The 142710-nt window shown below is 42.0% G+C and overlaps 8 protein-coding genes across 14 annotated transcripts in view; 5 read left to right on the top strand and 3 right to left on the bottom strand.

Moving 5' to 3' along the window:
* LOC142992014 (A disintegrin and metalloproteinase with thrombospondin motifs 9-like) overlaps positions 1–12411 on the bottom strand; it is a 15057-nt gene extending 2646 nt beyond the window's left edge. Inside the window, exons 1-11 of the mRNA XM_076142275.1 lie at positions 12240–12411; positions 8074–8241; positions 4554–4727; positions 3604–3774; positions 3233–3433; positions 2958–3087; positions 1946–2040; positions 1747–1841; positions 1487–1620; positions 256–347; positions 1–11 (exon numbers count right to left, since the gene is read on the bottom strand). The exon at positions 1–11 is cut by the window's left edge and continues 94 nt beyond it. Of these exons, the coding sequence (XP_075998390.1) occupies positions 1–11; positions 256–347; positions 1487–1620; positions 1747–1841; positions 1946–2040; positions 2958–3087; positions 3233–3433; positions 3604–3774; positions 4554–4727; positions 8074–8241; positions 12240–12257 (1289 nt within the window). The 5' untranslated portion in view covers positions 12258–12411. The remainder of the gene's footprint in view (positions 12–255; positions 348–1486; positions 1621–1746; positions 1842–1945; positions 2041–2957; positions 3088–3232; positions 3434–3603; positions 3775–4553; positions 4728–8073; positions 8242–12239) is intronic.
* Positions 12412–19145: 6734 nt separating this feature from the next.
* Positions 19146–67386, bottom strand: LOC142992015 (A disintegrin and metalloproteinase with thrombospondin motifs 20). Its single transcript, XM_076142276.1, has 28 exons — positions 67057–67386; positions 66544–66905; positions 62745–62913; positions 54637–54893; positions 53013–53096; positions 52586–52710; positions 52448–52488; positions 51974–52079; positions 48517–48663; positions 45094–45235; positions 43831–43935; positions 35324–35469; positions 34943–35124; positions 34047–34183; positions 33678–33795; positions 31260–31355; positions 28788–28954; positions 28476–28605; positions 28102–28228; positions 27702–27912; positions 27375–27539; positions 27078–27248; positions 26054–26173; positions 24230–24337; positions 21979–22143; positions 20765–21031; positions 19576–19737; positions 19146–19348 (listed from the first exon to the last, which is right to left on the bottom strand). Exons 1-28 carry the CDS (start codon positions 67145–67147, stop codon positions 19163–19165), a joined length of 4287 nt encoding a protein of 1428 aa, XP_075998391.1. The 5' UTR covers positions 67148–67386; the 3' UTR covers positions 19146–19162.
* Positions 67387–75562: 8176 nt separating this feature from the next.
* On the top strand, positions 75563–80592 carry LOC142991734 (uncharacterized). Its single transcript, XM_076141822.1, has 6 exons — positions 75563–75639; positions 76177–76273; positions 76397–76684; positions 77112–77396; positions 77844–77952; positions 78096–80592. Exons 2-6 carry the CDS (start codon positions 76201–76203, stop codon positions 78202–78204), a joined length of 864 nt encoding a protein of 287 aa, XP_075997937.1. The 5' UTR covers positions 75563–75639; positions 76177–76200; the 3' UTR covers positions 78205–80592.
* Positions 80593–98792: 18200 nt separating this feature from the next.
* irak4 (interleukin-1 receptor-associated kinase 4) lies at positions 98793–102488 on the top strand. The gene is made up of 11 exons (XM_076142066.1): positions 98793–99152; positions 99245–99390; positions 99911–100066; positions 100165–100325; positions 100420–100484; positions 100792–100906; positions 100996–101105; positions 101186–101372; positions 101627–101689; positions 101936–102100; positions 102325–102488. The coding sequence occupies exons 1-11, from the start codon at positions 98992–98994 to the stop codon at positions 102403–102405; spliced, it is 1410 nt and encodes a 469-aa protein (XP_075998181.1). The 5' UTR covers positions 98793–98991; the 3' UTR covers positions 102406–102488.
* Positions 102489–102599: 111 nt separating this feature from the next.
* LOC142991898 (twinfilin-1-like) lies at positions 102600–110413 on the bottom strand. The gene is made up of 10 exons (XM_076142067.1): positions 110310–110413; positions 110085–110206; positions 109007–109087; positions 108667–108845; positions 107489–107584; positions 107276–107380; positions 105595–105720; positions 104993–105143; positions 104783–104904; positions 102600–103839 (listed from the first exon to the last, which is right to left on the bottom strand). The coding sequence occupies exons 2-10, from the start codon at positions 110107–110109 to the stop codon at positions 103672–103674; spliced, it is 1053 nt and encodes a 350-aa protein (XP_075998182.1). The 5' UTR covers positions 110110–110206; positions 110310–110413; the 3' UTR covers positions 102600–103671.
* A 1025-nt stretch (positions 110414–111438) lies between these two features.
* On the top strand, positions 111439–120284 carry LOC142991792 (putative E3 ubiquitin-protein ligase HERC3). Of its 3 annotated transcripts, none has more exons than XM_076141920.1 (23): positions 111439–111692; positions 111862–111982; positions 112073–112149; positions 112889–113110; positions 113264–113355; positions 113507–113637; positions 114314–114432; positions 114524–114600; positions 114681–114754; positions 114894–114953; positions 115048–115153; positions 115530–115725; positions 116017–116165; positions 116287–116400; positions 116513–116615; positions 116830–116999; positions 117091–117222; positions 117359–117522; positions 117609–117666; positions 118162–118232; positions 118480–118663; positions 118779–118881; positions 119158–120284. In XM_076141920.1, the coding sequence occupies exons 1-23, from the start codon at positions 111485–111487 to the stop codon at positions 119361–119363; spliced, it is 2937 nt and encodes a 978-aa protein (XP_075998035.1). In that variant the 5' UTR covers positions 111439–111484; the 3' UTR covers positions 119364–120284. The 3 variants fall into 3 exon arrangements, with proteins under 3 accessions (XP_075998035.1, XP_075998034.1, XP_075998033.1); XM_076141919.1 differs by having other exon boundaries at positions 114681–114775; positions 116513–116611; positions 116826–116999; XM_076141918.1 differs by having other exon boundaries at positions 114681–114775.
* A 1342-nt stretch (positions 120285–121626) lies between these two features.
* LOC142991793 (putative E3 ubiquitin-protein ligase HERC3) lies at positions 121627–130251 on the top strand. Of its 5 annotated transcripts, none has more exons than XM_076141923.1 (23): positions 121628–121881; positions 122050–122170; positions 122261–122337; positions 123074–123295; positions 123449–123540; positions 123691–123821; positions 124500–124618; positions 124710–124786; positions 124867–124940; positions 125080–125139; positions 125234–125339; positions 125725–125920; positions 126212–126360; positions 126483–126596; positions 126709–126807; positions 127014–127187; positions 127279–127410; positions 127551–127714; positions 127801–127858; positions 128373–128443; positions 128645–128828; positions 128944–129046; positions 129323–130251. In XM_076141923.1, the coding sequence occupies exons 1-23, from the start codon at positions 121674–121676 to the stop codon at positions 129526–129528; spliced, it is 2937 nt and encodes a 978-aa protein (XP_075998038.1). In that variant the 5' UTR covers positions 121628–121673; the 3' UTR covers positions 129529–130251. The 5 variants fall into 5 exon arrangements, with proteins under 5 accessions (XP_075998040.1, XP_075998038.1, XP_075998039.1 ...); XM_076141924.1 differs by having other exon boundaries at positions 124867–124961; positions 127041–127187; XM_076141921.1 differs by having other exon boundaries at positions 124867–124961.
* A 1944-nt stretch (positions 130252–132195) lies between these two features.
* LOC142991798 (putative E3 ubiquitin-protein ligase HERC3) lies at positions 132196–142290 on the top strand. The gene is made up of 23 exons (XM_076141929.1): positions 132196–132467; positions 132733–132853; positions 132944–133020; positions 133493–133714; positions 133877–133968; positions 134115–134245; positions 134637–134755; positions 134841–134917; positions 135015–135109; positions 136936–136995; positions 137087–137192; positions 137596–137791; positions 138098–138246; positions 138366–138479; positions 138592–138690; positions 138944–139108; positions 139200–139331; positions 139471–139634; positions 139733–139790; positions 140399–140469; positions 140717–140900; positions 141007–141109; positions 141371–142290. The coding sequence occupies exons 1-23, from the start codon at positions 132260–132262 to the stop codon at positions 141571–141573; spliced, it is 2946 nt and encodes a 981-aa protein (XP_075998044.1). The 5' UTR covers positions 132196–132259; the 3' UTR covers positions 141574–142290.
* Positions 142291–142710: the final 420 nt, after the last annotated feature.

Raw genomic sequence — 142710 nt, 5'->3', positions numbered from 1 at the left:
CTGAACTGACCCTGCAAAAGCACATTAAGAGGTAACAAGTAAGCATAGGACAAGGAAAACAACCCCTTGCTCAAGGGCATCGTAGGGGTCGACATTACTTGTTTTCCTTTGCACATCTTCTCAGCAGGTGCAGAGAGTTATAGCAGCAACAAGCCCAACATCTTTGACCTTTGCTCCAGTAGCAGCAGGTGGTATATAACACCTGCCTCTTCAGGTACGTTGGCATGAGAACACAATGTACAGTATTAAACCTACCTGCGGACACTTGGCTGCACTGTAACAATCTCCAGCTGTAGCAAAGGGTACAGGTCGGCCGAGCACAGTCTGGGAAAAGTGGAAGTCTGTGGCTGGTGAGCAGAAAAGACGTACACGTAAAGTCACAATGTGCTACGGCAGAAGTAAACAGGGACAGAAGACAGCTGCTTTCATGTAAATAACCACACACACAGCTAACAGAACATCAGCATGTACGGTTAAGCAGGGTTGACTTCAAGTCTCCTGTAAAGTTCCGAACAGAAAGGAATCTTGTTTCATATTTACGCTGCCCTGTGACACACGACGCAACAACCATGACCACAACCTCTTCCTGTCCTCTCTTCCCTCTCGCCCATATGAGATGATGATCAAGTTCACAAGAGGCGCAGGATGCAGTGAATCAGTGCCTCTTCGTAATCTTTCCTTCATCTTGAACTATTTATCTCCCCAACCCCATCTCCACCCCCTCCCTTCTTCTTCTGAAATCCCAATGAGTACCATGCAGAGGGAGGGTTGGGAACATGTGCTGTCAGGGCCCCGACCAGACGAGAGAGGACGGGAGGATGACTGTGAAGGTTCTACCCCCGACTTCCCCTCAGAACACACACACGCACACGCACACACATACAAACACATACGAGTCCTCACATGTACATTGCACGCCATTACCTCTGATCCACACACACTAATCACAGACATACTAGGGAAGGTGGGTCTGGCTGTAATAATGAGCAGAATATGGCCTGAAGAGTGTGTGTGCGTGTGCGTGTGCGTGTGTGTGTGTGTGTGTGTGTGTGTGTGTGTGTGTGTGTGTGTGTGTGTGTGCGTGTGTGTGTGTGTGGCCATGTGTGAATGCTCACAGGCAAGTGTGTGTTTCACATTTATATAGAGGCATGCGTAGTATCTGTGCGTATATGTGCTTGTGTGTTCGTGTCTCCGAAAATATGTGCATAATGACTGTCCCCATGCACACACACATTCCTTCAGTGCACGTGTTTGTGTCCAGAGGTCTGGTTTCAAGTCCACACCTAGTGATGTGAGCACGGCCCAACTGAAAGGTCATTACTGTGATTTCAGAGGAAAGGGAACGCATTTTGCACTCGGACAGCTGAGGATTCCAAACGAGGCATTATTAAGCACCACAGGGCGAGGCGTCTGCGGGTTAAAACAACACTGATGTGTGGTCTCATTACAGTAGACAGCATCAGGCAATCACGTCGTAATTACTCACTCATTATCCTCAGGGAGCCTAGGTCCAGGCGAACTTTGTGGAAGAGTGTGTAGCCCGCTGCTGTGTAGTCATTCCTGCAGTCACAATCCTGTCTTCGGCTGCCATTATACGGGCATTCAAACGGGTTCAGCAACCTGTGTGTGTGTGTGAAACAAAATGAGTTGTTTTCCTTCTACAGTCAAAACTCATGTGGATACAATTCCATCACCGGCTCACACATACACACACACACACACACACACACACACACACACACACACCTGTGCCCGTACACCTCAGAGTAGTTGTCCGTCTGACCGCTGCGCATGGTCAAGTACTCCTTGGGGAAATCGGTCTGCATCTCAGCGCAGTAAATCTAAAGTCAGACACGTCGAGACAATAAATGAGAGACCGTGAGGGAGTAGCTGGAGTTTTGAGTCATGACACGCGCCGGAGGAAGTTCTGACAGAACGGCCGCACCTGTAGGATCCGCGACTTGACTTTGAGATAGTACTCTCCATCCATCCTCACACCCTGTCTCATCTGGACCTCTCGGCACGACGCGAACAACTGACCTGGGAGAGCAAACATGGGAACAGTGCAACATGAAAGAAGTGGAAACATGAACTAAACTGCTGCTTCTATTAAACTTTTTATGTAACCCAGTGCAAAAATCAAATGCAAATGCCCCAAATGTTGGAAAAAACAAACTAAATACTAAATGGAATGTGCCTTCGTGGGAGGTATTGCAAAGCAATGGAAAGGTTGCATAGTTTGCACTGCCTCCTCTGCTTTCCCTGTTCCCTGCGGGGGCTAAATCACTCTGATTAGCTGATTAGCATTAATACTGGAGTGCTGAACCAGCTGTCACCTGTGCATATCATTTTAATTTCCCTCATGCCTGATTTGCCAGAAGCCCACGAAGACTCCAAATGCTTCATACTGCTATAATGTTGGGAATTAACCTGCAAACTTTGCTTTGTTTCAGATTCCACAGCACTGTGCAAGTCCAGAAGGATCGAATCCTCAGCCTTTGCATACACACACACACACACACACACACACACACACACACACACACACACACACACACACACCAGGGGTGTTTTGGTGACGCACTGACCACGTTCAAAAGTGTAGAAAACTGCTGACGGCCTATTTATTGTTCCACAAAGTAATCACTCCAAGAGGCTTAAAGTGGAGGCAGGCTGCTGATCGGCCCAACGTGTTAGAACAATACAAAAAGTTGAGTTTATATAAACACAATCAGATACGCTGCTGGTTGCCATATACAACACAGTCAATTTAATGCCATTGCTCTACACATTCCTGCATGGCAGTAAGCACTGCATGGATCAGAAAAAGTTGGCAAAGATGGGAGATTGTACTTATGTACTTAAAAGTTAAATAATAGGTTTGGGTGTATTATAGGGTAGGAGAGGAGAGGAGAGGAGAGGAGAGGAGAGGAGAGGAGAGGAGAGGTTCGACTCACATTCTCTTTGTTGACATGCAGCTTGAGACTCAGGTCTGTCTGTTGGAAGGCAGTGTTTGGATGGTTGGTCCTTGGAAGTCACACACTCGACTAAGCGCTCCATCACCCCCGCCCCACAGCTCTGGGAGCACTGGTTCAAACACACACACACACACAGGAGCATTCAAAACACACACCAATGCACAGCTAGGACTCTTGCTCTCACCACAACTTAATCCACTAATGAGATTTGTCAGCAGAACCATACAACGCACACAATCATCAGATTCACACACCTTGCTCCATGGGCTGACTTTCCAGTAGGTTGTGTGTGGGCAGTCCCTGAGGAGGCACTGCCGGGTGCTGGGAGGGTGCGGCTCAGGGCACTGGGTGCTGGCAGAGGACTGGGCAGCATATGGATGCAGAGCCTGGGAAGAGGGCATCATGGAGCAGGAGACTATTCTCTGCTGGTAGCCCACACCACAGCTGGCAGAGCACTGAACCACACACACACACACGTTAATTAATGCCATTACAGTCTATGCACTACTAGACGGTAAGTATTTTATTAGTCCAGATGGCTGTAACAATGATGTGCAATTATTGAAACAAACAAACAAACTAAAGGTTAAAGTAGAGTGTGTGATGGTTTGGCGTTAACCTATACCTGTGACCACTCCCCTGTCATCCACTCATATTGGCAAGGAGCTCCTCTGCAGCTCTGATGGGATGGAGGCTGGGCTGATGGCTCACAGTAGTCATCCTGGACGGGGGTCATTCCTGGACCCACACACCCCACCTTCCTGTTTCTCACTCCCTCTCCACAGGTTGCATTACACTACAGGGGGCAATTCAAACACACACAAGAAGTTAATAAGCATGCATTGCAGAGGCGGTGCAGTGTTGTACTTCTAGTAAAAGATAAATTCAACACTGATGTCTGTCTGTGGAGCTCTCCAGATGGCAATTCCCCGCATAAAAACAATGTGATGTACAACCAAGTGTGGCAGTGGCTTCACCCACTATGATGATGAACGTTACACTAGAGCATTTGAGAGAGAAATCGGTCGTAAATGTAATTCTTCTGTGTGGAGTTTATGATCGTTGTATCTCCAGACAACAGAAAAAGGGCCCAACTGTGAGCAATTATAAGACGGCAAAAACTCCAGGCAACAACAACAGGAATCTGAGGAGCAAACATTCCTGCAGGAGGAGGATACAGTACTGAGTCCCTACATGGCGCCCCTCTTTCATAGCACACTTTCAAGGACAAAGCATGGGATGTTAAAAGAGGAGATGAGTCGAGATGAAAACAGTCTGCTAGCGTGACACAGAGCAGGACAAAAGAGATGATGGCCATCATCTTCCTTTGAGGTTTGATGAGATTTATCAAATGATTGTTATCAACAAAGCCCTCATGGCTCACGCACGAGCACAGGGGTGCTTGCAGGTCGTTATTGGTGGAAAAAGAGCTCGAGGGAAATCAGCCAATAAAACGCTTAATAAGATGGCTTAACATCTGTACATCTTTTTCACACTGGGAGGAAGAGGGAGAGGGAGAGGGAGAGGGAGGGCATGGATGGGAAAAAAAGAGAAAGAAAACGAGTATTTGCTTACTTCTTCCCATTCAGCAGCGACCCAAGTGTACTGTGTGCATTCTGCTGTTTGGCATGGCCGGGCAGTGACGGGACGTGTGAGAGTGTTGCAGAGTTCTTCTTGAACCCGTCCAGTGCCTTTAAGCCTGCAGTAAATGTCTCGGTTCTGGACTCCGAATCCACAGGAAACAGAACACTAATAAAACACAGGAGACACACAAGTTAGCACTACATAAACTCATAAACAGACCTCAATGTGACAACTGTTAAATATATACTTTCTTTTGATTGCTGTTACCGACTTGCAGATTTGATCAATGTACTTAATGAATCCAGAGCTGGTTTGTCACCTCTGTGTGAGTATTTCAGCTGGGGTCACACAAAGGTCTATCTCAAACATCTCTTTGATGTTCTTGAGAAGCATACCTGCATACTGAGGAAGCATTCTGTACTGCTTGAGCTGATCAGCCTGATTTCTCAGTTAAAGAACCCTCGCCTCGATGATTCCACGCATTATACAACAAGTATCCAATTTCTATGTGTGGAACATGTATATGCTATTGTTAATTTCCCATTAGAACTGCTTGTTTTCATGGTAAAGAGTGTGGTTAAGGGGTCAAGAACTTAAGTTTGGAACGAGAACAAAAGGAACCAAAGGAAATCTGACATTAGACAATGATCATATCTCAAAAATGGGGGTAATTCCTTCAACTCTTAAAAAGCATGAAAACAGAAACTGCTGTTAAAGTCATTCTAGAGACTGTTAACTGTTAAGGTTTGAGCAACCTGATTCTATCTGATCCGACACAGAACTGGAGATGCAAATTAGCCTATAGCTGCCCGAGTCATTTTATTCTGTTACGGCCCTGAGATGGGAGACGCTTGCAAATGCAGCTTTGATGAAACAATATGTTAAAGATGCCAGCTAGCTGCCTCAAGAAGCATACATGGAATTTGAAACGTTCCCAGCAGGGGTGGCGATGACAGTATTCCCGTGGGAACAGAAATGAAATGTAAGCGATCCAATACAAGCTTGTTTCTCAGGTCATATAAATATTAGTGTCATATTAAAATCAAATGAGATTAAAAGAAATGAATTATAAGCATTGCAGCTGTACTGTGACATTGTTAGGACATGCAGGGATGGGGTGAGGATGGTGTTGCAGTATGGGGGGATGGGGGAAGAATATCGTAATAGTGCAAATTCTGCTCGCGGTGTGATAATGACTCGAGCAAGTCACTGCCAGCTCGCTTCAGTCGAGATTAATAACATTCAAATTTTCCTAAACATTGGGGTTATTCTGACTATCGAAACCTCTTTGAAAGCACACAGGAATGGCGGCTGAGGAAATACATGCAGAGAGAGGTTACACTGATTATTTTTGTAAATAAATGATGACATTATAATCTGTTTAAGGTGCTTACAATTATTTAAATATTTACATTTAATTTACATTCAGATGAAAGTGATTTACAACGAATTAAACTGTTTTTCTGCACTGGAAAAAAGCCCAAACAGACAATAATTCTTATGTTCTTGGACACCCACATTATAACACTCAGTGGTCAGTCCCCCAGCCCCAACCAGAGGTGAGTGAGAGGACTGGAGGAGCTGTGGAATCACTCAAACGGTGGGTGCTGAGGTTTCAAAGATGTCACAGGCAAGGATGTTAAGACATAAAACATGTCTTTATGTTCTACTTGAGGATTTCATGGTTGCTGCTGGTATGTGGAGGAAGATGATTGCTTCCAGACACCAGTGAGAGAGAGTGAGTGGGAGGAGGACACCACCCCCCACACACACACACCAAAAAAAAAAAAACTAATCTGGGGAGTGGCATGAGTATTGCAGAGGGAGGATGCCATGAGTCTTTATGGACCTTTTGAGGTTTTACAGCTACTCAGCAGAAAGCAGGGGTTTGTTAGATTTCATACAGGACTTGTTTTTGAGAAGATCTAAAAAGGCCCCGCCATTACACACTGTTCTGACATGGAGTGTGAGAAGAGATGAAACACCCACTTTGAGACTGAACAAATACAGATCCTGTGTATACACTGCGTGTCTTTGAACATGATAAACAAAACAAACTTCCCTCCTCTCTATAACTTTGTGATGAATTTGGATTTGAGAATCTTCCTCCCTGTGGTAACTCAATGTCACTTTGGCGCCCAAAAGTATTTCACGCCTGCTCGCTCACCCATTATGGCTGTGCGATCGGCTCCATGACGACTGTGACCCAACCCCTGCGGTGACTCTCCATGTGACCTTTGCCCTGCCAGCTTTCATCAGTCTACCATGCTAGATGCCTGCTGTGCGTTGGGACGTGTGTCATTCCAACGCCACGCTTTTATCTACACGGGGAAGCCTGCACAAACTGCAACTCTCCTTCTTCATGTTCATTTTGTGCACTACTATGATTCAGACAGCTGACGATAAGTATCACTAGTGCAGGAGTTTCTTTTCAAACACTGATCTGTTTATAGAAACTACACTGCAAAAACCAAGAGCTGCGTGATTTCATGAAAGTCATATTGCGATGCATATTCTCAAAAATATTGTGACTTCCATTTGAACAACAACGTATCATGTGACAACTTTTTTTTCTCTTTTTGTCTCTGATTTGTCCATCTAGTTTAAAATATTAATAATAAGATTGAGTTTTTTATTTTAGAAACTATGAACATTTCAAAGAGTTCTTTTGTGACCTGACAGCAGTTTGGCATCAGTGGCTTCTGTCACGAGAAACTAGGACTCAATCACAGGTGGAGGAGATTGTGGATTGAAATGTAGGTTCCATTTACAACCCTGTTTCTTGTAACTACTAAACTGTCCACAGGAGAATAACCTATTGCTCTAACCCAGTGGTCTCCAAACCTTTTCTTTCGCGCGCCCCCTTTTATAGATCAGAAGTCTCTCTATTATTTATACAAGACAAAGTCCATAGATGGCATGTTCTTCCTCTCTGGCACAAGCAATGCAGTTGGCAATCTAAGTCAAATCGCCACTTTTCGTGTTTTAATAATCACATTTCATGTCATGGTCTTGATTTAAATTTGAATCATTGTGAAGCTCAAAGAAGTCATCAAAACCTTCAGCCTGAACATTTTCATCTTCGAGCATTCAGTCCAACTGTGCTACATAAACATGTGCAAATCCAGCCTGTGGTGTTTAGCTGCGGCGGGAGGAAATGACACATTGCTCTTGAACATGAATAAACTGTGCGGTGATTGGACAGGTGCTTTGTTTGTACATGTCCAACATCTGCAACCTGGGAAGCGTGTTTGAGCGAGACACAGCCTGCAGGCTATTTTGTGAGCCAATGGGGGAAATCAAGGAGGACATTACGATCATTACGATCATTTTGGCAGACGCTTTTATCCAAAGCGACTTACATTACATTACCACCCTTCGCAGAGGGGGGAGCAATTGAGGGTTCGGAGTCTTGCTCAGGGGCACCTCGGCAGGGGCTCGAACCGGCAACCCTCCGGTTCCCAAGCGGAAGTTCTACCCACTGAGCTACTGCCTCCCACAGGACACATACCTCCCTCCACTTGTTGGCCTTCCAACTGGGGCATCCCCTCTCCCGACAGGACTTCTGTGTACGCGGACGAGGAAGATCACTGCAGTAATCCTCCTCTATTTTGGTTTGGTTCTGATAAACACAGGTGATCTCCCTCTGTTTGGTCCCACGGCCACAACTCACAGAGCACTAGAGAGAAAGACAAAAAGAGGGAGGGAAGTGTTAGCAAGGTCTACAGTCTTGCTTAAATACATGTGAGCTGGAGAAAATAGACTATAAACTTAAGAATATAACAATGTGTTGAGCATCCGACAGCTTCCTCATTGCATCTCATGGCCAACTGCACACACACCGTAAACAAATTTGCACTAAACAAATCAAAAGGATTTCGTTAAAACCTTTGCCAAACACTCACACACTGGTGGAATGCAGCCTATTTAACCTGTAAACAGTAGAATTACATTTAGAGCCCCATGTGAACGGCAGAGTCAGGGTTAAGAGGAGGAGAGGCTGCACAGTGACACATGGGTGCACGGCTAGACAATCATCTGGTACCAATAAAGAAGCTACAAAAGCTTTGAGAGAAAAGTAAGGAGGAAAAAAAAACATAATGAATAAAAACCAGACACCCCCGATGAAAGCGTTGAAAAAGACCTTCTGCCCAAGATGGGAGATGAAAATACTCTAAAGTCTTCAGTCCTCATGAGGCCAGACAGCAATTAGCGTGCCCGCTATTTCTGCTTGACGAGTGAGCGCTCCTTTACAAAGACACTCTAAAATGGGGTGCTGGAATCGAATACGCCAGATGGGGAGAGTTGTGTTAGGTCTTAGCATATTTTCCAGTCCAGATAATAAACATAATATTGCACTGTCCTCTAATTATGACCTCACAATGTTGCATAACACCAAACACTCTCCCCCCCTACCCCTCTGTACTCATGGTACAGACCAGAGCTTTGGAATGAAACGTCTTGAGGCTCTAAGTTACACCAGCTCTGAGTCTTCTTCTTGGATTTCTACGCAACAAACTCCTCTTCCCTTCACACAAAGTCGCCTCCTCCTTTTTCTGTTTTAGTGTGTTGACGCTGCACATACACATGCATCATACACATTGTAATTACAGAGGCATTTTAAACACAGGGCAGGCTCAGCTGACAGGGTGGGGGGGGGACATCAAAGCTGAGGCAGAGCTGAATGACTGATCTTGAGCATAGCAGATTCACATACCCGGCGCACAGACACACACACACACACACACACACACACACACACACACTCAAAAATGATAACACAACTCCCTCTACCTCAGACGGGAGCAGAGGACAGGCAAGCATGCTGTGGGGGGACGGAGGGGGGGTTGGGGAGGGGGCTGGTGGCCCCTCCTTACTGCTGTAAAAGAAGGGGGGAGAAAAAATGGGAAAGAAAAAAAAGGGAGGAAGAAAGGAAATCGCAGCCATACGGGCGATTCTCCCCCATCTGAACTATATCTGCGTTTTAACGGCGGGAGAGAAGACGTTATGTGACAAAGTGCTCCTCCCTCTACCCTGCCAGCCTCATCTGTCAGCCATTAGTTAATCAGGGCTGGTAATGCAGAGTGCAGAGAGCTGGCACAGTGTGTGGGAGCAGAGGACGGCTTCACCTTAGAGAGCAAGAAGAGGGCAAGGACTCGCAGACCACCGACAACTGGCTTACTTCACTCAGGTACGACTATACTGCTTCTGTTCTAGGCTCTCGGACTTGAAATATGTCTCAGAAGTGCGTATAGCATTGATCAGAACTATGATACAGTCTTAAAAGTTAAATAGAGATGTTATTGTGACATTACAGAGGAGAAGAGATGATTGAGGTTGCTTTAACATGGGTCACGAGGGAAACTAATCTCGAGACGTACCAGCAATTAATTTCACATGATCAGGTGGGTTTTATCCAAATATAATCCACTGAGGTTCGTCTGGGCAGTGTGTGGATGACTTTAAAATGGAACGACACAATCTCTTTATAAAACCTGATACAAAGTGAAAAAACCAGCCAAGTCATAACTGCTTTGATTTCATTTGTGTCTCCAGAAGTGCTGCAGAGAAGAGAGAGAATTGGTATCTATCCATTTAAAGCCAAACTAAGCACCTCTCAGTTATTCTGCTTAGTGCCTCTGAGCAACACCCTGGGCTTGATCGTGTTTCACAGCTCTGGAACAAATCACATAATTGAGAGCTAAACCAAATCCAGCAAATTTGCACTTACACAGACCTGACTACAGAAAGCCTGGGGGGAGGGGGGGAGGGGGGGTCAGCAAATGTATGTCTGAGTTTGATGATTTACTTAACTTAGCAAACATTTTTGTGACAAATCTATTGTGAGAATACAATCACACTGATTTTGGATCCTTTCTCTGAGCACCAGTGCCTTTGTCTAGGACAGACGAGCTCTAACAGCAAGATGACGTCGCCCGCAGTGGACAGGTGAGCCAATTATACACGTGGTGCACAAGGTTTAAATAGTTTACTAGTTTCAATTTCTGTCACACAGCTAATATGGAAATCAAACCAGCTAATACTGTACTTAAATCAAAAACTAAGTTGTGTATGAAATCATTTATTACTGTGAGAAACACACTTAACTTTACAAATGGCTTTTCTTAATTTGGTGACAGGCGTAAAAACAGTTTGACACAACAGAAATGTGCTTCACAAACTAATAATGGGAGTTCTGCCCGATGTCAAATTGCTCTTTGATCGTACTAGATCAATGGTTCTCAAACTGTGAGACGTGTACCATTGGCGGTACTTGAAGTGCCCCCAAGTAGGAACTCCGACGACTCTTGAAATAGTGACTGAACACAACGGTTTAAAATCAAGATAAACTGTTGACTGAATGTTGTACTTAACACTATTTGACATGCTGGTTTATTCCATTTCAGCTTGTGTCTATACCACATTGAATCCCTGCAGTGTAATGAGATTTATAGGACTAAAGTCACATTATTAACACAACTTTAGATTTGCTTATTAATATACATTTCAGTTGAAAGACTTTTAATGCCTAACCAAAGCTAGACTGCTGCAGGAAGCAATGTAGTTCAAATGATTTGCTCTTAGATTTAATGCCTCTAAGTGAGACCATCAGACAGTGTGAGCGCCAAGGTGGAATTCCAATCACATTGCAGCACGCTCGCAATGCAAGACGATGGTAATACTAAGCACATGCTAAACTGTAGTTACACAGGCTCTTCAAAGGCGCTCAAAGCTGACCTGGAGCAAGAACAAACTTGCAGGTAAAGGAAGTGTGAAGTCCTTCTAGAATTATAGCCTGTACTACAAGATATCTTCACACGGTATCACCTCAATAAAGACAAACAACAATATGTAGAATCTTAAGTTACAATGCAAATCCTTGACACCTAATCAAACAAAAGGGCAAATCTCAGCTGGGAACTGCATGCACTTTAAGATAGCGCTTCTTGGGGATTTTGTTACAACATTATCAGAATCTCTTTGGTGCATGGATTATACTGCTGATTAGAGACAAAGAGGGAGCAACAACTTGTCGAAGAATGCTCAAGCTTTGTCTTTGTGCTCAAGGTCTTATTTTGCAGGGAATTTTCAAAGACAGAAGTCAAAATAACATGTTGTCAACATGGGAACAGCTGGTAAAACCGGCGTCATGGGGCAAAGGAATGTCCAAAGTCATAGATCTTTTATCCGTCCAGCCAAAATAGCCACCAAGTGCAAGAGCAGTCTGGCTTACACAGTGCCCAGTCCCACAAGAAATAGAAACTAAGAAGAAAAGTATTAAACATGTGCAAATAGAAGCTAAAATGGAATGTATGCAAAATGTGTAATGCTGGGTTTCAGATGGGTAATGCTGATTTGCTCATTTCCTGCCCTGTCAATACTTGTCTGATAGACTGCTGGCTGCAGGAGCTGTGGCATGCTTGTGATTGGAAATGAACAGTCAGCTAAACTAAACAGCATAGTTTGCACTCTATGCCAAAGTATGAGTTTGCCATCTCCAAAGAGTTAAATAAACAACCAGTCGAGTGGGCATATAGAGTTTCTTCCACATGGTTTCCTTTTAAGTCAACACCACTCAGAAAAGATACACCAAGCTTCCATAAGTCAAAACGGAACGACAAAACAGCTGATTTTTTCCGTCTGTCTAAACATTCCACTGAGAGCTTTTTCCATTACCGTGTTATACAGAAACATCCAGAACGACCCTGAGCGGTCTGCTGCAATTCAGCTGCGGCGGCAAAATAAGTTTAGAAAAGACGGAATAAAAGGAAATCCTTGATGACAGAACTTGAAAAATATAAACAGCAGGCCAGCCAAGAAGTTAAAAAGTGGCGACCTTTGACACAAAACATCCAAGCTCAAACTGCTAAATGTTACCCAGCTGTTTTTGTAATCTGTCATAGTAAAAGGCTTGTCACAGCAAGCATACGCGGAAGTGTAGAAAAGCTCCAAGAAGTGGAACAGCTTGACCTTGCCTTACGCACACACACACACGCGCACACACACACGATACAGCAGAATCACCTAGTTATTTTAATGGAGGCAGCTGTGTGTCTCATTACCACATATCCCCAAGCGTAACTCTGTTAACACTCATTCCTTTTTATAGCAGTGTGTGATCCAGTTGATATTTGTGTTTTTTTTGCAAATCACTGTGTTTTCCAAAACTGTTTGTTTCTTCTCTTTTATTCTGCCACCCCACACACATCACTGACTCTCTGCCTGGTCTCAGCCAAGTCTCTAGATCGTACCAAGTCTAATGATGATATGTTTGTAATGTCTCATGCCTTAAAGTAAAAATCCATCTTGAAAAACTGTAAACAAAAAATAAATTAATAAAAATAACATTGTTTGGTGAGGAATTGTTTCTATTCCCTTGCAAACTAGCAAAAGATTGAGAACTGGAGATATTTCCAGTGCAGCTACAGACGATTTTGAGGTTTCAGGTCATTGTTGTGTTTATCCATGTATGTATACGTGCAGATTTACAGCATTATTACCATTTTATCATATCATGTGCCTCAAGTGGCTTGAATCCAAGCTGCAGCAAATTTAGAATGCTTAGTCACTGCGCCATAATAAAATATTAAATCAACACTGGATTGCTGAATGTATTTACAGAGTTCACTTCAAGTTTCAGACTGACATGAGATGGATTGTGTGACTTAATCTGATGGTCTGTCATGTTTCTAGCCTTGATACCCTTTAGGAATCATCTGTTCTAACATCCAAGGCCGTTTTTAATTGTTTGTACTGATGCCTATGCAGAAAATGAACTTTGTGTTTTGTTTATACAGCTGGTTTCTGTAACTTCATCATTTCAGCACAGCAAATCCTGACACTTAGACAAATTTAACAACTTAAGGAAAGTTAATTACAACAGCAGAAGATGCCAAACATCACATAAGGATGACTTATAGAACAATGGAAAACAATCACACATCTCAGGTAGCTAATGCAGCACATACAGAATAAGAATACTGACATCTACAGAGCACAGCAGACAACAGTGGCTGTGGGTGAAATTATAGACGAGCAGCTCCATGTTACTTTGACTGGGTTAGAACTATTTTCCAAGACACCCAATCGATCACTGTCCCTGCCAAAAAGCTCTCCGACAGAGATAGCACGCTCTGCAAACGCCAGTTCACTCCATCAACTTGATAGCATCGACAGGCCCAAACACGAGCAGGCCCCATCTAGTCTGCAGCGCTCGACTCATTCAAGCAGGATACAGCTTTAAGTGCAGTACGAGAAGTGACTCCTACAGGCTTTACGGCTACTTTACTTGACCAAGTTGAGGAAAAGCAGACAATCTCTTAACAGTGTCAAAGTAAGGCCATGTTCCCGATCATTCGGTGAGCCTGAAGTAGACCATCCTGACCAATGCTGCCAGATTTTCATACTCTGTCTCCTTTCATTTCGTCCTAGTGCATCTGTTCCCAGCTGGATTGCCCACAATACAGAATCTACCCATGCTGCAAGAGCTGTTCACTTAATGTCCTCCAATGCCCTGCACAAAGTCATTGTGGTTTGGAGTCAACTCTTATTCTCCAGATGGGGTAGCTGGCTGTCATTGCTCTTAAACTGGTAGTATTAACTGTTCACTTCAAATGCATTTCACCAAGCAGCAATGCAACATTATATTTGTACCCAAACTGTGTCTATTAAAACAAGGTCGCTCAGTTTCTATCTTTGCGCAAAAGACATATTTCATGTTTCTGTGATGAGTGCAATCAAGAAAATGAATAACATAACTATCATAGCATGCAATGTGTGTTATTTGGAGACAAAACCATGATTTGAAACAGATCAGAACATAAGTGAGGGGAATATAATCATCATACTGTAAAAACACAGCAGAAATGTGTTTTTGCAACTTATCTCCACCTTATCCAACTATGTGACCTGATACAGACTTCCATTCCTGATGTAAGAGCCATGCTGTGGTTTAAATATTTTGAAGCTTCAGATAACATCTCATAGCATCTGGCTATCTGTCTCCCAAGTCTTAATGCACTGCCAAAATCTGTGAGCCAAAGTGCTTTATCTTAACCAACAAATCATCAATTCAATTATTCAGCTCGCTCTTAAAGGCCCAATGTAACATTAGCCCCGGATTTGAATTCAAAACCATGACATGAGGCGTGCATATGTGGACCAAGAGACCTTCCAGCCACAGCTTCCATTGCTCAAACCAGACTGGCATATGGGCAGAATCAGGAAACACAAACCCAGTGATGTCACGACCAACTGACCCTGGGGTGACAGGTTTGGAGAATGTTTCTACCCAATGGCCTCAGGCCAAAGTCAAGTATGTCAATGTTCTGCATGTGGATTTCATTTGAACCAATGTGTTTGGCCCACAGACGCTCCAGCTACAATCCCCCTCCATGGGAAACCCACTCTGCACAGGAAATGGTATGTTTTTGTTAGCAACAAACAGGCATAAATTACTAAAATGGTTCCTTGGATGCCAATTTATCACACACAGCCTATTGTTGCTGCTTGCTTTGAAAGCAATTACCATTAGTTAATGATATTTTTATTTTTGATATTTCATGTGTACCTATGCTGCTCCTATTCCAAATTGTGCGCAATAAATGTGATAATTGTTTTGTGTCCTTTCTTTTGAATATCTGAAATATGGGTCACTCAATGAGGCTGACTGGGAGAGAGATCGTTTGTGGATTTTGTCAACAAGCCTGACTGTTGACTTTACTGGTACATCTGTAAAATAGCTTTTGACATTATTGTCTTAAGTATAGAACAAAAGTGTGTGTATTCCATTCACAGTTGCTGCTACTAAATTAATTGATTGATGAATTGATTGCCACTGCTATCACTCTTGCACAAAATAAAGAATTACAGTCATTCAAATAAATATTCTGTGGATTTGCAAGTGGAAGAGGCGACAACACAAGGTAAGAATCGAAAAGCTACGACAAGCAGTTTGAGAAAAGAACCCTTTTCACTACGACATGGACTCATTTGATGACTGGGAAATCTAAATGTTTTAGAGACAGTCTATCACAGAGGATACCTTCAGTTTTAAGTTTAAAGTCTACCATCACTTGATTGTATTTGATATCAGTATTTGATGGGATATAATGAAAAATTCCTTTATGTGAACTGCTTTGTAAACTGAAGCTGATGGTAAACAACACCAATACTTGTGTTTTCTTCTATAAGCTTTGTTTAGTTCTTTCCCATCGAAAACAATGCAGGACACTATGATCTACTGTGTACAAATCAGCCAGCAGTATTTCAAATGTATTAGATTTACAGGGTCTGATTTTTGATCTCACCAACTAAACAATTATTACCAGCTTGAATTAATACTAATTATTGTTGTAACACTAACACTTAGTTGGTCCCCTGCCAAGCACATTACACAAAGCTCCAGTTATACAAGTGTAAACAGATGTACCACCCAGTTTGATTTGAACTATGTAGTTTCTTCCTTAAGGGATACTACAAAATAAAAGGTTCAATCCCATCACTTAAATGTTAAAGGTCTATAGCCCCTTTTGTTGAGACTACATTATACTGGAGGTAATGTAGTAGAAACAGATGTTAGGTATGGTACCAAAGGCAGTGTTATAGAAATATTACTACTTAAGGGATTAGTTAAATACAAATACTGCAAAATGACCTACAAGTCAAATCTTTTCTACAAGCTCTATGTAGTATATCAATGATTCACTCTATACAGAATATTTATAAACATGCATGTATAATATCCCATGGGTTTGACTCACTACTACTTGCTATTTTGTTATCAGAAATGTGTAATAGCTGCAGTGTCTAACAGAACAACCAGAGAAGTTGAAGCATGTACAATAAAATAACATCATGTTGAAGAAATAAACTTTCACTTTGGTTTCATAATATCCTGTGTCTTGCTTTGTTTTTGAATCGTGTCCCAAGTGTGACATTTTGTGGGACTTGTATGGCTTCGTAACCTTAACCATAAATTGTGTTTCTCTTTAAGAGCACAAAGAATTTATTAAGACTTGGAGCTTTGCCAAAGAAGCATTCCTTGCTCAGTTTACCAATAAAATATTGCATGAGAAACAACACAATTTTCACGTTTATGTTTCTTTAATAATCTTTACATTGAGAAAAAAGCTAATTCAACACGTTTAGGTATTTTTGCATGGGAATAAAATAAATAGTAAAAAGTACAACAACGAACCAAAAATGCAAAACAAAGCAGAGTTGCCCCCCTCTGGAGTTCGGCAACTTTGCTCCACTGGTTTAAAAAGGAAATGAAGCCCTGAAATGAAAACTGTCATGGTTGAGGAATCATGGTTGCAGTGGATGCCTTGGTATAGAATGACACTCACACACACACACACACACACACACACACACTCAGCGAAAGAAGCAAAGCAACAAAAGAAGCAGACTGCAGACATCCTCAGGAGGGGAGGACACCAACAACAATACAGACCGAAGTGCAACACTTCACCTGAAATATGAGTCACAAAAGCTTCATGCTGTCTTGTCTGAATATGAAATCCAGAGTAATGTCACATTTTAAAAATGGCCACACATTGTTTGGAGGGGAGCTGCGAACCCACTGGACAGTGTGTCGCTGAACATGCAGTCACCTCAACACAAATTCTACTGGATACTCGCTGGATATGCTTTAAGGTGGTTAAAGTGTGTAAGGTATGAGAATGGACTCTGATGGATACTGACAATGGCTGGATTGCATTTAGAGGTGCCCTACAATTGTGCAAGCTGGCTCATTGGCACAAATATATCACGGCTATCATTGATGAAAGGTCTGGGCGATGGCAAATTGGACATGTTGCTGGCCTACAATGAGTCAGTATTTGATGTAGATATGAATGTGACATCTTGTTGGTCTATGCATGTGTCACCTTTTTTGCGTTTAGAGTATCAGTAAGGACACGACTGTCCCTACTAACAGTTGTCAGGGCACAGTTGACGTGTGACATGACAGATAATTCAAGTAAAGCGTTACATCAATCTAATCTGGAACATTCCATTAAAGCTGCAACAATGAAAAATCTACTGTAAACAAATAAATAAGTTTAATTTGAAAATCAAAAACAAGTCCTTCAGATATACAAAGACTGGCGCAGGGGAAGAAGTGAAACAGCAACAAATGACAATAATCTGATAAGGAGGAAGGAGGTATCTGTGTGCTTTAGTTGTTTTATGGATGTTTAAGAACAACAATGAGTGAGGGAATGAACCTGCATTGAAAGTTTGTATATTTAATAAACTGTATTGATGCTGCCTACCACTGACTCAATAAATAAATTATTCCAAGCCTGGAAATATAAAAAAAATCTATCTTTATGACACAAACAACTTAATGTGATATAATGATAATTGTTATAGCACCTTATCATGACCTGGAAGAAAAAGCAATTGGTACATAGTTCAAACACTTTGAATTTGTTTTCAAATGGCCTTTCCTGTATAGTAGAGTTGTATCTTCTGTTATTGTTTGATTTCACAGATATTAAAGTTAGGATTTAGTCCGAAGCACCAACCAAACAAAACAAAACACACTCTTATCACAGAAAAACAGCAGCTTTCTGTCTAATGTGTCCCTGTGTAGACTATGAACCACACATAGAAACATTTTATAACCCCTGGAAGATTATGATGAAAGTCTTCGTCCTATTTAATAATATGCACAAGTTATCATTGCATCTTAAAGTAAAAAAATATTTTAACAGTAATAACTTCCTATAATCTTATTATTTCATTTATGAAATTATTTTAATGAGTGTCCGTCAAGCATTTACCCTTTTGCTATTTTATTTTTCAAAGATTGTTTTCTTTGTTGTGTGTCATTGTTGGATTTTGTACTTTAGCCTGATTGAGATAGAAGCCATTCTGAATTGTATTTTAACTTAAACTTGCATATAAAGAAAAACACTTCCACAATATCAAAAATCTACTGAGACATGTTGTTTAGAAAATATTTCCCTCTGTACAAAGTGTATTTTCTCATTAATAAAGACGAGAGGTCAGACAATAGCACCGGTAAAAAATATTAAATATTCGGCATTGAAAACTAGCTACTAGAAAATAAAGTCATACTGTACAATGATACATATACAAAATAAACTAAGAGTCATTTGTTGCTGTTCAATATAGGTCATAATATTAACTCTTATACACAAATATACACTTGTGTACTTGGGGTACAGGGTGAAAACGGCAATAACAACAAAAAACACTCACTTCACGCTTCACATATGAAATAAATATCTTTTTGAGTTATGCCTCACAAATACATACCAGTATTGGTCAACACTGTCTGATTTATAGGTTTCAATTTAGAGCCTTGGCTCAAAATGGAATTTATGTGTTGCTAATGATTTCTGAAGTGGAGCAGAATTTTGTTTGTTCGTTTAGTTTTTTGCCTGATTCTCATCTGTACCATGCCACTGCACGGCCTGTCTGAGTGGCTGGAGCTTCCTGGCCAATAATCTCCCTGTACTCTCCCTGTCATTTTAAAGGACACACCATGTCTACTCACAGTGACCCCCCCACACACACACACGACCCAGTGGAGAAGATAAGTGTCGGAGGAGAACAAGGTAGCACTATCGTACCGGCTTCCATGGTCGGCGGTGCCAGGAGGCTGAGCCTGGGCAGGGCTGCAGGTTGCATTGCTCCATGTCCGGTGGCTTGTCCAGGATGTCACAGTTGTAGTCATTGAGCCTTTGGCCGCTGGGCCTTTGGCACACCACCAGGCGAGTCCTCCTGCCTCCACTGCATGTCTGGGTGCACTGAGGGGGAAGAGTAAAGAAAACATGTCTATAACTTTTGAAACGTGCCTCACAGGTAGGTTTCCTGTGTTTACAAGTCCAACAACACCAATGTCCTTCAAGGTGTGAGACAGAATAAGAAAGAGACACATAAACAGATATAAGAGGTGAAAGGGGTGAGGGAAACTATACTGAGGTTCGGAGTGAATACGTTGGAAAAACTGAGTTCTTAGTCCTAAAATCCTCACCTCTCCCCAGACTCCATAGTTCCACAGAGGACAAGGACCTGAGTCGCAGCTCTTGGACTCAGCAGGTTTGACTCTCTCATCGCAGTAACTGTTGCTGCGGCCGTCAGCGTCCTGACAGACCACCACTCGCCTCTGGAAGCCTCCTGCACATGTGCTCGAACACTACAGAGCACAAACAACGTGTCACATGAGGACAATGACAACATATACTAAGATGTTTAAAAGATCCAATACAACATTCTACATGTTTCCTTTGTCCTGCCCTGTTTGACCTTTTGCAAGAACTGGAACAACACAGCCCCACATACACAACTTCATACACATGCACAACCCTTTAAGCTACAGTCACCTGAGTTTAACCAAGACCAAACCCAGCTGTACTGTAAAAGTGCTCTTCCAAAGATGGAAAACATGCGCCTGTGAAAGACATTCAACAACACAGCCTTGAACAAAGGAGTAGGTGCACTCTGCATCCAATTAAAATGACACATGCCTGCTGTCTGTGTGGGTGAGTACAATCAGAGCTCTAAATATGTGAGGGAGTACAGGGCTACAAGGGGCCGAACAGCAGTGGTTTCAGTCAAGTTCATTATGTGAGACTTCATACTGTACAGAGATTGATGACCCTTGTGGGAAGATTAAAAATATAGAACGTGTTTTTTTATCATGGCTTTCAGAAGAGAAAACAACAAAACTTAATCCCCAATAAGTGATGTAGTGATCTCACTTTAAGCGTAGTTTAGACCAGTCCTAAACTAATGCTTTGATTCCATCTCTCTTAAAATGCCTTAAGTAAAACCTTATAATTGTTGACATTGTCCTCTTGTTGTTGTTGTTAGTTGTTGCCATCATTTAGGTCGTATACAAAGTAAAGGTATGCCAGGAACGCCAAATCATGCAAAAAAGACGTTCTGCCTTCAGTCGAGCAGGAAAAATGCCAATGCATGCCGAGCAAATACAACCTTCAACATGTGAATTGAAAGAGATGTTAGGTAAGCTTGATGTGGTACAACTTTCATAGTATCTGTTTGATTGGATTGATCATTCTTCAGTAGATCTAAATGTGATTGAACCAAAACTATACCACCGATTTGCAGGTAAGGTAACTCACGCATGTCCTAACAGATTTGTGATGACTAAGACCACACGGAACACGTCAACATATTCTAAGATCACATGCTGCACATACTGCGCCCCAGGGTCCTGTCCTCCACTGGTTGTCTGACGAGGGAACATTCCAGCTGCTGTGTCCAGGATGGTGACCCGGGTCCTTGGGGTATCCGTAGGGCTGGTCGTTGATGCGCTGCCGGTAGATAGAGGAGCAGGGTAGAGCCACACACTCCTGTTCCGTTGTAGGCCTCTCATCTGGGTCACAGAAAGACTGGTCTACTGGCAGGTGGTAGTTCGTGCAAACAGCCTGTCTGGTGGTTCTTCCAATGCCACACGTCACTGAACACTGCGCACAAAGGAGAGACAAGGGAGCTCAAAGATCAGCAAAGATCTCTAGTGTAACTTCAAACCACAGAACCACAGAATGTGTTGTTTGATGTAATATGCAATGGTTAGGGTACTGGCGAGCAATACAAGATACTAGAAGAACACAAATGACATTATACGACATTAAATCTGTTTTAGTTTTTTGTGACTGATTCATGATGTGACGAACTGTATCCTGGTGCCCCTCAAGTCTGTAACTACGATCAAAGGAAAAAACATTAAACCAGAATAATAAACACAAACTACCCCGTTGTTCTATTTGTGTTCCATTTGATTCTGTAACAAAAGTCTAAATGACCTAAAGGTTTTGCTGTGAAAGCTTTTATTCTCATTGTTTCTCCTTGTGTTGTACCACCTGTAGGTCACTTTACATGGAAGTAAATGAGTTAATATAAATGTCAACTATAATTTACTTACGATATATTCTTTATTCCACCCTTGGGTATTTCTTTGGAGATTTTGTATTTGAATGGATTTGGTTTCATGAGTGATTAACCCTCTGGAGTCCAAAGTACTGTAGCTTTATTTACCGGACAGAAAAGCAATATAAGCCGAATATATTGACAATATACAAATAAAAGTGTAACTATGACCTCAGACTCCAGAGAGTTTGGTAAAGATGCCAAATCTCTGGTTTCCATTCTACCATTCCACAACCCCTAAAGCCCTTTCTCTTTTATTGGCGCCATCAGGAGCTTTGGCTCTTTCTTCTTGGTTCAGGAAAGCCTTTGCTGGCAATCGCAAATCAAGAAGTGTCAAGATCACAGGAGTAACAAATGTCTATTTTGTTTGTTTCAGGATGTCTTTTCCCCTTTACATTCTTGGAACAAGCTGAGTGATTATTGTAAGTCTCCGTAGTGGAAAACATCTGTATTGATTGGACACAGTATTAGACGTTTCACTCACAGGAGACCACTCCCCAGCACGCCATTGGCCACAGGGGCTGAAACATGCGGAGGACTCCGGAGGTCGGGGGAGATGGGCACAGTAGGATTCGTCTGCCACTCCTCCCTGGGCGTCTCTGCAGCTGACATAGCGTGCACGCTTCCCTGTACCGCAGGACACGGAGCACTGGAGGAGGGTATGCAGATACATGATTAGCTGTAATACATATTGTTTGCATGTAAAATTTCAAAAATGTTTTTATGTGCAGTTATACTGTGCGGGTTTTAAAGAGATGCCATCAAACCAAAACCAACTTCATACAACTGCCAAGGTTTCTGTGCTATGCAAACTGTGCAATTGAAAACAGATATCATGTGTTCATACTATTTTAAAGAGACAATTACACAAAAAAAACAATGGCAACAATAAATAGGATGCTAAGCTCATGGGAGGTAATTCATCAAAATTCAGGAGCTAAATATGTATGAAAATATGTAAAAACTGCAGGTAAAATTGTGTGAACCGCAGCTCAGCAAGTCCTTTCATTAATCATTGCTCTGGTGACTCATTGTTAATGTGTTACTGAAAGAGGTGTTCCAGGAAATCCAGTAATATCAGCATGTAAATGAGCTGCTGTCGGCATGAGGCGTGTTTTGTTCTGCGTCCTCTGGCGTCAAAGATGATGAAGATGGTGACAATGTCAAATTGGCAAAGGAAAGCCCCCAAAACAAGACACAACTGAGGGGTGGGTTGTGTGTGTCATCAAGATGTGTGTTAGATAATTTAAATAAGCTATCTAATCAAATGAATTCTGCCTATCTAAAATATTTTTTATGCCTTTGAAATTTACTGTCAGACTGAAAAAGTATTTTTCGTGCAGCTTCCCCAATATGCAAATGCTTATGTGACACTTTTTGCACTTACTGACACATTAAATCTGTCAATGTGTTTTATTAATCTGTACTATTTTAAGTGGATTGGCGCTAGATTTACAAGAGTTGCACTGTTTTGATTGATCAATAGCTGTAAAGTGAGATTTTCCTCTAATGGTCACTTCAGACTTTGTGCCTTTATGGACGAAAGCCCAATGCAGCACTGCAGTGCGGCTGAACCTAACTTCTTCATCAAAACACACTACACATGATGAAAATAAGGCAATCACGTGATAATGAGATGCACTTCATTTTCAACATGGTATCAGATTTACATGTTTTCAGTATAGAATGGATGAAGGAATGAAGTAGTACCCCAGAACTGCAATGCTCCTTGCCAGAATTGGCACTTGTCCATGCTCATGTCCTCAAGTGACTCCCTGAGTGACTTTCACCTGCTGACACTCTATAGTTGCTCCCCAGTTATCTCAAGATGAAAGTGAGGATTCCTAATGCAATCAAAGTTGCGGCTGAAACACACGCTAATACCACGCTCATATACACGACAATCCAAATTCCAATTTCACACAGAATGGCAGTTTCTATGGGAATGTATGCACGCGCATGTGGTGTGCACGTGTGTGCGATTGTGTTCATCTGAAAGACCACACTGGTGCTCCAGTCTTTGACATGTGAGCTCACACCGACTTCCAGATTGACAGACGGGGTTCAATCTTGGAAACCGTAGACTTATGTTTAGATGAAATCTGGTTTTCATTTGCAACAAGCAACAATGCAAAGTAACAGAGAGACAGAGGGGCCTCTCAGCCCAGACAGTGGAGCCAGTGTGTGCGTCTGTGCGTGTCAGTGTGTGCGTGTGTGTATGCAGTGGGGGATAGAAGAGACAATGCCAAATAAAAGCATGGTCTTGACGATGACATCCAATCCAAAAATGTTGAAAAAAATGTTGAACTATGCATTGAAAGTTGCCATGCCCTAGTGATAAACACATTCAGAACGCCCATCATTACATACAGTACATAGAAACAAACACACATACCTACCCTGATAAATCAATATCCTCATATTACTTCATTTGTGAATGACTGATTCAACTGTTATGATTGGACTAACCCTGCAGATCATTTTTCATGGAGCTACAAGCGCAGAATGATGAGAATGTCTGTGATAAATGCCCAATTTTTACATGTTGCAAAATGACACCTGCACTCACTGACTTTGTGCTGCCATCTACAAAACAGTACAAGGATTTTGATGGATTTAGTTTACCATTAAACAAAAACCACAGCTCTATTGTGAATTCTTTGGACTGCGTAATGTAAACTTGCTGATAGTAACCTGTTCTCCTCGACCACATAAAGCCCTGTTTGTTTCCATACCGTGGTCCAGGAGCCAAATCTCCACTGCGTCAGGAGCTGAGCGGAGTTGTCGGGACGAGGCGTGCTTTGTGGAGGAGAGGCCCACGGACAAGCAGGCATCTCACAGTCCTGCAGATACAAACACACAAATGGTGGTGAAATTAGATTGTGTGAATGTGTGTGAGTGTGTGTGTGTGTGTGTGTGGAGGCAGTAGTCGAGTGGGTAGAGCTTCCGCTTAGGAACCGGAGGGTTGCCGGTTCGAGTCCCTGCCGAGGTGCCCCTGAGCAAGGCACCGAACCCTCAATTGCTCCCCCCTCTGCGAAGGGTGGTAATATAATGTCGCTTTGGATAAAAGCGTCTGCCAAATGATCGTAGTGTGTGTGTGTGTGTGTGTGTGTGTGTGTGTGTGTGTGTGTGTGTGTGTGTGTGTGTGTGTGTGTGTGTGTGTGTGTGTGTGTGTGTGTGTGTGTGTGTGTGTGTGTGTGTGTGTGTGTGTGTGTGTGTGTGTGTGTGTGTGTGTGTGTGTGTGTGTGTGTGTGTCTGTGTGATGAGTCTGTGAAATATTATCTTAAATCATATAAAAATGAATGCGTAGTCCAACAAACACAACATTGTCCGGTTGTTATGCGAGTGTAAAGAGTTTTTACACTTGCCTAAGGTAGTTACGAAAACAGTGGTCAGAAATGTGAAACATGTCTCCAGCTGCAAAATTGCTCCATCCCACAAAACAACACATGTGTTTGTATAACCACCAACTACAGAGCAAGTGACCTCAATTCCACCAACTGAGGTGGATCAGCTGTCTAGAGACTGAAAGGTCAGCAGTTCAATACCATCTACCTTTACTGTCTGTTCGTCAACATATGAAGACATGCCCTGAAGCCTAAACTGGTCAGGTAATGTGTGCGGCAGCCTTATGGTCTTTGTCCACCTTGGCCCTGACTTGCAAAATGGGTCAAACCAAAGCAAAACAGGCAGACATTCAAAGAGGCCAATCATGTTAGTGCGTCAGGGCTGACCCTCAAGTTTCACCTTAGCGATTGTAATGTGGCGGAGCTCAGTAGCCATTTTTCTGGTTAAGGGGGTTTACTTAATACTGTATAATTGTAAAATCTTTGGTTTGGGAAGGAATCAAGTCTTTCTGAGTCAAAATATCCATGTGCCAAAGTGTTTTTGATGATATTGAGTCAAGTCTCAGGTCAGTAAATGTGTGACTCAAGTCTAACTGGAGTCTAAGTCATCTGACTCAAGTTTGCCTTTGGCTACAGAGTTGTTCTGCCTTTTAATTGTTGACTGCAGCTGATGGATCTCATGTTCATGTCAATTGTCAGTGAAGGTTTTCAAGGCTAAATGCTCATAGCCAACAGAGAGATGTAGGTTGGGTTACATGTTTACATATCCACATATTCTGTTTCAAAAGGTATATTCTGAACGGTCTTCACCACAAGAGGAGAATACAAACTGCAGTGAACTGGATTCTGCTGCTAAAAGAAATCAAACCCCATTTTATGTGTGGGAAGATAAAAATCTATATGAATGTCAGAGAAATAATTTGAATCCTGGCACTGTGTTAAGGGAAAATTGGTAAAAAAAAAACAAAAAAACAATAGCAAGGCCGCTTAGAATTGAATGTTTCCTAACCTTTCATGTGATTGTGACATCTGCATTCAATGTGCTATACAGCATTTCACTCATTTGGCCCTCATGGTTGCATTTTACTTTTTTACCACAAAAACAGGCCGCCAACTCTGGAAAGAATACGGGTAAACCTTGAATGTGCTTGCGCTTGACATGCTTCTCTGAGTGTATTAGAGTTATTTTCCATCAGATTCTTTCTCTCTTACCTGACTGTCTCTGGGCTTGGCAGCAGCATTGCACTCTCTGTCATCTACTGAGTTGCCATAGCTTCCTGACACACACCTTACAGCTCGCATCTGGTAGCCATGGCCACAGGTCACCGCACACTGAAAGACAAAAAATTACACACATACACACAAACAAAGAAGATAGAGAGAGGCTGAGTCAACCACAAGCTATCTCAAACTCTATATAACTGTGTCAAGACCGATACTTTAGAGGTCAAGGTCTGGCTCAGCATACAACCATATGTATACATACACACACACACTTAAACAGACACGAGCATATGTATGCACACAGTTTCACCTCGACCCTTTACCCACTTCCAAACTCACATCTGAGGATCTGAGGTGATCCCAGTAAGTCACACTATGGGAGTAGAGGAAGTGGCACAGGATAGGTTTATTTGAGCAGCAAATTATAATTACTCAGGCATTAACGAGACGATATATTCCAGCTCTGTAAATACTGCTATCTGACTTTCACACACACACACACAACTGCCGGGTTGGATATTGGATCTGCACACTCATACCAAGATTCATTCAACTCTTGATTTACCTTAGGAGGGAAATATCTAGGCAGAACTGGTTTTAATGTAAAGCAAGAAGCAGGTGTGTGTGTGTGTGTGTGTGTGTGTGTGTGTGTGTGTGTGTGTGTGTGTGTGTGTGTGTGTGTGTTGGGGTGGGGGTAGGGGTAGCGGTGGTCTTGACAGGATATGAGCGCAAAGTGAGAGCATCATGGAGGAAATGGCAGCTAAAGTCAGAGCATATTCCTTCAAAACTCACCGGTGTATCAGGTTACATACACACACACACAAGCACACACACAAACAGCCATACAACCAGGTCAAATTCCAAGACAGCAAATCACACATGAAACACATTTTCTCACTCAAACACTGCATCAAATCAACAACTATCCCAAGTATGTCTACGTGTTACTGTAACGGGGTGTATGTGTGTATGTGTGTGTGTGTGTGTGTGTGTGCAAGAGTATGAGACTCACCGCTCCCCAAACGCCAACCTGCCAGGACGCACATTCGGGCAACTCGCAGCTCCCCACAGCTGGAGGTTTGGCGGACGGATCGCAGAAGTGCTCGCTCAGCTTGTCCTCGCCCGCTCCCATTCCGCAGGACACTTGTCTGTGCCTCATCCCTTTCCCACAAGTCACCAGGCACTGTGAGGTCAGACGCAGGATGTGGATGGATACACACAGACGTGGACAGTATCATGCAGGTCAATACAATGAATCCATTTGATATTCAGAGAGTAAGTAAAGACGAAGAAGAAGTGTGTGCCCCACCTCACTCCACTCGCTGAATGACCACTTCGGACACTGCTGCTCGTTGCAGGTTTCGGTGACCATCCTCTGGTTTTCGCTGCACTCCCGGTCTACGAGCCGCCGGCCCAGGTTGTTCATGCAATACGACTCTCTACTACGACTCCCACGTCCACATGTCTTAGAGCACTGTTACAAAGCATGGGGTGAAAGATTAGAGGCCTCCACAACGGAAAGGTAATTATTGCGAAAATAAGAAAAATGCTATTCAAAACAGGGTTAGGTCTACAATCAAAATACTGCATACCAATATGAATGACAGACATAATGCAGTTCTTCCATTGCTCCTACCTGTGACCAGGCGCTGTAGTGCCAGTTCTTGAGCAAACAGTCCCCATGGCAGGGCTCTCTGCTCTGCGGTTTGTTGAGGTCTCCACAGGTCCTGGCCTCCACCCTCTCACTCTGTCTCTTCAACACGCTGTACTTCATGCACTGAACATCCAGACTGCGGGACCCGGAGCCGCATTTAGCCGAGCATTCGCTCTTTCCAGCTATATGCCACCTGCGTTACACGGGATAAGCATGTGGAAAACAGATGCGTCGTCAGATTGTTGTCCGTCAGATTTTAACATTTAAATCAATACTTCTATAGATTGTGAGTATGAGAGGCTGTTTAAGAGCTTATATGTGAGAGAAAGCATTTCATTGTGTTCTTGATGTGTGTGTGTGTGTGTGCGCATTGTATGTGCACCTGACTTCACAGTCAGTGTTGCAGGGCTCAGTGACAGCAACAGGATGAGATAAATGTTCACAGCGTTGGTCCGATACCTCTAGGTGATCGCTTTTACGTACACACACTGCCTTGCGTCTCCGCTCACCTATAGACACACGCACACACATGACACACACAGAAAAGCAAGGTTTGAATTAAGACTACATCTGCCACATTATCACTTGCCAAAATATCACATTTCTTCGCTTTTAGGGTCCATGTTTGCCTTGTTCGCATCCAAAAGGTAAATAATAAGGTGAAGGTTGTGTAGGGGACGGCTTTAAATGCTGCCACTTTGTGAAGTAGTGATGGCTGAGTAGACGTAAACTTTGGATGCCCGTTCATGCTGTTACCCTGACAGATGCGGCTGCACTCCTGCCAGGAGCCCGAGGGATCCCATACAAACTGCTCCCTGTTCTCCTCGATGGGTATGTTGAAGGAGTAACGGACATCTGGGTTATAAAGGTTTCCCACGCATAGGACCTGTGGAAACAAAGGTGGGAGGGGCAAGGTCAAACGATTTAATGCTGCATTTCTATTCTGTCTAAGTTTGCAGAAGGTAATTTTCAAAGAGATATTGCCATAAACAGAACATGAGTGGAAAGAGGCTGTAGACAGAGAGAGGATACAGAGAAAGCATCAAGAGTTCAACCAAGTGAAGAAACCTGTAGTATCAGCTCCGCCTCGATGCGTTCAGTGCAGTTGATGCGTTCCTCTTTTGTGTCGGACCCGCTGTACTCGATCACCGTTCCCTTAAAGGTGATTTCCCTTTTGAACATGGCCACCACGAAGTTCCCGTTCAGGAGGGCGTTGGACTGGCTGTCAGATAACGCTGGGATACAATGAAATGAATACACATATGAGAAACACAAGAACTCCAAATGTGAATGAATTCCTTGTAAGTCATGGAATGTTTCACCAAAATAGATGCAACTCGTGCAAAATTGAGGTTTTGAAAATGTTTACAACATGTGGCATTCACTTTTTCGGCTGTAGGTTAAGTAAATACTCTCCGGCTTGGAAAGCTATTGTTCTGCAAAGCCGTTGTTGCAGGGGAAGTATGTTGGAACATTGGCGGCACTAAATTGCAATCATTTGGAGTTAGACTGCGTGACTCAGCTTGTTGACTGACATTATGATGCAAACAAACAATCTCTGCTGGCTCCAAATACAAACAAGTACATACACAAACAGACACGGAGGACACACACAAACAAACAGACACACAAGCACACACAAGCACATATGAACAGGCACAAAATGAAGACTAACTACCTTGAATAGTACAATCCCTGGGAACATGCAGTCAATTACAATCTGAAAGTGCATACTGCATACTGAAACAATGTATCCGTCTCCAGACACAACTTTGTTTACATTCAAGTCTGCACACGACTAGCGTGGGAGCTAAATGAGTCATCTGTAACACTGCAAGTTATGTTTAACCCTTTGGATGTGAGTGAGGTTTTGACACTCACTAACTATACATGCGATTTATGTAAGTATATTATAAGGGCATATTTTAAGGGCAAAGCTGAAATGATGGTAGTGCTTACATGAGCTTGGCATGCAGGGGTAATTACGGTAATCCCATGTAGTGTAGCGTGTTTTGTCTGAACAGATTATAGATGTTTTGTGCAGTGTAACCACAAAATCAAATGTCCTGCAGTTCGTTTGTTTTATGTTATACAGTCGTCACACCATGTTCTTATCTTATCTTATCTTACCTTACCTTATCTTAATCACTGTGATAATGCTTTTATCATGCATTCATTTCACCTCTGCTGATGTTTTACAAGCAGTCATTTGTTTGTACATACTTTCACGCACATATTGCTGCACACCAAACTAGTATCACTACGGCATGGTATTCTATCCATTACAGTTAGGGAGCGTCATGAAAGTGCAGTTCTTAAGGCCACTGACCTACGGTAATAACGTTTTGCATAAATATCTGTTTAAATACTTCATTGACATATAAGCTTTTTTATCAATAACTAATCACAGTTCAAATGGTAATGACAATACATATTGCAGTCATCGCAATTGGATTTTTTTTGCACATATCTCCAAGCCCGGTTACAACTTCTTACAACAACTTCTTCTCCACTTGAGATGTATGTGAAACACTGTTGGCTTGCTCTAAGTAACAGATCTAGATTACACGGGTGTAATTTACTCAAGCATGTTAACAATTCATCATCTTACGATCAGCGTTATCACCATGCACATGCATTTCCTCACTTGGCAAACTGCCTCTCATCAGCCGATTAAGCAATGCAAATATGTGTAGTCATGTATATTTACTATATTAATCCTATCCATCTGACGTGTTCTTGCTTTGATAAGCATACTGACAAAAGTAGAGTAATGTGCATGGTGAGTGATGTCAACACCGGGTTGTCATCTCAGATGCTTTGCAGCAATGGCATTCAGTAATTCAGTAACACACATTACACACACAGATACAGACAGCGATATACTAACAGAGTCTCTCTCGCTCTCTTCTTACAGAATACACACAGCTCATTTTATCAAAAAATCACACAGACACAGAAACACATGCATGCACACACACACACACACACACACACACACACACACACACACACACACACACACACACACACACACACACACACTCACATAGTTTGGTGGGTCAGTCTCACCCTATACCCCTGTATCCTCTTTCATGCAGCCTGGATTCCACATGCCTCTAATTAGCACCTATCGCTGCCTCATTCATCTTTCTCCAGGGCTGACACTCCATTTGCTTTCCCAACCAAAGCTCTTTGCCTTGACCAGATGGACCCACGCCCCTCCACGTTTCCTCCACATGCACTCTGATGATGCAAAAAAAGCCAGCAGTTTGGCAACAGTTTGGCCTGTGTACCCTCATCCTCCTGCACTAACAGCCAAACCCCACAGCTTGGGGTCAGAAAGCCTGGGTGGTTTATTGCTAGTATGAGGGGATAATGGCATTGACCTATGAGATGAGAACTGAAGGCCTGTAATACATACATCTTTTTAGGTTGGACTACATCCCTTTCGGATGGATTTCCTAAGGAGACAGGCAATTTGATCCTGTGTTACCAAAAACCACATCCCCCCACAGACACACGTACACACTCACTCACCGAGGTAGTTGTCGTCTTCTGGCTTTCCAGAGTAGCTGACCTGTTTGATGTCAATATTGGTGGCTCCGGCAGGAATACGAACCACTGTGTTGTAACCTGAAAAAAAGTTAAATAGGGAGAAGAAAAAGAGAGAGAAGAGAGACAAAAATGTCAAGTCTCATAGGGGATAGTGTAGCCACAATAACATCAGTGAGCAAAACCACCTTGACTTCTATAATAGTTTCACTATGCTACAGAAATCCCAGTCAGGGAAGTCTGGTTCCAACCGCTGGGGATTTAAATGTCACACTTAAAAAAAACACCCCCCCAAAAAAAGTTCTAGTCCTCTCAAATAACCTGCAGGAGGCCTTGTTTTAGTCTCAGAGGCCTGACCATGAAATGATATGTAATTATTCCCTGGACCTACCTTTGGCCTGTAATTACTACAGAGCATGTTGTCGTATTATAAACGTACACAGAGGACGAGAGAGAGCGAGTGCGGACATCAGGGATACGGATGAAATGGCAGGTATGACACGTGTGGAGAGCCAAAAAGAAAACATGAGGAAAAAGAATCTGAATCTCAACGAGAGTCTTTACACTTTCTTTCATCTTCAGTGATTTCAAATTTAGATGCAATAATCCACACGGGAATGATTTGCACGTTACTTTGTTTATTTGTCCATCTGGAGAAATGATTGGGATTGAGCATTTGCTTTGCAGGCAGAGCGTGTGCATGCATACATTGTAGTATTTATCAGATGGACTGTAGAAACAGTTTCTTTATAATTGGTGATCTTTACTGTGAAATGTTTGGTCGTGAGGTGATTTTGACAGATTACGTTGCATCATGTTCAAGTGTTGCGATCAAGGGTTTTATGATTTGGACTCAGTCGCAGTTTTATTTCAAATTTGGGATTGCAACCAACACCTTTTTAAGTTAGGTGCCACCTGGCCTTGCTTGTGCCTCCAAAATAAGAGACAAAATGAATGAGAGGAAAGGTGTGAAAAGATGATTATCCTGAAACCACGAGCCACTCGGGGGCAGCACTGGTAAAGTTTCCCTATCTTCCTCACATCAGCCAGGCAGATGTATTCACACACACAAGCACACACACACACAAGTTTTCACTCTCACACACATGCAAATTTCAAACAGTGTTGTTTAATAGCAAGAGAACGCTATTCTGTATCCTACAATCACTCCTTTCCAAAACAAAACACTTCTCTCCTGTTCGCTGTTACTCTCTCATGACAGATTCCCTCGCTAATCAGCAGGGACAGGAAGAACATAACCACACAGTGGCACATGAACTTTCAAAACCACCAACACAATCCCTATCTGAGGAAGCCACATGGTATCCACAAGCCTTCAGAGGCTCTGTAGATCCCTCAGCTTAGCAAAATGACCACACACACAATCCTCTGCCACCACAGAGTGACCCAGAAATGAACAATAAACACACCACCCGGGAGGGGGGGCTGAACCCATAACCATGTTTCATTCAGAGATTGCTGAGGTTAACCTCAAAAATTTGACTCTTTGCCACTGGAGGAGAAAAAGAAAAGATGTAGTAGTGTTTGTGGCCCACTGAGGAAATCTACTGATGCACTCACACGACAAAACACGGATAAGCTCAAAAAGCTCTGCGGGTTTCATATGAACAAACAGTAAATCTTCCTGTAACACCAACAACTAAATGCACATCTGAGAAAGCTTTTATTTTTCAATCAATTTAAGCCCGCTTACAGCAGCGAGAGAGACAAAGAGCACAGGAACAGAAACGGACAAAGGGAGCAGAAAGATATCGTTCCTGGATTAAACTCCTGCTTGAGGTCCCTGTCATTAGTCTGAGCCAAATTTCCAGCACTCTATGCTCTAGCCAACAAACTGAGAAGAGAAAGCAGATGGATAGAGATGCTTAAGTTCAGGGCCAAACTAATACAAAGTAAAGACAGCCGAGGCCACACCCAAGGCCTTTATGCTAATGCTCGTGCTCTTTTGCTGCCCAGACTTAAAAAGGATTGGATGCAATCAGCGGTTGGCTCGAGCTGAGGAGCGGCATTAAGCAGGACAGTTCAAAGGAGGTCGTGTCAGGTTGGTGCTTGACTAAACGCATGAGAGAGTGGGATGGCTGGGTTCATCAGTGTCTAAGACTTAAGTAGAAAATTAAGCTATCGTCAGTGTTACCTGTTGTGTTGAACCTATTTCAAGAATGAAAAATATCCTTAACCCACAACATTTAGTCTCTTGTAGGTCTACTGGTCCTTAACTTGAATATATGTTGTGTCCAAGTCTTACTTAGGTCCTCTATGTTTACTGCATATCAAATACATCATAACTCAACTGCTCAAGCTGTTGACACACAGTCTGGTTAACAGCACCACCTTCTTTTCATGCACTCAGCTATTAGTGTAACGCAAGAAGGGGCGACTTACCATACTGAGCATCGTTGAAAGTCCCTGCCAGGGTTTTACACGACGAGTTGTCCCCGCCACACACTCCGCACTTGTCGTTCCTGGCCTTGGAGTTGAGCACGTGGTCGCAGCCTGCTTGCTGAGAGAGCAAGCACAGGAAGAAGATTGACTGAGATGTGACAGGGCATACTTCAAATGATTGGTTTAGATGCGATTCTCCATCAATATCACCATCATTTCTATCAGCCAAATTGTAGTTTTGACATATTCTAGCTGACAGCACTCATCACAACGAGAGGGAGCTAAGGCCGAAGCCAGATGATAGTGAGGTTCGTGCAAGCGTGTGTTTGTATGCACGGTGTATACAGGAAAAGGGGAGAGAAGAGCTACCCTGCAGAGGCCTTGAACACAGATGTCGAAAGTGTCTGGTCCACATGGCGTGCCGTCAATGACGCGGTCCTTCAGCTGGTAATACGTCATAGTCCCAGCGACACGACAGAAGAGCTTACAGCGATCCTTCATGAGTACTGGAGAGGGGAAGAAAAGAAACAATGGCGTCAAGATAATGCCTAATTAAGTGAATAACTTCATGCAAAGCATAAACAAAGACAAGAAGGAGAAGAAGAGATGCTTGATGAAATAACCATACCACCAAAACACTCCACATACTTGTCTTAAGGCAAATTACATTTTTTTTACCAATTGCTCCACTAGAATAGCCAAAATTCTATCCTTTCTTTGGAAAAATTGCTTTGTCTTTGACAGCACACTGCCTGGCTTGGCCTGGTTGCTTGTATAGCATCAATTAAATGAATGAATCACTTAGACTTGGTGGTCTTTGCCAGATGGTAATCTTGTGTAGCTGGGCAAGCTATCTCAGCAAGGAATGAGATACTCCAACAAAAGGAAGGCTGCCAGGAAGTTCATATGGAAAGGCTGTGTGCTGATTTAACGCTGCTGTGGTTTAGTATCATCTGAGGATTTACCCGTTGCACCTCTAATCATGGGTATTCAGAGTATGATAAAGAAAACATTCACTGACACTGGCATGCGTTGAGTCAAGACATGAAAAAGGGACGCATGCATTCATTCCCATCATCTTGTTTGTCTGTTAGTAAAGTAGTGGCAAAAGGACAAAGATAAATGTACAAATAGGTCTAAATGTAAAATAAAATGGATTTGAAAAAGGACAGCTGCACCAAAAGCATACAGTCAGATGTTGCAGCTCAAACTACCACAAAGCATTCTTTGCATTGTAACTAAATGCTTCACGTCGGTGTACTCACTGCCACTGTACTTGGGGACCCAGCGGACGGTGGGAGGTAGACCATTGATGTTGAAGTGCTTGCCGTCGAACTGAGTGCACTGCTCTTCGCGGAAATCTTTCAGTCCACGCGGACACGGCTCAGTGTTGCAAGAGCGGAACTTCATCCGACGACCCACACAGAATTTGCCGCCATTTCTGGGCCTGGTGTGAGACAGAACGGATCACACAAACACTGGGCAGTAAGTTTACTCGTATTTGACTGATGGTGCTTTATGAAAGTGTTTTGATTAACACTTTGAGTTGAAGTGTTGAAGATCTAATACACAATAAGCCATTATTGGTTTACAAGCTCATTCATAAGTGTGTAACTGTTTGTGCTTTGTTTGCGATTCTTCCTTACTCAGGCTTATTGCAGTCTCTGATCATGCTCCGTGTTCCTCCACCACAGGATCTGGAGCAAGCGCTGTATGGTCCCCAGGGTCCCCACTCCCCGTGGACTGGCTGCAGGTCCAACTCCTTGTTCACACACATCCCGTGTCTGCAATACTGGACATACACACATGGACACACATGCACACAGATCCTGTTGAAAGAGTGTTGTTGTCACGTCAGCTGTGACTGTTACTCAACAGTCCTAAGATAAACACAGACTGTGTCGAGCACAGCTGGGAGTGTTGTTCCTCCTTAATTCAGTGTTTAGATGTAAAACTATATACTCAAAGAAACGCTTAGCCTGCTATTGTTGACCTTCTCAGAATGCATACAACTCCTCCAGCTGTGGGAAGGATGACAGCAAAATGGGAGGTGTGTGTATGAGAGAGAGAGAGAGAGAGAGAGAGAGAGAGAGAGAGAGAGAGAGAGAGAGAGCAGTTCAGAGGACGGTTAATACAATCACAGTGTAAAAGGCTTAGATTTCCGTCAAGCCATTTCCCCCCAAATCAACTAGATTACAGATGTGACTCGCCAGTTAAAATGCTTAATGTACATTATTATACATAGTAGATTTCAAGAGTTCTCTCATAACGTAGAGCCAGAATGACAAAATATGGTGTCTGGTATCAAATAGTTGGGACCCACTGACCAACCTTTGCCAAGATGTACTAAAAGTGCTTTCATAAGCAAAGCATAGCCGGGCCATTTCCCTTTGAGGGTAACCAAATCCTCATCTCAGTGACTAAGATATTGGAGGGTCCTGTGCACAGAAAGAATGCAGGACAAGACGGCGTCTGTCTGGGGACGCGGCCCTCCGTCCAGCCACAAAGGCATGGTGAGCAGTGGCATAAGTGATAAGGAAACTCTAGAGTTGTGATAACAAGAGGTACAAAGTTCATTACTGGCTTTGACATCAGGAACTCTGCTCTCCAATTGCTTTCTGTTAGGATGCACATCTGTAAACCTATAGCCAGTGAAGGGTTTCACTCTGATGTTGACAAGCAAGTTGTTCATTTCACTGCCAGCATTTTCCAGATGAAAAAATCAACATGGCCACACACAAGACATTCAATCTTCAGGAAAAATTTAGCCTCTCCTGAAATGCTGCACACACACACACACACCCCTGGAGACGAGAACAGAATCATCTGAGAACTGAGAGCACAACGGTGGGATGCTTCAGTGGATTTTCATAATTACGCTATTAAACCGGGGAGGATATCAATCAAAGTCGTCCCCTGGACACTGGCCAATCTGGCCTGTGTCTACTTGGCTATAAACGCACAAAAGCTGCAGCCATGACCCTGGGTGAACACCTGCAAAACTCCATGTGCATACACCCAAACACATGTAAACATACAGGAACTTTGGCACTACTTGCACTACTGTTATCTTCTGCAAGTGTGCATGAGCATTTTACCCCCCTGTGGGTCTAATGATTGAGTGTAAAGTCTACGCATGGTGACAGCTGTGTGTTAACAGCTGCAGGCCACTGACTAAACAAGCCACAAACATTTCCATAATCCAGACACAGCCTGAGTAATGCCCTCGATGTTTCTTCTTGTCTGACTCCACTGTAAATGAAAACTCAAGACTTAGTTCATTTAGTGAAGGAATTAACAAAGGATTTAATGGATTTTTTTTTTTTAAATCTGCATGAACAGACCATGAAAGGTAGAGCAGAGTGATTCCATTATTTTAAGTCTGCTCAGCATAAAAAATAGACTACTTACTTAAATGTAAGCTGGGGAAGAAGTTCATGTGATTGGTCGATGGGTATCACATGACACCAAACTTCTCTACTGTTGTTTTTGTGAGAGTATTGCCTCATACTTTAGGTTCCATAACCCTACCCCTTGCCCTTAAAAATGTATAAACTTTAAGTATTCCTAGGCTGTTGTGCATCTTAGCTCAGCCAATAACGATGGTTGTGCCTCATGAATATTCAAGAATTTTCCCCTGGCTCATCTTCAAAAGCTTTTGTGTGGACCTCTTATGAGGGGGGATTTGATGTATTTGATGTAATGTGTGTGACCCTCCACTAGGGTGGCTCCTTGGCTACTAAGGACCAGGCTGGCGCAGTGGTTCAGGCATCGACTGAACACTGGGTCAGTGAGCTTCAGAGACATTCACTGAATTAGTCAATTAACCTGGAAGCCCAAGGAGAGAGAGAGAGTCACACAATCTAAAAGAACGAAAGACATTGAGCAGGCACCGGTCTTGGTAGGTTCAGCGAACTCCTTAAGACAAAAGGAACACACACATTTTAAGGCAGGGTGACTTTTACACAGCGAAATCCAGAATTTTCCAATCTCACACCAGTGAGTTCCCTTCCACTTGCATTTTTCCTGCACTCCATCTAAGGGACTGTCAGCCTGGACCTGAGCATCCCCTCTCTATGCAGCCACCCATCCCCCTTATCCCCTTATGGGAAATTGCAAGGGCCATGCTGGGACCACCGCAGTGCAGCCAGGCGGTGGGACCCGAAGAACTGTCAAACACAAGGCAGACTGTCTGTCAGAGAGGACCAAAGCCTGTGTAAGCCTCTGAGGCATTCCACTCCCCCCGCTGGCACCCTGTGTTTACAACCGTTTTGTTTGGCTTGAAAAGGTGATGTGGGTGAAAAGAAGAAAGAACGGAGGGGGAGTGGAAGGAAGAAAACATCTGTGTGGGATGATGTATGTGTGTGTGTGTGTGTGTGTGTGTGTGTGTGTGTGTGTGTGCGTGTGTGTGTTTGAGCAGGCACAAGACTGGCTGCGTATGTGCGCAAGTGTGAACGCATGTGTGTTAAGTGCAAGAGTGATTGCTCAGAGTCATTTGGGGGCCACGCTCAATTCCAATTAGCCTCTCCTTCCAAAGCACCCTTGAAGGGAAGCCATGGAAAAGCTCAAACAAGCCTTAAGAACATCGACGGACTCTTTCCTAGAAAGATCGTCAAAATTTGCCCTCAATTGGGAATCTGGTGAGACATTTGAAGGCTTTGTGAGAGAAACCTGGAGAAAGCGGTCCAGCTGTGACCAACAGATGTTTCAAATTAGGAATTTCACAAAAACATAGGTTGACTCACCAACACATACGTAGACACGTGCATGTGTGCATGAATGTACTGTACCTCACATACACGCATTCGCACATGTATGTATATGTACTGTCCCATGCAAACCAAACCCCCAGAAAATAAGAAGAACCAACTCAGCAAAGGAGCTTCAGGGAATCGTTTCCAGCGTGTTAACCCTAATAGAAAGAGAAGGAAGACGTATCTAAGGACAGCAGCATCTGCTCTAAGGTCTTCAGCCGGCTAGTTCAGAGGCAAGCACCCTGTAATTGCCAGGAAACTGTTGCAGAGAGTACCTTATTTCTGAACCCAAGCCATACATCACCGCAGGAATGAGAAGGCAGAGGACTGATTTAAAAAGCCCTCCGCTCTCTCATTTTAACACAGCCATTTCCAAAAGGCATCACCTTTCATGTTGCGGTATCTTTCTCACAGCTCTGGGTTCGGAGTTCACTTTAGTGTCTATGTCCCTGACACTCCCTCTTCATGACAAGGGTTCAAGCGGATTTTAACCAGTGAATCTCCAAACCTTATCACTGTAAAAGTTTTAAAATGTTTCTAGCTGTTGAACAATGAAATGTGGTTCTGAGTTCATGGTTGAATAACGCAGACAAAACATAGAATAAAGGACACACACCATAGCTTGACTTGTATGCATGGGACACTGAAAATAGCCTCAATACCAAATCAAAATCTAAAACATCAGGAGTTATTCCTCACAATCCCACTTACAGACCACCGCCAATGATTTCCAATATGCCATCATCATTCACTATTACATGCCCGTCTAGTAATAGCAAAGTGTTGAGTGCTTTATTTTGATAGTCAGACAGAAGTGAGAGATGATACAGAGCCCTTGAGCGTTAAAATTAGGGATTCTCTACAAAGCCTTCTTTCTGAGGGCAGGGAGGACTGGAAACAGGCCATATGACAGCTGTTATTACAGACTTGATTTACACACTGTCTCTTTTTTTCCGTGTCAGATGAGCTACGCATGTTTTCCTCTCGGTTTTATATTTCCTTTTCGCCGTGTTGAAAGGCGACTAAGACGAGACGAAGGTGAGCGAAGGAGTGAAACGCAACATGACGCGACCGTGACCCCAACCCACCTCTTCTCCTGCCGTCTCTGCCATCCTTTTGTTTCCTACCATCATCTAATTTTTTCCACCACCACACATGCCCTTTTCTGCCTACACACCTTTTTCCAATGTGGTGTAAGAGTTGGCATTGGGAGGAATGAGAAAGTTTTTGGCTTTATCAGCTGTTCCATTCACTTAAGAGACAGAAACACTCCTCCTGTCAATCATTCCTGCTTATCATAATCTCTGCATCAACACTGTGACTCACATTCTCCTTTACACTTTTCGCTATTGTGTCATATTTTCCAGCCCAGCACTTTATTTCCAGTTCATATAATGTATCAGATTATACAGTATATTGAGAGAGAGAGCGAGAGGGAGAGAGAGAGAGAGAGAGAGTTCTATTGCATTACTTTTCTGCAACAATTTGACACCGTCATCATCACGGAGAATCATATACTGTACATCTCTCCTTTGACAATCTGTGAGGCCAACAAATGAAAGCTCTGCTCACTGACTACCGGACACTGTAATTCCATCGGCACACTGTGTGAATGCTAAAACAACAGCTCTCTTGTGAGCCTGAATCCACAGATATGTCTGCAATGATGGCAAATCAAAGTGGCAACATCCTGCAAATATCCAGAGATTAGTCGAGGCTGACACCGACACCAGTTACACAGTCTCAAGCACCAATACAGACCCAGACACACACACACACACACACACACACACACACACACACACACACACACACACACACACACACACACACACACACACACACACACACACACACACATCCCGTCCCAGCATCGTACGACAAGTCTGTCAGACTGCCAGGAGGCCCCAGCCAACTTTCACCGCCTCTGCCAGCAGACTCCATTCTGCCCAGGCTTTGCTTTTTAAGACCTCACTATCTCACAGTAACTAGCCGAAACCAGAGCAGGTCATCATTCTGTTCTGAGGAACGTTCTAGAAATCGTAAAAAAAAGAAAAGAAATCCCTTAATTAAGCTGCTCTTAAGAATGTCTGGGAAGGTTTTTGCTTTAAAAAACCTCAATGCTCATTGAGGTTTTTCATCACACTGAGTTATACTGGAAACACTTGAATGTTTCATTTTCTACATGCCAAAGCATCAAGGGAGCTTTCAGTCAAGACCACACTCAAGCTGACAATCAGACACACAAAACTGAGAACAATGAAAACATCAACAACAAAACATCACAGTTTATTCAACTTCAGACGCCACTCTTGCCGCCACTCTTGCCCCGACACCCACTGAGCGATGACATGGTGAGAAGCGGTGAAGGGATCTTCAAAGCGCAGGCCTGTGGACACAGCGCCTGGCTTTGGCATGACAGCCCCTTATTGACCATGCAGGATGGCCCCTAATCTACTCACACAGCCACACACACACACATACACACGTTTATATGTGTGCATGTGGGCTCTCAAGTACATAATATGTTCAAAAAAACATTCTGCAAGCATACTGTACAAATGAAACACACAAGAGTATCCACATGCACTTACACAAGTAGAGCCCTGCCACACACACACACACACACACACACACCCACACACACACATAGGCAGGATCCTTTTGAAGAGTGTGGGGGAGCGAAAAAGGGGGTAGGGGAAGAAGAAGCAGGAGAAGCGGGGATGGAGGGGAGGGTGGTGGCGGTATTTATAGACAACAAGTGATGGGATGCCCTCGTTAGTGCACGGCCCACTGAGCCAGATGACAGACGTGCCGCCAAGGGGTCATGTGACCACATTACTCACTCCAGCGCCCTGCGAGAGGGCCCGCTGGGCAACAGAGAGCCGTGAGGGGTGGGGGGAGGAGGAGGGGGGAGGAGGAAGATGGAGAGAGGGGAACAGAGAGTGAAAATGACCCATGAACAACACGGTGCTATAGTGGCCTTGACCATTTCAACTAAACTGTATACAAACTAACCATTCCAACTTGTAGGCGACTCCTCTCTCCTTCTTTCTGTGCTGCCCTCATTTCACACACCACGTTACAATCAAACAGGGAACTTCCCCAGGAGAAGCACACGGACTGTGACAGGAACTTTCTGGAAAATGGCTTTATTTTTACGAGAGATGTAACAGTTGGACTGACGTGTCAGACTCACGTGAGGCATCATAAAGGGGTTCCTGTGGTTTGTTAAGTCAATGCATGCTGCTAGTATGCCCCTATAGAGGCCACAGCTGTAATCCTCAAGATCTGACACCTCCCCTCCAAGGCCCTGCAGACACCTTAGAGCCAGGAGCCCCGACCTTGTAACTCATGACTCTCGCAGGAAGAAAGGAAAGAGAGCACAGACAATGATGAGGTGAGAAGGTGTGATTAAAAACAAAGCAGATTAAAGGGAAAGAGGCGTAAAGAAGGAGGGAGGAAAGGAGCAAGCTAGAATAGGGAATGGAGGAAACGTACAGAAAAAACAAAACGAGGAAGACAATGATCTGGGTTTGACGGTTATCAGAGTTTTGAGGATGAACCTACAAACACAGAGGCACCCACACAAATACACAAAAAAAACACAATGCACCCAAAATACCACATAAAAGAACTTCTTGTATGGGCAGGTGAGCGTCGGTGCAGGGCGCCCCTCTCTTTCAACTCGCTCTACTTCAAAGGGACCCCTGCCTCAAGATGAAGCTGGGCGCTCGGCACCGCAGACAAAAGTGATGCCATAACACACGCGCACACACACACACACACACACAAAAACAGACACAGGACACACACAATGAAATAAAGCTGTTATTATAATTGTATTTAACTATTGAAAAAAGATCTGATACAACTGAATTGGACAAGGGGACGAGAGAAATTAAGATTTATCCAATACTCTTGCTTTACTATATCAAAGCAAAACACTTTCCACTGTAACCTCACATCTCCTCGTGTGTTCTCCCACACACGGGCTCAAAGTGGCGTGGGAGCAGTCGTCCCAGGCCCTATACTGTTTAGCGCCGTTGTTGTAGTTGGATTAAGATGTTAGTTATCCCCTGTTAACCTCTCCTCGCTAGAGAGGTACCGATCAAGGGCCTAACATGATGAGAAGGGAGATGGAGCCACATGAAGGGTTACGAGAGCTATAAAACGCGCTCGGGCCCACACTGCAAAAACCTCCTTAAGGGCAGAAGGTTAAAGAGAGAAGAGAACCCTCCTCTCTTTCTCCTCTCTCTCATGCATGTTCCAAGTGTGAAACACCAGCCCAGGCGTATATGCATCCCCTTGTACCTCCTCCTCGCTCTCCTCTCCCTCTCTCCGCTCCCCGCCTCTTCCTCGGCAGAATCACTGATGTGAGGTCTTTTGTGCGAGCACTGGCTGGCCTCAGCCCTGAGCTCCGTTATGGCCTGACCACTGACCCACTCACCCGCCTTTTTAAAGAGGTTTTAGGGTCATGGGTTCACAACAAGGTGACTCAGCTGTGAACGGCAGGCGGCATCCTCTTTCAAAGGGCCCACGTCTTCACCTTTCCCTCTCAAGGCTCTCTCTCGCTCTTCCCCTCTGTCTCTCTCTCTTTTTTTTTCTTTCGTCTCTCTCTCTCTTGCTGCACCCCCCACCTCCCCCCCTTCCCCCTTCCATGTATCCTCAGTGACTGACCCGCCGTCTCAGCCCTAATTAGCATAGCATCCCAGAGCGAGGAGAACATGAAGGCTAATGGGGGTTGGGGCCCCACAACAACACTGAGGCTAAAGCTTCAAGTTTCTAACCCAGGCCATCACCTGACCACATTTACATGGCTTCCTGCAACCACAATGCACACGCAGAATAATGCATGTTAAATTATTCCACTTTCTGGGTAGAGGAATTCAACTAGAACGCAACGGCATCAGGATTCAAAGAGGTGCAGTGGAGGTTCGGCTTGTGTCAGTGAAGTATTTTGTCGACACTTTGATGAAGCCAGCTTTAATAACAACGCTGATTGGAGAACAAAAGGAAACACATTCAGCGTAATGTGAGAAATCCAAGACAAATATTCAAATCAGAACTAAATTAAGTTCTAAATCATATTCCATCAGATTTCATGATTTCATGCAGCAAATATGTATCCTGTCATGCTTCAAACAAGAGCGGATGGATTGGTTTTATCGCACAGGATGATTGATCGTGTCAACTCATGCACCACCCGGTAAAAAACAACATACAGCTACATCACAGTTTGTGTTGTAGTAGTCATTACTACTATAGAGTAGGTGTATTGATTTAGACGTACACTTTTACATCAATCACCCTAAAACATCAGCTTAAGTGTGAAATTTGTGTCATTCTGATTTTTGTCTGGTTTCTTAAATAGACCGTTGCTTAGATTTGTGACTTACCATTCCATTTCCACAGTCAGTCCCATCAGCCAGGGGCATGTGCTGCGTGCGACATCCTTTATGGTCCCCCTCTGCACTCGTACACCACAGCCTCTTGCACTGTTTCTGCACAAACAAAAAGATAAGACCCATTACTGCATCAGACAACACCACAACATCCACTGCCCTGCCGAACTACTTCAAGAAAATCTCTTTATATCAATTCACATCAAAAACTAAAGCCGCTAAAAGAACCAGACAGGAGGCAGACAGCATAGCTTTCTCTGCCTTTTCCCTTTGAGGATCTTTTACTATGTCTTCACACTGACAGTGTTTGGTTAAGTCAAACAAATGTGTTCAAAAATGGCCCCTTGAGCCACCGGTCATCCAGGCCGCTCACCATACTAAGCATCAGCACAGAGGCACAGCTTGATGTAATAATGAGTCAGACAGTATATCTAAACATGGCTGTGTCATGCAAGTTGGAACTGTTCCATTCAGCTGGAACCAAAAAAAACCCATTCTGCACCCAATAACTCCTAATCCCTTACAGTTGAAGACAGGATTTGTCTTGCAGTTAGACAAACCTCAAAAATAACTGGAGGATGCAAAGATCCTGAAAATGTTTGCATTAGTCCATATTTACTAGGTGGCTTAACCTGCATCGTACATTAGAAAATGACATGAAAGCAGCAGCACAACCCCTGTACATCACATTAAATTTGTATTCTATGTCTATGTATACTGTATATATAGAAGCAGCGGAAAGGAATTCTTAACAAATGACCACTGAATCCAATTAATCATTGCTGATTGACCACAGAACCACAGGGAGGTGCACCGCTGGTACCAGACACACAGATCTGAGTACTGTAGGCTCATTATGCTGTTGCAGATGCCTACTTACACAACCAGGGGAGTCATAGCAAACCACTGGAGCTGAACATTAAAGTCAAAAATTCATTCATGTTGAAGATCAGTTTTGTTCTCCCAAGGAGGTAATCAGAGTCGATTTCTTGCTGAATGCTTCACTTTCTTTATTCTATGTTATCTCTAAGTTATTTCCTGCATGTCATGTTGCACACAGTGGGCTTATCAAACAGTTTTTATCTCAGGGAATGTGATGACATTGAGAGGCAACTGTACAGTGAATTTCCTGAGCGAATGAGGACAAACCTTTCTCATTGAGAAGATAGAGAAGGACCATCTCAGATCTACTTCCACCCAGAGCCTTTGTCTTCACTATTTGCATTTTGGGTTTTGCTTACTTTCATGCCAACTTACCATGTATGGGCAAATTTGGGAGCCTGGTCCAAACATGAGTTCACACTGTCTGTTGGCATTGTAGAGCTGACCAGGGAGGAGTGTGGGCAGCTCGTATATCCTTCCCACCGGCTCATCCAAGAGGCATTCTCCGTAGCCGGTGCTAAATAAGGAAACAGTGTGTGTGTTCAAAATGCAACAGAGAGCACAACCAAAGCCACACAGCTGTCCATTGCACAGTCAACACATACGAAAACATGCACAGGGACAACTCAGAGGATATGAAAAGAAAATTGTAGTTTCTAGTCCTGCTTAACCCCAAATAGTGTGTCACAACTTTCATATGAGGAAGGTCTGTGATCATCCTCAGTTGTGTTTTTCAATGTGGGTGGTCTTTAAGTTACCTTACAGTGAGACTTATATCACTTCCCCTCAATGGCCCGTTAGTAAATGCTGTCACTCTGAAACTGGAGTCAGGCGCCAGAGACTGAATCAAACAGCATTTTCATAAAGAACAAAATCCAGGGTGCATTTCTCTGTGCTGAGGGCAAACAAGAGAATTTGGAATCATAAAGCACCCTGATTAAGTTACATAAATCTGTGTCAGTGCCAACATTGCAGTATAATGACAGATTGTGTATCAGCCACACCCTTAACTCTGACACAGTAACACAGGCAACAAAGGCACAGCTGGACTAAATGTATGTACCAACAGCCTGCATATAAATTCAACCTGCTTCACGGCTGTGAAAAGGCCCTAGACCAACACGATTAGCCGCAGTCATCTATGCCTCAAAGGATTTGTTCTTTTTTGTTTACTTTCGCAGCAGAAAAAAAAGGAAACTGGCAGCTCAGACGTGTATAGATGTGTAATTACACAACATGTCTGCACCGCTCTTTCAAATTTCTTCCTGGATTGAGCCGCTGACACACCTGCACCATACAGCGTCTGCTGATGTGACAGGCCAATAATTACACAGGATTATCCTGAGTTACCGTCACTTTGTTTCTTTGCCTCTTTCATTGCCATGCCAAGATGTAGGAAGCTACTCAAAACAGTGACCGCACAATAAACAATAAACCAGTGGTGGAAGATACTCTCGATGACAGACCCATATTACATTGTCTTTCACCAGTTGGTCATCAGTCCAATCAGTGTCCTGGAATTATTAAATCTAAGACGGACAGACTGTGGGGTCAACGTGGTAATTTCTTTTCTCTTATTAGACATTGACTTTGTTCAAGAATGCTGTGTGGATTTAACACAGTGAGAGAATTCCCGTCTGGCACCAAAGGAGATTCCACACCTAGTAGCTATTGGGAGACTTGAAAGTGCGTTTACTTATAAAAGATGGCTTATAGTTGCTGTTGTGTGTTTTGTCATAAGAGAGAGAAAAAAGTAATTGTTTCCATCGACAGCATCTTGGATTTCCCCAAGCAGATAGTGCAAGAACTCTACTCGTATATCAGAATGAGTGTTCACACAGCGGATTGCATGACACAGAGCATCAGTGTGCAGTGTGTGATCAAAGGGTGCCGAGTAAGACGTAACAATGCTGTAAGGTCACATTTTTGGTTCTCGACAGCATGTGCCAGTTATTGCACATCCAAATATAAAACAAGATAATGACAGAGGCTTGGGTAAATTTAACAACATGCAGTATGTTAAGATCAAGAGAAATGGATGGCTTTCTTTTTTCGAGTGTTAAGAAGATTTCACATGGGAGTGTTTAAGAAAGGTTTCTGCAAATTCAGAATGTGAGGAACCGAGCGTCGTAATAGAAAATGATAGGGGCTTGCCCGCAACTTATCATCATGTGGTATCTGTCTCGGCATAGACAACAATAAGTGGGTGGCAACAGTCAAAGATTTACATTTTACTTTTACGCTGGGATTTTGTGGCCTAAATCAAACGGTAATGAGCCAACCAAGCAAAGAATGGCTGCTTTATGAAGTGGTTTACACATAATAACACTGAACAAGAGCGGGACACTTTTTTCATCAGCTCTAAAGGTGTGGGAGTTTTAGTTTGCATTATCAAAGTGACAATGAGATGAGGGAGGAAAGAAGAGAAGCCCTTGCCCGTTTGAAAAGGGAAGGGGATGTTTGATATGTGGCACGGCCCTCGGGTTTAAACTGATAAGAGAGCGGTGCAGGTTGAATTTGCTCATCGGGGAGAATGAGCAGTCAAAACACCGGTGTACTTGACCGGGGGCGGCCCTCTGAGTGGGAGTGGAAGGAGAGCTAGTTTGAATAACTGCTCCTCATTGTTAGCTGGAGAGCACTTGGACGACACTCTCAAGGGTCTTTCCCACCGCTGCAGCTCCCACACTGAATCCTGCACTGCTTTATTCTCCTCATACCTGCACTGTTTATAAAATGTCACACATATCTAACAAATAGGCAGTACTTGGTAACTTAAGCTCACAGTCACTGCCATTTAGATCGCACCTGGTCTGACTTTTGTGCAGCAATCGGTCAGGCCAAGCTGGTCAACACAGAAGGACCTGCACCGGTCTAAATAATGGAGAGATTCTCCTCATCTTTTCCTGGATCTTCCAAACTCTTCCCAGATGAGATCATCGCCTGGCTGGAAACTATGTGAAGCATAACCTTAAAAGTCGCACAGCGCTGCGCTCCCAAGATACAACTGATCAACAAGGCCGTCCTTTGTGAGAGCCTGCACAATTAACAGAGGAAAGGGATGCAAAGATCAAAGGGTCGTGTCCAGGGAAGATCTAATTATATCTGACATTTCCCATCTTAAAGGGAAGCCCTTCACCAGGATCGCTGCCCGTGGCATTGAGTGAGAACCACTGAATGAGCAATTGCCATGAGTTACAGGTTCAGTGACTTACATGGGCTCCACACAGGAAGTGCAATGCAACAGAGCAAGAGACAGAGCCATGTGAAAAAATAAACAGAAAAGTCGGGGACCAAAACGTGCTCACTTCCTGCCCCGCATTATGACAGCAGATACCACTATGGATGAGGAACGACTTATCCGCACGGTTGGGAAATGAAGAAGAAGACATCCTCATGTTCCCAACACTTCCGGCTTTTGGTCCGTGCTTACTCTCTGCATGCATAGCTGAACTGAGGAAACTGAACAGTGGGAAAATGCTCTTTAACTGTATGGTAAGAGCAAGGTTCTGACTTTCAGACTTAAGTACAAAAACAGCGGAGGAGAGGCTGAAGATCCACTGCTCAGGTCAGCAAAGGAAGACCCCCAGATTCAAACAGGAAATACTCTTTCAACACCATGCAATAACAACTTGACACAGTTTACATTGCGCTGACCTGTCTACAGGCCACTTTGGGAGAGGCAGCGAAAGTTTAGCTGTAAAAGCTAAATGCACAATTAAAAAGTGAGAGGGAAAATATCAGAGTGGAATGGAAAAGGGGAGGGTAATGTATTTGGATTTGCACATTGGGGGTACCTACTCCAAAAACTCAGTGATGTACTTGCGGCTACACTTGGACCAAGACCAGGGATTGGTGTCATAGTTGAGGGTGGGAGCCATGACATGATACTGGTGCTTCATGCCCGCCTCCCGGCACTTGGGATTGTCATCATGCGGCATGTTGAACCTGGGGGTGAGAGGCATAAAAGGAAATATAAGGGGGTAAGGAACACACACAAAGCGATTATCAGCTGCTTAATGGATCAGATGGAGAAAGGGGGGATAAATGTCACAAGATGAACCAACTCGGTCTGAGTATCGACACAAGCTTAGCAACTCCACTCATCCGTCTCTGACACATACTCGCTCCATCTGCATGCTATCATCCAACGGTTTTCAAATGACTGCGTGGTTTGTAGGAATATTTTGTATAACATGTCAGCTGTCTCACCACCCTGGCCCACATGCTAGTGAGAGACACCTCCACCTAACCCCTGAGAGGTCAATGGCCACCATCTCACATTCTCAAAGGGCTTAATGCTGTGGGAGAGGCGGGGGAGCACACTTCCAAGTCAAAACACACATACTTATTACACATGTTGCTCCACTTTAAACATGTAGGAGCGGTAGACACAGTGATACACAATCTAGCCTCACAGAGCATGGCCCCTGAAAATTAACTAGAGGGGCACCAAACACCCCTCCTTGTGTCTTTAAGTGATGAAATGTCAAAGGGTTATTGATTAAACCATAATCACCCCACCCTCCCCATCTGCTGACAAACCAACACATCTTGACTATAAAACTTTGCCACCATTAGGTTAATTAATATTTCAGATTTTAGATAAGTAGGGAACACAAATGCCCACCAAGTTTGGTTAGATTAGACTGATTCATTCATGGAATATAGCGCTTGATCAACTCCACTTTGGCGGCCAGTTATAGCAAAAAGCATATCTAAATAATTCCATCAGACTTGGTCCAGATATTTTACATGTTACATTTTCTGACCATTGCAAAAATTGTAGGACGAGACACTTGAAAATTCTGAAATGGGCGTGGCCTATGTAGTCTAGAATCCTACAGAAAAGGAATTTGGATTCCACGACATACCGTCTTGGCCAATAAGTAAAAGTAGTAATAATCAGGCCCATTGCTGACAAATTTCACTTGCCTCTTTTCTGAATCATGTCCCACCTGCTCACTTAGTTTCATGAACACACTGACAGACTGATAAACCAACATAACCTCTTTTGCACATTAAACAAGCTTTGCGCCAACTGTAGTGTGTATGTCCTGTTAGTATGTTGGTTTGGCATAAACCCATAAATTCTGCGCATTCAAACATGCATGTGCAAACACACATTCACGCCTATATGTGTGCACGCAAATGCATACCAAAAACACACACAGCTGTATGTTGTTTGTGGTGTTTACAACAGGATGTGGGCCAATTTAGGGTTCTGAGCTGGGGCTGATTATTAGGCCATACAACTACACAAACAAGCCCCAGCATGGTTGGCATGAGGCCCACCCTACAGGGGCCGAGGACCTCAAGGCATTCACCCAGGGACTAATAGAGCCGTGGTCTGGCTCTGTCACCGCACACACACATGCACACACACACACCAAGCTATTGACTGATACTGACAAAATCATCAGACCTGGGTCCAAAACAAAATCAGCTTCTCACTGTGTACCTACTTTGTCTTTATGGTGGTCTTGTGATTTGTGATGAGCCTCAAAGAATCCTGACACGCACTAATGATTTATTTGACCAAGTTTTGAAAAGCGCGGATTATAGTGGCTTGGAAACCTGAGACAAAAGCCTTTTAGTGTAATGAGGTTGTAAATCAGGCAGCTTTGCGGTTTTAAATTTGGCGAACTCGGAGGATACTGATTCAAATCAATAGGAACATTGATTCCAGCAGGAGACAGTAAGCTTATTCAGGAAAAGAAGCAGCTTTAAACGATGTGCTGTTGTGCCATTAAAACATCTTTTGACTCTATTCTAATGTGCTGCTACCAAGATGGCCTGATTGAGAATTTATGCAGATGGGAGGTGCATAAACAAAAGTCACAGCCAGAACAGCATTTGTCACCAATTGGAAAAGAAGTAGGAGCCACCAGACAAACTGATAGAAGTAAGCACAGCGTGATGGATTACACATCTCGGCTGATGGAAATTTATTGCTCCACAATGAAAACCATCTTTTCATTCACAGAAGTTTACTTCCTCATCAGCTTGCTAAGGGATTCTGTATTCAGGATGCTAACAGCGGCATGAAAGTCTGCTTACAACATATCAAGATTTCAGGAGAGAATTCTTTGTGATCTTAGACATTTGGCATCATGTAATCACTAACTCGATTAAGCACGTTTTTGTGTCACCTTTGATCAGCTATCAAATGACGCCGCCTCGCTCGAGAATCCCCTTGATGGCTATTAGCGATCACACGTCCCCGCAGTCATCTGAGAAAGGCCTCCCATCCATTAGTCTAAATCTTTCTTTAATCTGCAATGCTCTCGAGTGGCTCCCACTACCTGACACTGGCTTTCCCAGAGTGCTAAACACTCTCAAGGGCTCATGCTCATGAACGCAGCGATTAACCATGCCGAGAGGCAGAGCCAACTGCCCCTTCAGCTGCTTAAACTTCAGCATAAACAGATCCACGCAGGGTTTTCAAGAGGACGGGACAGGGCTGTTGCTCCTCTCCAGGCCCGTACACTCATCCATTCGCCTGTGTTCTGGTCAAATCTCTCCAGTGGAGGAATGTGTGAGCGGGACAGAGGAGGTGTAAGAATATCTTTCATTCTTATCCAATGGCTCACAGACTCAAGTTTGACACTGGTCCTTTCTACAACACCAACGGGACAGCTGGCAGACCGGAAACAAAACCTCTCACTCACTTTCATATTTATACGCAGCGAGAGAAAGAGCGCAAGAGAGAGAGCGAGAGCGAGAGAGAGACGTGGGCACAAAGAAGCGAATGGACAGAAAAACAAGAGGGACACTTTGTCAATCTCAGTACAGCTTGACTCATACTACAGTTACTCTGCTTGTAAGGGACGGCACAGGGCCCCAGTAGAGGGTCATGTGTTTTAAGTCCATACATCATATATGCAGGTTCTTTATTCAGTTTACACATTACAATAATTTTTTAAAATCTAAATAAAGTAATAATTACAAAACAAACGACATCAAGTATAACGGATATGAGCAGTTTTCCAGCTGAACTCACCGTCAAAGCTCTGAAACCTACAGGGTTAATTTCTTGAGCTCTACATTAAGGTATTATGGTTGGCATGTTATAATAACCTCATTTTTCACTTCATTATGTTTTGCACCTGTGCGTGCCGTGCCCCACGTCTCTCGATAAGGGGGCTATTGTTGGCCAAGGCTGGCTGTTGCGGATGAGAAAGGGTGGGGAACACGGGGAAGTGTGTGTGTGTGTGTGTGTGTGTGTGCACAGTAAAGGTTCTGTACTGCTACTTACACATGGCCCAGCTCATGAGCGATGGTGAAGGAGGCACTGAGTCCATTTTCCTCACTGATGGAGCAACTCCGATACTGGTCACACATGGTCCCGAGTTCAGCAAGACCTAACCAGATGACACACACACACACACGCATGACCACGTACATACATACGCACAGGGAGACGCAGCTACTTGAAAAAAAACTGCTGCTTGAGTGTTAAAGGTGATTAAACCATCAAAAAACTTTTCCATCCAACTGTTCCATTAGAGAGATTAGTGCCGCCACCAGCTCCCTCCAGCCTCCCTCCCTCCCTCCCTCCCTCCCTCCTTCTACCACTCTGTTCTGTCACTATAATATTATTAGCTGACAGCTTGCCATAAACTCATTAGTGCATAGTTTATGACCCATGGTTAACAGAGTGGAAAGTTAATTGAATGGATTGAGAAGCAACTTGTGCAAGAAAGCAAGAAAAGCAAGAAAAGAGATTTACCTAAAGTGTCACATTTATCCTTTGCACGGCAGATGTCCTCCCTGAAACAAAACAAATAACGCACAACATTGTTACCCTTTTTTGTAAATCAGTTTGCTCAGCTGCAGATGAGTCTTTACTTTGAGTGTGATGATGTACCTCGTGATGAGGAGTGCCGTGTCATGATGGGACGGATGGCTGTCATCTGGGACGTTTTGGCTCTGCTGCCAGACGCAGAAGTTATGAAGGGTAGTGGCGGCGTTAAAGTTTACTGTGGGTCCTTCCTGTGTTTGGATATCAGAAATATTAATGGAAATGTGACACAGTAACTGAATAAAGCTTGCATCCCATGTGAATCCCAAGTTCATTTTAACGTAGAACCCAAATTACTGGGAGCAAAGCCGAGTGAGCCTCCTCAGCCGTGATTTGCAGGTTTGCTCGCTGATCTACACTACAGTATCACTTGTTTTCTCTTGAGACTCGAGACTGACAAGGCAGGCAGTGTCCTTTCAAGAAAAAGAAAAAAAAAGGCAGGGCCCGGGACACCTGCACTGACGTAAGCCATGATACAGACTCTCACACTCACCTGTTCATTGTGAATGATGACTAGCTTGACGATCATGATGTTGATGAGGTTGCCTACACTGGGGTCCCTGTACACCGCTGCTACCTGTAATAACACGAAACACACAGACAAAAAATGCAAACCTCCACAAACCTGAACCAAAATACAATGAAACTTAGGCTTTGTCTTTTCTGATTAAGGGCTTAAATCAATGATGGCTGTTTTGAAAAATGCCTCCAGTCCTTTGGGGTAAGTTTAATCAGCAGAGTATTCAAACCAATTATATTTCCCCCACAGACCAAAGGAAGGATGAAATAAACAAAACCCTCGCCTGGCAACAAATGTGAAACAATTCTGAACTCAGTGCCGCTTTATGAGGACAAATAAACATTCCCTATGTATTTTTCTCTTTCTGCTCCTCTTGCTCTCCTTCTTCACCCAGGTCACGGCCAGTCAGCGGTCTCCTGGGGCCGTGTGCAGCCTCCTGACAGGAACTCATTAGCCCACTATAAACATTTAGCGTTGCTTTAGCCTGGGGAGGGGACGGGGGGAGGCCTGGGCTGATCAGGACAGCAGGGAGACACAGAGAAAAGGTTGGGGGGGGGGGGGGGGGGGGAGACTGGATGTTTCTGGTCGAAAGGTGACACAGGAACTTCTTTTGTGTTGCCCCTCTCTCTTTACGGGCGTATCGTATGGTCAGTGGGTCAAAGGAGCAGACGTGAGCAGATTACACTGGGAGATTGCTGTCTCGCACAGCCAGGTAGCTACTAACAAGCTTCACTCACTTTCTCTTTGCCTCCCTCTGTTTTACTCTCCTTCTCCTTCTCAGAGTGAATAATGTGACTTTAGCCAGGAACTAATAACTCACCTCACTGGATACTAACTAGTGGACAACTTCAAATGAATGTGGGTAAATAAAGATAAATAAACGGGACACAGATGTAGATTTCCGCTGAGTACTCGGTTTCTGTTAGGCCCGGTTACGTCACCAGATACAGAGAAGAAACTTCCGTGTAATCATCCTCACAAAAGTCTCAGATGTTAAGATGGATGTAAATAGCGTGGGATCATACAAAATTCAAAAGGATGCCCACAAACTAATTTTTGTGCCAAATACATAAGGTTAGAAAGGAGAAATCCTCTTTTTCTGTCCTGTATGCGCTTGTAAACACATTCACTGCCTACACCACAACTTAAAAGGTGACAACACGTTTGGGTGGCACATTGCTATTTAATGTTCACTGTACCCTATCAACCTTATTTAAGAATAACACTCCACTGACAATCATTACTCCCTCATAAGTAAATGAGTGTTGTGGACATTCTGTCTGCGGTGGCAATGAGAAAGAGGAAAGTTCACACATTCTGGCAAAGTTGAACCATTACTACTACTACTACTACATATATAAAATGTAGTAATCTAAGGAATCTAATCTAATCTACTACTACATTTTACTATATACCTTAAAGTGACACTCTGGCAATTTTGCTAAATGTCATGATTGTCAGTGACCTAGTGTGGTTTTGTTTTTGAAAATACTGATGAATCTATGAACATGCATAAATGAATATAATACAAAAATACAAACAAGTTAATACAGCTTAAGTATTAAGTAGTAATTTTTAGAAACATTATCTTACTTACTACTGACATGATTGTTAGGATGTAGTGCTCTAGGTTGCGTCCATGGTGACGCACCATTTTGGCATCCGCTGTCACCATCAGCTCAACATAGCGAGGGTAGGAGAGGAAACGCTTGCGTCTGCGTGGGGCTCTGGGATTTGTATTGGTGGTGTCAGCGTGATGGTCACCGTGGCGATCGTCTATTGTGGCTCTAAGAGAGTCCAGCTCCTCGCCCATATTCCCTCTGCTCTGTAAAGTGACTGGCCTCTTGGTCTCTTCTGGTGTAACAAAGAAAAATAATGAAAAGTGTGAAACAGAAGCTCTGTCTATGACAATGAAATGGAAATGGACAACATTTGATGCCCACCACTTGATGTAATAAAGGCAATTCATGAGGGAGAATGGAACATTTACAGTAAAGGGGCCAAGAGTTGCAGCTTAGCGGCATTCCAATGACATAACAGAAGCATGCAGAACTTCTATGGCAAAAGCCCACCATAAATTATTGTGTCATTCCAATGCTCAGGAAAACAGTTGTACCAAGAGTCACAGGGTCAGTAGCTCTGAGGCTACGAGGTTTCAGGTCAAGCTAAGTGCACTCTCATAAAGAGAAAATCCATTTAAACAATTAAGCTCCCAAGTCATTAGGAAGCTAGTCGAAGTATTCCACAAGGTGATATAACATTTCTCAAATTATCCCAATATGGCCTCCCTGGTCAATAGATCACCTAAAAAAAAGCCTGCAATGGAGGGAAAAGAATGACATAGACAGCCTTATACTATGCAGTCTCTCAGCTGAACTGCACGTGTTGAGCACAGCTGACTGAAGTATGGCTGATGGATTACATCATCATCACAGAGAGAGAAAGCGACAGAGAGGGCAAGAGAGAGAGAGAAAGAGAGAGAGCGAGAGAGAGAGAGAGATACAGGCAGAAATCTCAATTTTGTATCCTCAAGGACCAGGATTATGCAGCAAACGACCCATTTTTAAAACAACAATAACAAAGATAAACCAACCCTCTGCAACTTCAACCTTTAACCAAAGTGTTGAAATGCTTCAGGTATTCATTTATTAGCATTGGATGGATTTCCACAGCATTTTTGTGTTGATTTGACATAACTGTGTACATGCAGGCTATTGTGCTGTTCAGAGATGTAGTGATGTAAGAAATACACTATTGCATATTGTATTTCTATTGTACAATTGTAGTACTTTCTGTGTGTAGAACAGAACCAGATAGACCATCCATGAGAAAAGGTATCATAAGAGGCTGATATATCATGCATACAATAGAGGCATAATATCAATACTTGCATGGAAAGATCAAATATAACACATTCTGTAAATTATAATAATCTTCTGTAATATTTTGGAAGTTCAGACAACTTTTATAACCGTTTAGATCATTAACATTTTGGAGGAGTGGATCACATCAATGCAACATAAAAATGACAGTCAGGGAACACTATATGACTCATTGTGAGCCAAACATACTTGGAGTCCATCATTCTAAACAACCTTCTCTTTTTCCCATTTGGATAACTTGATTACAGTGAAGTGTTCCATTGTCTTCTGAATGCCCATGTTTTCCACACAGTCAAACAGAAAGAGATTGTAACTGTTAGCTCACAGAAAAGCGGGAAAGCAAAAAAAGAAAAAGGAAAACTTGATAAGCGGTCACAGTGTTGTCCCGGGTAGGCACGCGAGGCGGAACGTGACTCCCTGGCACAATGGCACACGGCTCCTGCCATCATACAGCCCGGCCCAGTGCCGGTGCCAGAGTCCAATTCAGGGCCAAGCCTGTCTGTGCCAGTACAGCCCAGGCAGCTGGGCCAGCACACACATTGTGTTGTCCAGGATAAATCTCCTCCAGGCCAAGCCCTGCACTAAACCCATTAAACTGACTCGTCACTGCAGACAGGCTGACATCAAAGGGGTCTTCGGAGCACAGAAACCCATCTGCATCTATTGGTTTTATCTCTTAGGGCAGGCAGGTAAGAGATGAAAAAAAAAAGAGGAGGCGGAGAACGTGGAAATGTCGTCTCTATTGTAATAGCCTTTAAATCAGCGCAGATTAGCCAAACACAACCTTTCCCAAATCGCCTTAGGTTCAAATCCACCTCTCACTGGGTTGTGAGCTGCTACTTACACCATGAGAAGACAGGGGTGACTGCCTTGACCTGCTGGACACACAGTGACAGGAAACAGGCCACCATCACCTACACATCCACATTCACACATCAAGATTTGATATCTCGGAATTCTCTATTAAGATGGAAAGTAATGTATTCAATAATTACCAACTCGAGCTAAAACGTTTCAGATCACAACATGATAAAATCCTCCAAGTCCAAGTAAAATGGTTCATAATGGAGCATAATAAAATTAACAATGCATGAGTTTTACGTTTATGGCTGTCGTAGTTTGGCAAAAATAAACGCATAGCAGAGGAGATGCAAACAATAATAACTAAACTGCTCCAGCACGACTAGGGTTGGAACCTTGTAAGAAGTTTTTGATCATTGCTTAATAAAATAATCAAACACAACAAACATGTTTACTGCAGATCAAGCACCTCACACATTATGACCAAACAGTCACTATGTCAAACATGCACCCATTACTTTCAGTATTTGTCCTCCCTGCGGCAACTAAGATGTATATTATTGACTATTGACTTCATACATTTTCTGTGTGAGCCTTTAGAATCAGCCAGACTCCCCCAAATGATCTCACTGAGAGATTATAATCTAGATCAAAGAGTTTGCTCTTTGACTCTCTTCTGTTCTCTGTCAAAAGTATCAATGCCAGGAGCCCGACAATGGGGAACACACATTTCATTGTTGAACTAATTAACATTCTTTTTACAATGGCCCGCTGAGAGTTAAAGAGCACTGTCCCGTGTGCCAATTAAATACTGTGGACAGTGCGCTTTACACTGAGTGAAGGTAACGTTTAGGTCCTATACCAGGTCAGACACTCTGTTTACTGCAGTTTACATGACAGGACAACAGTACAGGAGCAAAAATGTCCAAACTCGTGCCGACAGAGGCACAATTAAGAGCAATTCTGTGGCGAGACACAGAAGTGAAGGCAGCTAATTGTTTGTGCTGAAGAAGGCTCTTTAAAGTGAAGTTGTGTGGCTTTTGGCCGCAGTGGGAGACGGTGGGCTTCGTAGGCTTACGGTGCTCTCAGAGCTGGGGTGTTATTTTCAGTCCAGAGACGTGCTAAAGACAGCATGCTGGTCAGCTGAAGAATGTGTTTGGAGTACCAGACCTCCTCAGAGGAGATAAAATGATACCTACTGGACTCCTAATGATGAAGAGCTACACACAGTGTTTCCTGTTGTAGTTTTTTAACAGTTACATTTAAAGGATTTGATTCTACAATTGATGGTGATTGAAAATGGATTACTGATGTTTTAAAAGGAGAAGTAGTAGTTTTTTTCAATCACAATAATAGTGTATTTAGAGAGAATGATAATCTACAATTTGTCCAACAATCATCTGCTTTTATACTGAAAGCCTGTGCTGCAGTGACATTACCCAAACAGGCATCACGTTCTGAATGACGGCTGGCCTCAGAGACGACCCCCTGGTGATAACACGGGTGACCTACTACTACGTTTTCAGTATAGCATGAGTGGGGGAACTGATGCTCACCTGTCATCCCCTCTCACCTCTGGCTGTCAGCAGTGCCACCACACAGTTAGTCAGTGTCACTCAAGTTTCTCGAACTATTCCAATCAGCCCCCATCTGTTTAAAGTGCAGAGACATTAGACAGTGACAGAAAATAGCACCAGCTGGAATCTGTCACGGGAACTCCCAAGGCAAGACAACGCATTGGGTTCAATGGGGCTGAGGCCTCGGGGCAGGCAGACACATGGCAGTTATTATAGTTATAGACGTCTATAGCTGCCCAGCCTTGTCCAGGGTATCAGTTATCACCGAATCAGATGACAATTAGTGCAATGAGCTGTATTATTAGCTGCATGTGTAATCATAGCATGCAGGTTTATGATAGTCGAGGCAATAAAGGAAAAGAGTAAAAACCCAGCTGTTTCAAAGCAAAACTTGGATAATCGAATGCCAGAAATTCCCATAATTTAAAAAAAATAAAGTGTAAGGCTTATAGCATGCAATAACTCAGAAGGTCACTTCGGAGAAACAGGTGTAAAAGAAGAGGAGGAGTTTAGTAAAAGGCCTCTACCAAGCTCTAGAACAAAACAAAACAAGACACAGGACATAGAAAGACATGGCTGAGCTCTTCAGTCTTCTGCACTGTTTACTAAGCAGTTCCCACCACCAGCTGTCAGGCAAAGGAGACGACATGCAGTTGTTTTGGATGCATGCACTCTCATAAACACACACATGCATGCACACACACATGCATACTTGCATACTACATCTATGCATGTATACAGAACCCCAAAACAAACTTTTTTGCCTAGCAACAATAGGTGCTTCCTGGAATGGGGGGTGGTTGAGTGTGTCAGGGGGCATGAGAGGGCAGAGCAAACCTAAGCCTTTAGGAGCCAACTGACATTCAGGAGTTCCACACCGTCTAAAGCTAAACTTCAGAGGTGAGAGAGGTTGTCTATGTGATCAGTGCCCGTCAATCACACCCAGGCTAGCCACCTTTCCTGACCCCTCTCAAGAGCCAGCATAAGGGGGAAACAAAGGAATTAATGCACACATAGTTCTCAAGTAAGAGCCAGCAAACAAGCCTGTGAGCCCAATAAACGAGCACCTCTATAACGGAAAAAAACTCAAGGTCACATGCCCCCATCCAGTGAGTGACTCCAAACAAAGAGGGAAGTGAGGTCACAATCAACAAGTGCTTCCATTCACATACATGAAAGCGCAAAGGGAGAGCGGGCAGCAATTCAAGTCGGCTAGTTCAAACCCCAGGCGGGGGAGGACATTTTTCCATGTAAATGAACCCATTGACCAAAAAACCTGATGCTAGCATTTGAACTAGCATGTATACACAGAGGGCACCAAGAGGGGGATCCTATACAGTGATTATGTTGGAGGTCAGGGGGGCACAAATGCCATGTGTGCCAACAATTGCCACATCAAAGCTTTTATCACTCAGTTTGCTGTCTCAGCTCCCCCCTAGTTAGCCATCAAACCAAGAAAAAAATAAGTTGACCCAACACTTGGAGGCTTGGTCTGTCAGTTCCCAGCTGGTTGTATTTCTAGGCAAGTTGTACATATTCAACTTCACTGTTTCTTTGTGAAACTAAATATGTCAGAGTTTTAGACTTATAGCCACTGATAGAAGGAAAAGAGATACTATACAACTCCCCTTCCCTTTTGTCTCGTTCTTGTTTTCACATGGACTTCAGAAAGCAAAGGGAAAAGAATGAGAGAAGAGTCTGCCCCTATCCGTAGTCACCCTCATCCTTGTGGCTATCTCCAAGTACAACACAGGGATTCACAGGCACGCTCGGAGACAGATACCCCTAGAATGTGCCATTAAAAGTCCTAGCTGTGTTGTGATTTGAGCCCAAGCTTCCCTCCCCAGGGGCTTTTAAAAGCTAGGACCAGGCACAACAAGACGCACTACCACTTTAAAAGAAATTAATCACCCACTCAACAGCTATCTACTCTAGGGGGATTCTAAACAGTCGGCACGCCACCCAAGTTGGCTGAAACAGACACAAGACAGGTATGGTTGCTAGTACAGCCAGAGCAATAAGACCTAATTTCATGAATCATTTTGATTTATTTGTGACCTTCTGATTTGCAGGGTTCATCTGATGGGATTTCTGCTGTAGTTGTTAACATATGATAGCATATTTAAAGTCACATCCACTCAACAGTATACAGGATGATGCCATGTGAACACACACAGTGAAGAAAAGCAGCTGGAGAGAGGTATACGGCCATGACTGACTGCTGAAATAACAAAACAATATTTTCCATCAAGGCAACACTTTAAAAGCTCTCATCATTACACTTCTCTGTTTGACACTTCACAGGTAGTGACAGCATATGTGAGGAAATGTCAAGTATTTGAACATGTCACCTTTGACAAGGCACCCTTAAATTTCATCTTTGTTAACTTCATCTACATGGAAACATATCCTTCCTCTCCTTTCAACGCCCTGTACACATTGGTGTGCAGAGACTATACAAACTTTGGAAACTCTTACTGCATGAATAGATACAGCACATTCAGTTGCTGTCTGCAGCATCTGAAACGCAGTACTACAACGCAACATCTTATCCAACGTTGACTTAATCTCATGAGACGCACAGCATCTTTCCCCGGATACACATTTTGTTTGCGGCTTGGAAGTCTTTGTAATAAGACAGGGGTGTTGAAAAGAGAGGCTAACTAGGCAAACTGGAGCCGTTGTTAGCCATCTGGTATTTCCATGTGTTTGGATCCACTGAGTTTGTTGGCACGTTTCACAAATACAAGCTTTCAAAGCCTTCTGACCTATTTAAAGTCTCAAGCCAACTAACTCCCCTCAGTTATAGAATTAAATGCTGGGATTTGATTGCTGGGTGATATAACAGTCCTCTTTTAGAGAAACATAAAGTTAGGGTGGGGGTTGCTGCTTTTAAATCTCCAGATGAAGAAGAGATACTAGATACTACTGTAGGAAACAAATCTGTCCCTCACTAGTGCCACAGGTTCTTTACCCCAACTTCTATGTGATAAGATGCTAATAACTGCCTGTGAATTCTTTAAAGAAGCCAAGTTTCATGTGAATCTCATATATTAAGTCACTATTTCAATGTGATGAGAAAGAGGGGTAGACCCGAGAAAGTAGGAAGCACAGAACACAGATTTCATTAAATAAAATATGCCAAACCCAAAGAATTGAGTCATCAGCTACAGAGGAAACAAAATTAATGACAATCAATGATGATCAGTCCTTGATTTGACTGTTTTGCAAGCAGAACGACACACAAAGCCGGCGTTTACAGCTCACCTGTAAGTACAGTAGCAGTGTGCGCTGCACTCTTTCCCATAAAAAGCCAGCAGGCCTGTTAGTCTTGGCTCAGTGAGGCTTTCAAAGTGCCTATTTATCACTGCATCTGGAGAACGGCCTATCTGATAAGGCTGAGGAACCACAGCCTGGGACACCTCACAGTCCTGAAACAGCCCCACAGGTTCTTTTAATCCTCCAGCAAATTGTTGACATACTGCTCTTTGATGAAACGCTACAGGTGTCTTGTCCATATTCACATCTGCCTCCCCATTATCTCTTTTTGGATTCTGAATAGATTTTTTTACAAGGGGTTATATGCTCAAGGTTGCAATGATGATTGGATAAATGGCCTTCACAGAACATCTAAAGCCAGTAGTCATTCATACACCCCATGGTTCTTATGAGTGAATATATCTGATTGAGCACAGGCTGTGGGTTGACCCTCCAGATTTCTCTGTCTCTGATTGCCACACAGGTTGAGGGAGTGAAAGCACAAAGCATATTAAGAAAGTATTGGCCTGGCCCATCAGGTCAGTCCTACTTCTTTAAACCTCGGCCACACACAATGGCCACCACCAGGCATCAATGGCCGAGTTCAGACAACAAACAAATCAACCGGCTTGCACATAAAAGATTTATTGCATAAGACAACAAAGGCCGCCAACAAAGCTCTCGGCAAGGACCACTCTCAGGTCTTTGCAGAGGCTTTCTGCTTGGTCACTCTGATTTCTCTTGAAGGCCTCTCAACCACCCAAAGGTCTCAACCATAAAAATTCAAATGAAACTAGGGGAACATTCAAGCAGCCTCCCAAGCAGAAAACCTCTCCAGTTCTTTTCTTCCCAACTTTAAACTAAAGACTGATTATTTCTTCCCTCTTGCAGCAGTCTCAAGAGTGAAGGCAGCGGCAAATTGTGAGTGAAAACACCAGGCAGTGCTGGAATGCGTTTTGCTTAATTAAGTTGAGGACTTTTCAATAGCACCCCTTAATCAAGGCTAAAAATCTTCTTGGTAACCTGCGAGCCAAAGATCGTGACTGCGTATAATTTGCGTTTTTAGGGCAGTTTTTATTGCCATGGCTCAGAGGGTGAATGCAGGTCATCAGGAGGTAAGTGGGAAAAACTCAGACACACAGACGGTGGTTGCGGGCACTGCGGTTAGGCAGTCTATAGTCTGTTACCTGAGGCAGCGCAGGGCTCTGTGTTGCTGTTTCCGCCGGTGATGTTCTTCTTCCTCTCATGCCTGTAGACGAGATGAGGTTTGTGGTGCTCTTCTTCAGATTCCTCCCCCGCAGCATTCAAAAGAGGCTCCAAGAAGTATTCACCGTATTGCGTTGTAAAAGTTCCAATCTAGAACAGAAAGAAAAGATGCCATGGTACCTTTGGTATGAAGCATGCACTTGCGTGCGTGTGTAGATTTAGTGGACAGATTGTGGCATAGTCATTTATGTAGTTGCTGTCTAACATCAATCACGCAGTGCTGCCCTGAGGCAACACTGTGTTCATTATTTCCATGCTTCCGAACAAGCAACAATACTGGCAAATGTCTCGGGGATAAGATAGGACAAGCCTGGGACATCTTCTACCTGATATGCAGCGTATTTGAAAGTTATAATTCAATAAAACATTTCAGTGTGACAATCATCATTATTCCCCCCCGGCCTTAAAGAGGTGTTGAGGACTCATCCACTCGGAGGTGTGACATCATCATACACGGACAGTGCTGCTGACAGAGGAATGCTAATATTGATTTGGCAGCTCAAACCTTCAAAAAGCTTCTTAGCTCACTCAGCCGTGGAGCACAATGTTGTTTGTATGGTAATTTCATGCAGACACTTAAACAGGATGTTAGACAGTGGAATGTTATCTTTTGGACAGCATTATTCCATAACCATCCCCACGAGTGATGTACGCTTGACAATGGAAAATGTCTCAAGTCGGAAATGGAAAGTTGTGTAAACGTGCGCAGCTTTCCTCTCCCGTCTTTCAAACGGGGCGGGATTAGCGGGCTTGATTGCACAGCTCGTACATCTTTAGAAACGCTCCAGGCTTTGATTATCGTACATGTTCTGTGCTGCAGTGTAATGACTACTTATACAAACAAGACATGGGGTAAAAACAACATCACCACTGGAAACAGGCCCTTTGGAGCCTCAACATCACACACTCGCTCGCTCCCCTGACTCAAATGCCATCCCACACTGCCGGGGATGAATGAATCTGCTGCTGCTATGTATGTAGGCATGGAGCAGAATCCAATTACAGTGTGGCATTGTGACTCATGGCAGCACGTGCCAGAAGTGTTTGTACTGTAACAAATCCATCGACAATTATCTCCTACGACACAACCTTTGACTAAAATCGGAGACAGTGCAATGCTATGACAAATAGAGTTGAAACAGCTACAAGTGCACACTAGACAATCTCTATTCTCAGAGAGTAAGTGACGCATTTTAGACGCAAGTAAAGCAGACAATTCACTGTGCATGTCATAGAACTAATTCATTCATTCACACGTTTGTTTTGCTGGAGCTCATCCCAGAATGTATTAGACAAAAGGGAAGGGAAACAGCGGCCACCTCTCGATAACAAGTTTAACTGAAACAGACAACTTAAACTGTAGGTCACTCCGATCAGTAACAGAGACATATTTCACTTGACTTGCATGCCTTCGACAATTGGAAAAGACCTCCTGAATGAATTCATCTGGTCAACATTTGTGGACATACTCCTGCCCGCACTTGTTCAATATCATCTGATTGTCTCTGTATTTTCCCTTTGAATGACAGAATTAGACAACAACCACAAAAGGTCAATGTTTGTTGTACCTGTCCTGAATCTAAATCTATCTTTGGTGAGTCGGCTTGAGAAGTGTGACGTTAATGGTTTCGTCTTTCCAAGGTTCTCATGTTGTGTTAACACAAAGCTTAACAGACAAATGCTCTATTTAGTCAATGGAGGGGCCGGAGTTTAAGGCTTTCCCAGCATTAGCCCAGCAGCAAATCTGACAAAAGTTTGGACAGACACAATGGTTGCTGTTCAGTAGTGGGTGCTGAACTGGACCTTAAAAATGGGGAACTTCTATTAGATGCAAAGTCATACTTCCAATAAGGCATTAAGGGAATTGCTCTTGTCAGACATCTGTTTTATTGATTAATATTACTATGAATCTGTTCAATCAACTATTAATAATTCATTCTTGTCGGTGCAGAGTCATCCAATGCAACATATGGCTATAATCTGTCTATTTAAAGTGAGGTTAAAGGTAGAGGGTTAACATAAAGGTGCCATAAGCCTGATCTTTACACAGATGTACATGACTTGGAGCTGAAAGATTCTCCTTCTCATTTCTTAGTCTTGGTTCCACATGCACTTCTTTTATGTGAGTGTACTAAGAAAGTGAGTTGCCTCAGGAAGTAACATTTCCCACGGTGTGAGCAATCATTAAGTTCCTCTCAGCCTTCCCTGGCAGTTGTGTCTTCTTCGCAGGATCTGTCCCCTTTTCTGTTCATCACAGCTCAGTTTGAAAAGGCCAAAAGCTCCTCAACCCCACCCCCAAATTCCCCCCTGGGGACTGCTTTGAGTCACTCTGGACGAAAGGGGAACCTGCATTTTCTAGAATGACCTCTTTGTTTTAGGGCTTAATCATTCCTTAATGACCTCATTCCAACAAAATGGGCCCGGCTATTAAGCCCCAGTGATCAGAGACTGACACATTTATGACCTAATGATGATGGCTCCATTGTCCTGTCATTCTCAATGAAGTGATGATGCAGATAACCAACAATGATTGCATGAAAAAGGATGCAAACATGTTTGGATAAGCAAGTCAGACATCAAAGATGGATTGAGGGGCAATTAGGGGCTTATTGCCCTGATAATATCAACCAAACTGAGGTCTTAAAAGGTTACATAAATGTGACAAAATGCACCATGATTCATTTAGTTGGCTAAAAGGCAACCAAAGAACATGAATTGCAAATCAAATTGGAATCTCAACATGGTGATACATACTTGGTAACATGCTATCCTGGTACTGAACATGGTGCACCCATCTAAAATAAGGATTATGCCTCTGATAGGGGCTGTTGTGTGACACAGGCAGGGAGACATCAAGGCCATGAACTCTCTGTCTGTGTTGCTCCGGCCAGTGCAATACCCCCCCCCCCCCCCAATAGAATCCACACTAGAATCCGGATGGCGCGACTAAGGTCAACCCCCTGCCCCCAGACCAGTAACCTTATTTGACCTATGAAGTCATCCCCTTCAACACTTATCAGATTCTCTCACACAGGAGTCAGCAAACTAAACCGCTGGCCATTCTCATCCGCTGTAATGGGGGTTGTTAAGTCATTATTACCCAATAATTCCATTACAGCCCAATAAAATACTAAATATATGACAGAGGGCAATCAATAGACAAGCAGATGGTGGCACTCTAACCTAAAGTTGGTGAGAATGTTTTGAATTTGATTATTACTTAATTGACCTAACTGGTTTGTAATGACTTGTGTTCACCTGGATCAATAGTTAGGGCCTTCCATGTTTCAATTGGCCAAACATGAATATTTTGCTGATCAGGTGTGCTTGAATCACTGCTGCAAATGATTGAAATTGAAATGAAACTGGATTTTTAACTTATGAGTAGTATTTTCACGCGCAGCCTCTGTTTGTCAGACACGTCAACCTGCTGCACAGCCCCAGTCTCAGTCCTACAGTGGGAAACCGCATCGCCCTCACTTGCACTGAGATGCAAGACCGCTCTCCTCCGCATTGTAGGACAGTGACATTTGTCCTGCAACACTTGCTCTTGTTTCACTCCTACACACTTCACTTGAGCTGCGGGTTATGGGGGATATGCATGGATGGAATCCCGCTGAAATGGGAGGAAGCGTGTGGACGCCTGTCAGCATCGCTCGATTAGAGTGTCTGAGATTAAAGGCAGTGGGGAGAAGGAAAAAAAAAAAAAGTCATACTCACCAGGCCGGTGCACAGACTGAACACGGCGGGATATTCAGTCTTGGCGTTGACGTGTCCACGGTAGAAGCAATGCCTCATATCGCTCGGGTTCGGGGAGTTGGAGTCCGTGGCGTTGTTCTGATCCGATCCCAAGTGTGTCACCGTGTAAGAGGGGGCGATGAAGCCAGAGTCTGCGGTCAGATTGAGATGAAAGCGTTCACCGAAAGCGTCAATTCTGTAGTGAACCTGTAAACCCAACAGGTCCTCATTTAAACTCCTCCGTCTCCTTCTGTAGTGCAACTTGTGGGGGAATGATTCTCCGAAATCATTTACGCGGAGCGGTGTAATGATTTCATACGATGACAGCTGCTTGATGAAGCTTTCTGAAATGAAAAGTAAGAGAAAGTCATGACTGCGAAATAGCGGAATCAATATCAATATTTACACCCGGTGCATAAGTCATTCTCACAGCTCAAGATCAGATCAAACACTGTAACCATGCGCTATTTTCATAATTCAACCAGAAAATACTACCTTGTTTCGGATGCAACCGGTACTGTAAACTGTCCCGGACAAGTGCTGACAGATGACACATTAGTCCAACAAGCCAGATTGCAAACTGCATGATTTCCTCCGCGAAAACCCCAGCTGTCGTCTCCAAGGCAGTACCTTCTCTCTCCCTCTCCTTCTCTCTCTCTCCTTCTCTCTCTCTCTCCCGAGCTGCTCCCCCTCTCCCGAGCCCTTTTTCCCGGGTTGTCAGCAACAGGTCGTGGGATCTGCGGAGGGTCTCTGCAGTGCAAGTCTTGCAAAGTGCCCTGGCCTCATCGCATTGTTACACACATATCCATCCACTACCCTCCGTCAACTATTCGTGACACATTACTCCCGAGGAAGAATTGTAGTAGTAATGTAATACCGCAGCCTATACTGAAAGGAGGGATCAGAGCCAAGTACGTTTTCCCTTAGCCATCCCTAATACACCCCGAGCACCCTATGCGCACAAGCAACGCCCCTACAGGCTCTGGAGCCAATAGTCAGTGCGCCTCGACCAGCACACATGGGGACAGGCTGGGACACTGCTGCAACGTTCCAAACCCTCAATATAAACTTTATCCACTAACAAACCATTTTTATTTTTAAGACTTGACTCTAAATAATCCAGAAACCATTGAGGGTTCGTATGGCGTTTAGTTCTTTGATTTCATTGTGACCTTATTTAGCTTTAAATCTTATTTAAAGAACTACATTATTGTTTTAAATTGGCTATCTGTCTATGACATCATCTTACATTTGCATATATAGAGGTTTAACCACTTAAACCTATTTTGGTGGGTCTTAAAATATAACTTATCGCTTTGAACAGAGAAAATAAAAAAATAAAAACTGATGATAAAGGGGACTTGAAGTTTTCCGGAAGTAAATACCACAACCCAGACTGTACACTGAGTGGCGCTGTAGCACTGGACTAATTGAAGGGATAGAAAGGGGAATAGTTACTGGCCTTGCCGCCGCCATAAAGCTTTTCGTGGAAAGTCCCCCTTAATGTAGAAACAGAGCTTCACAGTCCACATGAATAAGTCTTCTTCAGTCTTGGTCTCAGTATTTATCTGTTAATTAGGATTTACTGAACAATCGTCTCTTTTGAATGTTGCAGATTTATTGCTGCATATTCTTGTGTGCGATGGATGAATTAACTGATTTGAACGAGACAGATGCAGACAGCTAAAAGTAGTATTTTTCACTCTTGGCTTTGATGTATAACTTTAACAATCTTCTTATACTACTACTACTACTAATCCACACAGGTGCAGTAAAAGGACAAGCACATATTTACGTTTTTGTACATTTGTACGGCACTTTGACTCTCATTTGTCTCAATGTAACCACAGTGTTCCGATTCATTCTAAATGGTGGTGGAAATATTAGGACTATTAGGAAGTGCAGTAGAGGTTGAGGACATTATGTGCCATTATTCACTGTGATGTATTGGTGGAAGTAGATGTGGCCAGCTTCTCGTTAATCATTTGGACACATAAAGTCTGAAAAAAAAAGTCTGACAGACATGTGAAAGGCATCTTGTTTTTCATGTCCTTTGACCACCGATGTCACAGCATTGTGACTAATTAGACTCGGTGGGCTCACCGGAAATGCTGTTGGATCCCATAAGCTCTGCTTTGATACAAAACATCAAGTCTTCATGTCATGGCTATTACTCATTTTAAAGTCTCTCTCTCCCTCTCTCTCTCTCTCTCTCTCTCTCTCTTTCTCTCTCTCTCACCGACTCTCACACACACACATGCTTGGCTCTGGGTTAGATTAATAAAGGGGTCTGCCATATCAATTCTTCATTGTCTTTGACTGAATATGGCGGTTGCAAATACAGTGCGATTCACAGATGTATGCAATGTAGGTCGACTAAATCCTGCAAACAGGAGTTGTTTGCATTTCCCCAACAGTGTGACTATCATCACTGATATTGAAGATATTGAATACCGTCAGAAGAAAATATCAGATCTCAGAAGCATCAGTGCAAACACATGTCTGTGGAAGCCTTTATCCCATTCATATCGCCATTCATACGTATAAAAGAATCGTTAGAGCCAATTCAAATAAGATTTAGGCTGCCAATCATGTTCACTAAGCTCCATCCAATGCTGGAGATTAGGTTGTTGTTGTGTGGAACAAAATGTCTTTACTGTAACTCCTCAAGTGCCTCCCTGGTGTGTTTTTCACTCTTCAAACATCCTGGGGAGCTTTTCATTCCTTCAAGCATTGTCACAACTCCTGCGTGATCAAGAACCAAGTGAAACTACTACTACTTTTAACTCACACACATCATAGTAAAAGGGAATTGTATTGATATGCAGTATTCATAATAAAGTAACAAATAGGGTGGCATTCAACATGACCCATTTTTTCCATCATAATTCAATCATATATGAAACATTATCACTGTTTGCGTGAGAATTACCTTTTGTTTCATAATATACAATGCGTCGCCTCCAAAACTTGACTTGACCAATAGAGATCTCAAGTGTGAAGTGTTTTACGGCTTGCTTGAGGTTTATTAAGACCCCTTCATGTCAAAATACTGACAATAGCTGGATTTGTAATAGCCTCTGTGGGGGAGTAACAGGATGCATGCTCAACACATGCACTAACTAGCTTCTATTTCCTACGGTGCTTTTTAATGTTAACCAAATGACTCCACTGGATAGCTGATTTGGTTCTAGCTACTCACGGACTGATTACTTCTCCACAGGTGCTATGGTTAATGAATAAAACATCCTGAATTTCTCCCAGATGTACACAATCAGCTCTCTGCAATTAATGTTTAATGAGCCTAACGTTTTTGCTTTGGGCTTTTTAATTCCTCAAATGTAGCTTCCACTGCAAAAAGGTCCAATCTGCCTGCAAGTATTTGTTCTAAAAGAATGGATGTAAGGGCCAGAGATCCCTTATATGTTTATGTATATGTCTCAAACTAAAAGCATCAGGAATCTGTCCCATTGCAGTCCCCTAATTGTCCACATACTGAGGTCGTTGCTCCACAGATCAAATGTCTGTGACCTTAACAAAGTGCTGTTCAGCAGGCTTTGGCTTCCACATGTTAATCATCTCATTACTCGTTTCAAAATGTGGAATGATATCCTAGACTCCCCCTTTCCCTGCCTGGGCCCTGAGGAATGACTGAGAAACTTGCATTTGTCCCTGTATTAAACTAATAAATGGAAAAATGATTGGCCTTGATTTATTCTAATGTTATCTATTAATTATTATTAATTCGTTCCTAAAGTATGATCACTTAAGGTAATCGATGTAGTAGTGTTGCCATTAGGGCTATCAAACGACTCGGTGGCCTCCTGGGTCATCTTTGTGTATAACTCCATGAAACAGCCCCTCTAGAAGTAACAACATGCTTCTAAATAAACAACTACCTGCTGGATATAACTCTCAGCTTTTATTGATTTAATTCACTTTTCCGTCTGCTTGAGGGAGATAGGAGCAGTTTGCCAGAGCCTAACAAAGTAAATTACAAAACAGTACAAATGAGACTGTTTTCACGGTGTTGGACACCTCTAATCAGCTGCATGTGATGATTTGTTTTAGGTATTTACAACTACTTTTCCATGTTTGTGGCGAGCAGTGGACATTGTGTGGGCCTCATTGTGGCTTCTTGGACCCAGGTTTTCCTCATTTCTCTTCTAGTTGTCTCTTTGGATCTTCCTCTCCTTGGTTAAGTGAGCATACAATAATAGCGTGGTACTGTTGCCTATGTTTTCCTTAAAACTCTTCTCAAACATAATTTGTGAGCAAATATTGCTTTGCTTAACAACAAAGCTCAAGTATCGTAAATTGTATTAGAGTTTCCAATTTTTTTTGAGGGGGGGGAAACACTTCAATATTAAGGGGGGTTTTAAGGAATCTATTATAATGTCTGTGATTAAGAGATTTTTTTTGCCCTTGTGTTTGACAAATAAGTATGAATGGGGTTCCTAAAGTACAAAGGACCCTTAATTATATAAATTAAAAATTTCTTGGAAATCTCTTAATTGAGTTGTTAAGATGTTGAAATATAGTATTTTGAGATTTGTATAAGAAAATATAAGGCCTGTGAGCTAACATGACACGGTTAGGAAAAGTTTCCTGCACTTTGACCCATATTATGTGTCATTTACAAAGATTCCTGGCAGATATGATTTGCTGCTCTCCAAGAATCATTACACAGAGCACTGCTCATTTATTGTTACTGTACCCTGTAACTAAAAGCAGCAGGGGATGCTCTTCCACTGGCATGTCAGATGATTTATCAACCATGGGTTTGACACACCTTTGCTACCTCTCCCAAACATGAGCAAACACAGCTTAAAGAGCTCAAACAGCTCCAAAGCTACTCTCCCTCTCATGGTTCAGTGGGTTTGAACCCCCACCCCCTCCAGTCATAACAGTGATCTATTCCTCCAGATACACATCAGGGCCCTACACTGACCAGACACTCCAAGCAGTTTTGCAACTTCTGCTCTCTTTGATGCATATTTGCAGGTATACAAGGCTCCAGTGCAGTTGTTTGACAGAAGTATTTGCAATGCACTTAAGATAATATTCAACCCCATCATGTTTTTCATTGATCTGAGGTGTAGCCTGAGTTTGAATAATCTAAAATAACAAAGAGCAATTTGTATTTTGGGCAACTACTTGAACGAAATACATCAGGGTGTTATCTTTGTCATGAGAATATACATTTTGTGGCACAGTCCTCACTTTAGTATCGCACACCCTGAGGTTATTGTGTCACTGAAGGAGTAACCATACACACAGTGGTCCCACTTCTACCTTCTATCCCATCTCTTCCCCCACCCTCCCCCCTCTCTGTCCCTTCAGGTGGTTGCTCATGGTGCAGTGATCAAGAAGCTCGGCCACCTGAGACCTGTGTTGGATGGAACAGCAGATTAATGTTCCCCCTGAAGAGGCTTCCGTCCCCCGTTGCTGCAACAAATCTTCATACATCCTTTAAATGTAGTGGAATGTCAACCTTTTCTGCTCCCATTGAGTTCAGTATTGTCTGTCTCAGCTCTGGAGCCAGCTGTAAACCAGTGTCAGAGTCAGCACCCTCTGACCACTCTCCTTGAGACGGTCTCGGTAATAGGCATTGGATTATGGAAAAATTTGAGAAATGTTGACAGAAAACAAAAAGATTCATGTATTCTAAAGGAAACTGAACAATAAAAGTTTTAGTCCGCGTTACAATGGCCGTTACAGTGGCTTTGCCGCTTTTGCAAATTTGAATCTTGTTCTTTTACATCCGCCGCATGACACGGTCACAGTTTAGATTTGAGTGTGTGTCGACAGATCACGAGAGAAGATTGGTAGTCTCTTAGTGATATTTGTGTTGCTGAAGTCATTACCTTGAATGCCAACATTTCCTCAGACAGACACAATATGCAATTGCAATCGGGGCTCCCTATATCCTTTAGTTTTCAGATAATGCACCTGCAAAAAAAGTAGAACATGTAAATCACTATGTCTGCATACACAATTTGATTAAAATGTAGTGATAAACCAGAGACATATATAGACGTATGGAATTACCAGGATAAGGAAGTCTGTACTGATCACATGGCTGCATCAGTACAGAATCCTAGCACAGTCCAACAAAGTGACATCATATTCATTGCTAAAATTGACATTAAAAATACCAGGCAGTCACACACCATATTACGACCTATGACACTTATAAACATCACACAGAGTGGATAATGATCCAAATAGAAACTATGCAAGTGCTTCATGCCCAGGATGTACTCGCTCTGTCTCCGCCCACAGTGACGCCACGCAAGTCATGTGATTGTCTCCGGGGGATCAGGTTTCACTGAGTTCTGCGGCAGTTCTCTGATATGCAGACAATGATGTTTTTAGCACTATGATAGAGATAATGTGTTCTATTCAAACCCAAACAAGAGTTGTCCTGACCTATTTTCATTCATCTTACCAGCAAACAGTCACATGCCTATTAGATCTCATCCTGGAAGCAGGCAGTTGTCCTCTCTAATATGTGTAACTGAGACTAGGGAGAGTACTATTAATGTGAAATGTGTTATTTGTAATCCCGTTTAATACAATCCGTAGAGGCAGACTTGATTTACCTGGCAGCTGCTTAGTTTATCTTAGATTTCGGGGGTGTTTAATGACACACAAACTTACGGGAGACGCCGATTTGTAGGCATTTGTTGCTGACTACAACGTATAAGGTATACAATGGTGTTAGCTGACATTATCCAATACATCATCAAACCCTAACCAAAAGGGAAAAGTGCTGAGCTTTTCACTTTGAATCTTCTGGTGTCTCATACTGCACTGATCCAGTTGCAATAAGTGGCAAAAGTTAGTCGCAAAGACAGCTGCCTAGTGTTTGGGTTATTAACAGCTGTGAACTTTAAACCTGGAGTGACTCATGAGATTTGATGACAGACCAGTAGAGGTTCCTTGGATCTTTCTTCTGGACCAGTTATAGTACACACAACATCCTGGAGCCTTTTTGTGTGAGGTCATGGGTAAGGACGGAAATGCTCTTAGCTCTGTTCCTCACTGGCTTCATAAATGTTTTTGCTGATGTTGAAAACATCCAGAACAAGAGCTGATAAAAGCTAGAAAAAAGCTGCACTGATATCAGCTAAGTTTTTAAACATAAACTGGAGTCACTTTTAGTCCAAGTCCCAAATACACTGAACATGTATGAAGGGCCATGTAAAGTAACAATTCAATAAATCCATTTTAAATACGAAAATAGCTCAAACATTGTTGAGCCTATGGAAAAATGTAAATACAAGATCTGAGAGAACGACAGTTTCTGAGAATGATTACACAATAAGACAACTGAAAGAAAAAGCACAGGGAAAAAAACTTCCTGGGTTATCTGGCATACCACCAGGGGGCGCTTCAAGTACCACCAATCATACTGTACATGCAACAGAGTTTGATAAAAGGTGGTTCTACCATGTCCAGTTCAACTTTCAAACACAAAGACATCTCAAACCCACACATAAGGTTGTCCTACCCCCACCTCTCCTCTGTCCCTGCCTCTGTCTCTGCATCTGTCTCTGCCTCTCCCTCTGTCTCAGACGCACAGAAATACACAAATACGGAGCTATGTTAGCTCCGTATTCTTACCCCATCAACCTCTCTATTCAATCAGTATCACCATGTCAGGGTCAACAGGTGATGTTTATCCTAGAACTTGGGGGGAAATTATACTCCACAGGCTTACAAACTAATGGCATCCATTCTCTTTACATACACAAAGCATCTCTCTTTGCCTGCCCCCCAACATACGCAAATGCTCACGCACGCGCACACACACACACACACACACACACACACACACACACACACACACACACCCTTAAATTTCCTGTTGCCTTACCCTATTAGCTCTCCCATGAGGTTTGGCATCAACTATGGCAAGGGTCAGCTTTCACACCAGTGCAATTAAGCAAAACAAAAGTCCCCATATACACACACACACACACACACCCACACTGCCATATCAGTGGGCATTGGATTTATCCAATCAAGTGTTTGATCAAGTCATTGGTAATCAACCAGGGAAATCAGTGTTTTGAATTGAAGAAGTGATTATAGGATAAAGTAATACATCCCTAAAGGCCACAGGCAGGGCAACTGCTGCACTATTTGTGACCAGCAACCAAAATAACAGTGAGGTCACATGGGTGTAAATAGATAATACTGCCCAATGGCAGTTTGGTGAGCCCCTTGCACCACTGCTGCACTTGGACTATTCATGTACAGTATATGTAAACACAGCCATTTGCCAGATGCAGATCAAGTGTAGTCCTGCATTAACCAGCATATTGAATGCAGTTCAAAACACAGTTCACCACAAGAGCAGCGACTGGCTTTAGAAACCATGCATCTATCGTTAGACAATGTGCACATGCAGTATATACCTTTTTCCTTTCATGCACCTATTGCTTCGGAAATTAGGATATGTGTACTATCAGTAATGGCAGGCTGTTTCTTATACGTATAGGCAATAGGAACATTCAGAAACAACTAGTGACACAATTTCTATTTTGAAATGAATGCAGCGTTTGTATGTGTTGTGATCCCGTGTGTGTGTTTGTGTGTGTGTGTGTGTGTGTCTGTGTGTCTGTGTCTGTGTCTGTGTCTGTGTCTGTGTCTGTGTGAGTGTCTGTGTTTCCTGGTTCTCTGGATTGTCCCCGCTTCGCTTTCTGTTCCACATCTCTTATCCCCTGGTTCTGGCCTGTATTTTGCAATGTGTTCCCCATTTTTCTGGTCCTTTTCTGGTAGTTTGTTCCTATCTTACATGAGAGTTTGGTTCAGTTCTCTGTTTTATTTGATCCTGACTCATGTTCCTCTCCATTGTGTGGGTTCAAATTGAAGTCCTTAACGATGTGATACACACATTCATCTGCCTATTTTCGGCAAGGTATGATGACATTGTTGTGCAACGCTGTTTCCCGTCAATGACCGCTTCCCTAAAAGTTAGAAAGAAATTCACAACCACACTGCAGCTGAAACGCAAACGTAGAAATAAATACTGACCTGACAGGAACCAACACCAGTGAGGCAGGAGGAGTGAGTACACTAATTGTATACATTTCTGATTTAGGAAATGCAATATGGAGTGTGTGCTTGTAGCCCCAATACTACATGAATGTTTTCTTGCATTAGTGTGTTAAGAATTTATCATATGATCTTATATGTAAGGTTATTTGAAGTTATATTGAGAAGTGTTTGACTTCTAAATGTGTCGGTGGACGGAGATTGACAACTCACAAAAAGTAAGAACCGGTGAAGGCAATCAGGCAGCCAAATGAGTCTAATTTGATGCAGAAGTTTTGAGATATCAATGGAGCATTCATTCAGCTTTGTAGTTCTATTTTAAAGGCTCCATTGCCAGTTGTAGTAAAGTCATATTGTAAGCCATGGTCAAGCCATTGTCCAAAGATGAAAAACAATGATCTAATATCTTTATTGATGCTTTTGTAGGTTTGTGTATGTTATTTTGAAATAACTATTAGGGAATACAGTTGAACACATATCTATTTAAGACCTATTTGGATATTGAATACCTGCCATTAATGTAAAATGTATTTATTTTTCATTTTACAGCAGTCCTTCCAAAACCAGAGGATAATGATTTTGATTTACTCAGTAGTTCTCTTCCTGTTCTTTAAAGGCAGCAGCTGCAGGGACCCTTGTATACCAGGTTAGATTTGTTGTATCACAAAATGCCATGCATTATGAATGAATACAGCTTACATTGGACAGTATTTAGTCACACCGTGATTATTTTTTATTTATACATTAATCTTGTTGTATTCATTTTCAGGATCAGCCCAACGGCCATATATCATGGTACCGCCCCTGGAGGAAGGAAAAGAAAACACAGTGATTTGTCGAGTTCATTGTCCTAGAAGAGCATTCTCACACATATTTATAGACTGGACATTGACATCGTCTCAGGGGTCCACTGAGGAGCTGCAAAGTCAACATAAAGGATTTGATAGTTTTAAATTATCCTTTACTCCCAGAGCAAGTGACCACAAAAGCAATCTTACTTGTGTGGCAAATTTTGGTTATGGCATGGCAGAGACAACTGTCACTTTAACAGTGAGATGTAAGTATAGTACTGTATTTTCTTGACTTTGTAGGAGCAACAATAAGCTTGCCAGCCATGATTTGGATTTATATGTACACTGACAACCAAACCTTTGTTTAAGGCACTGCACACTTTAGACATGAAACTTTAGAGAGCAATGTCCTGCTACATAACACAAAAGAGTGGTTAACCTAAATGCACAGTTTTGGACCAGACTTGGGGAGGCTCCAGTGGATCCACCTTCATCAGCTGGGTTCTCTGGAGTATCGTAGCCATTGTAATGGGACACTGCCCATGTGTATAAAAGAGTCACAAAGATATAAGTGGCCGCAACCTAACAACAAACCAGATCAGGAGCATGTTCCTTAAAAGTTCCTCACACAGTCCCATGAAGAGGTAAAATCAGCCAAAATAAATGAAAGCTTTCTATCTGTGTTTCTTCCAGCTAGTGCAAAAATCCTAAATAGTTCCGGGTGTGCAGTTGACGGACAGCGGAGGGTCTGTGTGTGCATCACTCAGGGGAATCCTCTCCCTGTGATAACGTGGCATTTGGCAGACTCCACTAACTACTCAGTCACCACCTCTGAGAGCGAGCAAACAGTGAAAAGCACCATCATCATATCTGACATGGAGCACAACCTCATCAAGTGTATCAGCAATAATCAACTGGGCACAGATGAAGGTGATTTTTTTAACAACAACAAACTGGACTGGACTGGAATTTTAAGTGGTAAGTAGTTTCTGATAACTGCGGCACAAAGGTGGTTGGTTCAGTCTGTATTGGTGAGCAGGATGAAGCAATAGGATCAATTTAATTTCTCTAAATCAATATACTACTGTACTCTTGCAAATTATGAAATGAAAATATAACTGAAACTTCACTGTCACGGCATCGGCAGTGCTGTTGCTTGAGAGTTTGTTATGCTGTGTTCAAACGTGATTTCCAGATCAGACAGGTACGCTGGATTTACTGCAGCACCCTGACGCAGAGGATAGTGGGTTGCTGCAGACAGTTGCAAGACATGTTTGATGGAAACTACATGCACATGTCTCAATTCTCAGTACAGCCCACAGTGCATAATGATCTTCTACGCGGAAAACTAGGATTACTGGTATTGCTACTGGGATTTTGGATAATAACAAACAGTTTAAATGTTCTTGTAATGGCCTTCCATAGGGACGTCACAGGGAAGACAGGAGGGTGGCACGATACTTCCTTGGGTAATTGCTGGCTTGTCTTTGAGTCTGAACTTGGCCCTCCTTATCAAACTGGTCATCTGGAAACAGTAAGAATGTCCTTGAATGCCTTCTTTAAATATACATCCAAAATAAAGATACTAGTAGATCAAACATGTATTTATTTTAAAACTGGGATTAAATCAAATCCTCGATAAACACTTAACATTTGTTGTCTTCTATAAATTTGCAGACGTAAACGCAAACCAAAGAAGCCTTGTAGAGAGGAGGACACTTATGCTACCTTGAACCGCGCAGAACTTGACGGAGGCTATGATGTAATTTCCCCACGGCAGAGATGAATGATGCATGTCATGCGTGATTTCTTTTTAAGCAGCATTGAAGCAACAAATGGAATCAGTTGTTTTTCCTGTCAGTCTGGAAAAACGAAAAATGTATTGAGAGCAGCTAATAGTGGTTGAAAGCTGCCTGCTGCCATCTGCAGCAGTAACAACCATTTCCTATTTCCTTAACGTTGAAATACAAGATATTGCTTCATGCTCCCAGTCCATCAAAAGTCCAAATCTTATCTATCTGAAACAGTTGACCACATTAGGTTGGCTGCAACATTGGTCACTTATATTTACACTTTTTGTCTATAGACTTGTTCAGCCTTGGTGAAGGTATGCTCTCTAATGATCACTCTTGTAATTTACTAGTCAACTACTAACAGTACTAGTAACATTTTTTTTTCATTTCTGAGAGTACTGTCTCAGTGCATAGTGAGTATGTTTCATATTGTCTTAGCAATGGCAACAGAATTGCCAATGAATGTATGATGGGTGAGATAAATGCATGCTAATGTAAGATGTGGCCACTGAGCTTTCATTGAAGATACTTTATGTCATGTTAGATTAAAGTAACACAGAGCTTTCTTTATCCTTACCCTGACTCATCTAATGTATCTATTGGAAATGCAAATGTGGTTTATATTAGAGGCATCAAATGCCAAATTGTGGTTTACATTAGATGTTCCAACCTTCTAACGTAAACCACATAAAGGCCCGCCTGTATGTTAATTTGGCACTGAGCAGATTTGGACAGACATTCAATTCACCAGGTGGTATTTACAATAAACTTCAAACATGATTCTTGTGGTTCTGTTTGAAAACATTTATGATGGAAGAATACTTCATCATCTGCACATTTCTTAACCCTACATCAGTTTGACAGATATTTACCTGGAATTTGCCTTTTCCCCAAAGAATCTTCTTAATTTTATATATTAGCTGAATATTAAGACTAATACATTCTCACACAGCACTAATGAATTGGCATCTTTCAAAATAAGAAGAAGGATCACACATGATTAGGTGTGTGTGTATGTACGGATAGATTCAAACAGATGGAACACAGTATCTGGACTTGGATATTTACCACCACACCATATATGATTCAGCAATATGAAATGTAATACAAGAACATCTACTAGAATACATCCCAATATCTCAAAATGAAGATGAAAATATGGAGGAATCAAATGTGAATTTAATGACTTTTAAAGAGCCAATAAAAGACAAAAGCCTAAATGGCAAATACTTATAAACACTTCCACTCCCACACTCGTCAAACGAGGGTTTCGTTGTGCCAGGGTGTCGCATGATGAAGACCTGGTTCCTTCTGAGGGGCCCAGAGACCTCGCAGCCACAGATAACCTGCCATTACAGATAGTGGCATGTCTAAAATTAGTGTTGTCAGAATTGCTCCATGATAAGACATTTGAAGATTTCACACTGCACATCGGTAGTCACTTTGTTCAAATCCCACACCTGTCAATATAGTGCAATACATCTATCTATCTATCTATCTATCTATCTATCTATCTATCTATCTATCTATCTATCTATCTATCTATCTATCTATCTATCTATCTATCTATCTATCCATCCATCTATCTAATCTGCTACTACTGCTACAGGCAAATTTAGGGAAAGAAAGCCCTGTGTGAATGAGGTCATACTGTATATCATCATGGGTATCCTCTGGGTGCTTAATGGCCCAGAAACAGAACAAGTTGATGCTGTTACCAAACATAGCATAATTGAAACCCCCAAAAATTAAATGTCATCACAATGGTTTGATATTGTATAATTTATTTACAAATGAACTCCAAAATTGTGTGTAAGTGTGCATTAGTGAGCGTTAGTGTGCATAGGTGTGCTTTTGAGTGTGCGTAGATTCTGTTCTTACTTAACAACACATCCCAAATTAGAAAATATTGGTGAATGTCCGAATCGTCTTGAAAGTGGGTTTTAAGAAGGACTTTCCTCTGAAGAGCGGTTGGTGAATGAGGTGTGTTCCTGCCTTTGACCTTGACAGAAGGTTGTAGACGTGGAGCTGGTGACATGGGTCATATGCAGAGGACAAGTGCGCCCACGGAGATCAAAAGTAAACATGAACAGTTAATCAGCTGTCCGTTTTTTGCCATATCTTGAGACTTCAGACAACCAGTCTCCATGACCTATTTAATCAAGTTATCAGTGTGTACAAGCACGTGTGTGTGTGTGTTCCTGTGTGCACGACTCTGCGTATTTATCAATGTATGTGTATGTCTGCAAGTTATATGTTACATCTGTATGTGACACAGATGTTATACAGATGTACATACTGTATATGATTGTCATGGCGCAACAAATTAAAAATCTTTCACCTTTACTATTATTTCAAGCTACCATCTCGTGAAAACAACTTCAAAACATTGCATATGCACAAATCTTATCTTCCTTAAATACCATTACAATAAAGACCTCAAGACTCCACGCACGTGTTTGTGATTTTGGTAACAGATACCATTTGGCACCAACCATATAGATTAACATTGATATAGCATCCAGAACCCAGACCCAGATACCAATAATTTCATAATAGGTCCAGGGAATTTCAAGTTCCCAAAAGAAAACATTTTACAGACAACCTGTGGTGGAACACATGGTTATGAATCAGGATAATGACTTTAGAGACTACAGATCACCGCCTCTAAAACTCCGACCAAAAGAACTGCTAGGCCATTTTCACATTCTAAATACTGGAAATCCTGTGGCACGAGTCCATACAGCAGCTCCGAGGAGGAAGCTGGTGTTTGTGGGATTAGCCTGAGTCCAGGTGGTCTTCATTTTCCCCCCAACCCCCATGAGCTCAGCACTTGGTCATCACCACTTTCACCCATTTCTGATCTTCCCTCCATCTGCTCTGCGCCCCTTTCCCTTTATGCATTGCAGCTTTATCAACCGCAGGAGCTTCAGATCATTGAATCTGATATCATTTTGATGCAGTCCATGGTGGGCCACATCTCTCATTGTGTGGTCTCGTGTTGAACAGCTGGAATATCACCACAGCAAACCATACAATCTGACATGCTTGTACGGTTTCAGGTTAATGCATTAAGGTGACCAGTGTGAGAGAATGAGAGAAAAACGTTATAAACTAAAAAACACAAGAGAATAATATGAATTAAAGGCTAAAGACTTAAGGCTAAATCAAGGCGGAGTTAAGAATTGATTCAATAAGGATAACAATGGTGAGAATTATGAATTTAAAAACTGACAGACCCATATATTTCCTCTCAATGTGGCCTTGTGTGATTTCACATCTTTACCAGTCCCACAAATGAGTGTTTTTGGTATTGTCCCTTTGCTAGTTAGTTTAAAGTTATGTAAACAGGACCAAATGGCAGGGGAGCTGCTGAAGATCTAAGAGAAACTCTGATCAAAGGCAGCTTTACATGGAGCCGTTGTCAGTGCTGTGCATTTGTCTGTTGCCGTGTGTATGTGTGTGTGTGTGAGTGTCACATTGGAATGACATGCACAGATCTGTCTGGTGTGGTTCTAGAGGCCCTGTTGCATTTCCACAGTCTCTATTTGCACAACACAAGCCACAGAAAGTGTGCTCACCTGCATCCAGCCTCCTCACACATCACACGGACACAGTGGACTGAGACCACCAAAGTGTTGAAAAATGTTTTTGAAGAAAACACTGCAACATGATATACAAATTCTCAGGTAAAGGCTTTGTGAGTTGAAGACGCCATTATCCTTGACACCTCTGAGCAAACAGAAAGAGCAGAGTAAAGGGAAGAAAAAGGAGGAAGAAAGACCTGGGGTAGAATAGGGTGGGGTGAGTTTAAGACAGCTTCCCTGCTCAACAAGAGCTGCCTCCGAAAATCCCTTTCACAAAGAGAAGCGGGGCAAGTAAATGTCTTTCCAGGAAATCCAAACTCTGGAGTGTTTTTGCTGATTATTGTTCGAGGTGACATTGCATGAGAGGTCTTTTGGCTGGGCTACTTCCACACAGCCCAATCCCGAGGTAAAGGGACCACCCATTAGCTCTCTCTGAAGAAATGCCCATTCAGTCATGGTGCCTATTCACAGACATGCCTGTCTCTCTGAGCTGCTCCTGGCCAGGAAATGTGGCTAGGGCACAACATTTCAACATTTTCACAAATAACTGAGTGCAAAGGCATACAATACTTACAATAGGCAGTGGTAATTATTCTCTGATAAGCTAATAAAATACATACACATACATCATTCCACTCACTTTTGTTCGTTCCTGTTTCTGTCCTCTGCCCATCCTTCTCACTTTATTATTATTATGATTATTGTTGTTGTTGTTGTTGTTGTTGTTGTTGTTGCTACATTCTTGATATTAACTTTGTTAATCTATTTTTTCAGGCAATAATCCGAGTTATGGCAGTAATCACTCACACATTTTAAAGACAAAAACTGTCCATATACTGGGGTCCTTTAGGTCGTCATTTCCAGTACCCCCCCTTTTACAACTCTCTAAGGGGAGTGGCAGGGCTCCTGAGCTTCAAGTAGACATGTTGGGTATGAACTCTAGTTACGGTGGGCTGCCTATCAGGCTACAGCGAGTCAGAGCCAAGGGGGTCTGCTGCTGAGGGAGAGCAGGGCTTTGACTCACCACTCAGCTTTGCAGAACAATCAACAGCTAAAACTCCAGGGAGCCCAGCTTTGTGAGAGGAGAGGTTAGCGGTAGGGTGAGCGTATGTTGTGCATGGCAGTGACAGTGACGTTGACAATGATGGGGGGACAATGTGGCAGCAAGCAGCTGTGTGGGAGGTGACAATGGGGTGACACCAAGGGTTGAGTTTCACAGAGCTGTCCCAACAGACTTCTTGGACCACTCAGTACACATTGAGTGACTGAGGCTTCATGTGTGTGTGTGTGTGTGTGTGTGTGTGTGTGTGTGTGTGTGGACCTTTTAAGCATGGGCTCTTGGACATTTGTTGGTTCCAGGCTGTGTTTTGTGTACAGTGTAGGACGGAAGACAACAACAATACATGTGTATCCATCATGCTTGATTACTGCTTAGAGAAGAGAATATGAAGAATTAATAAACAGATAACCATAACATTTTTAACATTTTCAAAAATGATTCTGCATTTTTTATGTTATTTGTGTGTTTTCAGTTTAATTTAAAACAATCTATTTTAAACCAAAGTCATGTTGTTTGATGGGAATATATAATCAAAAATGATTTTTACTTTGTAAAACTGATATTTCTGTTTTTGCAAATAAGATTGTATTTAACTTCTGTTTGACTGGAGGCTTCAACGACAGACTCAACAGAGCACTGCAACACACCAAGCATATGGGCTTGGCCCTACCTGAATCCACCCTCACATGCCTGCTTCACATTAGATTTCCCAGCCTCTGACATGTGGCTCACATTATGGACTGCTGTGTTGCGAGATTGGAAATTAATTCAGAGAGTTTGCATTCGAAGGACTGAATTACTTGGAAAATCCTTAGTTGCAGCAACCTCCCCAAAATATGGCAAATAGATCCTTCCATTGTTTTACTGCATTTTTAAATGGTGTCTATGAAAATGTTATGTCCTTTGATAGATTAGAGGCCTGTGAGATTTCCTTCCCTTCAATACCCTGAGAGGAATCAATACTAGACAAGCAAGAGGTCCTAAGATATCAGACTGTAGGATATCAAGTTCGACGCATGGGTGGGAAGCCATCTGCCTTGGCCGGTTGGGGTTAGACAGAGAGATAGAGAAAAGAGAGCAAGAGACACACACAGAGAGGCACAGCAACAACAACGATAGTACACGTGTAAATACGTATGACTAATGATATTAACAGAGTCTTCATATCTACAGGACAGACTTCCACAACAACCTGTGAGATGAGAGAGGACAGAAAACTCCAGAGAAAAAGTTAGTGAAATAAAGTGATAATGCAATGACATAACATATGACATATGCAGACAGAGAGGGGGGGAGGAGGAGAGAGGAGAGAGGAGCTCAATGCGTCATGGGAAGTCCCCTAGCAGTCTTGGCCTATAGTTGCACAACTAGGGGCTGGTTTCATTTCATGCGTTGGTTCTGCTACACCTTCATTTCCTTATTGCATTCATTCAGTTGCTAGTCTATTTACTTCATAATAAACATTCCGTCTTCATTTATTGGTAATGGCCTTGGTAAATGTCTGTGTATATTTCTTAATTTCCTATTGGGAGGTTGTTCCTCAACAATGATTGCAAATACAGAAACTGTTGAAACTGTTGGGTGAAAACTAATCCTGAACAATCAGCTGGAAGGGACACATTCCACCACAGACATCTCAATATGTACACATAAATGCAGACACATGCACACTGAGTACAATAGTTTTTATTGTGACCTCACTGAACCGCAGGATCAGCAAGGACATGTGAGTTTAGGTTCCGTGTGGCTTTTTGCCAACACTGTATGCCAACACAGCAGAAATGACTTTTTGTAAATTAGCCAGTCTCATCCCAGAAGAGACAGTTTACCTTGCTTCTCCCGGTGCTGGATGGGGCCCAGACAAGGAGCTCTTAGAATGCTGATAACTCCCCCTACCATTCACCGGCACTCTGGTTCATATTTTTGTGGAGGTCCATTGACTTTCTCCTTTTCAGTCTCCCTTTAATCCCTGGGTCTGTGTCCTCGGTGGCTCTCTACAGAGGGGCTATTATGTAGGGCCTTATTACTGCGCCCCTCACGGCTTATCTCCTTCCTGGTGACAGTCTTTTCAAGCCTCTCCCTAATGACCTGGGGAAGCTCACATGCTCAACTTCCCAGGGCTGCAGGGCCCCGCTGATGTCAGAGGGGATGGCCACCACGTAGGGGATCCTGGTGCTGCCAAAGAAAAGTGAGAGGCACGGAAAGGTCCTGCCACAGCCCCTGATGCACATATACTGTATGCTTTCCTCATGTTCTCTCCTTCCCCTTATGCAGGTGATGAGGCCAAACCCAGCATGAGTCCTTTGAGGTGGTCTTAGTTAATTTCAATCAAAAGGAAAAAAAAGTGTTGTGTACCCAAGCCTCTCAAAGGTGGCAGTCAGGTCAAGTTGCTCTTGATGGGACCTTCGTTCGTGATGCGTTTTGTTTAGACAGAAAGATATCAGGGCCAGGTGGATCAGGAAAAACACATTGCAGAGGATCTTGCTTAACGTCCAAATAATAAAGTGGAGGAAAAAGTAAAAAAATTACAAATATTCAGGAGTCCTCTGCTGGCTGGCAGTGTGATTTATTCCATATTCCTGGAATATTCCCTTTTAATTAAAAGTCTGCTGTAGCCAGCATTTTAAGAGGAGTAAAGCAATTGGTTTGCATTTATATGACTTAATGCGTTTCATTCTAGTTGAGCGAAATTCTTTGTCCCATTAATTAAAAAGAGTGGATCCCCAGATTGGACCTCATTGCTGTTCCATCCACTGAACATACTAGATTACCTCTAACAACTCCCTCTGTAATGTCCAAAACACTGCAAACACTACTCTGCATTAACACCATGCTGAAAAGAAGCTATTGAGACACAGAAATTGATCCAGCTACTTGGAGACTAGTTTGCTCATTCAGATGCCTTAAAAAGTTAAGATCCATGCCGCCATCTCCCTTCCTGGGAAAGGTCCTACTTCCTCACATGGCATGCAGCTCTGTGTTAGGGTGAGGGGGGAAACAACACTACTCTGTATTGGTGTCTGTAAATCATAAACTACTTACGACCTTAGGAAAACATGTTGAATTGGTCCAATTAAGAATGTAATGGCTTTAGTGAGGCTATTTGCAGTGCAAAATGGAGACGCGGAGGACAAGCCCTGGAGGATATAATGTTGGTGTTTGCTTGAAAATGCCTCCTCCTCCTCCTCCACCTCTTCCTGCTCCTCCACCTCACACTCCTTATCTCCCCATCTGGTTCATCTTGACAACAGTGTTCTGCTCTGTAATTGTAATTAAAAACATCAGTCTGTTGATCGTTTCGTTATCAGTTCATTATTCATGATGTGGAAACGTGTACATAAGATATTGATTCATTTTGGAGCAACTGTAAAAAAACAGCTCAGGTGAATTAGAATAAATTTGGTTAAACAAAAAAAAAGAAAAGTCAAATTCAAGTAAAATTTTGAAGTGTCTTTGTGATTATTCAGTCCAAATCCATCAGCATTTACCCCACATCAAAACTGTTTCACCCTCTGAAAGGCTCCCATCAGCAGAACTTGCGGAATTTGCAAAGCGTTTTGGAGTGGACCCAATGGTGCCCTTTAACCCTTTGCTTTGAGTCTTCCTCTGTGCTTTTAGCTATGCCTAAAACCACATTTAATTACCCCAAAACACCCACTCTCCTCCTCCTCCATCAACAAGGTTACTGAAGGGACAGAAGAATGCACAAGCACAAAGGTGAAGAAACTCCGCAAATGCACCAGGATGAATAAAACAGTGAACCACTGGCGGAAACCTAATCAACAGCAGCTCAAACCATGCAGCCAAACCTTTAACAAAGCTGGTGAAAAGAGAGGGATTACGCTCAGAGTGCTAAACCAGCCATCAAATGTGATGGCAATTTGTTTGCTTGTGGGAATCATTGCAGCTTTGCACAGGCTAAGTACCCTTCTTTAGACTGAGTAAGTGTCGCATTTGTAAGTGTTGTAATTTAAGACATATGCATGACTGGTTGCATTTATGGGACAAGCAGGCCAGTAAAAAAGTCTTTGTTTTGCCAAATGAGGACTGCAGAACCTGAATGTGTTTCACACTCAATCAATTTTCAATATAAATTCAATGTGGAAAACATGCAAAGTGGCATTTTACTCTTAGTGGCACTCTTACTCTACTATTAATTTATATTACTGAAAACCAATACAGCTCACAACTGTGGCATTCTTGCCCTGTCATCCTCTTTACCTGTTGCTCTCTCACATCTCAGTAGACTAAAATCCTCTACAATCATGACACATGAAAGACTTATATTAACTTCTTAAAATAATTACATCATATAAGGAGGTGATTATGTGGTTTTGAAAGAGAAATCCAACTCCAGGGGCCGACTCAACAATCTGCACCTTTGAGAGGGCAGAGGGACTCAAGAAACCCTCAAATACATTCCTGATAGAAACTTTGTTTACCTATTTATTCAGCCAATATTCACAGAATTATGACAGTGATAATGCACACATTTTATATATCAAGCTACTACAAACTTTTCATTCCATGCAGAACAAAGTTATCCATTTGCTGGGCCCTGGGTTTACATCTCTCCTGTAGAGCTTGAAACAGGCCTGAAGTTTTGAACCCAGCCCAAACGTGCAACCCGAGAGCATCTACCAATTCTGACTTGATCTGACACGTACCGCTATGTTTTCAATCCAAATGCAAACCCGATCAATTAATGTGGTCCTCAAATCTGACCTGGAGTATTGAATACGAGCCTGATTGGTAACAGAAAAGAGTTCTGTCAGACTGACAAGTAGGCAACAGAAAAAAAACTCTACATTCTTACAACAGCCTCTCTTTCACCATAAACAGTAAACAAATATTAAATATTCTCTTTATATCTGTTTAATTGCTGTTATCCTCTAGCCAAAAATTCAGATTTTACTTAAATGACTTGATTTATTATTATGGACAGTTATTAACTAAATCTTTATCTATCTATAGACAATGAAGATGCTCAACACTGACTTGATAACAATAACTCACTCAAGCCGGGACCCAACTGTACAGGCCACAGCGAGTCAGAGCCGAGGGGGTCTGCAATTCAGGGACAACAGGGCTTTGACTCACCACCTGGTGTTACAGAATAATCAACAGCTAAAACCCCAGGCAGTAGCTCAGTCCATAGGGATTCAGCTTGGGAAACGTAGGGTCGCCGGTTCGAGTCCCTTATGGACCAAGTAAGCAGACTGGTAGCTGGTGAGTTGCCAGTTTGCCTCCAGAGCACTGCCGAGGTGCACGTGAGCAAGGCACCAAACCCCCAACTGCTCCATGCACCCCCTCTGTAATGCATGTGTTTGTGTGTGTTTGTGATATGAGGGGGTGCAAGATAAATTTCAATTGCATGCGCTTTGCCATGAATTGCATGTAAAATGGCAAGTAATAAGTATCTCTTAAATCTAGTGCACCGCCCCCCTCCCCACAGGACGACGGCACCTTAGACCTCAAATAAGCAAGGGAAAACTCAAACTGCGGTTTGTTTCCTGTCAACAAACATGTCATCGAAAGGAATTAAAAAATAAACATTATCTGTTATGGTAATCCTGCCCAGTCAGCATTATATCATAAAAATCAAAGACACAATTGTCCGGTCCCCTGAGGTGGACTCGTGTGGTTACGACTTCTGACAAGTAAGGCTGAGTTAAAAAACATGCAGGATCTGTGTTCCTGGACTGTAACAAACTGGCATCACAGAAAAGGAGGGAAATGCAGTTGGAGAATAATGGAAAGTGTTTTGACATCCAGGTTTAAGTAATTATTGGATTTAGATAAGAGGGGAATTCCATCCAATGTGAGGTAAAAAAAAAAAAAAGAAAAAAAAAAGGAGACTAAACTTTATTCCACTGAGAGCAGAAGCCCCTATGTAGCCTCGGGGTGGGTGTAGCATGCTCACATTACATCATGGATGTAATCATACAGGGAACAATGGAAAATGCATGTTGGTACAGTGCAGAAGAAGCCTGGAGCCGCCCTGCAGGGTCAGCATCAGGGCACCATGTTTGTACTGCTTATAAGGGAACAAAGGGTCAGATTTGTTTTATCAATTAATGACTTTAACTGAATAGAGCAGGTCTAACTTTAACTGAAGTTTGAACACCAAATGTGAGAAATAAGCATCCAAAACAATGATTCTGTAAATGGAGGAATCCATGCTTGGTTTCCTGACAGCAAACCCAATGATGACTCCAGTTTTTCCATATCCTCTGTGTCTGTGTGTTCTGTAATTAGAAATCTCACAGTAAACGGTAGGATGTAATCATGGTCTGGGAGGAAATGGGCTTTTTTTTCCAAGAGGCAGGTGGAGACAAAAGTAAATTCTACTAAAAACAAACACACAGATGCATACACACGCACACAACATGTATATACAACTGATTGAAATGAATGTTGATGGAATACTCACATCTAAGGGCTGTAATATATGGTTTGTCTGCATTCAGTATGTTTGCATGCACATCAGAACTTTGATTTTTCTCCAATAGGCCGTGAGTAACAGACCTCAATTATGTGATGTTAATTTCAGATTGCAGTACAGTCTGACAGATTGTCAGTCAAATGTATAATCAGTGTAAACATTCTCCGTGTGCATGTTCAAACCTGGGACGCCTTCCCCTTGTCAGCTGATTAAGCAAGTCATGTGTATCCAGCAAACAACAGAATCCTAATTCAAATCGTGTATACTTCTAACATCACATGTTTTAATCATAGTACAGACTTATCTTTGTATGTGTGTACCACTAAGACACATTTTTGTACATTTAAGCGTTTTGGAGTCAAATTTGATCCATATTCTGTATATTGAAATGTATTTCAGATGTGGTCAATGGAGGCATTATGGAAAATATTAAAAGGGGAAACTGTACACCACTGCTCAATAAAATAAATCTTACTTTAAAAGAAAAAGAACAGAAAAAACTTTAAAATAAGAAGAGTGGCCTTCTGCAGGTGTAGAAGAGAAAACTCTTCCGTACAATGTTGTTCAACTGAAATCCATTTATTGATGAATCTGTAGATTGTAGACTATCAATAATGGCCCGATCCATACACTATGAAAGGTATGTAAGGGGTTAAGAAACCCAAACATAGGTGTGTATGTAGTTAAAAGTTTTCCCCTCTTCTATAGGAATTGATCAGCATGCGTGTCCAGTTCAGCACAGAGTGAGACAAAGTGTTCCTCCATGCCCTTTGACCTTGTGCTTACGGTTTGAAAGGACATCAGAGGTAATGGCTTAATAACAGCTCTTACCCAAAGACACTTAAACAGTAACACACGCTGTAAGCAAACGTGCCATCCCCTCCCATCGCACTTAGAATATATGACCCATAAACGGCCCGGTGAGTATCTCTCTCCATCAGTTAACTCTGTGTTGATGGCATCTGTCTGAAACACCTTATCTTCCTTATCCCCGAGGACCTGTGCGGTTGTTTCGTCTCTTTGGAAAGAGTACAAGCTTTACAACTGCCAATGAACATTCTTGTCATTAGTTGTCCTTTTGTCTGCTGGTACATCAATCACAGTTTTCATCATTATCCTAGGATGACTCCAGAATTTTGATGGTACAAATATACCACAACATGCAGGAGGAATTGGATCTATCTCTCCCTCCTGTCTATATTTGATAAGCTCAGGAAATAAGTAGATGATCATTACCAGTGCAGTATAAGAGGAAGTGGTCTCCTCCAGATTTGGTAATGCACATTCCTCATAGCATCTGTACATTATCAATGACAGACACGGTGCGCCACAGCAGATTCAAAGGTTTGTATTCTCGAGGTCTTGGCATGCTTCCCCGTCAGGCCGTCAGAAGCCATCAACGTAGCGTCTGCACACCCCTGTGTTGTCGCCGTGCACCTCAATGATGGTTTCAATTACTGTGCTGCAATGTGGAAGCTTGACCAGTCTGTGTGTGTGTGTGTGTGTTTATGGCTCGATGGGTGAGTGAAGGTTATAGGGTAGACCTTCTGGAAGAACATTCAAGGTGATCTGTCAAGAATGGAATGGAAATGACCGCCCATAACCTCAGTTCACCTACATGATGGATTTTTTGTGAATGGGATCAGAGACTCTTTCCGAGAAGTCTGAGTGCGTGTTCAAACAACGTCAGCAAATAACTGCAAATCCCATAAAGATTGCTTGAAGAGTTTATCAGGACGTTACTTGTTTTTTTTCTGACTAATGTACAGAATGTTTTGTCTTAATGAACAGAAAAAAAGACAAAATCCCAAATCCTGCTTTCCCCCAAAATCAAAATTATTATCTAGTCTGAGTTGTGTGTATTGTTTCTAATTTTCAGATCTGTCACACTGAGAAGGATTTGTTTCTCACCTGGTGACTGTGGTAATGATAATCCCAGGTCTATAATCTGTGGGACTCCAGCTTCCCAACAGTGCCACAGTCTGTGTTTGGACTCGGCGTGACACTTCCTCGGTAAGCACTTCTGCCTCGGCGTTTGATCTACTCTTCAATTACACCATGTAGCAATCATCTCCGCATCCCAAAGATGGTGATTGAAGTTAAAAGGACTCACACTGATAATTTAGCAAAATACTTGGCTATGTTATGCAGCTATATTTTAGAAGACTGAGTTTTAAGGGAATTTACACTGTTATTTCTTCATTCTTTAATGTAATCTATAATTGTAGATAGCTTTTCCAGTTCATTTTCCATGACTATTAACTGCACTGGGCTACACACTGCACATGCGTTCGCTTTATGCCGATTGGTGCTGACACATCTGTGTGTGTTGGTTTATGATTACACCCTCAAATTTACATGACAGCGAAGTCCTGGAGATGGGGCCCCATGTCATTTACATCCACAAGCTTCCCTTTATCTGGCAGCTTTTTTTCCAAAGGTGCAAAGGTGAAACATGAGTGACTTGAAGCCGATTGAAAGGCTCAGATCTTCTCCTGAGGGAAAGACGGCAGGTTTAACACCCTGACACACAATCTAAACAGGATTAGCACCTTTGTGTGTTTTGCATAAGACGGATAAAATATGTCACCAAGCCCGGTCCCCAAATGACAAATGATAGATTTTCATATTTTTGGTTGGTTTTTGGTATTTTTTTGTAGTTTTTGGGTTTCTTACTTATCAGTTGAACAGTTTTGCTGCATAAATCAATAACGGTTTATTAATTATTGTCAGTGAGAATGCCAGGGAATTCACATGTCTTTGGCAGGGATGCTTTACAGATAAGTGGAGGCGGACACAAGGACAGGAAATAGATCTACTTCCTGTAACCTCCATCTCAACTATGTGAAACATGATTTCGATGGAGCGGATCTGCAGGCTAGCCAAGACGCTAAGGACATTGCTGCAAAATATTGACTGACTAATTTAATTATGAGATATGGAGTCAACTCAATAAAGTTTTATAATCCATGGGGTCCAAATGAGAATAGCAGGAATCTGATCTTCGGTCCAGCATTATCCAATTATCCAGTTATTGGGTTGGATTGGGTTGTAAATATCTTTTTTGTTTGTCTTATTCCTGGTTCCAATTTGACCATGTGTATGTGCTATTGCTGTGCCCCCATTTTTTAAGGCAGTGTAATAGGTGTTTCTTCAGGTTTGTTCAAAAATGTCCTTAAAAGGCTTTGAATTATATTTGGATTCACGGTATAGTTGGCCAGAAGTCAGGAGGAATAGACTCCCCATATTGTCACACTGGGGGTCAACACAGGAAACGTATTGCCATGCGTATCACACAAACACACATAATCATCCTGTCCACCATTGTTGCACAGTTGAATCCACAGACTAATCTGCACTGATGTGCCCAATCCTCCATATCATCCACAGCCACCATTATTACCTATTGTTCTTATTTAGAGTTGAGGCTTTGCCAATAACCTCACGGATAAAGGATAAACCCATAGAGATTAGGATGACTCAGCATTTTAGATATGCTTATAAATGCTTGCCGGACATGTTAGCAATACACAAGACAAAAAGGCTTTGGTGTTGGGGATTGGGGAGGGATGAATCGCATGACACTCAATGGAAACTCAATGGTCATGCCTCTGAGGGCTGATTAGATGGTTTAAGACTTCTAGAGAACACAATCCAGGACTGTTAAGAATATCTGATCCAGATCATAATGTTTTCTTTTGTGTGATTAACCTATTTCACATAGGATCACAAAGGATACAGAGAAATTCTTTGAAAATAGAGTTTACTATTAAAAGCCCATCTGAATGATACATTTGTTTGTTGAAACTACTCAGAATTGGTTCCAAGACTAGTTTATCTGTTAAGAACATAGGATTGCACCAAAGAAAAACACTGAACATGTTTCTGAGTCATTTCTAGATGATTACCAAAAACACTGGATTATCAAAGGATTCTATATTTGTGTTTCTCTGAGACAATGCGGTATATTTACATATCATTTTAGCTCTGCGCTGCATAAAGAAAGACTTACATTGTATGTCAATGTGTCAGCACCTTCACTCACTTGGTTGCTCTTCTCTTTGTGTAGCCTTTAATCTAATCCATCGACGTGTCCCAGCAAGTTTCCAAGAAAAAGTGGGGAATAAATAAAGTGGAGCATTGTTTTATAGCTGGAAGAATAAAGCACCTGTGGCAGTCTTTTGTCATTTGTGAGCTGAGAATATTCTCATGGCCTCAGAGCTGAGATCTTCAAGTTAACTTTGATGTTGCACAGAAGCTTATTGTGAGTGATAACCACTCCACTTCACCTTGGGTTATTTATCCAACCAAAGACAGGTCATTTTCAGAGTATGACGGGATAACAATGCAAGGCAAAGTAAAGGGGAAAACTTGAATGTGTAAGCCATTTCAAAGAAATTTGCTTTTGTACTGAGTAATTCCTACAGTTTACTATCTCAGCCACCTGGACTAGAAACCCTCTTTGCATTCTAAAATGGCCCCTAACGAATATTTTGTGAAAACATGCATGGCAAACGTGAGAGCGAACTCAGATATCAGTGACTTGACGTTTGACCTCTCATTGGCCAAGGGCAACCAGTCAGAGTACAACATTGTGAAACAAGACAACTCTTTCTTTCCTAGTCTCTTGTCAAAAGATAAACTAAGCAACACTCTTTCAGTCTTTGATTCATCTGTGTATTAAAGTCCCCACTTGCTTATAGATCTCAAGGGGCTTTAAGCAACGCATGTGCTGCTGGTCTGTTTGTGGTTGTGAGGCTGTGGATTAGCACTGACGAGCGTTGGATTACAGGGTCCCTGCTGGGATGTCAAAGGGCCAGGCTGGCTCCTTTCACCTCCGCCCTCAGTGCAGCAAAGCATCAGCGGCAGGGGTTACCTACCATCAACGATTTGCTTAAAGAAGAGCAGAAGGCCTTTTCTCCATTTGAGGGTCACTATTGGCTCGCACCACCATTATGTCCCTGTGATATCCTCACAAGACCCCACAACTGGAAGCCAGGCATTTGAAACCAAACAATTGAGGTAATAGGCTTGCTGAAAACCAAACTGTACTTCACCAGAGAGAGGCTTTGTGCTGTCCAGCCAGCTTTTTGCAATTCTGCATTTGCGGAATTCAATGCTTCAACAAAAGAAATCCCATTTTACTGCATATTTACCACATTATCTTCCATTTTACTGCATGAATCTAAATAAAATGTGTGTTGAGGAACCTTGAGTAACCTATACAAACTGTAGGTATTAAAATCTAGGTAAAAGTGCTTATATGTATCAAAAGTTATGTGAACAACATACTGAATCAGAGCAGAAGCTGGGGGGTTGAACCTGAAGATCCACAGTGCAGATCAGGATGAGACAATGTAACACACACACACACAACGCTAGCAGTACCAATACAACGAAATACCACAGAAGTAGACGGAACAATCTGGCAAAGAATGGCTGGATGAAGAGAGAGACCCAGACAGGAGACCGAGGTGGAGGGCAAACATACACATACACAAGGCAGGGAGCACAGACATAGACAGACCCTGACACCCGAAACATTTTAAAGCCAAAGGAGTGGGAAATAACACACATTAACCTTTAGTTTCTCTTTCTCTCTATCTTCATATTACATATCAGGAAAGCTAGGAGGAGAGCAGCTGAGTGTAAAGGGTGCAGGCTCGTCTCCAGAAGCTAAATGTCAGATGATGATTACATGACAGACCAAACAGATCAAAATGATGTGATACTAAGTCTATTAAGTCTAGATCGCATACTAGATAACACAAGACTTCACACAGATCGCGGAGAAGGTGTTTTTTTTTTTTTTTAATCCATGCCGTGGTTCTCGGCTGGACACATAATTTGAGACTGTGGCAAGAATTTTGGGAGGAAATACGACAGACCAACCTCCTGCAATCGGGCAGTGTTGGTGACCAGTCAAGTGTGACGCAACAGCGAGCTGCCACTCAAGATGCCGCCAGATTAAATAGACTCTTGAGTGTGTGTGTGTGTGTGTGTGTGTGTGTGTGTGTGTGTGTGCGCGTGTGTGTGTGTGTGTGTGTGCGCGTGTGTGTGCGTGTGTGTGTGTGTGCAACAGCTGCTGCAAATATTGATATAGTGCAAATATCTTTCTTTGATGTGCTAGAATTCACAGACAGGCAAATGGGGAGGCAATTTACTGTTCCTAATCTAAATTCAATCATATCACCTCACATTATCTGAAACCCAGCCATCCATGTCTTCTGCCCCAGATTAATGTTTGGAATATAACCGTTTCATTTTTTTTTGGTAGGATATGTAAATCCATCCCTTTCCAGCTCTCCTTGTGTTAATGTATAGGTGTTCATATTGACCACATTGGTCAATTATGAGCAGCTGCAGGCCAACACTGCCCTCTATGTGTCCTAGATGAAACTGCAATGTACTCTTGTGTAAGATGTATATTTCTAAATTATTGTCCAGTGTGGTAGACTGTAAGCATTCTTCAATTATACCAATAAAATAAGTTCAATGTTTCAATATAGTTTTGTATAACGTAAAGAAGAAGAATGTATAATAAGAATAAGAAGAAAATACAGCACATTTAAAGTGACCAAACAGTGTTCTAGTTTGAGAAGAGCCTCCCTGCAGTGTGAACTCAATGTCCATCAGTGCACACAGCTAAAGGCCTTGTGTGGTCAGGCAGTGGGCATGCAGACACACATTGAAGCTCCTCTATTGGACCCTGATGCTGTGCCCGTACCTCCTGTGGCTCCTCTCTCTACCCAAGTGGGTCCTCCCATTCATTTGACTCATTTGAATTCCGACATGCAAGACCTCCGATGAGAGGGTTGAACTGTTACACGACATGACGAGACTGCTAATTGATCACGGCGACTGTACGCGTTCCCTCTTTTGGGTTGACACGTTGAGAAAAGGGAGAAATGGTTAATAGTAGTAGACCTTGGTGGTTCTATGAATATCATATGACTTCCTCTGATCACGTCCTCCACCTGCAGAGCTTTTCTGTGATGATCTGAATCATTCTGGCAATTTTCTTGCCTCTGCCCTCGTTCCCAAACCACAGGGAGGCTCTGTATCTGCTCTGCCTCATAATCTTCCTCCCTCTTTCCCTTCTACTCTCTCAACTCTCGCCCTCTATATTCCCCATCACCATAGTTACTCTGTATTCCTTTAAGAAGGCCCTGTCCCTCCTTCCCTCTATTGTATTTTTCAACCTTGTTCTCTCATTTTTGTCTTTTCCATATCCTCCTCCTGGTCCCTACTTATACTTCCCTGTATAAGCCAATAGATCTTTGGTCGATTTTCATGAAAATTTTTGGAGGGATGTTTTGCGTGATCTGGAATATTACAGTAGATTTTGAGACGGAACCATATGACCATAGACAACCATTCAGACTGCGTTAACACTAGGTCACCACAACATGGCAGCAGGGAGTAAGGACAATACAGTCAGCCCTCCATCTTTCTCCTGCCCCTCTGGTCTTCCTTGTGTCCTCCCTTTTTCCTTTCTTTCTTTCTTTATTTGCTTCTTTTTTATGGTTGTTTTTCACATTGTATTTATTTACAAAATCTTCCTTTCTTTCCTCCATTCTTCGTTTCTACATCTGATATGACAGGGTTAAAAACTCAATCTTTCAGGCCTCTGTACCTAAACCTTACTGATCACAACAAATACTTTTGATGATTTCATGGGTTTCGTCTTTGTAGGTTTTAATTTTAGTTCTCCACTCCTCTACACCTCTGTCTTTCATTTTCACTCCTCCACCTGCTCTCTCCTGCTCTCAGCGCCTCACACGAGAGCAGCAAGCTGGCCTCGCTGGCCTCGCTGGCCTCGCTGGCCTCGCTGGCCTCGCTGGCCTCGCTGGCCTCGCTGCTCGCTGCGTGTGAGTGTGCTGTCGTGATCCTATAGAGGAGACACGCAGGAGACAATTAGGGACTTCAAAGAATCTCCTGTATGCAGGTGTTGAAGGTCTGTCCAAAACTAACAGATGCGATGACACACACACACGCACACACACACACGCACACACACATGCACACACACACACACGCGCACACACACACGCGCACACACACAGGCACACACACACACGCGCACACACGCACACACACGCACACACACACTGAGGATCTGAGACCTAGCCAGCTTGTCAGTTACAAGTCATTGTCAAACATGGAGTTCTTTTTGAAGGTCTGTTGAGCACCATGAAATGTCTTTACATCACAACTCCTCACAACCTCTGACTTGTATCTACACAGATATAGTGACACACACACATACACAGACACACACAAACACAAAGTGGAGGGATAAACTGTAGTTAAAGAGCGATGCGGATACACTTTAAAAGCACACGTCATCACTTTCAGAAACACACACAGATGCTCACACATTTTACACACACATGCACCCACAAGCAAACAACGGCTGTCAAGCACCTATTAAGCTCATAAATTCAGGATTATGTGTTTGTGAAAGGCTGTATCAAATTGGGGGGGGGGGGGGGGGGGGGGGGGGGGATAAAGAGCATACACAGGCTTGGCCACCATAATTGCCGTAATGGCTTTAGCTAAGCTGTGCCATACAAAATAACTTAATTGCAGTTTGTTTACATATGTGGCGAAGGCGCCCTTTAATGTAAATTCAGACCATGTGTATGCAGTGTCAGAAGACATAAAAAGTGCATTAGCGAAAAATGTACTGTAGTCTTTTTTAGTTTATGACTTGCTTAAGCCTTACAAATGAGTGTTTAATATGAATAGTGACATGCACACTGTCACCCTCTATAATGAGCAGGCCCATGTGTGAAACTTCCTCGCTTTGATCCCACGTGTACTGTAACAATATTCAAGAGGGAAAAGCATGTAAATAATTGTATTATCGTCAAAGTTTTCATTGAAATCAAATGTGAGATGAAGGAATTACGTGTGGCAGCCATCTGCTCTGGTTCTGTATCCATAGAGTTTAATCTGCTTGCCATAACGCACGCACGCACGCACGCACTGTTTTACGTAAAATGAGCCGATGAGAGTTTGATTATAGTTCAGTTTCGGAGAGGGTGTCTTTGGAACGATTTATGAAATAAATGACAAACTAAAGTACTTATTATTAATTTATTTGCCCTAATTATACAAAGGTACAAAAAGAGCAGGAAGAGCAGTTAACAAAAACAGTCTTGTATTAGGAAATAACCATGCAATTTCCATGATGTTACATTTAACATTTCACACTGTGCCTATTGTGTCTTCAAGTAAACTTTTAAAAGAGAGCATTATCCTTATTCTCCACTGGAGGGCGCTTTAACACTATATTCGTGTAAACAAGCGTTGGATCATTCTCTCTGTTCTCTGCTGCCTTGTAAATAGAAGCTTAAAAATATATATCTTATGGGTTAACTTATATATCTGATAGATGCATTATGACGCATAGTTTATATTTTATCACTTAGTAAAGTTAGTTAAATGCATTTCCGTGTTGTAGGTGGAGACGTCAGAGGGACAGGCCTGTTGTGTTACGTTTAGGGAAGTTACTCAATATCGGAAATCCACATATTACTGGGCTGTGAACTAAACATCACTATTTAAATGTGATCTGACGATTAAAAGAGCCCACAACAGCGCGGTGTGCGTTTCTATATGATCTCAATATAGCGAACAGAACCAAACCAAACCGAATCCAAGCCAATCATTTTTTTTTAGAATGAATAATAAAATAACTTCCGCTACTTATGTTCGCAATCTCGGTTTAAATTTACGTCGTCACCTGTCAGACTTTTTGGATCCTCAGGACAGATGGAAAGACGTGATCGTGTATCTACGAAACTCAAATGGGGAGCTGCGGTATTCTCAGCATCATGTGCGGTAGGTACTGGTAGGCGATCAACTGGTGAGCACTTTTGATGTCGTGTAATGGTTTATTTTGACTGTTTATTGCTTGGCCTCTTGTCTCTCAGGAGGTTTGAAGGTCTTACTGCACAGGGGAGAAGCCCCACGGTGGAGCTGCTGAATGATTGGGGGACCACCAACTCTACTGTGGGAGATCTGGTGGACATACTGAAGAGCCACAGATTACTGGCTGCAGCTAGTCTGCTATTGCCTGGTATGTTTATATGAGCCTCTTATCCTCTTACCAGTGGTTATAATCCATAGCAAATCCACATCAATGGTCAGTTGTAGCTTTAATAATGTAGTTAAGAATTAGACTTGCTTTCCAAATTCCTGAAACATAGAACCCATATTAATACCATCGTCTTTTGAAATATTTAATTAATAATAATTATCAGTCTTTCCCAGAATTCAGCATAATTAATCCAATTAATTCCAATCCTAAACTCGCTTTGAATGGTCCTGAGGAACATGAAGCTATAGGCTGTTATGACAATGATTACATGAGCAACAATAATATTAATAACATTAATGCAATACTGCCAAATTAACTGCATAAAGATTCAAAATTATTAAAAGTAATCACACCGAAACCATATAGAAGTCAATTAAGGTGATGGCAGTTACTGTAGCTCACCAATAACATACGAAACAGGTTATACAATAACAAATGCATGCTTTTTAATTCATTAGTTTTTTAGTAATTACTATTCCACATGTTGTTTTTCATCCAGATGGAGTTGAAGAGATAACCTCAGTTGAGACAGGGCAGGTGTCTCCAGCTGCAGAGACATGCAGAGTCCTTCCATCCAGGCCAATGAAAGAGAGTGAACAGTCAGCTCCTGTCAGCTCTACTGTGCAAACTGAGTGTCTATGGGAAGGCCACACAGGTGAACGTGTTGAATTTAACCCGGTTGATGGTTTAACGTTGGTATTTTATGTGACTTAATAGACTAATGCGACTAACTTATACTGTTTCTGTTATTAGGTTTTTCCTGTTTTATGTACAATGAGCTGATGAAGATTACGGGCAACTTTGATGATCGCTCCATGTCAGATGGTGGCAGCAGACTTGGAGAGGGGGGCTTTGGGACGGTTTACAAAGGTTTCCTAATTGACAAACCTGTTGCAGTAAAAAAGCTCAATCCTGTATGTGAAAATATCTTTTTACCAGCTGTTCCTAAATATCATGTTGAACTGCAAAACTCAAAGAAATCACAACAACACAATATGCTCTCTTTAGATGGACGACATCTCACTGGATGAGCTGCAAATTCAGTTCAACCAAGAGATCCAGACTCTGAAAGTGTAAGTTTCTTCTGTCTTGGAGTCAGTGGGAGACATGTAATAACAATTTTGAGTGACACTTGTAGATTGAATGACCTGCTGAATAAAATGTCTTCAGTTAATGTTCTTATTGCAATAATAAAAATAAATAGGGATCGTTTGATGCAGCTCAAACACAAAATAAGTCTTTCGCATTGTTTGCTTGTTGGAACTGACCTTAGTGTGTGAGATGAGTGGTGTGTTCTCTCTAACGGGCCAAAGACTGGTGCATGTATGTGGAACTACTAATAGCTAAGGATGTGGTTTGATGTGATTGTTTGCTCTAAAGGTTGAAACACGAGAACCTGGTGAACATGGTTGGGTTCTCTTCTGATGGACAGCACCCATGTCTGGTCTACGCCTACATGGCCAATGGTTCTTTGCTCGATCGGCTGGCTTGTTTGGTGAGCACTGTCTACACTTCAGACTCTGGTCTTTTGATGCTTGTGCTTCTGTACAAACGCTTTAGTCGCATACATTTGCATCATTGTAGGATGAAAGTCCTCCGTTGTCGTGGCAGCAGAGATGCTCAACAGCTGTTGGGACAGCAAGAGGTTTGGAGTACCTGCACAACAACCACCATGTCCACAGGGATGTTAAAAGGTACTAACATTCCTTTTTTGTTGGGATTGCTGAAATGCTAACATTAAGAGAATTACATTTGTATATCTTTCTTCTTCTAGTGCAAATATTTTGTTAGACGAAAGGTTTGTGGCGAAGATCTCAGACTTTGGGCTTACGAGAGCATCGGCGAAGAAAACATCCACAACCATGATGACGGAGCGGATCGTGGGCACCCGTGCGTACATGGCACCTGAGGCGCTCCGAGGGGAGATCACACAAAAATCTGACATCTTCAGCTTTGGAGTGGTAAGTCAGCAAATGTATACGCACCTAGATGCATACCCAGATGCACACACAGGCTCATATGGTGCACCGGGGGTACTATGGACGGAGACACTGCAACGATAATGTAAAACACAACACATAGTCTCCAGAAACTCCTGGCACATTCATCAACTGCTGCATCCAAACATCATAATACAGATTTCTTCTTGTAAAAATAAGTCTATTTTGTGCAGTATCTCATTCAGTGATCAAGTCAATCTCTTTGCCATCTACAGGTGTTGCTAGAAATACTGTCTGGACTCTCACCAGCCGATGACAAACGTGAGCCACAGTTACTGGTAAGCAGCACAATGGAGGCTTTTACTGTGTATCTATCAAGCCACAGGTACAATACATAAATCAAAAGACACCAGGGTGTATTGGTTATTCAAGTTTGTCAGATAGAAGCCATTCAAGCTTTTTGTTTGTAATAGGCTACTTCATCATTTTTGGATGCAGATTCAAAGCTTGTTCCTGTAATAAGGCAAACCAGACATATTGTCTTGCATTGTATTAAAATGTTTATGGTCACATCATGCTGCCAGATAGAGATGAGGTATGATATCGACGACGAGGATGAGGATCTGACTCTGGAAGACTTCATGGATAAAAAGATGACAGACTGGGAGCTGAGCCAGGGGGAGAGCATCTACTCTGTGGCCTGTAGCTGCCTCCACGAGAGGAAGATCAGACGGCCGGTCGTCGAACAGGTACGGTGAAGAAAGAAAGAGCAGCAGTTTGAGAGCATTTGTTAAACTAAAGTATCTGTATCACTGACTATGTGCCCTAGAGCAACTCACTACCAGGAGCGCTGCAAAGGATTCCATATTTTGCTGTGAAAGTATCTTCATTTTCTATCGATGATTTAATAACTAATTGTTTGCAGATGTAGTAGATACAGTATAGCTCTCTAACTGCTTTCTGTCTTGATCAGGTCCTGTCAGAGCTTCAAGAAGTCCTCAGAAGTATTTCATCGGATTTTCAAGCAGACAGCATGCCGGAGAAGACTGCATAAACTGATAACCTTGACTTGTGTATTGTAGCAAACTCTACTTTTCTGTAATAAACAAATAAAATGTGTAAATATATTTAAATGAATGATTTACGTCTAGTGTTAACATGTGCTTCACTGTTGTGTACTCGCTGTATTCTCAAATCTGAAACTGCACTGTCACATTGAGTCGACATGTAAACGGAAAAGGCAAAACGCAGGATTTAAATATTTTATTTTTCTTATTTAAAAGAAACGATTTGTAAGAAAACAGGACCAAAATGTGATTTTTTGAACACTGAATGAATCTAAAGGGTTATTTCCCTTCAACAATGATGCAAGCTTAGTAGTTTGCCTAATATTAATCAGTAGACAGAGGTGTGTGTGTGTGTGTGTGTGGCTTATGTTTAGAAGAATGTACTAATATTCCCTTTCCTATGCGTCTGCTTGCTCTCCCACCTTGTTTGCGAAGGAGCACGGCAAGTTCAGCTTCCTCTAAATGAAATCTGAGTATGTATCGATGTCGTATTTGTGGAAGCCCCAGGTCTGTCCGTCACATCCTCAGACTGCTTCTTCCTCCTAAAGCGTCACACAGCTACAGTATGTACATTTATAGCACTTGCATAGAAAAATAAGTTTCTCAGCAGATGATTTGTTTGTTTTTTCTCCATGTAAACCACAGTTATATAGATATCAAAAAAGAAGACCATTTTTTTCTCCAATATAAAATGCACTGTTAAAATGAATCAATAGACACGAGTTGGACAATTATCTCTGTTCTGCTTCGGGAGCACCTCGGGTTGTGCAAACATCGGGAGACAAAGTGTTCAGCACACTAATACATTGAAACATTAATTGACACCGACTTAAAGGAATGCAAGTTAAGAATTCAAGCACGTGAACTCAGAATGGGGGGAGTTTCATAGGCGTATTGGCACAAGTTCACATTAGTCACACTAATATATTTTTCTTGAATCTGGCAATAAGATGAACGTTTTTACTTTTTTTTGGGGGCCTCTTGGCTTAATTTTGTGGATATGGCAACATACATATATGTGCTTCCATTTGGCGAGCTACAAATGGAAAGTTTGATGCGTGTCATTGCTCAGTTATCCTTGGCGTGCATAGCTGGGTCTCTGGGTGAACTTTCTAGGAATTTGAGGTTTTTGTCTCACTTTTGCAACAAAAAAGGTTGTCAAATGATTCCCCCCCCCCTCCCCTCCCCACCGTCACAGGAATGTTCCACTGTGGAACGCGTTTGGGGGTGAAGTGGAGTGTGCTGAGGTGTGTTTAGTTGTCCTCTTCTCCCTCTGCAGGTGGTCTGGTGATGCGACGCCCGCCCCTCTTCCCAGAAGGCCCTTTGGGCTTGGAGAAGGCCTGTTTGTGTGCGTGCTGCTTGGGATGAACTTCCTCATACAGGAAGTCGCCGTTCACTTCGTCCCCATTGTCAATCTCCAACTGGGGGAAAAATTAAAATATAAACACCGCGTTCCAAATTATTATGCAAATTGGATTTAAGTGTGATTTGCAGTTGTGCATAAAGCTACTATTCGCCCACCTAAACAATGCTTTGGTCCCTGAAGGTGTGAAAATGACCTCGGCAAAGTATATAGAGTTTCTGACTGACCACTTTCTTCCGTGGTACAAGAAGAAGAACCGTGCCTTCCGTAGTAAAATCATCTTCATGCATGACAATGCACCATCTCATGCTGCAAACAATACCACATGTGTCATTGGCTGCTATGGGCATAAAAGGAGAGAAACTCCTGGTGTGGCCCCCATCTTCACCTGACCTCAACCCTATTGAGAACCTTTGGAGCATCCTCAAGCATAAGATCTACGAGGGTGGGAGGCAGTTCAGATCAAAACAGCAGCTCTGAGAGGCTATTCTGACATCCTGAAGAGAAATTCAACCAGAAACTCTCCAAAAACTCACAAGTTGATATCAAAGAAGAGGTCCTATCTTAACATGTAGCTTGGCCTGTTAAGATGTTTTGATTGAAATAGCTTTTGACTTTAGTAAATATCACCTCCTTATGCTGCAAATTCAACAAATGACCATTTTCAGTTATTTATAACCTATAAAACGTTTTGAAACTCTGTTGTGCATAAGAATTTGGAACGGTGCATTTTGAGTTTTTTATTTAAAAAAAATCCTGTTATCATTGGGAGGTTTGTTCAATACAATTTGAATTATACTCTAACTGTTGATGACTTGAAAATTATGCTGACTGTCATTTGCATCGACTATTTAGGAAAATCTGAGAAAAATATCATTTGCATAATCATTTGGTGTGTGAGCTTCACCTGACCACGTTTTGCAATATCACTAAATTGCGTTGGTACACAAAATACCCAATTCACAGAGTTATGCTCTTTTATCCCGACAGGCCGCTCTTACCTTTTTCTCAATCTCAATCAGGAGATTGTTTTCCACCATGTCAACCAGAGGGTTTTTGCAGCTGGAATAAAGCATCCTCTCTCGAATGCTACAGGTGTACCCGGGCATAGAATAGATGAAGACTGCAAAAAAATGGACAGAAGAACAACATGGAACACTTGTGGCCAAACAGCAAGACTGGGGTGTAAATGTACAACGCGGTTTATCCACCTGTGGACTCCAAGTAGTCGCCTTCATGGGAATGTTTGTAGAGGAAGAAGTGGTAACGCGCAGCATCTTTGGGGATTCTCACTGGCAGGTCTTTGACTTCTGTCGCCTCCGTGTTACACAACAGAATCAGCTCCTGTTCAATATCTATTTTCTGGAAAGAAGTGAAGGAATATTCTCAGGACTGGTGAGGCAAAGATGCCACCACTTTGAATCCCAGATTTATGGGTGGAGTGATGAAAAGCAATACTCTCCCATACCTTTACATTTTTGAGAAAGACACTAAATGCACCGCTAAGCAGACAGAAAGCTAAACTTCAAACTTCTCTTAATGTAGCACGTTAAATATTGGGATTGTTTAGTTTAGCTCCGAGTTAAACAATGATTCCTTTGTACTTTGCACTGATCCAACCTTGTGATGTGAGCTCTTTGAATTTCAATGAGAAGAACTGACACAAAGACGACTGCCAAGCTACGATCTCATTGTGTCAGTCTGTGAACCACTCCTGATCAAAAGACCTCTTATCTCGGTAAAGACTGTGTGATCAAGAATTGATTTGCTTGTCTTTGCATAGCAAGGTTATGGTTTGCTTCTGAGGACTTACAAGTTGCACATAGTTGAGTTTCTTGTCCTTAAAACGTTCAAGAGCTGCAACAGCGTCTCTGTGCAAAGGAAACGCCACTCCTTGCAGGGTCTGATGCTTTGTGTCCACGCTGATGTCTGTCTGCACCTGAACACACACACACACACACACACACACACAAAATCACAAAAGTTAAACCATTCCATTCACACACGTGGAGTTACTTTCAAGAGCATAGATGGAAAGAAACCCCCAATTGCCAGCATGACGACATTATGTTAAGATGCCGGTGACATCATGCCGTAAAGCTGTCAGTTCAGCATCAAACATGTAATCCACTTTTAATCTCCAGATCAGCTCTGTTCAATCAAACAAATCAGGATTCTTAGGGTCTTATTGATTGGTGAAAAACGACAAAGAATAAACAACTAATGCTCTGTTTAAGCTAGCAAAAAGTAAAAGGTTTAAAGATGCAGCAAAGCAGCTTCAGCACTGCAGCACAATGATTACAGATCAAGTGCTTCTATCCACAGAATCAGTCAGAAGCCTGGAAATGCTGGGGGATTGCACTGATGGATTAAATCTATTTTTAGTGTCATGTTCTCACAAAATGAAATGTCATGCAAAGCTGACTGAGCAGCCACCGTAGCTACTACACTGCGTATCAACACTCGGGGTCGTTTAGCCATCTGTTCGTAACGCCGCAGTCCCAGAGGCAAAGCAAAGGTAAATATATAAAACCATCTTTTTTCCCTTCACGCAGCACAGAATAATAGTATATTATCTTCCTTCAACAGCTGGTCAAGTGGGAGGAAGACAAACCTCACTTCCATCTGATGCTTTTAATTGACTGCACAGCCACTCCTCAAAGCACTTCCATATATGGTAAGGAAGGCAGTTCTTGCTTATGTGGCAGACAGAGGAAGCAGCAGTTAGAGTAGGTTGTTCCCTGAATGCAAAGGAGAGCCGTTCATTTGAGTTTAGCCTTCTAAGATCGTAACATGAGATTTTTTCCCCAAACTATCTGGCCCATCAGTTACAGTACGGCCCAGAGAAGCACACCAAAACACAACCAGCAAGTAAGCCTCATCAGTGTAAACACTGCTGCTGTCATGAGCAGCATGCAGGCTAAACCAGTGCATGACAGGATCACCATATCTAATCAATGCAACTATAAAAACACAATGACACTGCTTACCAGTGCCTCATGCACAATCACTACTAAGTACTCAACAGCTATAGAGTATCCCGTTCTGTTGTTCATTCCTTACTCTTCCATTTTGCTGCTGGGGCTTAGTGAGCATTCTGCATGTGCATGGCACTTTTATGGAGCTATGGGCGTGAACTGCACAAGATTAACCTCTGTCAACATCCTGCTGCTGATTCTGCCAGACAAGCACATGCACACTTGCTGTGCTGTTTACGAGGATCATTTCCTGGCCTTGGCTGACACAATTTGCCATCTCTGTGGGATTACACACCTATACACAATACATAGGATATGTGCATTCTGAATAATACACTGTGAGACGATATAGGACATAATCCCCACAGACGAATGCCTTCATTCCTTTTTAAGACCGCCCATGCACCTTATCAACAAGGAGTGGGATTTGTGTACATGCCGACTGTAAGGTACACAATTTGCTCAGATGCAAATCCTAGAGAATCAATCTGAATGAGGGTGTTTGTGTTCATGTACCTCACTAAGTTTAAGCTGCCTCAACTCCTGCTCTGCAGCGGTGAAGGGCAGGGGAGCAGCCAGCAAGGTCAGGTGTTTCTTGTATCCGCTGAGACACAATTCATCCTGAGGGCCAGAGAAAGCAGAATTCTCACAGTCAAGATAAACAACATTGCATAAAAGATAAAAGAGCCTTTCTCAAGACTCCACATCTGTGAATGTCAGCAGGCCAACCTGTGTGGTTCCAAAGACTTCATCCTTGATGTGGCTGCCTCCAAACTCCTTCTTCACTGTGGCTCTGGTAGCAGCATACAACATTTTATTTCGCACCTGTGGAGAAAATGATACCATGTTCAGTCTTTATCATCTACAAAGCTCGCAGCACGTTCAAAACACTTCGGCAAAAAAACAAACAACCAATATGCACCATTTGATTTTATAACAAATGTGTTGTACAACTGTTGATGGTTCATTGTACTGCAATAACCTAGTGCCTCCAATACTTCAAATTTGCTTTAACTTTCACATCTTAACAGTGAATTCATTGCACTATCCAATGAATTGAAATAGTTTTGCAGATTCCATTCAAGTCTGAACATGAAGCACTCTGTCTCGAGTTAGACGGAATGTTGCTCAATTCCACCATGCAGTTAGGGAACTGGAAGTATCCTGTATGGAACATAAGCGTCTGGTCTACTTCTAGGTAGTATGAAAGAATAGCACAAGTGGTTTATCGAGGTTCTGCGAAATAGGAAGTTTGCTGTTGCTAAACTGGAAAAGGTTTCCTTCTTCACAAAGGAAAAAAACGGTGCATCAGCAGTGCATGTGCCCAATTACTCTACTTGCTATCTTCTCATGCTCGAATACTGACTCGTTAAGAGTTTTAGCTTAACACAAGCGGTAAGCACACTCCAACAAATACTTGAAGTACTTGACCATGACAGACACAAAGAATTCTTGGCGATCAAAACTGTGAACCGAATAATACAGACACCAACCGCTGACACAACATTAAACTTTGCATCTCATCTCTCTATGCCGTTTATAATTTTGGTCACCTGGGGCAGAGAATACGTCTGCACACTGCACTCATTCTTAACTCTGCAAAGTGACCAGTGAGATCTTTGTCTCCTGTGCAGTGACCTGTGTTAGTATGTAAAGCGTGTTCCATGTTTTCAGTGGCTGAAGACCGTGTCCCACCCCTGTGGACAATGAAGTTGTATTATATTCGGTTTTTATGCTGAGAGCAGTGTTTTCCAAGTTCACCCAGTTGTGTAGCTCCCAACACGCCTCTGCTGAACTGTTTGATGTGGTTAACCACACCCATCTGACCTCAAAAGCAAGCGAGGATAAAAGCTAAGAGACGTGAAAAAGCTATTCATTAACAAACAGTCTGGGATGGGTTTGCTTACAGCAGAGCGGTCCGGAGACCAGGCCAGGAACAGCCACTCGTAGCCCTGGTTGTTGGTCGAGTCCATTCGGTACAGAATGTAGCAGGGCACGTCATCCTCCAGGAGCGGTAAAACTAAGGAATCGTACTCCTGGTCCCATTGCTTGGATGATTTCCTGGTGCAGCCGAGTATCAGCTGTTCTGGAAAACAGATATGTCAACCAGAAACATTTGAATAGTGCTTGGATTTGGAAGTTATGCTAACACTGCCATGTCGGCCATTACAAATGCACAAGTTGAGAGTGTTGTTGGCAGAAGAGTTGAAGCTGTAAGCAAAACAAGTCTCCTGGAACGCTGCTTACCATCCTGAATGACGATCTTTAAAACTCGATATTGATCTCCATTCCTGGCAGACGCGAAGATTTCCTTCACGTCACTGCCCGCTAATAAAAAAGAAAACAGATCAACCCAGCACAAATAGGTTAACATCATCATTTGTAGCTCATGGTCGTACATTTTCTTCCAAAAGCTTCATAAAGCAGACACACAGCATCAAAGGATGTTTAGCACTGGAAGTATATGCAACTTCCATCACCTTTTTCTTGTAAACACACCTCAATTAAAGCTCAACACCATTTCAACATTAATTAACACCATAACAACTACCAGCATTTCATTCAAATTCATCCATGCCTTGCTCAATAACACTTCAGCGGTGCATTCAGGTGCATCTCAATAATGGCAACTCTCCAACTCTCCAGCTGCCAGTCCACTTTCTTGATCCATGCAGGGACTCGAACCGGCGACCCTCCGGTTCCCAAGCTGAGTCCCCCGCCCCCGAACTTATTGAAATATATTTACTTTTCCCGAATATTCTAATTTAATGAGTTGCACCTGTGTGCGAATGACGGCGACTCCCTGTGACCTCTAACCCTTACAGGCCTCCTCCCAGTTGGGAATCTAATCGGCCCTCTCCTTCAGTTTCCTATTCGTCCAACATACGAGTTCACGATACTGTCAATTTTGTAGGAAGACGACATTTTGTTTAACGAAGGCGTCGCCCGTCCATTCAAAAAAAAAAAGAGAGAAGCTCCGAGTGTGATTTGACTGAGCTTCGTGTGGCAAAACAGAGGAAAAAGCGTTTACACAATTCCTCGAGTCTGGCATTACTTTGGAATAGTATGTTGGGAGACATATGCACCGAGTAAACCCATCCTGAATGATGTTACACCGACTTCCTAACGGCGTAAAGCAGGTTAATGCTGCTCACGTTAGCTCATAGAGAGACAAGTAAGCTAGGACAGTGTAGCTAACTTGAGAGTTAGCTCGAGCTTCCCTGCTAAAGGCTAAGCGTCCTATTGTCGCCGCAAAAACATCACACAGTATGAAAGAATGGCGTTAATATGAAGGCTACGGTGAAAGTTAATACGCGTGATCTACCTTGAATGCCCGTTTGATGTGACATTGTGACTTTCGTCGGATGAAGAGCAAATGCAGCCGATCAGGAGGATCCAGGGCGAAGAAGCAGGAAGTGGAGTACAGTGATAGGACACGCCCCCAATCTGATGTTACCAACACAAATGTCAGTTTATATAAAGAAGTATAAACGTAATGCAAATTAATATGCACTTAAAATGTGTGTGTATGTGTGTGTGCGTATTCTACCTGAGGACGGGAGTGGACGGTAGCTCTGTGTTGTATCTGTCAGGATATGCTTAGCTCAGCAACCATCGAGTCCAAACAGGAAGAATGCTTTTCCATGCATGCAGCCTCCTCCTCCTCCAGTATTTATCAGAGCAAACCACAGAGAGCCATCATTCACCCTCTGACCCTGACCTACTTCAAGTCCACCTCTCATCCACGCCAATGCTTCACTTACAATGCTGACTTAAACCAGTATCCTGCCTCCACTGAGGGAAACCTCTACTTTTGCTTCATAGGGATAGAACCCCATGAAAACCACGTAACGTAAATATTTTTGATAACAATAAATAATTTGAATATTGATGCGTTCTTGTCTTCTTTCAGTTACTCTCCTGTGAATGGAGACAGGCGTTGCCTATCCTTACTTAAAATTGTGAGTAACGCAGTCACACAATACTCTGGCTCTCTCTGTTGGATATAAAGCTACACTACACCTACATCAATTTCATGTTGAGTCATCTGACGTCACTTCACTTACAGTTGCACTTCACCCGGTTGGTGACTCAAAACATGAATCTTGGCTGCACTGGAATTGCACTGAAACATTAGCCAATATGGTTAGGTGTTGTTAGCAGGATCTTATAATGTCTCAATTCAACTTGCTAAGCAGCCCTTTTATGTCGTGGTGAAGAGATAACCAATTGTGTTGAAGTGGCACTCAGCTGGGCAAAACCAGCAGAATAACAAACACCTGTTGAATTGATTTAATGATCTGCATTTGTAAAATTACATACTTTTGGTGCCAGTATTCTAAAACTGATTCTATCACCTTGCGTTGAACCTCTGAGAACATAACTTTCATCATCAGAGTCTGAGGAGAAACTGGTGATTGCAAGAAAAAAGTCACAATTATAAGGAAAAAAGGTTACAGTTGCTTCCCAACAGAGCTTATAACAACACAGCCAAGCCCTTGTAAAGTTTACATTTTAGCTTTAATTTGCTTCCTGCTAAAATAAAAACAGTGACTGGGTTGTTATACCTCCCCTTAGGTTTTGTTTTCCTTCTCTGACAAGGGTGTGTATACGTGTTAGGGACCAGTTAAGTTTCGTTTTCGTTTCTCCGACTGTGTGCGTGTGCGCGCGCTCGCTGATATATAAAGCAGCTGGTGATTTGCGCCCTCAGACGGAGCAGTGGTGATGTTTTCGTGGGGAGAGGACAGCAGGGGGGGCTTCAAGCTGAAGAGCGGGGGGGATCATGATGCCCCTCACTCTTTACAGCTCTCTTTTACTCTGAAGGACCTGTCAGCGAGTAACAGTGCTCTGGCTTATATCAAATCTGACGGAAAAGCCTTCATCTCCCGCATGATTGAGACCCAAGACGGCAGAAGAGTCAAAGGAAAACCGAGTGAGCAACAGCCCGTTTCTTACTAAATTCTAAGTCTTTATTATTTTCTCTCTCTCTCTCTCTCTCTCTCTCTCTCTCTCTCTCTCTCTTCCTCTCTCATATGCAGAATTGTAAATCTGTTAATGTATATATATATCACCAACGTGATTTAATCTGTCTTCATCTTTAGAGTATGTGAACTATAAGACGAAGATTCGGGCTGTGAGTTGTGGAGATGATTTCGTCAATTTGTTGTCTGACGAAGGCCATGTGCTCTGTGTGGACATAGCTCAGAGTCCTTACACTCCCAGGTAAGGGCTCAACATTAAATTCACACTAGCCAAGTCTGTGTTTACAAAATCATGTGTTTGAGCTTTGCTGTATCTCTTCTGCCAACTCAGAGCCCTGGGAGGTTTGTGTAACATACAGGTATCTCAGGTTGCTTGTGGAAGCCAGCATTCAGTCGCCCTGACCAAAGGTACAGTTAAGATTACAGCAAGTAACTCATCTTTCCCTGGTAAACTAAACATGTATCTGTCAGTGAATGTGCAATGTGGTATTTTTTTATGTTCATACTATCAGGGCTGTAGAGAAGACCACTTTAGTTCAGTCTCAATCCAGAGAGTTGAGACTGCAATAGGCAATAACACAAATAAAATAGCTGTAGATTTTTCTGCCGTAATCTCTGCTCAAATTCTACATGATATGACATGATAATGATACATTGATTACTTAGAATTTACAATGAATGTCTAAAGGTTAAAGCTTTAGTAAGCAGACTGGTAGCTGGTGAGTTGCCAGTTTGCCAGGTGCACGTGAGCAAGGCACCGAACCCCCAACTGCTCCATGGGCGCCGTATAATGGCTGCCCTTCACCCCCTCTGTAATGCATGTGTTTGTGCGTGTGTGTGTGTGTGATATGAGGGGGTGCAAGATAAGTTTCAGTTGCATGCGATTTGCCTTGAATTGCATGCAAAATGATGAGTAATAAAGTATCTTAATTGGGAGTCGCTTTGGATAAAAGTGTCTGCTAAATGACTGTAAATTAAATAAAAAAATTGTAGTTAAAGCATGCAAGGTGTCAGATAATTCTATTGTTGTTGATCTGCAGTGCATAAAGAAAATGACCAGTCATCAAGTTGTCAAGAAAGCGATTAAGAGAGATTTAAGTGCCACAGTGTCACCACAGCACATAAAGACTCACTGATCTCCCCACAGATGGCCAGGTATATACATGGGGCCAGGATACCAGTGGCCAGTTGGGTCTGGGGAAAAGGAGACCTGGTGCCAGCTCACCCCAACACCTAAGGTCCCTTTCTGGGATGCCCCTGGTCCAGATCGCTGCTGGGGGAGACCAGAGTTTCGCCTTGTCTGTGTCCGGAAATGTTTTTAGTTGGGGCAGAAACAACTGTGGACAGCTCGGCCTTGGGGACACAACAGGTAGCATTATGTTATAACTCCATTTTGCTTTATGAATCTTACATGTCAGGGTGACACCGCAAGTAACGTCAGTGCTAGTGTCAAAGATGCCATATTTACATTATTTGTTACATTTTTATAACATGTAAATCCTGGATTTGATGTTTTCTGTAGATAGACAGACACCGACTGCTGTTCACAGCTTGAACCTGAAGAAAACTATCGCCATTTCCTGTGGAAAGGACCATACTACCATTTTGACAAAGGTTAGACATGTTCCCAAAACTCCCAGTAGTGACTTCACCTCTGACAAATATGTGGTTTTAAAAATATGCTTATTTACTCACCAAAAGACTTCTATCGACACATTTCTTAAATGTCTCAGTCACAGTGGGATTTTTCTGTCTGCGTCTTCAGGATGGTGCAGTGTTTACATTCGGCTCTGGTCAGTACGGACAGCTGGGGCACAACTCTTTCACTGATGAACTACATCCTCGGCTGGTTGCAGAGCTCTCGGAGGCAAAGGTCACCAAGATTGCCTGTGGAAGGTACAATTATCTTACCACCTCTAATTCAAATTTTATTGATGGCGTAGCTACTAATTTTAGCTTGCTGTTTTCTGGGCAGGGCCTCAAAGTACAACTGATCTTTATCTGATATCCAACCCCGGTTGTAAATGGTCCAAATATCACATGGCTCGTTCAGCTCTGATGATGATCACTGATGAGGCAACCAGACGTGGGATTTTTGGACTAATTACCATCAGGCGGAGGAAACAGAGGTAGAAATTGATAATAAATCTATCAAACAATCACCAATAGCTGACATCTCAGATGTCCGTGTGTCCCAGAATGCAACAGTACCAAGTCAAACTAAATGAAACAGCGCTGCCTGCTGGCTGCTCACAGAACAACACTTTGAATACATTCAAACAAACTACTTCAGTGGACAAATGGAGCCTTGTCTAAATGTAATGTTCTCCCGGATGCTTTGTTGTTCCAGCTATACTGTAGAATAAGCAGAAGATAAGAGGAATAGGTGGGGTTTTTTTTAGAAGTTTTTGTTGACATTTTACAGAAACAAATTTCCCTCAGTGAAATATTTTAAGAGATTTGGACAATTCAGAAAAGTCATTGCTCTAAAACAAAGTATCAGTTTGAATCAGTCTAACATCTTCATTGAAATGAAAAATCAGTTTATGCCTGTTATTATCTGCTCCACCAGGCATCACACATTGGTGTTAACAGAGTCTAAGCAGGTCTATGCCTTTGGCTGTGGAGATCAAGGGCAGCTGGGAGGAAGCCAACACCAACCTGTGCCTCTGCTTGTTCCCCTGTCACAAGGTAAATATAGTAATGGAATAAGATTTATACAATCAAAACAACAAACAAACTGATTCAAATGAAGATAATGCATTTTGTTGTACTTATTCAGACACCACAGATGGTCAGCAAATCAGAAACCTCTATGCAGGAGGAGATTGCTCATTTGCATCAGAGATTTCTAATGAGGTACCAACACAATTAGAGTCAACACAGACCATAATAGTTTGTGTAGTCATGTTCTCAACTCATCATCTTTTCTTTCACAGGTCAGAATGAACAATGTCACACAGAACTGTCTTGAAGTTTTGATTGACCAATGGGTCTCAGGATGTGACGCAAAGTCATTGAAGAAGATAAAAAGGTAATAAGTGTATTTTTCTCAGTATTAAACAGTTTTACAGTAAAAGGCCCACCAAAGTATATAGACCCAAAAGGTCCCAGGTTTAAATCTTCTGGACTAAAATACTAAATCTTCACAGGGAAATCCACAGGATATTTTCCTCTGCCACTTGTTTGAATCAAAGCTTCCTTAAAAGAAGGTAAAAGCAATCTTTGTATGATTATCATTTCTGAACTTTGTAATCTAATGAATTACATGCTGTAGATGTACTTTTTTATCTTTTTTCCTCTTAGCCACGATAAGCATTTCCAGACCTCGCCAAAGTACTCTGGCCTGGACTTGTTACTTGCACGACCTGCTTTCAAGAAACTGGTGAATAGGGCTGAAGTTTTGAAAGAGGTATGTCTGACAAACTGCCATGTTTGTTATTTTCTTGCCTCGTATTTTCTCGCAGGCTTTGTTTTCACCTGTGACTGTTGACTTGTTTTTGTAAGCAGAACATTTCAGAACCAATTTTGACAAATCATGCTGTTGTATGTATGTATGTATGACCAGATCCAGGATAAATGTTTTCTGAAACATACTGTACACCTCCATAGATACAATTTGGTGTTTTTCTACCAAATCTATGTTTGTCTTTTGTGCTAAGCCTGCAATTTATCTGCATTTTTTTGCAGCGGAATTTTATTTGCAGCCACAGTTACTGTATTACTGTCTTTGCTCCCAAATCCTTATTATCCACCTGCATCAATTGCGTCTTGTAAACCGTTTTCAGGTTGAAGATGCCGTCATGCTCTTACTTCCTTCCCTTGAAAAGAAGCTGATGAACGTGGAGGGTTTGAGGATCTACCTGATTCTCATGGAGCTTTTGCTGGCAATTCAGAGACACAAACAACATCAGAGCACAGAGTTTGCTGAGGCAGTGGCTGCTGCTGTGCTGAGATTGTCTTCTGACAGCCTGCAGATCCTAGGTACTGTCACCACCACACCAAGGCCCTGTGTATCTGTACAAATGTTCAAATTACAACAAGAGACTAGGGGACATCAAAAATAATGAAGCGGTGAAGGTAGTGGGTAAAAGTGACTATCTGACATCCAAAATGACTTTCTTCAATTATGACATGTCTGTATTTTAGCCACATCCAAACCAAAAAGTAGCATCAGTAAAAGGGTTACATTTATTCACCCAACGATATTGTATTAACAGTAATCGTCACATGGCATCATCAACACTGTTTGCAAATGTCTGCTATGTTCTGTAGGGGATTGGTGGTCCTCACTGAGTAGCTCCACCAGGATGAAATATGTTGAGGTGTGGAAGAAAGCCGTGGCACTTCTCCTGTCCTGTGTGCCCGACCTTCAGAACACCAGTGTCAAAAACCTGCTCAAAGTCCTGCAGTGTTTCTACAATGTTAGTATTAACCATAATTGATATCTTTACCAGAACTTTTTAATTAGCATTGAAGGGAATCTTACTCATTCTTAATGTAAAATCATGAAATGTTTCTTATTTTATAATCCTTGTGTTACAGGCCAATAACAGGATGTCAGGACCTGAGAGAATCCCGGAAAAACAGTTTTGTTTGAGTTTTGGGGTGGAATTTATTCAAGCTGACCTGATTCTTTGGCGTTTGACACTAGATAAGGTCAAATCAATTTCTGAAAAATGCTAATTGACACAATGCAGTAACATATTTTTAAGTGAAATATGTTTTGAATTACCAGAGGATGACACAGATTTGTCCACTCTTTCTTCAGGGTGTTGACACTGTGCCACTTTTGATTTGTGGCTTCCCATTTGTGATGGATCTGCAGACTAAGAAAATGGCTTTTGACATGTATGCTGAATATGTTAAGGTAAGTTTAATCTTAAACTAAGTGAAGAACTAGAAACCTAGAACTATACCTTGTAGATGAAATGACAGGATACTCTCATAATCTCAAAATCTCCAAGAAATGAAGAAAGACATTTCATATCTGTATACATGTTAATGCATTTGCTCTCAAGAACAATGTCTACAAACAACGACAGTGTGAAACATAACTATTGCAATCTTCAACTATATTACAGCAAGAAACAGTGCAAAAAATTATGCAGCAGAATCTACTGTGGTTTATTGGATGGCCTCACCTGCAGTCTTCTGAAGTAAACTTGGAGCTGAATCTGAAGCGAGCTGCAGTTTTGGAAGGCACCTTAGAACAGATGGCTGTTGCCCATCCCAGTACCTTCAAGAGGCGACTAGTGGTGAGTATAAAATCCATCCATCTATCCAGAATGGCATCTTTGTTGTGTTGTACCTCCTATTTGTCAGGTAACTTAGCTCCCTCTCTCTTAGGTCCTTTTTGATGAAAATGAACACAGTCAACTCAACATGAAGGACTTTTTTCATTATGTCTTTCATGACATGATGAAATCTGGGATGTTTATGTTCAACGACTCAAAAACGCTGGCCTGGTTCCCCTGCAAAGTATTAATAACTTTTTTTTCCCGCACATTAATAGCAGTAATTTCCATTTTATTTACTTGAAACAGTTTTTGTCTTAATAAGGAAAGCATAGAGTTCTTCCAGCTGTTCTCATTCTGTCCTCTACTATCAATGACAGGCAAAAGAGGACAACACCTACTACCTATTTGGAGTTTTATGTGGATTGGCACTGTACAACAACAGTCTCACATACTTACCCTTCCCAGTGGCTCTGTTCAAAAAGCTGGTCAATGTAGAGCCGACATTGGAGGATATGAAAGAGTTCCAACCAGAACTTGAACAGTAAGAAGAATTTCATCCAAATTCAAGTAACGCTATGTACAGTTTTCTGATTGAATAAACATTTATTCATCTGTTACTGTTCCCAGGTCTCTGCAGTGCATCTTGGACATCAGCACAGACGATGACACATACCTGGATTTTAGCGTAAGTGGACAGTGAGTGGACATCTAGAGGCAAAGAAGCAGTGTGCTCATCCTCCTTTGCATCTTTTCACAATTAGAAGCCTTCAGTGTCAAAATTTAAATTGGCTTTTCAGGAGGAGGCCTTAAAGATACAGTACCTGAAACAAAATGTTTTCTCTCAATCTGTAAAGGTCCTCTTCAGCAGAAGTATTATTGTCATATGGTTTAGTAAGTAGAGTTTAATGCCCTGTGCAGTGCTGAGGATATAGTTTGGATAAGTTTGAACAGTACAATAGTTTTCGTTCAGGGAGTTGTTTGAATTTAACTCAAATTTCAACATGAAAAACCTGTGTCAGCAAAAAGTCAATGCCACCTAAATGAATTGTCCATGGATCATTGTGTAGAGCCAAGATGTGTAGACATATTACCAGTTTGAAAATGTACCCTGGAAGTTTGTGTAACGTTTTACACTAATATTACCTTTATTTACTTGTCTTTTATGAACTCATTATAATAGGTTCCCTGGGATGGGATGGTGGTTGAACTTGATCCTGAAAATCCTGGAAAGTCAGTGACACGTGAGAACAAGTAAGACTGCAGAAGCAACTCACCCTCCAATACTTTCTAAGTGATTGTGTTTTGTCATTTAAGAGGAATTTGAGGAAATTGTTGTGAATACACTCTTCATATTTCACTATTAATACAAATGCACTATAAAATACAGTGTTACATAAAGTCTTACATTCATTCCACAGTTTCTGTGAGTTTATGATGCTGACTTTAGAAGTGCCTCAAAGAAATATTTGTCAAGCTTAAAGTATAATCTTTTTCACAGGACAGAGTTTGTGAATGCCTATGTGAGCCACGTCTTCAATGCATCAGTGCAAAGGGTGTTTGAGGAGTTCAAGCGAGGCTTCTTCCACGTTATTGATGTGGATTTGGTGATGATGTTCAGGCCAGAGGAACTGAAGGGAATAATGGTGGGCAAAGACATCTATGACTGGGACAAGGTGAAACAGGTACAGTGCAAAGAATGATGTATTGCTGTTCTAGTTACTCATTCATCACCATTACAACTCATTCAATACAGCATTGCCGGCATTCATAACTGTTTCAATGGCTGTGCTGTTTTAGGACACAGTTTATGAGGGAGTGTACAATGAGGACCACCACACCATACAGATGTTTTGGAAAGTTTTTGAGGAACTGACTGAAGATCTGAAGAGAGCTTTAGTGTGTAAGTACCATACATATTGTTCAAAGACTTCATAGGCTTGAAACCATCAATAAATTAAGGAAAGAAAATGAAGAAGTAGAACCTGTTGCATTTTATCTTTCCACCAACAACAGTGGTTATTTGAATTAAATGGAAGAACTGGTGGTCTACATTAGAAGTGATGGCCACTAAAGCGGTGTGGACTCAAACTGATCAGAGAGAGGACTGCAGCAATTAAGCCCAAAAAATGTAATAAATAAGTAACCTGTGAAATGTTTATGCGTTTGTGTTCACCAGTCTTCGTGACAGGCTTTCAGAGAGTTCCAATTCTTGGCAACATCACAATGACGGTTCGAGACCTGAATATTACGGACGACTCGGACCGCTACCTCCCTCTGGGGTATACGTGCTACTCTCTTCTGGATCTACCAATATACTCAACCAAGGCGATCATGCAGGCCAGGCTGACAGAGGCCCTCAACTCCAAGGGAGGGTTCAAGTGATGTTGGCTGATAAGTGGCAGGGCGTTAAATACGTTTCATATTCATATTTGGTACCAATATTTATATGACAAACTTTTAAATGAAGTGATATGAAACTAAATGTCCACATTTTTCACTTCTGTTTTACGTCCCTATCAACTTTTGATACACATCAGCATTCATTTAGTTAACTTATTTAATTTAGTGTGTTTTTAATTTAAGTATTCGCCGAGCTGCTGTTTGTACATGTTTTATGTTGTTTTATATGTTGTTTCTTGTTGTCTTTTCTATATGTTATACGTTCGCACCTAGAACCACAGCAAATTCCTCTTAAGTGTAAACTTAGTTGGCAAATAAAGCAATTCTGATTCTGATTCTTACACACTACTTAAGATTTTAATGCTGACTGTGTGTGTAGGTGCTGTGAAGTGAGGTGTGAAGTGACTTGACGAGCCGAATTAACTTTCTAATTAAGTTTCTCCACTTACTCACACAGGATTTTGATAATCTTTGCACTTTTGATAATATTTAACATCATACTAATTTGTGCAATAAAATGCTAATGTATGCACTTTTGTTGAATTTCCATTGAATTCTGTGATTGCGGAAGCCCAAGAAGCTAGAGGGGACTGTGACCTGGATCATATACTGGATATGCAGTGGATCATAGTGTGTATATTTTTAGTTGGGCTCTTCTTTCTTATTTTGCCTCTGGGAGACATGACTCAACATTGCAAGGTTGCAAGATATTGAAAACGCAATCCTAGAAAAATATTTTGCACAGAAGTCTTAAGTATGTTTGATCTTATTGTACATGTGTTAAAACTGCTCAGGGCAAGTGTTGTTGTGATATGTTGAATAAGCTGTTAAATGTTTCATGACGAAGAATATGCCACATGTAAAATTGCTATCAGAAATTTTAAATAAAATGTTACTTTATTATTTGTGGAGAAACTGCTTCACCTTTGTATTAGATTTATAAATCGAGGGCGAAGAAGCAGGAAGTGGAGTACAGTGATAGGACACGCCCTCAATCTGTCTGACATTACAAACACAAATGTCAGTTTATAAAAAGAAGTATAAACGTAATGCAAATGAATATGCAGTTAAAGTGTGTGTGTGCGTATTCTACCTGAGGACGGGAGTGGACAGTAGGTCTGTGTTGTATCTGTCAGGACATGCTTAGCTCAGCAATCATCGAGTCCAAACAGGAAATATGCTTTTCCATGCATGCAGCCTCCTCCTCCTCCTCCTCCAGTATTTATCAGAGCAAACCACAGAGAGCCATCATCCACCCTCTGGCCCTGACCTACTTCAAGTCCACCTCTCATCCACCCCATTGCTTCACTTTGACTTAAACCAGTATCCTGCCTCCACTGAGGGAAACCTCTACTTTTGCTTCATAGGGATAGAACCCCATGAAAACCACGTAACGTAAATATTTTTGATAACAATAAATAATTTGAATATTGATGCGTTCTTGTCTTCTTTCAGTTACTCTCCTGTGAATGGAGACAGGCGTTGCCTATCCTTACTTAAAATTGTGAGTAACGCAGTCACACAATACTCTGGCTCTCTCTGTTGGATATAAAGCTACACTACACCTACATCAATTTCATGTTGAATCATCTGACGTCACTTCACTTACAGTTGCACTTCACCCGGTTGGTGACCCAAAACATGAATCTTGGCTGCACTGGAATTGCACTGAAACATTAGCCAATATGGTTAGGTGTTGTTAGCAGGATCTTATAATGTCTCAATTCAACTTGCTAAGCAGCCCTTTTATGTCGTGGTGAAGAGATTACCAATTGTGTTGAAGTGGCACTCAGCTGGGCAAAACCAGCAGAATAACAAACACATGTTGAATTGATTTAATGATCTGCATTTGTAGAAATCAGTAAAAATTGTTACAATTGTTATTACATACTTTTGGTGCCAGTATTCTAAAACTGATTCTATCACCTTGCGTTGAACCTCTGAGAACATAACTTTCATCATCAGAGTCTGAGGAGAAACTGGTGATTGCAAGAAAAAAGTCACAATTATAAGGGAAAAAGGTTACAGTTGCTTCCCAACAGAGCTTATAACAACAGAGCCAAGCCCTTGTAAAGTTTACATTTTCACTTTAATTTGCATTCTGCTAAAAAAAAACAGTGACTGAGTTGTTATACCTCCCCTTAGGTTTTGTTGTCCTTCTCTGACAAGGGTGTGTATACGTGTTTGGGACCAGTTAAGTTTCGTTTTCGTTTCTCCGACTGTGTGCGTGTGCGAGCGCTCGCTGATATATAAAGCAGCTGGTGATTTGCGCCCTCAGACGGAGCAGTGGTGATGTTTTCGTGGGGAGAGGACAGCAGGGGGGGCTTCAAGCTGAAGAGCGGGGGGGATCATGATGCCCCTCACTCTTTACAGCTCTCTTTTACTCTGAAGGACCTGTCAGCGAGTAACAGTGCTCTGGCTTATATCACATCTGACGGAAAAGCCCTCATCTCCCGCATGATTGAGACCCAAGACGGCAGAAGAGTCAAAGGAAAACCGAGTGAGCAACAGCCCGATTCTAAGTCTTTATTATTTTCTCTCTCTCTCTCTCTCTCTCTCTCTCTCTCTCTCTCTCTGTCTCTCTCTCTCTGTCTCTCTCTGTCTCTCTCATATGCAGATTTGTTAGTCTGTTAATGTATATATATATCACCAACGTCTTCATCTTTAGAGTATGTGAACTATAAGAAGAAGATTCGGGCTGTGAGTTGTGGAGATGATTTCGTCAATTTGTTGTCTGGAGAAGGCCATGTGCTCTGTGTGGACATAGCTCAGGGTCCTTACATTCCCAGGTAAGGGCTCAACATTAAATTCACACTAGCCAAGTCTGTGTTTACGAAATCATGTGTTTGAGCTTTGCTGTATCTCTTCTGCCAACTCAGAGCCCTGGAAGGTTTGTGTAACATACAGGTATCTCAGGTTGCTTGTGGAAGCCAGCATTCAGTCGCCCTGACCAAAGGTACAGTTAAGATTACAGCAAGTAACTCATCTTTCCCTGGTAACTAAACATGTATCTGTCAGTGAATGTGCAATGTGGTATTTTTTTATGTTCATTCTATCAGGGCTGTAGAGAAGACCACTTTAGTTCAGTCTCAATCCAGAGAGTTGAGACTGCAATAGGCAATAACACAAATAAAATAGCTGTAGATTTTTCTGCCGTAATCTCTGCTGAAACTCTACATGATATGACATGATAATGATACATTGATTACTTGGATTTTACAATGAATGTCTAAAGGTTAAAGCTTTAGTAAGCAGACTGGTAGCTGGTGAGTTGCCAGTTTGCCAGGTGCACGTGAGCAAGGCACCGAACCCCCAACTGCTCCATGGGCGCAGTATAATGGCTGCCCTTCACCCCCTCTGTAATGCATGTGTTTGTGCGTGTGTGTGTGTGATATGAGGGGGTGCAAGATAAGTTTCAGTTGCATGCGATTTGCCTTGAATTGCATGCAAAATGATGAGTAATAAAGTATCTTAATTGGGAGTCGCTTTGGATAAAAGTGTCTGCTAAATGACTGTAAATTAAATAAAAAAATTGTAGTTAAAGCATGCAAGGTGTCAGATAATTCTATTGTTGTTGATCTGCAGTGCATAAAGAAAATGACCAGTCATCAAGTTGTCAAGAAAGCGATTAAGAGAGATTTAAGTGCCACAGTGTCACCACAGCACATAAAGACTCACTGATCTCCCCACAGATGGCCAGGTATATACATGGGGCCAGGATACCAGTGGCCAGTTGGGTCTGGGGAAAAGGAGACCTGGTGCCAGCTCACCCCAACACCTAAGGTCCCTTTCTGGGATGCCCCTGGTCCAGATCGCTGCTGGGGGAGACCAGAGTTTCGCCTTGTCTGTGTCCGGAAATGTTTTTAGTTGGGGCAGAAACAACTGTGGACAGCTCGGCCTTGGGGACACAACAGGTAGCATTATGTTATAACTCCATTTTGCTTTATGAATCTTACATGTCAGGGTGACACCGCAAGTAACGTCAGTGCTAGTGTCAAAGATGCCATATTTCCATTATTTGTTACATTTTTATAACATGTAAATCCTGGATTTGATGTTTTCTGTAGATAGACAGACACCAACTGCTGTTCACAGCTTGAACCTGAAGAAAACTATCGCCATTTCCTGTGGAAAGGACCATACTACCATTTTGACAAAGGTTAGACATGTTCCCAAAACTCCCAGTAGTGACTTCACCTCTGACAAATATGTGGTTTACAAAATATGCTTATTTACTCACTAAAAGACTTCTATCGACACATTTCTTAAATGTCTCAGTCACAGTGGGATTTTCTGTCTGCTTCTTCAGGATGGTGCAGTGTTTACATTCGGCTCTGGTCAGTACGGACAGCTGGGGCACAACTCTTTCAGTGATGAACTACATCCTCGGCTGGTTGCAGAGCTCTCGGGGGCAAAGGTCACCAAGATTGCCTGTGGAAGGTACAATTATCTTACCACCTCTAATTCAAATTTTATTGATGGCGTAGCTACTAATTTTAGCTTGCTGTTTTCTGGGCAGGGCCTCAAAGTACAACTGATCTTTATCTGATATCCACCCCCGGTTGTAAATGGTCCAAATATCACATGGCTCGTTCAGCTCTGATGATGATCACTGATGAGGCAACCAGACGTGGGATTTTTGGACTAATATCCACCAGGCGGAGGAAACAGGTGTAGAAATTGATAATAAATCTATCAAACAATCACCAATAGCTGACATCTCAGATGTCCGTGTGTCCCAGAATGCAACAGTACCAAGTCAAACTAAATGAAACAGCGCTGCCTGCTGGCTGCTCACAGAACAACACTTTAAATACTTTCAAACAAACTACTTCAGTGGACAAATGGAGCCTTGTCTAAATGTAATGTTCTCCCGGATGCTTTGTTGTTCCAGCTATACTGTAGAATAAGCAGAAGATAAGAGGAATAGGTGGGGTTTTTTTTATAAGTTTTTGTTGACATTTTACAGAAACAAATTTCCCTCAGTGAAATATTTTAAGAGATTTGGACAATTCAGAAAAGTCATTGCTCTAAAAACAAAGTATCATTTTGAATCAGTCTTACATCTTCATTGAAATGAAAGATTCAGTTGATGCCTGTTATTATCTGCTCCACCAGGCATCACACGTTGGTGTTAACAGAGTCCAAGCAGGTCTATGCCTTTGGCTGTGGAGATCAAGGGCAGCTGGGAGGAAGCCAACACCAGCCTGTGCCTCTGCTTGTTCCCCTGTCACAAGGTAAATATAGTAATGGAATAAGATTTATACAATCAAAACAACAAACAAACTGATTCAAATGAAGATAATGCATTTTGTTGTACTTATTTAGACACCACAGATGGTCAGCAAATCAGAAACCTCTATGCAGGAGGAGATTGCTCATTTGCATCAGAGATTTCTAATGAGGTACCAACACTATTAGAGTCAACACAGACCATAATAGTTTGTGTAGTCATGTTCTCAACTCATCATCTTTTCTTTCACAGGTCAGAATGAACAATGTCACACAGAACTGTCTTGAAGTTTTGATTGACCAATGGGTCTCAGGATGTGACGCAAAGTCATTGAAGAAGATAAAAAGGTAATAAGTGTATTTTTCTCAGTATTAAACAGTTTTACAGTAAAAGGCCCACCAATGTATATAGACCCAAAAGGTCCCAGGTTTAAATCTTCTGGACTAAAATACTAAATCTTCACAGGGAAATCCGCAGGATATTTTCCTCTGCCACTTGTTTGAATCAAAGCTTCCTTGAAAGAAGGTAAAAGCAATCTTTGTATGATTATCATTTCTGAACTTTGTAATCTAATGAATTACATGCTGTAGATGTACTTTATTATCTTTTTTCCTCTTAGCCACGATAAGCATTTCCAGACCTCGCCAAAGTACTCTGGCCTGGACTTGTTACTTGCACGACCTGCTTTCAAGAAACTGGTGAATAGGGCTGAAGTTTTGAAAGAGGTATGTCTGACAAACTGCCATGTTTGTTATTTTCTTGCCTCGTATTTTCTCGCAGGCTTTGTTTTCACCTGTGACTGTTGACTTGTTTTTGTAAGCAGAACATTTCAGAACCAATTTTGACAAATCATGCTGTTGTATGTATGTATGTATGTATGTATGACCAGATCCAGGATAAATGTTTTCTGAAACATACTGTACACCTCCATAGATACAATTTGGTGTTTTTCTACCAAATCTATGTTTGTCTTTTGTGCTAAGCCTGCAATTTATCTGCATTTTCTTGCAGCTGAATTTTATTTGCAGCCACAGTTACTGTATTACTTGTCTTTGTTCCCAAATCCTTATTATCCACCTGCATCAATTGCGTCTTGTGATCCGTTTTCAGGTTGTGGATGCAGTCATGCTCTTACTTCCTTCCCTTGAAAAGAAGCTGATGAACGTGGAGGGTTTGAGGATCTACCTGATTCTCATGGAGCTTTTGCTGGCAATTCAGAGACACAAACAACATCAGAGCACAGAGTTTGCTGAGGCAGTGGCTGCTGCTGTGCTGAGATTGTCTGCTGACAGCCTGCAGATCCTAGGTACTGTCACCACCACACCAAGGCCCTGTGTATCTGTACAAATGTTCAAATTACAACAAGAGACTAGGGGACATCAAAAATGATGAAGCGGTGACTGTAGTGGGTAAAAGTGACTATCTGACATCCAAAATGACTTTCTTCAATTATGACATGTCTGTATTTTAGCCACATCCCAACCAAAAAGTAGCATCAGTAAAAGGGTTACATTTATTCACCCAACGATATTGTATTAACAGTAATCGTCACATGGCATCATCAACACTGTTTGCAAATGTCTGCTATGTTCTGTAGGGGATTGGTGGTCCTCACTGAATAGCTCCACCAGGATGAAATATGTTGAGGTGTGGAAGGAGGCCGTGGTACTTCTCTTGTCCTGTGTGCCCGACCTTCAGAACACCAGTGTCAAAAACCTGCTCAAAGTCCTGCAGTGTTTCTACAATGTTAGTATTAACCATAATTGATAACTTTACCAGTACTTTTTTTATTAGCATTGAAGGGAATCTTACTCATTCTTAATGTAAAATCATGAAATGTTTCTTATTTTATAATCCTTGTGTTACAGGCCAATAACAGGATGTCAGGACCTGAGAGAATCCCGGAAAAACAGTTTTGTTTGAGTTTTGGGGTGGAATTTATTCAAGCTGACCTGAAACTTTGGCGTTTGACACTAGACAAGGTCAAATCAATTTCTGAAAAATGCTAATTGACACAATGCAGTAACATATTTTTAAGTGAAGTATGTTTTGAATTACCAGAGGATGACACAGATTTGTCCACTCTTTCTTCAGGGTGTTGACGCTGTGCCACTTTTGATTTGTGGCTTCCCTTTCGTGATGGATCTGCAGTCTAAGAAAATGGCTTTTGACATCTATGCTGAATGTTTTAAGGTAAGTTTAATCTTAAACTAAGTGAAGAACTAGAAACCTAGAGCTATACCTTGTAGATGAAATGACAGGATACTCTCAAAATCTCCAAGAAATGAAGAAAGACATTTCATATCTGTATACATGTTAATGCATTTGCTCTCAAGAACAATGTCTACAAACAATGACAGTGTGAAACATAACTATTGAAATCTTGACCTATACTACAGCAAGAAACAGTGCAAAAAATTATGCAGCAGAATCCACTGTGGTATATGGGATGGCCTCACCTGCAGTCTTCTGAAGTAAACTTGGAGCTGAATCTTAGGCGAGCTGCAGTTTTGGAAGACACCTTAGAACAGATGGCTGTTGCCCATCCCAGTACCTTCAAGAGGCCACTAGTGGTGAGTATAAAATCCATCCATCTATCCAGAATGGCGTCTTTGTTGTGTTGTACCTCCTATTTGTCAGGTAACTTAGCTCCCTCGCTCTTAGGTCCGTTTTGATGAAAACAAACTCAGTCAACTCAACATGAAGGACTTTTTTCATTATGTCTTTCATGACATGATGAAATCTGGGATGTTTATGTTCAACGACTCAAAAACGCTGGCCTGGTTCCCCTGCAAAGTATAAATGACTTAATGGTTTTTTCCGCACATTAATAGCAGTAATTTCCATTTTATTTACCTGAAACAGTTTTTGTCTTAATAAGGAAAGCATAGAGTTCTTCCAGCTGTTCTCATTCTGTCCTCTACTATCAATTACAGGCAAAAGAGGACAACACCTACTACCTATTTGGAGTTTTATGTGGCTTGGCACTGTACAACAACAGTCTCACATACTTACCCTTCCCAATGGCTCTGTTCAAAAAGCTGGTCAATGTAAAGCCGACATTAGAGGATATGAAAGAGTTCCAACCAGAACTTGGAAAGTAAGAAGAATTTCATCCAAATTCAAGTAACGCTATGTACAGTTTTCTGATTGAATAAACATTTATTCATCTGTTACTGTTTCCAGGTCTCTGCAGTGCATCTTGGACATCAGCACAGACGATGACACATACCTGGATTTTAGCGTAAGTGGACAGTGAGTGGACATCTAGAGGCAAAGAAGCAGTGTGCTCATCCTCCTTTGCATCTTTTCACAATTAGAAGCCTTCAGTGTCAAAATTTAAATTTAAAATTCCTCACCGAGTTGGCTTTTCAGGAGGAAGCCTTAAAGATACAGTACCTGAAACAAAATGTTTTCTCTCAATCTGTATAGGTCCTCTTCAGCAGAAGTATTATTGTCATATGGTTTAGTAAGTAGAGTTTAATGCCCTGTGCAGTGCTGAGGATATAGTTTGGATAAGTTTGAACAGTACAATAGTTGTCGTTCAGGGAGTTGTTTGAATTTAACTCAAATTTCAACATGAAAAACCTATGTCAGCAAAAAGTCAATGCCACCTAAATGAATTGTCCATGGATCATTGTGTAGAGCCAAGATGTGTAGACATATTGCCAGTTTGAAAATGTACCCTGGAAGTTTGTGTAACGTTTTACACTAATATTACCTTTATTTACTTGTCTTTTATCAACTCATTATAATAGGTTCCCTGGGATGGGATGGTGGTTGAACTTGATCCTGAAAATCCTGGAAAGCCAGTGACGAGGAAGAACAAGTAAGACTGCAGAAGGATTGCATTTGAGGAAATTGTTGTGAATACACTCTACATATTTCCCTATTAATACATATGCACTATAAAATACAGTGTTACATAAAGTCTTACATTCATTCCACAGTTTCTGTGAGTTTATGATGCTGACTTTAGAAGTGCCTCAAAGAAATATCTGTCAAGCTTAAAGTATAATCTTTTTCACAGGACAGAGTTTGTGAATGCCTATGTGAGCTACGTCTTCAATGCATCAGTGCAAAGGGTGTTTGAAGAGTTCAAGCGAGGCTTCTTCCACGTTATTGATGTGGATTTGGTGATGATGTTCAGGCCAGAGGAGCTGAAGGGAATAATGGTGGGCAAAGACATCTATGACTGGGACAAGGTGAAACAGGTACAGTGCAAAGAATGATGTATTGCTGTTCTAGTTACTCATTCATCACCATTACAACTCATTCAATACAGCATTGCCGGCATTCATAACTGTTTCAATGGCTGTGCTGTTTTAGGACACAGTTTATGAGGGAGTGTACAATGAGGACCACCACACCATACAGATGTTTTGGAAAGTTTTTGAGGAACTGACTGAAGATCTGAAGAGAGCTTTAGTGTGTAAGTACCATACATATTGTTCAAAGACTTCATAGGCTTGAAACCATCAATAAATTAAGGAAAGAAGATGAAGAAGTAGAACCTGTTGCATTTTATCTTTCCACCAACAACAGTGGTTATTTGAATTAAATGGAAGAACTGGTGGTCTACATTAGAAGTGATGGCCACTAAAGCGGTGTGGACTCAAACTGATCAGAGAGAGGACTGCAGCAATTAAGTCCAAAAAATGTAATAAATAAGTAAGCTGTGAAATGTTTATGCGTTTGTGTTCACCAGTCTTCGTGACAGGCTTTCAGAGAGTTCCAATTCTTGGCAACATCACAATGACGGTTCGAGACCTGAATATTACGGACGACTCGGACCGCTACCTCCCTCTGGGGTATACGTGCTACTCTCTTCTGGATCTACCAATATACTCAACCAAGGCGATCATGCAGGCCAGGCTGACAGAGGCCCTCAACTCCAAGGGAGGGTTCAAGTGATGTTGGCTGATAAGTGGCAGGGCGTTAAATACGTTTCATATTCATATTTGGTACCAATATTTATATGACAAACTTTTAAATGAAGTGATATGAAACTAAATGTCCAAATTTTTCACTTCTGTTTTACGTCCCTATCAACTTTTGATACACATCAGCATTCATTTAGTTAACTTATTTAATTTAGTGTATTTTTAATTTAAGTATTCGCCGAGCTGCTGTTTGTACATGTTTTATGTTGTTTTATATGTTGTTTCTTGTTGTCTTTTCTATATGTTATACGTTCGCACCTAGAACCACAGCAAATTCCTCTTAAGTGTAAACTTAGTTGGCAAATAAAGCAATTCTGATTCTGATTCTTACACACTACTTAAGATTTTAATGCTGACTGTGTGTGTAGGTGCTGTGAAGTGAGGTGTGAAGTGACTTGACGAGCCGAATTAACTTTCTAATTAAGTTTCTCCACTTACTTACACAGGATTTTGATAATCTTTGCACTTTTGATAATATTTAACATCATACTAATTTGTGCAATAAAATGCTAATGTATGCACTTTTGTTGAATTTCCATTGAATTCTGTGATTGCGGAAGCCCAAGAAGCTAGAGGGGTCTGTGACCTGGATCATATACTGGATCTGCAGCGGATCATAGTGTGTATATTTTTAGTTGGGCTCTTCTTTCTTATTTTGCCTCTGGAAGACATGACTCAACATTGCAAGGTTGCAAGATATGGAAAACGCAATCCTAGAAAAATATTTTGCACAGAAGTCTTAAGTATGTTTGATCTCATTGTACATGTGTTAAAACTGCTCAGGGCTCAAAGTGTTGTTGTGATATGTTTAATAAGCTGTTAAATGTTTCATGATGCCGTATGTAAAATTGCTATCAGAAATTTTAAATAAAATGTTATTTTCTTATTTGTGGAGAAACTGCTTCACCTTTGTATTAGATTTATAAATCGAGGGCGAAGAAGCAGGAAGTGGAGTACAGTGATAGGACACGCCCTCAATCTGTCTGACATTACAAACACAAATGTCAGTTTATAAAAAGAAGTATAAACGTAATGCAAATTAATATGCAGTTAAAGTGTGTGTGTGCGTATTCTACCTGAGGACGGGAGTGGACAGTAGGTCTGTGTTGTATCTGTCAGGACATGCTTAGCTCAGCAATCATCGAGTCCAAACAGGAAATATGCTTTTCCATGCATGCAGCCTCCTCCTCCTCCTCCTCCAGTATTCATCAGAGCAAACCACAGAGAGCCATCATCCACCCTCTGACCCTGACCTACTTCAAGTCCATGTCTCGTCCACCCCATTGCTTCACTTTGACTAAAACCAGTATCCTGCCTCCACTGAGGGAAACCTCTACTTTTGCTTCATAGGGATGGCACCTCATGAAAACCACGTAACTGATTGAGTAGACCCAATTCTACTCCATATTTGATTACAATACATAATTTTAATATTGATGCTTTCACGTCTTCTTTCAGTTACTCTCCTGTGAGTGGAGACAGGCGTTGCCTATCCTTACTTAAAATTGTGAGTAAGTCACGCGATACTCTGACTCTCTCTGTTGGACGTAAAGCTACACTACACCTACATCAATTGCATGTTGAATCATTTGACATCACTTCAATTACAGTTGCGCTCAGCTCGGTTAGTGACCCAAAACATGAATCTTTGCTGCACTGGAACTACATTGAAACATTAGCCAATATGTCTTACATGTTGTTGGCAGAATTTTATAATGTCTCAACTCAACTTGCTCAACTAGCTCCATGTTGTCAGAAACGGGAGCATGCCTATGTTCCCTCAGCCCTATGTTCCCTCAGCCCTATGTTCCCACAGACCTATGTTCCCTCATTTCTAAGATTTTTTTCTAAATTAGGCCCTATGTTCCCTCAACCCTATGTTCCGTCATTTCTAAAATTGTTTTCAAAATTAGGCCCTATGTTCCCTCATTTCTAAGATTTTTTTCAAAATTAGGCCCTATGTTCCCTCAGCCCTATGTTCCCTAACCCTAACCCTAACCCTAACCCTTAGAAATGAGGGAACAAAGGGCTGAGGGAACATAGGGCCTAATTTAAAAAAAAAATCTTAGAAATGAGGGAACATAGGGCTGAGGAAACATAGGGCCTAATTTTGAAAAAAATCTTAGAAATGAGGGAACATAGGGCCTAATTTTGAAATAATCTTAGCAATGAGGGAACATAGGACTGAGGGAACATAGGGACTAATTTTGAAAAAAATCTTAGAAATGAGGGAACATAGGGCTGTGGGACCATTGGGCTGAGGGAACATAGGGCTGACCCCGTCAGAAACTATCAATCATGTTTCAAAGCAGCCTTTTATGCCGTGGTGACCAATTGTAAAAAAACAAAAGTGGCACTCAACTGGCCAAAGGCTGTTGGAATTAATGAGGCATAATTACAAACACCTGTTGAATTGATTGAGTGATCTGCATTTGTAGTAGTCATTTAAAAATTGTTGTAATATTAGATGGTTAATTTCGAAAAATGGAGCATATGACTTAGAAAAAGTGTTCTTAAGCTACTGACTGAGTTTCGATTTCGTCCTGTTTTGTTATTCCTACCCTTAGGTTTTGTTTCCCTTCTCTGACAAGGGTGTGTATACGTGTTTGGGACCAGTAAAGTTTCGTTTTCGTTTCTCCGACTGTGTGCGCGATGATAAATACAGCAGCTGGTGGTTTGCGCCCTCAGACGGAGCAGTGGTGATGTTTTCGTGGGGAGAGGACAGCAGGGGGGGCTTCAAGCTGAAGAGCGGGGGGGATCATGATGCCCCTCACTCTTTACAGCTCTCTTTTACTCTGAAGGACCTGTCAGCGAGTCACAGTGTTCTGGCTTATATCACATCTGATGGAAAAGCCTTCATCTCCCGCACGATTGAGACCCAAGACGGCAGAAGAGTTAAAGGAAAACCGAGTGAGCAACAGCCATATCTGTTTGTTATTAAACTCTAAGTCTTTATTATTCTCTCTCTCTCTCTCTCTCTCTCTCTCTCTCTCTCTCTCTCTCTCTCTCTCTCTCTCTCTCTCTCTCCCACTCTCTCATATGCAGAATTGTAAATCTGTTAAAAGCAAAAAAATAATAATTATATACTGTACATCTATATCTATATCTATATCTATACACACACACACATATATATATATATAACCAACGTGATTTAATTTGTATTCATCTTTAGAGTATGTGAACTATAAGACGAAGATTCGGGCTGTGAGTTGTGGAGATGATTTCGTCAATTTGTTGTCTGAAGAAGGCCATGTGCTCTGTGTGGACATAGCTCAGGGTCCTTACATTCCCAGGTAAGGGCTTAACATTAAATTCACACTAGCCAAGTCTGTGTTTACAAAATCATGTGTTTGAGCTTTGCTGCATTTCTTCTGCCGCCTCAGAGCCCTGCGAGGTTTGTGTAACATACAGGTATCTCAGGTTGCTTGTGGAAGCCAGCATTCAGTCGCCCTGACCAAAGGTACAGTTAAGATTACAGCAAGTAACTCATCTTTCCCTGGTAAACTAAACATGTATCGGTTAGTGAATATTGATGTAGTACAATAGCTGTAGATTCTTTGCTCAAATTCTACATGAAATGATATGATTATGATACATTGATTACTTAAAATGTACAAGTGAATGTCTACAGGTTTAAGCTTGCCTACCACAAATCTACCACAAATATTTGTAATCTCTTACATCAACATATCTGAAATTGTCTGTTGCTCATACCACTGGTGGTAGTTAAAGCACCCCCTGGTGGTGATGGTGTGTCAGATAATTTCAAAAAGAAAACTGAAATTGATAAGAATATTATTGTTGTTGGTCTGAAGTGCATAAAGAAAATAAAGAAGACCAGTCATCCTTTAGGTTGTCACGAAAGCGATTTAAGAGAGCAGATTTAAGTGCCACAGCGTCACCACAACAAAGTCCTGCTGATTTCCCCACAGATGGCCAGGTATATACATGGGGCCAGGGTCCCAGTGGCCAGTTGGGTCTGGGGAAAAGAAGACCTGATGCCAGCTCACCCCAACACCTAGAGTCCCTGTCTGGGATGCCCCTGGTCCAGATCGCTGCTGGGGGAGACCAGAGTTTCGCCCTGTCTGTGTCTGGAAATGTTTTTAGTTGGGGCAGAAACAACTGTGGACAGCTCGGCCTTGGAGACACAACAGGTACTCTAGCATTATGTTATAACTCCATTTTGCTTTATGTATCTTACATGTCAGGGTGACACCGCAAGTAACGTCAGTTATAGCTAGTATCAAAGATGCCATATTTCCATTATTTGTGACATTTTTATAACATGTAAATCCTGGATTTGATGTTTTCTATAGATAGACGGACACCAACTGCTGTTCACAGCTTGAACCTGAAGAAAACTATCGCCATTTCCTGTGGAAAGGACCATACTACCATTTTGACAAAGGTTAGACATGTTTCCAAAACTCCCAGTAGTGACTTCACCTCTGACAAATATGTGGTTGTTGAGCTTATTTACTCACCAAAAGACTCCTATTGACACATTTCTTAAATGTCTCAGTCACAGTGGGATTTTTCTGTCTGCGTCTTCAGGATGGTGCAGTGTTTACATTCGGCTCTGGTCAGTATGGCCAGCTGGGCCACAACTCTTTCACTGATGAACTACATCCTCGGCTGGTTGCAGAGCTCTCGGAGGCAAAGGTCACCAAGATTGCCTGTGGAAGGTACAATTATCTCACACCTCTAATTCAAATTTTATTGATTGTGTAGCTATTAATTTTAGTTTGCTGTTCTCTGGGCAGGGCCCCAAAGTACAACTCATCTTAATCACTCAACTGATATCCACCCCGGTTGTAAATGGTCCAAATATCACATGGCTCGTTCAGCTCTGCCCACTGGTGATCACTAATAACGCAACCAGACGTGGGATTTTTGGACTACTTATATCCAGGAGGTTTTTAGGGACATTTTAGAGAAACAAATTTCCCTAAATATTTTAAGAGATTTGGACAATGCAGAAAAGTGATTGCTCTAAAAAGATCAGTTTAAAGCAGTCTTACATCTTCACTGAAATGAGAAAATTCAGTTTATGCCTATTATTATCTGCTCCACCAGGTATCACACGTTGGTGTTAACAGAGTCCAAGCAGGTCTATGCCTTTGGCTGTGGAGATCAAGGGCAGCTGGGAGGAAGCCAACACCAACCTGTACCTCTGCTTGTTCCCCTGTCACAAGGTAAATATAGTAATTTAATAAGATTTATACAATCAAAACAACAAAAAAACTGATTGTAATGATGCATTGTATTTCACTTATTTAGACACCACAGATGGTCAGAAAATCAGAAACATCTATGCAGGAGGAGATTCCTCATTTGCATCAGACGTTTCTAATGAGGTACCAACACAATTAGAGTCAACACAGACCATAATAATTTGTGTCGTCATTTTAGTCATCAGCTCATGTTCTCAACTCATCATCTTTTCTTTCACAGGTCAGAATGAACAATGTCACAAACAACTGTCTTGAAGTTTTGATTGACCAATGGGTCTCAGGATGTGCATCAAAGTCATGGAAAAGGATAAAAAGGTAAGGTCCTTTTTTTGTGTTTTTTTTTGCTATTTGTTTTTATTGAAGCAAACATTTTACATAACATTGCGCTTACAATTGCAGGATATTTTGGAAATAATTTTTTATACAGAAAGAGGGGAAGAGGAAAGAGAGAGATAGAGAGAAAGAAGGAAGGTTGTATTAATACTATTGTTGTTGTTAAACTTTATACGTAGACCCTGTGGTAGAATACAAGTAGATTGAAATTGCAATGATCTCATAGGGTAAATACAGTTTTTACAGTATGATGTCAAACAGCAATGTAGGCTAGTACAAATTGCATCATAGGCTGTGGTAAAGAGAAGGAGAGAAGAGAGAAACAAAAAAAACCAAAGAGGAGTGTTAAAGTAATCGGACCAGTAATTGTGGAGCCTGGGGCAGAGAAAAAACAGGTGGCTTAGGTTGCAGTGAGGCTTTGAACATCTATTACATTTGTTCTCTACGTCTGTGAACATTTTGTCCAATGTGGATTTAGAAAAATGGACCCTGTGTATGACCTTGAACTGGATGAGAGCGAGACGAGCACAGGACGAGACAATATGCAAATTGCGTATGATTTCGTCCCACCAGTCTATGTCTAGATGGAGTTCAAGCTCAGTCTCCCAGGCAGCCACTGTTTCGAATTAGATAGGTCCCTGAGGTCCAGTATACAGCTATAAATCTCAGAGATGGTCCCACTTAGTGGTGTCTTGAATGTGGCAGATCTTCCTACATGAGTCGAGGGGGAGGGGAAGGGAAGTTTTGGAAATAGCTGCAGGCAAAGTGTCTGATTTGGAAGTACTTAAATAATTGGTTAGCAGGTAGTCTACATTGAGTTGACAGATTGGAGAGAAAGAAAACTGCCATCGGAGTACAGATCAAGGAAACATTGTATGCCAGTGGTGCCATGCTGAGAAGGAAGAGTCCAAGAATGAGGGGTGGAACATGTGGTTGTTGCGGACTGGAACCAGGGGGTATACATTTACCAATTTAAATTGTTTCCTGAATTGGTGCCAAATCATTAGAGTATTAAGAACAACAGGGTTCTATGTGAACTGAGAGACCTTGGTTGGGAGAGAGGAGTAAATCAGGGCAGTGGCGGAGGAGGAGGAGGAGCACGAGATTTGAATTCACCCAGTAGCGTAATTTATCGATATGGAATGCCCAGTAATAGGATTGGAGGTTTGGGAGGGAGAGACCCCTACTGAACTTACATCTTTGTCATAGTGATTTGCGGATCCTTGGGGGCTTCGCACCCCAAATGAAGGTGCTGATCGTTTTGTCTAAAGAGTCAAAGAATAGTTGGCGGGCAGGAGGTCTGAGAATGTACGAGTCACATTGATGCCGAGATACTTAACCCCCGAGCTACTGAGATTAAAGGGAAAGTTTGTTTGGTGGAGATGCCAACTTAAAGTATTAATGGGGTAACATTCGCTCTTTGAAATATTGATTTTGTAGCCAGAAAAACTGCTGAATGTGTTAAGGATGGACAGGACAGCTGGAAGACTAGGTATAGGGTAAGTGAAGTAGAGCAGCAAGTCATCTGCATATAGAGATAGTCGGTGTTCGACGCCATTACGGATAACGCCTTTAAAGAGAGTGGAAGACTGTAGTGAGATGGCCAATGGTTGGCCAGGGCAAAGAGGAGTGGTGATAGGGGGCAACCCTGGCGGGTCCCCCGTTTAAGTGTGAAGTTGAAATATTTTGTACTGATATCGTTTGTGTGGACAGTATTTAACAGTTTTATAGTGAAAGGCCCACCAATTTATACGGACCCAAAAGGTCCAAGGTTTGATCTTCTGGACTAAAATACTATACCTTCACAGGGAAATCCGCAGGACATTTTCCTTTGCCTCTTGTTTGAATCAAAGCTTCCTTGACAAAAGGTAAAAGCAATCTTTGTATGATTATCATTTCTGAACTTTGTAATCCAATAAATTACTCGCGCTAGTACTTTTTTTTCTTTTTTCCTCTTAGCCACGACAAGCATTTCCAGACCTCGCCAAAGTACTCTGGCCTGGACTTGTCACTCGCACAACTTGCCTTCAAGAAACTGGTGAATAGGGCTGAAGTTTTGAAAGAGGTATGTCTGACAAACTGCCGTATTTGTTATTTTCTCGTCTCGTATTTTCTCGCAGGCTTTGTTTTCACAAAACTGGAGAGGAACCTGCTGGAGAGGTTGGATGTTGCCAGCGAAATAACCCATTTAATTTTGGTATAGGATCAGATCCAGGATAAATGTTTTCTGAAACACACTGTACACCTCCATAGATACACTTTGGTCTTTTTTTTTTTAATCAAATCTTAGCAATTTCTCTGCATTTTCTTGCAGCTGAATTTTATTTGCAACCACAATGATTGTATTACTGTCATTGCTCCCAAATACTTTTTATAACAGACATTCTGCTGATGTGATAATATTTAACAACCAACTACTTCATACCTGCGTCCACCTGCATCAATTGCATCTTTCGAACCGTTTTCAGGTTGTGGATGCCGTCATGCTCTTACTTCCTTCCCTTGATAAGAAGCTGATGAATGTGGAGGGTTTGAGGATCTACTTGATTCTTATAGAGCTTCTGCAGACAATTCAGAGACACAAACAACATCAGAGCACAGAGTTTGCTGAGGCAGTTGCTGCTGCTGTGCTGAGATTGTCTACTGACAGCCTGCAGATCCTAGGTACTGTCACCACAACACAAAGGCCCTGTGTATCTGTACACATTTTCAAATTACAACAGGAGACTAGGTGACATCAGAAATGATAAAGCGGTGGAGGTAGTGTATAAAAGTGACTATATGACATCCAAAATGGCTTTCTTCAATTATGACATGTCTATATTTTAGCCACATCCCAACCAAAATCTAAGATGTAAACTTTCAGCATCAGTATAGGAGTTGGATTGGGTTCACCCAACAATATGGTATTAACAGTAATGTGCGTTACATGGCATCTTCAACACCGCAAATATCTGCTATGTTCTGTAGATGATTGGTGGTCCTCACTGAGTAGCTTCACCAGGATGGAATATGTTGAGGTGTGGAAGGAGGCTGTGGCACTTCTCTTGTCCTGTGTGCCCGAGCCTCGGAACGCCACTGTCAAAAACCTGCTCAAAGTCCTGCAGTGTTTCTACAACGTTAGTATTAACCGTAATTTGTATCTTTACCAGTACTTTTTAATTAGCATTGAAAGGAGTCTTACTCATTGTTAGTTTTAATCAGGCAATTTTTCTTATTTTTAATCCTTGTGTCACAGGTCAATAACTGGATGTCAGGACCTGAGATAATCCCGGAAAGGCAGTTTTGTTTGAGTTTTGGGGTGGAAGTTATTGTAACTGACCTGATTCTTTGGGGTTCGACACTAAACAAGGTCAAATCAATTTCTGAAATACGCTTATTGACACAATGCAGTAACATATTTTTAATTCAAATGTTTTTTTGATATCCAGAGGATGACACATTTTTGTCCACTCTTTCTTCAGGGTGTTCTCGCTGTGCCATTTTTAATTTGTGGCTTCCCATTTGTGATGGATCTGCAGACTAAGAAAAAGGCTTTTGACATCTTTGCTGACTGTTTTAAGGTAAATTTAATCTTGAGCTAAGCGAAGAACTAGAAACTTAGAACTATACCTTGTAGATGAAATGACAGCATACTCTCAAAATCTCCAAGAAATAAATAAAGACATTTTATATCTGTGTACATGATAATGCATCTGTTCCATTCTAGAGACTGAAATTGCTTGTCGGTTAAAATAAACCATGTTCTCAAGAACAATGTCTAAAAACTACAGACAGTGTGAAACATGACTATTGAAATATTCAACTATATTACAGCTAGAAACAATGTACAGGAAAAATCCACTGTGGTATATGGGATGGCATCACCTGCAGCCTTCTGCAGAATACTTTGAGCTGAATCTGAAGCGAGCTGCAATTTTGGAAGGCACCTTAGAACAGATGGCTGGTTTCCATCCCAGTAACTTCAAGAGGCCACTATCGGTGAGAATAAAATCCATCCATCTATCCAGAATGGCGTCTTTGTTGTGTTGTACCTCCTATTTGTCAGGTAACTTAGCTCCGTCTCTCTTAGGTCCTTTTTGATGAAAATGAACACAGTCAACTCAACATGAAGGACTTTTTTCATTATGTCTTTCATGACATGATGAAATCTGGGATGTTTATGTTCAACGACTCAAAAAGGCTGGCCTGGTTCCCCTGCAAAGTATCAATAACTTAATGTTTTTTTTGCACATAACTAGCAGTAATTTCCATTGTATTTACTTGAAACAGTTTATGTCTTAATAAGGAAAGCATAGAGTTCTTCCAGCTGTTCTCATTCTGTCCTCTACTATCAATAACAGGCAAAAGAGGACAACACCTACTACCTATTTGGAGTTTTATGTGGATTGGCACTGTACAACAATAGTATCATACACCTACCCTTCCCAATGGCTCTGTTCAAAAAGCTGGTCAATGTAGAGCCGACATTGGAGGATATGAAAGAGTTCCAACCAGTTCTTGAACAGTAAGAAGAATTTCATCCAAATTCAAATAACGCTATACTGTGAATTATGTACAGTTTTCTGATTGAATATACATTTATTCATCTGTTACTGTTTCCAGGTCTCTGCAGTGCATCTTGGACATCAGCACAGACGATGACACATACCTGTATTTTAACGTAAGTGGACAGTAAGTGGACATCTGGAGGCAAAGAAGCCATCTGCTGTGCTCATCCTCCTTTGCATCTTTTCACTATTAGAAGCCTTCAGTTTAAAATTTTTAATTTTAGATTCCTCACCGAGTTGGCTTTTCAGGAGGAAGCCTTAAAGATACAGTACCTCAAACAATATGTTTTCTCTCAATCTGTATAGGTCCTCTTCAGCAGAAGTATTGTTGTTATATGGTTTAGTAAGTAGAGTTGAATGCCCTGTGCAGTGCTTAGGATATAGTTTGGATAGTTTGAACAGTACAATAGTTTTTGCTCAGGGAGTTGTTTCAATTACTTTGGTTCATTTTATGAATCATTTGTGACGTGCTCAAGCAACACAGTGCAATTCTTAATGACTCCTCCAAAATGCTGTACAAAACATTTAACTCAAATTTCAAATTGAAAAACCTATGTCAGCAAAAAGTCAATGCCACCGAAATGAATTGTCCATGGATCATTGTGTAGAGCCAAGATGTGTAGACATATTGCCTGTATGAAAATGTACCCTGGAAGTTTGTGTAACGTTTTACACTAATATTACCTTTATTTACTTGTCTTTTATCAACTCATTATAATAGGTTTCCTGGGATGGGATGATGGTTGAACTTGATCCTGAAAATCCTGGAAAGCCAGTGACACGTGAGAACAAGTAAGACTGCAGAAGCAACTCACTCTCCAATACTTTCTAAGTGATTGTGTTTTGTCATTTAAGTATAATTTGAGGAAATTGTTATGAATACACTCTACATATTTCACTATTAATACAAATGCACTATAAAATACAGTGTTACATAAAGTCTTACATTCATTTCAATATTTCTATGAGTTTATGATGCTGACTTTAGAAGTGCCTCAAAGAAATATTTGTCAAGCTTAAAGTCTAATCTTTTTAACAGGACAGAGTTTGTGAATGCCTATGTGAGCCACGTCTTCAATGCATCTGTGCAAAGGGTGTTTGAGGAGTTCAAGCGAGGCTTCTTCCACGTTATTGATGTGGATTTGGTGATGATGTTCAGGCCAGAGGAGCTGAAGGGAATAATGGTGGGCAAAGACATCTATGACTGGGACAAGGTGAAACAGGTACAGTGCAAAGAATGATGTATTGCTGTTCTAGTTACACATTCATCACCATTACAACTCATTCAATACAGCATTGCCAGCATTCATAACTGTTTCAATGTTTTAGGACACAGTTTATAAGGGAGTGTACAATAAGGACCACCACACCATACAGATGTTTTGGAAGGTTTTTGAGGAACTGACTGAAGATCTGAAGAGAGCTTTAGTGTGTAAGTACCATACATATTGTTCAAAGACTTTGATTGAAACCATCAATAAATTAAGGAAGGAAGAAGAGGTAGAACATGTTGCATTTTATCTTTCCACCAACAACAGTGGTTATTTGAATTAAATGGAAGAACTGGTTAGAAGTGAGGTCCACTAAAGCGGTGTGGACTCAAACTGATCAGAGAGAGGACTGCAGCAATTAAGTCCAAAAAATGTAATACATAAGTAACCTGTGCAAATGTTTATGCGTTTTTGTTCACCAGTCTTCGTGACAGGCTTTCAGAGAGTTCCAATTCTTGGCAACATCACAATGAAGGTTAAAGACATGAAAGTTAAAGACCCTGACCTCTACCTCCCTCGGGGGGAAACATGCTACTCTCTTCTGCAACTACCAATATACTCAACCAAGGAGATCATGCAGGCCAGGCTGACAGAGGCCCTAAACTCCAAGGGAGGGTTCAAGTGATGTTGGCTGATAAGTGGCAGGGCAGTAAACATGTTTCATATTCATATTTGGTACTAATATTTATGTTACCAACTTTTAAATGAAGTGAAATGAAACTAAATGGCCAAACTTTTCACTTCGGTTTTACGTTGCAATCAACTTTTGATACACATCAGCACTTACACACTACTTAAGATTTTAATGCTGACTGTGTGTGTAGGTGCTGTGAAGTGAGGTGTGAAGTGACTTGATGAGCCGAATTAACTTTCTAATTAAGTTTCTCCACTTACTCACACAGGATTTTGATAACCTTTGCACTTACACTCTAAAATTTGTACAATAAAATACTTATGTATGCACTTTTGTTGAATTTCCATTGAATTCTTTGATTGCGGAAACTCAAGAAGCTAGAGGGGACTGTGACCTGGATCATATACTGGATCTGCAGCGGATCATAATGGGTATATTTTTAGTTGGGCTCTTCTTTCTTGTTTTGCCTCTGGAAGACATGACTCAACATTACAAGGTTGAAAAATATTGAAAACGCAATCCTAGAAAAATATTTTGCACAGAAGTCTAAAGTGTGTTTGATCTTATTGTACATGTGTTAAAACTGTTCAGGGCTCCAAGTGTGTTATATATGTGTTATATGTTTAATAAGCTGTTTAATGTTTCATCACGAAAAATATGCTACATGTAAAATTGCTATCAGAAATTTTAAATAAAATGTTATTTTCCTATTTGGAGAAACTGCTTAACCTTTGTATTAGATTTATAAATCGAGGGTGAAGGAAACAGGAAGTGGAGTACAGTGATAGGACACGCCCTCAATCTGACGTTACCAACACAAATGTCAGTTTTTAAAAAGAAGTATAAACGTAATACAAATGAATATGCAGTTAAAGTGTGTGTGTGTGTATTCTACCTGAGGACGGGAGTGGACAGTAGGTCTGTGTTGTATCTGTCAGGACATGCTTAGCTCAGCAATCATGGAGTCCAAGCAGGAAGAATGCTTTTCCATGCATGCAGCCTCCTCCTCCTCCTCTAGTATTCATCAGCGCAAACCACAGAGAGCCATCATCCACCCTCTGACCCTGACCTACTTCGAGTCCATGTCTCATCCACCCCACTGCTTCACTTTGACTAAAACCAGTATCC

The sequence above is a fragment of the Genypterus blacodes genome, unplaced genomic scaffold (assembly GCF_046128005.1).
Source record: "Genypterus blacodes isolate CSIRO-AG114 ecotype Tasmania unplaced genomic scaffold, CSIRO-AGI_Gbla_v1 ptg000021l_1, whole genome shotgun sequence".
Classification (NCBI taxonomy): Eukaryota; Metazoa; Chordata; class Actinopteri; order Ophidiiformes; family Ophidiidae; genus Genypterus; species Genypterus blacodes.
Note: the sequence above shows the minus strand (reverse complement) of the source record. Positions and strands in the feature narration are given on the sequence as shown.

Bases quoted from the DNA above. Each gene is read 5' to 3' on its own strand.
- LOC142992015 (XM_076142276.1), bottom strand. From the start codon at position 67,147: ATGCAGTTTGCAATCTGGCTTGTTGGACTAATGTGTCATCTGTCAGCA. The intron at 66,906-67,056 runs GTAGTATTTTCT...TTTTCATTTCAG, and splicing joins CCGGTTGCATCCGAAACAAG to AAAGCTTCATCAAGCAGCTG. The intron at 35,125-35,323 runs GTAAGGAAGAAT...GTCTCACACCAG, and splicing joins AGAGACTGCAATAAGCCTGA to GCCCAGAAATGGCGGCAAAT.
- LOC142991734 (XM_076141822.1), top strand. From the start codon at position 76,201: ATGATTTTGATTTACTCAGTAGTTCTCTTCCTGTTCTTTAAAGGCAGC. The intron at 76,685-77,111 runs GTAAGTATAGTA...TGTTTCTTCCAG, and splicing joins TGTCACTTTAACAGTGAGAT to CTAGTGCAAAAATCCTAAAT. The intron at 77,953-78,095 runs GTAAGAATGTCC...ATAAATTTGCAG, and splicing joins AAACTGGTCATCTGGAAACA to ACGTAAACGCAAACCAAAGA.
- irak4 (XM_076142066.1), top strand. From the start codon at position 98,992: ATGAATAATAAAATAACTTCCGCTACTTATGTTCGCAATCTCGGTTTA. The intron at 99,153-99,244 runs GTAGGTACTGGT...CTTGTCTCTCAG, and splicing joins TATTCTCAGCATCATGTGCG to GAGGTTTGAAGGTCTTACTG. The intron at 101,373-101,626 runs GTAAGTCAGCAA...TGCCATCTACAG, and splicing joins ACATCTTCAGCTTTGGAGTG to GTGTTGCTAGAAATACTGTC.
- LOC142991898 (XM_076142067.1), bottom strand. From the start codon at position 110,109: ATGTCACATCAAACGGGCATTCAAG. The intron at 104,905-104,992 runs GTGGATAAACCG...ATTTTTTTGCAG, and splicing joins CGACTACTTGGAGTCCACAG to TCTTCATCTATTCTATGCCC. The intron at 103,840-104,782 runs GTAAGAGCGGCC...TTTTTCCCCCAG, and splicing joins TGATTGAGATTGAGAAAAAG to TTGGAGATTGACAATGGGGA.
- LOC142991792 (XM_076141919.1), top strand. From the start codon at position 111,485: ATGTTTTCGTGGGGAGAGGACAGCAGGGGGGGCTTCAAGCTGAAGAGC. The intron at 114,601-114,680 runs GTACCAACACAA...TTTCTTTCACAG, and splicing joins CATCAGAGATTTCTAATGAG to GTCAGAATGAACAATGTCAC. The intron at 117,667-118,161 runs GTAAGTGGACAG...TCATTATAATAG, and splicing joins ACACATACCTGGATTTTAGC to GTTCCCTGGGATGGGATGGT.
- LOC142991793 (XM_076141921.1), top strand. From the start codon at position 121,674: ATGTTTTCGTGGGGAGAGGACAGCAGGGGGGGCTTCAAGCTGAAGAGC. The intron at 125,340-125,724 runs GTATGTCTGACA...ATCCGTTTTCAG, and splicing joins GGGCTGAAGTTTTGAAAGAG to GTTGTGGATGCAGTCATGCT. The intron at 129,047-129,322 runs GTAAGTACCATA...TGTGTTCACCAG, and splicing joins TCTGAAGAGAGCTTTAGTGT to TCTTCGTGACAGGCTTTCAG.
- LOC142991798 (XM_076141929.1), top strand. From the start codon at position 132,260: ATGTTTTCGTGGGGAGAGGACAGCAGGGGGGGCTTCAAGCTGAAGAGC. The intron at 132,468-132,732 runs GTGAGCAACAGC...ATTCATCTTTAG, and splicing joins AAGAGTTAAAGGAAAACCGA to AGTATGTGAACTATAAGACG. The intron at 134,918-135,014 runs GTACCAACACAA...TTTCTTTCACAG, and splicing joins CATCAGACGTTTCTAATGAG to GTCAGAATGAACAATGTCAC.